We start from the raw sequence: 120,912 nt of genomic DNA, 5'->3' as shown, positions 1-120,912 counted from the left end.
TGTTCTGTTTTGGTTTGGTTGTTTGATTATTGTTTGTTTGTGTGATTGATTATTGGGTTTTGTTTTGTTCTGTTTTGCCTTTGTTTTGTTTTTTTTGTGTTTTTTTGTTGTTGTTGTTGTTGTTGTTTTTTTTGTTTTGTGTGTGTGTTGTTTGATTATTTTATTTTTTATTTTTTTAACCTTGATTTGTTCTCTTTTGCCTTTGTTTTTGTGTGTGTGTGTATGTTTTGGTTGATTGATTTGTTCTGTTTTGCCTGTACTTGTTTGTCTTTTGGTTATTTGATTATTGCTTTTTTTCAGTTTTTCCTTTGTTTTTGTTTTTTGTTGTTTCTTAGTGTGTTTTGGTTGTTTGATGTTTTTTTTCCCTTGTTTTGTTCTGTTTTGCCTTAGTTTTTTGTGTTTTGTTTGTTGGATTATTTGATTTTGTTTTTTTTTTTCTTTGTTTTTTTTTTTGTTCTGTTCTGTTCTCTTTTGCCTTTGTTTTTGTGTTTTGTTTTGTATTGTTTTTTTAAATTATGTTTTGCCTTTTTTTTCGTGTTATTTGTTTGATTATTGTTTTTTGTTTGTTTGTGTATTTTACACTCTTGAGAAATGTTTAGTTTAATTTGTTTGTTTGATCTATTTTGCAATATTATTATTTAATTTTAGAAGACAAAATAGTCTTGTGCAAACTATGAGGTATTAGATTGTGTTTGATATAGGTCACATGGTTTTGGTACTTATAAATATTACCTCTGTTTTGGTAGAAATGTCAAATATAATCCCAGTGTTATTTACTGATTGATTAATTAATTGATTGATTGATTAAAAATGGGGACTTATATTTTAAATTATATTATGTAACTAAGCCACTAAGTAAAATGTTTAATATTTGTAATTATGATGTATAAATGACAATATCAATGAAAGAAAATGTGTCATTTTACACAATAATGATATAACAATTAAACTACATGACTTTTAGTAGCTCTCTCCCCTTCTTTATTATCTAACTTACACACACACACACACACACACGTTGTGTTTCCATGTTTTTATGGGGACATTTCATAGGCGTAATTGTTTATATTCTGTACAAACTGTATTTTCTATCGCCCTACACCTAAACCTAGCCCTCACAGGAGACTGTGCACACTTTTACTTTCTCAAAAAAAAAAAAAAAAAAAAAAAACTAATTCTGCATGATTTATAAGCCTGTTTCCTCATACGGACCTAAAAAATGTCTGGACATTTGGTCCCCATAACCAGGTACACACACACACATCCCAGTCAATGAGATTTGTGCTGGTGGCAGAAGGTACTCTTCCAAATCCAACTGGGCTGATTACTGATTAGAAGGAATTATGAGAGAGGTCACAGTTGAGTCTGCGACAGACACTGACACACTCACAAACATCAGTTTTCATCAGCAAACAATGCAAGATTGTTTCACAAAAAACAAGGACATGTGATGGAGAGAAAAAGAAAAATCACTTGGAATTGGGTGGGGTGCCATTGAGCGATGGATAGACATAAATGGGTGAGTAATAAGCTGTTTATTACTACCCTTATGCCGGGATAAGGACAAGCCATGTGCCTGTCCGTTCAGGTTAACTTATTTAGTTTCGTCTGCTATTTTGAGCTTTCGACACTCAGGCCAGGAGTATTCTTAGCTTTATATGGCTAAAAATATTTGCATGATAAAAAAAGATAAAAAGCTAACCCAAAAATGTACTGTAGGACCTAAATGAACTGGATTCATTTAATCCAAAAATATCTTAATATGACTGAGTCTGTATCCTTCTATTTTTATAAAGACTCATAAAGTTATGCAATCATGTTCTTCTCAATAGCCACCCATTGTCTTGGCTGTTGCTAAGGATTTTTCTCTCTCTTTTTGCCTCTTAGGTGTACATTTGCAAAAATGGAATAATTTCATGTTTTAATGTGTTCGTAAAAGACCTCACATGGCGTCTCCAAACAGTTTGACAGATCTCAGAAGCCAGAAACTACTGATATCCAGTTCTTTCAATTTAAATGAATGAGCATGAATACTTATTGGAGATTGTGGTTCTTTCCATTGATTGACACTCACTAATTTAGCTTGAGAAGCTAATTGCTTAGAAGAATTAGTCCATTCATGTCATCCTCTGTAGGAACCTTGTGTACCTCATTGACGTACATCTAAAATTACTAGTTTAGCTGATTTTTGTGACTTTCACAAGATCAGTTATATCACAGGTTCTCCGAAACTTTGGTAAAATGGCTGTGCTGCCAATAAAACTCACCAAAACCAAGAGAGACAAACTAGCCCAGGTTTTGTGGGTACTAAACTGGATATCCGTCGTAACAGGTATCATCCTCTTTAGCTTGGGCATCTTTCTGAAAGTTGAAATTAACAAGCGGCAGGATCTAATGGCTGAGCACCTGCTCCAATCTGTGCCAAACATGCTAATTGCCGTTGGACTTATAGCCTGCATGATTAACTTTTTGGGAGGAAAGATCTGCTATGACTGCGTGGACACCAACAAGTTCTTACGCTGGAAGTTGGTGATGCTCCCGTACATCATTTGCACGTTTTTCTTCACTCTGAGTGTGCTCGTGGGTGCCTTGATGTGCTACAGCATGCACGGACAGCTGGAGGAAGCGCTAACGTTGGGTCTACGTGATGCTATGCGTTACTATAAGGACACGGACACTCCAGGCCGCTGCTTCTTGAAGCACACAGTAGACCTGCTGCAGATCCAGTTTCAATGCTGTGGGAACGAGGGCTACAGAGACTGGTTCCAGATCCAGTGGGTCAGCAACCGATATTTAGATATGTCTCAACGGAAAGTGGTAGAGTAAGTTGTGTCTGGAAAAAAATGGGTATTTTAATTGTTAATAGTTCTTAAAATATTTAGAAGAGTCCTAATATATATTAAAACAATAATAAATTGATGGGTGTAATAAAATGATTTCAGTGCAAATACCCTTTATTTGCATTTTATGTATCAGGAACACAGTTAAAGTTCAAATATGACCCATGAAGACAAAGTTACGTTAATAACAATGGCATTTTCACAATTTTACAATTGTATTTTTTTCTTACTAGTCGTCTACGAAGCAACGTTGAGGGAAAATATTTAATGGATGGAGTTCCCTTCAGCTGCTGCAACGTCAATTCTCCTCGACCGTGCATTCAGTACCAAATTACCAATAACTCCGCCCACTTTAATTACGACTTCCAGACAGAGGAGCTCAACCTGTGGATGAGAGGATGTCGTCAGGCTCTGCTAGATTATTACACCAACATCATGCATTCTGTCGGCCTGACAGTTCTGATCATCTGGCTCTTTGAGGTTGGTTGTGTCTATTACTTTGGCAATATGTAGGGAAGTATTCAGTATTATTCTTAGGATCTCTACACTATACTCTAAAAAAACCTGGGTTAAAAACAACCATTTCTGGGTTATTTGGCAACCCAGCAATAGGTAAATATTGGATAGAATACATGCTGGGCTATTTTGAACCTGTTAAAGGTTTTTCACATATAACAGCGAAGTCATGTCCTGTTTTGCCTTGGTCGTGTATTCGTCTGGTAAGAGGTAAAACTTCCATAGTGGTGCCAGCACGTTGTTCGCTTTGAGTGTAGATCCGCTGCGTTGTAAATGCTGCGTTTGTAGAAGGCTAGCTTTCTAAGCAGATGTTAGCTGTGACATACATTTAAACAAAAAAAAAAAAAAAAGGACAAATGTGAGACTACAGATGGTTTTCTATTATATAGTGATAATTTGAAAGGAATACAATGTAATACAACCTTTAATTTCATTCAGGAAGTTTCCTGTCTGTCAGTTTTCTCTCAGGACAGAACACAAAATGACCACTGACAAATGTAACCAGTTTTAAGCGGTGTGGCACAGACTACCCAACACTGGGTTACACTAACCCAGCACTGGGTAGGTATGTGAGGGGGTTCATCATTTGTAATGACAGTAAAAATGACAACAACAGTGTTACAATAAACTATTCAGCACCTGGGTAAAAAGTAACCCAATAAAATGACCCAACAAGCTGAGCCCAGCATTTAGATTAAAAAATAATACAGCACGTTTAGAGTACAGAAAAATTACCCAGCATCTGGGTGAAAATATTTTAAAAATGACCCAGTAAAATTACCCAACAGGTTGAACCCAACATTTGGGTAAAAAAAAAATAATAAAAAAAAAAATAACCCAGTATTTTTTTTTTTTTTTTTTTTGAGTGCAGAAAAACTAACCAGCATCTGGGTAAAAAATAATAAAAACAACCCAATAAAATGACTTAACAGGCTGAACCCATCATTTGGGTTACAAAATAACCCAGCATTTTTTTTAGGAGTGCAGAAAAATTACCCAGTACCTGGGTAAAAATATTACAAACAACCCAATAAAATGACTTAACAGGCTGAACCCAGCATTTGGGATAAATGCATTTTTAGAATGCAGAAAAACTACCCAGCACCTGCGTGAAAATATAAAAAATAACCCAGCATTTTTTAGAGTACAGAAAAACTACCCAGCACCTGGGTAAAATATTAAAAATAACCCAATAAAATGACCCAACAAACTAAACCCAGCATTTGGGTTCTAAAAATGCATTTTTAGAGTGCAGAAGAACTACCCAGCACCTGGGTAAAAATATAAAGAAAAATAACTCAATAGAAAGCCCAGCATTTGGGTTAAAAAAACCCCCAGCATTTTTAGAGTGTAGAAAAACGACCCAGAACCTGGGTAAAAAATATTAAAAATAACCCAGTAAAATGACCCAACAAACTAAACCCAGCATTTGGATTATAAAAATGTATTTTTAGAGTGCAGAAATACTACCCAGCACCTGGGTAAAAATATTAAAAATAACCCAATGAAATGACCCAACAAACTAAACCCAGCATTTGGGTTCTAAAAATGCATTTTTAGAGTGCAGAAGAACTACCCAGCACCTGGGTAAAAATATAAAGAAAAATAACTCAATAGAAAGCCCAGCATTTGGGTTAAAAAAAACCCCAGCATTTTTAGAGTGTAGAAAAACGACCCAGAACCTGGGTAAAAAATATTAAAAATAACCAAATAAAGTGACCCAATGAGCTGAACCTAGCATTTGGGATAAAAATAACCCAGCATTTTTAGAGTATAATAAAAAGAAAGGGACAACACATTGTCTTTATAAAAATCTGCTCTGGTTGCGTGACCTAATCCAATCCTGGAATTGTACACTCATTTTATAATCTGCTTTACGCACCAGTCACTCCAATCCCACAGCATCCTGTAAAGCACATGACTGCCTTACAAAGGACGACGTGAAGCTTCACTGTGAACTGTAGCATAGTTTCAGGTTGTCTAGGTTTTTTTTTGACTAGGCATAATTTTCTTTTCCGACAGCTCTCTGTATTAACGGGGGTCCGTTACCTTCAAACGTCTCTGGAGAACGTGCTGCGCCAGGGAGACCCTGAGTGCGAGTCTGACGGGTGGCTTCTCGAGAACAGCTTTGTGGAGACGGCTCGCTCTAATTTCAACATCATCAAACACCTGGGCAAGTTCAATCAGATCAACATAACCAACAATGGAGATCCAAACATTGACAAACCACCTACAGCACACTATGGTCCAGACAATGTGCCTCCAAAGCCTCTTCCAACAGCCAGTTAGGCCTTAAGATTGCTTTTTCTGGCCAGAAACATTACATACGTCACAGAGGACTGGGCTCTGATGCTATATGACTTTAAACTTATGAAATGATTGGGTGAAAATTGAGATGGCATTGTAAAGCAAGAACAGTGATATTACAACATACAACATACGTAAGGGTTGCTGTAATTTAACATGTAAGAACTTAACCAAGTACTGTTTTAACACACAAGGCCTTCAGAGTCTTAAAATGTATAAACTGCCTCTCATTAAGAATACAACAGTTTTAATTATTTTGTGTTTTAGAGAAACTTGTGTGACTAGTGTGATTACCAAAGAGTATCACTGGATTTCTTTAGAGCTAAATTTTTAGCTGTAGGTTTTTAATTAATGAGTAACTTAAAGCAACTGTACGTTTTTTACTTTGAAATATCAGTTTCAAAAACATTCTGATGGTATCCACCTTATTTTTCAATGTAGAGGAATGTCTGGTTCATAATCCACCATAGGGAAATAATGAGAAGAATATCGAAATGCGGTAAACGGTAAAACAGTTAGCACTACAAACCAGTGTGTTCATAATTAAGATAATACATTAAAATAATATGGTAAGACACACAATTTGCAATATCAAGCAGCAAAACGAGCTTTTTGTGCAGCTAAAAATAGCTGGAATTGGATGAGACCAGAAGCCAGACACAAAAAATGTACAAATGGCTGCACCCACTCTTATGGGAAAAATAAGGTGGATACTGACTTCTAATAAGGCGGATAGCATTTCTTTCCTACAATCCTCCCAAACGTCTGTTCTGGCGGTGTGTAAGTTTGTTGTGAACAGTAGAGGGCCCCATAATACACAAAACTACACTGCCAGTGCAAAGTTTTTGAACAGTAAGATTATGTTTTTTAAACAAGTCTCTTCTGCTCACCAAGCCTGTGTTTATTTAAAATCAGGGGTGCAAAAACAGTAAAATTTTGAAATATTTTTTACTGTAATAAATATTTCAAAATTTAAAAAAAAATAAATAAATAACCGCTTTCTATTTGAATATACACTACCGTTCAAAAGTTTGGGGTCAGTAAGACTTGTAATAGTCTTTAAAGAAGTCTCTTATGCTCATCAAGGCTGCATTTATTTGATTAAAAATATAGAAAAAAAACAGTAATATTGCAAAATGTTTTTACAATATAAAATAATGTTTTTTTATTTTAACGTACTTTAAAATAGAATTTATTCCTGTGATGAAAAGCTGAATTTTTATCAGCTGTTACTCCAGTCTTAAGTGTCACATGATCCTTCAGAAATCATTCAAATATGCGGATTTATTATTAGAATGATCAATGTTGGATAATATCAACAGTTGTGCTGCCAAATATTTTTTGGAACCTGTGATTTTTCTTTTCAGGATTCTTTCATGAATAACAAGTTTAAAAAGTACAGTGTTTATTCAAAATATAAATTAAATTATTTAAATTATTAACTTTTAATAAACTTTTAATTATTAACTTAATACATTCTAGGTGAATAAAAGTATTAATTTCTTAAAAAATAAATAAATAAATAAATAAAAAATAAAAATGTACTGACCCCAAACTTTTGAACGGTAGTGTATGTTAAAATGGAATTTATTCATGTGATTAAAGCTAAATTTTCAGCATCATTACTCCAGTCTTCAGTGTCACATGATCCTTCAGAAATCATTCTAATATGCTGATTTGCTGTTCAAGAAACATTTATTATTACTATTATTGTCAATATTTAATGGGGGGGGGTGCTTTAAAATGATCAAAAGTGCTAATAAAGACATTTATACTGTTACGAAAGATTGCTATTTCAGATAATGCTGTTTCTTCTTCTCTTTTCTTCTTTCTATTCATCAAAGAAACCTGAAAAAGAAATCCGCTCAGCTGTTTTCTTCAGTGTTATATATATATATATATATATATATATATATATATACATATTTATTTATTTGAGCAGCAAATCTGAATATTAAAATGATTTCTGAAGGATCATATGACTGGAGCAATGAGGATAAAAAAATTCAGCTTTAAATCACAGAAATAAATTACATTTTACACTATAATCAAATCAAAAACAGTTGTTTTAAGTAGTAAAAATATTTCAAAATATTACCGTTTTTGCTGTACTTTAAATCAAATAAGTGCAGGCTTGGTGAGCAGAAGAGACTTCTTTTAAAAACATTAAAATTCTTCGGTAACACTTTACAATAAGGTGTCATTTGTTAACATTAGTTAACGTATAAACTAACTCGAACAAAACATTTATTACACTATTTATTAATATATGTTAGTTAATAAAAATACAGTTGTTCATTGTTAATTCATGTTACTTCACAGTGCATTGACTAATGTTAACAAACACAACTTGTGATTTTAATAATGCATTAGTAAATGCTGAAATTCACATTAACTAAGATTAGTAAATGGTGTAGAAGTATTGTTCATTCTTAGTTCATGTTAACTAATCAACCTTATTGTAAAGTGTTACCAATTCTTTTGACTGGAAGTGCACATAGTTTCCCCATTCTCTCTCTTTTTCAATATTTCAATGAAATCAATCTGTCATCTTACTTATTACCTGTACAAAAAAAAAGCCACCAAGAATTCTTATTTCATGCCTTGGTTTCGTGCCTAAAGCCAGGTATTGTAATGACTGGTGAAAAAACTAAAACACATTTTCCAAAGATGTATATTTTATAAACATATTTTTACAAAGCACACCCATGCCTAAAATTATAATGATTATGTAATGACAATAAATACAACATGTAAACTGAATTAATACATTATTAAAGAGCTTTTAAGTTTTGGTTGCAGTTGATTGAATCACTTGCATTTACATGCTCCTTCACTTTTAAAAACAAATGTTCCAAAAGGAGTTTTTACAGTGATTTTCAGTTCCTCAAAGAACATTTCAGAGAACAGTTTTTAAAATAACCAATTATTTCATAGTGTGAAGAACATTTTAATAATCTAAAGAACTTTTATAATAAAGAATCATGGAAAGGTTCCTTGAATGTCAAAGGTTCTTCATGGAACCATATGCCAATACTTTTAAAGAGTGTTTTTATACACATGCATTATACGTAATCAAATAATTCACAAAAACAAAGGATTTCTTGTTTTTAATATCTGACAGAAACACCCATCAATCGTAGTTAGCAAATCATTTAAATAACTTGAAAACCTGAATAAATAATCAAGTACAGATAATTGATAAACACATTAATTTAACTCGACTACAGAATGTGAAGTGAAAGAGATCAGAACAGTCATGTCACTCAGTAGTTTATTTCATGTACATATGAAGTTTAAAGCAAATTAAAATCTCACACCTTGAACCAGATCATGGAATTAAAAAAAATAATAATAATAATAGACTTGGACTGACACTCAAGAAAAGCACTTGTGTTTGATTTAGTACATATTGACAAGTGAAATATATTTGAATTTACATTGTCGTATGTGATTGACTTAATTTTTTTGTTTCTTAATTTAAATCACAGCTGCATTCTTATAGCAAAATAGCATCATCTAATTATACATTATTGTTTATATACATGTTTATGTGACAGCCATAGCATGAGTGAATCTCATTAAAACCTGTCAACAATATACCTGGGTCATATTTCACCCCAAAATCAAAAGAAATAAGAGCATTTGGTTAAATTAAATGATGTCTGTAATTCATTACTGTAACAAATCTTATTGTCAGTAATGTAAGAAAAAAATATTTACTTCATTATTATTTTTTATTGTTATTATAATTGACTTTTTGGCTTATGCTGACATGATTTTAAAAGTGTAGTAATTTTATAATAACGATAAGAATTTAAAAAGAAAACAAGTCAATGAAAAACATTATTTTATTCTTATTTTTGCGGGGTAGCGTGTGACCCAGACATGTTTTTGCGAGATTCACCTGAGAACATAAGTCACTAAACAGCTTCTCACGCAGAAACACCGAATATACTTTTTTACGATGAGGGCAGCTCTGCATAATTAAGTAGTACAGATATTATATTCACATGAATAAAAATGACACAGATGAAAGAAATAGCAAAAAAGGCTATAGCAGGGAGAGGACTAGCATTTCACTGACATTTAAAAAAAGAACGGTTTGCGTTTTGTAGTGGCGCGAGGCCCTCGATAAATCTTTACACCCTGAAAACAAATGCAACAACACCACAATGAGCGAAAAGAAGAGTGTAGATCTGCAACCCAAGCTAATAAATAAAGAGGCGAGAGAACACATTCACTTCTTTAATATCTTTTATGGGCCTGTTTAGTGTGATTACCCATAATGCACTGGCTGCTGGAAAACACAGCAGTAAGTAGAGAAGAAGTGAGGGAGTTTACTCCTCGCAGTCAGGCGCAGGATAACCGAATGCGGTGTTTGTGCGTTACGCACTTCTTCTGCCCGTCTTGGAGCTTAAAGCATCTGCCACTCAAAGGGGAACATGACGTTGAGGACCTCCAGACTGCGGGCGATTTCCTCCAGGACGCAGTGCTGCTGCCACATATGAAGCAGTTTGCGGTAGCGCTCCGGACACAAGTGCAGCGGATTCCCACGCCTAGCAAAGCACAAACAAATACAGCTTAGCATTATTGCTAATAAATCATAAACTTTCAAAACACGTTTAAAGGCACTCTTTGCCCAAAAATTCTGTCATTAAATACTTAAATACATTAAATACTTCTGTCATCCTTATGTTTTTCCAAACTCGTAAGACCATCGTTTATCTTCAGAACACAAATGAAGAAATTTTTGATAAAATACGACAGTTTTTTGACCTTGTATAGACAGCAGTGCAACCGTCACATATTCATGACCCAGAAAGGTAGTAAGAACATTGCTAAAATAGTCCATTTATAGTCCGCAAGAGTTTATTTTCTTTGCACACAAAAAGTATTCTCATAGCTTCACAACATTACGGTTGAACCACTGATGTCACATGGACTATTTTAATGAGGTCCTTACGACCTTTCCGGGCCTTAAACAAGTCAGTTGTGTTGCTGTCTGTGCAGGGTCAGAAAACTCTCAGATTTCATCAAAAATATCTTAATTTGTGTTCTGAAGATGAACGAAGGTCTTACGCATTTGTAACAACATGAGAGTGAGTAATTAATGACAGAATTTTAATTTTGGGGTGAACTGTCCCTTTAAAGGAGAAGTTCACTTCCAAAACAAAGATTCACATATATTGTACTCACAACCGTTGTCATCCAAGATGTTCATGTCCTTCTTTCTTCAGTCGTAAAGAAATTATGTTTTAGAGGAAAACATTTCAGGATTTTTCTCCATATAATGGACTGATATAGTGCCCCGATTTTGAACTTCCAAAGTGCAGTTTAAATGCGGCTCCAAACGATCTCAAATGCGGTTGTAAACGATCCCAGTCGAGGAAGAAGGGTCTTATCTAGCGAAACGATTGGTTATTTTCATTAAAACAAAAATACAAGGTAAATACAGTTAGAGTATGTCGAAAAAAGAAGATCAAACACCCTTAACAAAAAACATAAAACAGCAATATAGGAAGTTGAGGGAGAACATGAGATGGGAGTTTTTCGACATACCCTAACTGTCATGAACCGGAACAAAAACAGTTCAGGCAGAGTAAGACAAGACGAGCGTTTGACATTAAAATGATATAAACTATTATTTTTATGAAAATAACCAATTGTTTCGCTAGAGTAGGCCCTTCTTCCTCGGCTGGGATCGTTTACAACAGCATTTGGGATCGTTTGAATCTGCATTTAAACTGCATTTTGGAAGTTCAAACTCGGGGCACCATATCAGTCCATTATATGGAGAAAAATGCTGAAATGTTTAACTCAAAAAACATTTCTTTACAACTGAAGAAAGACAGACGTGAACATCTTGGATGACAATGGGGTGAGTACATTAACTGTACATTTTTGTTCTGAAAGTGGACTTCTTTCATTTCTTTTTAGTTGGAATAAGACAGACATCAAGAACATCTTGATGACATGGTGGTGAGTAAATCATCAGGAAATGTTCATTCTTGAAGTGAACTTCTGCTTTAAAGCACATTCAAAGGCATTGTCTAGAGTCCGTCTGTTACTGCTGTGTAGCAGGTTAGTGACTCCTAACTACTACTAGGAGCTAACGTAGAAATTCACAATGAAGGTTACACAAGCTGAGGGTCTGTTTCTCCATAGTCATCAAGGTAAGGTGCTGGATAGGGACTGCCCCGTGTCTTACTGGCCATCAAGATGATCTCACACTCTCGAACCCTGTTTAGAAACACAGAAACGAGAGTGTTATTATCAATGGTTATTCGTATTTATTTCTTTACATCAACCTACCCCAACACACATTATTTGGTAAAAAAAGGCTGTGTAAGTACTTCTTTTGAATTAGTAATTACTCCATCACTGCTGTAATCTAGAAGTACTACATTAGTCAGGATGTCATTGCCATGTGACCCTACTGTACCAGCATCAGCTGCATTGCCTCACTGCTATTAACTGCAAATCCTCTTCTGCAGCCTCATGAAATAGTAGTGTGTCCACTGGATGTGCACTTCAGAATTTCTCCATAAACAGTAGGTGATCTGGCTATGTCTTGCCTACCATTTTATGAATGCTGTGAAATCAAACATACTGCTCCTTTTTGTCTACTGTATACCAAGGAAGCATGCGATTTTGAATGCAGCCACAGGTGGATTCCACAGGTTCAGCTGTTTTTTTTCTCTCTTCTTCCTCTCACCTGAGAAACATTCCCACTCCAGCCCCACAGATGGCGGCGTGAGCCGTGCAGGCGCCCACTTCCTCCCCATTCTGCTGCACCTGACAGCAGGGGCTCTGTGCACACAGCATAACCCCGCACAGCAGACACAAAGTCGGGTGCTTTCGCTCGTCATCTGATGAGTTTGGACATCTACGGGCGAAGAGAAAAAGTAACGGGTAACATCTGATTAATCAACTCACTCAGTGGACAATATAATCAATCTTTTGCTGAAAGTACTTACTTAAAATGACTAGCTTGGTTGAGCAACACACTGTAGTCCTCTGGAAGATCTATAAGCCTGTTTCTCTTACGAGGATACCTGAACAACAGGTGGGAAATTCAGTTAAATTACTGTTGAAATAATGAGGAAGTGAGTTAACTATCAAACAGAGGAGAGCTTAAGTGTCATCTAACCTGATGATTTGCATTTCACCTTTGAGGGCTTTGGATATGGCTGTATTTCCACACCACCTGACACACAGAAACACATATCATATTATAATTAAAGTGAATGGAGAGATAAATATACTGTACAGAATTAGGAATTTAGAAATATCTGTCTTGAAGAAAACAAGCTTTGAGAGGCCCTACAATTCAGTGATTTGACTGATTACATCTCACAATTCGGACTTTTTTTTTTCTCAGAAAAAAGAAGAAATGAAGACAGAATTGCGTGATATAAACTCACAATTGCGAGTTATAAAGTCAGAATTGCAAGACAAACCCACAATTCTGAGAAATAAACTAAATTTTGAGAAATAAAGTCAGAATTGTGAGTTTTCCTCAAAAATTGAGTTTGTATCTCGCAATTGTAACTTTTTCTTAGAATTGCGAGTTTATATAAATCATATTCGAGAATTGCAATTCTGACTTCATAACACGCAATTGCAAGAATTGTGATATGTAAACTTCATATCTAACAATTCTGATAAAAAGGTAATTTTACGCAATTCTGACTTTATAACTCACAATTACAAGATAATATCTCACAATTCTGAGAAAAATAATTACATAATTACAAGTTTGTGTTTTGTGATACAAGTTTGTATCACAAATCTGAGAAAAAAGTTAGAATTGTGAGCTAAAAAGATGCAATAACCTTTTTTTTTATTTCGTATTTAGTGCCGAAAACTTTCATAGCTTTCACCTTATTTCATTGATGTGTGAATTTAATATAATTATGACATTTGACAACCAAAAATACAATCCTTGTTGAGGACAATCATTATTTTAACAACAACACCACCAGCAACAGCGACATGTATAATAATAAATTTCATTTTTAAATTTAATTGTAAAATTGTTTATTATAAAAAACAATGTTTTATAATAATAAAGTACTATTTTTAATAAGTTATTTACATTGTTAATATAATAGTTAATAATAATATTATAACAAGTATTTATATTAAATAGTATTAAATAATAAACAATATAATAATAATAATAATAGTAACAACAACATTTACACAATTCTGACATGTACAATAATAAATTTCATTTTTAAATTTAATTGTAAAATTGTTTATTATAAAAACAATGTTTTATAATAATAAAGTACTATTTTTAAAAAAATATTTACATTGTTAATATAATAGTTAATAATAATAATAATAATAATAACAACAACAACAACAACAACAACAACATTACACAATTCTGACATGTATAATAATAAATTTCATTTTTAAATTTAATTGTAAAATTGTTTATTATAAAAAACAATGTTTTATAATAATAACCTACTATTTTTAATAAGTTATTTACATTGTTAATATAATAGTTAATAATAATAATAACAAATATTTATATTAAATACTATTAAATAATAATAATAATAATAATAACAAATAACAACAACAACAACTAAAAAATAAACAGCAGCAACAATAATATAATGATAATAATGTTGTTGTTTATTAATAAATCAACAACTAAACAGAAACAATGTTACTGTTTTGTTTATTATTTTAACTTTTATTTTTATTATTATTATACCAATAATAAAGCTCATTAGCACAATTGTAGGTGACATTGTAAATAGGTAGGCATGGCACATTAATATAAAAAAATGTTTTGTGAGTTTGCATCATTTGATTTGTACCTCTGTATTAAGGTGGTTACAACATCCCTGTGGTCTTGAAACAGTTGAAATAGGTTGGAGGGCAAGGAGAGGTAACTACACAGCAAAGGCAGCTGACTTTCAGGTGATTCTGGATAGAAGAAATATGGTTAATAACTTTAAAAATTATATATGCATATAGTGCTGTGCAGCCTGTTGCTAAATGCACACATACTTGCCATTTTACAGTCTGAATGATATAGTACTTATAGTACAAAATGTCATTATTAGTCCTTTGTACCTACAACTATTTGGTTATTCAAGAGTTTTCATGTAATAGCATTGTGATATGTTTAAACAACATAAAAAGTGTAGTGACCTGCAGTACCGGACAGCTCCTCTGGAGGGGACACTCCTGTAAGGCAATTAAAGAACAGTGCAGCACAGCGCAGGAAGGGAAGCACACCTCTCTTAACACCCTCTACACTGCAACCAGACACACCAGCCCTCAACCTGATAAAAAGAGAGACCATAAGAGGCAGCAAGAAAGAAACCTAAAGTCTTTCCCTATATGACACGTATATAAACTCACTTGTCCGTGTGTTGAGACACAATAGAGAAGAGTTCGGCTGCAGCCTGGGCCTCATCGCCCTCCTCCGGCCCTGCTATTACAGCACAATCTACACACAGTATTATTAAAAATGAGCACTGTGCATAAAATGTTATACTTCAGTGTCAAGCTTGCATCTGACTATGGTAGAGTGTTTGTGTGTTTACCGTGTGAGGCCAGCAGGACCTGCAGCATGTGTCCCATAGTGACCAGTTTCAGCAGGTAGAGGTGATTGTACGCTGTGCTGACTGCCGAAGGCTGCAGGTCTACAGCTTCTTCCTGATACAGTGCTGGGATGGACAGAACCAGCGCCACCTGAGCAGAACATCACACATATGGTCAGACTGATTAGAAACTGATTAGAAATGTCTATGCATTAAACAGCATTCGAAGACTCACCAGTAGATGGAAGAAATCCACTTCTAATATTGATGGTGTGTTTTCTACATTAGGAACAGGTACCAGGACTAGAAAGAGACAGAATTACTGCGTGAACAAAACCAGCAAACATACAGTTGAGGTCAAAAGTTTACATCCTCCTTTCAGAATCTGCAAAATGTTATTTATTTTACCAAATAAAGAGGGATCATACAAAAAAAACAAAAAAAAAAACACATGCATTAAGATCCAGGGGGTGAAAACTTTTTGAATTTAAAGACGACGGTACATTTAACTTATTTTGTCCTCTGGGAAACATGTAAGTATCTTCTGTAGCCTCTGCAGGGCAGTACTAAATGAAAAAAATATTATATTTAGGTCAAATTAAAAAAAAATAAAAATAAAAATAATGTACTCCATTCTGTTCAAAAGTTTTCACCCCCTGCTGGCTCGTACTGCATCGTGTTTCCTTCTGAAGCATCCGTGAGCATTTGAACCTTCTGTAATAGTTGCATATGAGTCCCTCAGTTGTCCTCAGTCTGAAAAGATGGATCTCCAAAATCACACAGTCATTGTTGGAAAAGGTTCAAATACACAAAAATGCTGAAAAACCAAAAAATTTGTGGGACCTGAAGGATTTTGCTGACGAACAGCAGGCAGTTTAACTGTTCAGGACAAACAAGGGACTAATTTAAGAGACAACTAACCATCACTGTTAACTATCACTAAACAAAAAACACAGCTGTGGATCATTCAGGTAACAACAAAGTATTGAGAATCAAGCGTATATAATCTTTTGAACCGGGTCATTTTTTTTATAAATTGAACTCTTGTGGACTATATGCAAATCTTTTATGTAAAATATCTTATTCAGGTCAGTACTAAACAAACAATAACATGCATTTTATTTAAAACCCTCTTATTTTGGTAATCATTAACACCTTGCAGGTTCAGAAAGGGGGATGTAAACTTTTGATCCATCCTAAATGAAACATACCTGCTAACATATCAGCAAAATGCTTCTGTATGACAGCTTGACTGCTCTTCAGCCTCTGTGCAGCTGAAAACTGCACTAACGCTTTGAGTCCAGAGAGCTGAAGATGAAGAAAATCATTTTAGAACTCAATCCCACATTACACGGTATGCAGCATGATCAGTAGAGGCAAACCAGACCTGTCTATTCTGGAGGGATCCAAAAAGAGCCTTTCCCTCTTCCTGTAACATGTTCTCTAAAGAGAGGGAAAGAAATTAGATGAAATACAGTCGTCAGTGCTGTTCACATGAATCATGCTTACAAGACAACTTGAGAGGGACACATGTTGATAAATATGGGTGATGATGCTCAACACTGACTGTGTGAGCATAGCCATTTTAAAGTGATTTACTGACAACAGTGCCTGACAAACACCTCAAGTGAGCAATTCCATAGGAGAGAGCATTACCGATTGCCTGGATGGTGTAGGCACACGTGTTCCAGGACATGACAGGCACGTACGGGCACAGTTCATTGGGAACAGTCTGCAATCCCACCCTGTGCACTGTGGTCGCACAGACACCCAACATCTCTGTGATACTGCGAGAGAACTTCGGCCTGATCACAAATATATACACATACATATACAGTGTGTTTATAAAGCATTTTGATTACTTTATCAGTTGATATATTGTGCACTATAGGACCAAAAGCATTTAATTTAAATGGTGTTGTCAATCAATTAAAAAAAAAAAAAAAAAAAAAAAAAAAATACTATTCACACATTTATTTTCTGAAATTAATTGCGATTAATAGCAATTAATCCCACCTAACATTAAAGTTATTAAATATACTTTTATATTGCAATAATTTCACATTCAATCTTCAAATTAATGTAGAAACAGCATAAAGACAGTGCATTTTAAATATTTGTTAAATATTGTTTTTAATCATACCAGTGTTACTGATGTCTCAAGGAAATTGTTTTTTTTCCCCATAATATTTAATCATTGACTATAGCCATTCAACATTACAGAGCTATCAATTGTAACATTTATTAAACTTGACTAAAATAACAACTACTAATTTAAGTGATCTTAAAACAATCTTCACATAATAAACCAATTATTTACCTGTGCTCTTCAGGGAGTAGGAAATATACAGAAACTAAAAGTTATCAAACACTTAATATTAAAATAATTATAGATGAATCCTTAAAGGAGCAGTTCACTTCCAGAACAAAAATTTATAGATAATTTACTCACCCCCTTGTCATCCAAGATGTTCGTGTCTTTCCTTCTTCAGTCGTAAAGAACACTTCATGATTTCTCTCCAAACAGTGGACTTCAATGGTGCTCCCAAGTTTGAACTTCCAAAATGCAGTTTAATGCAGCTTCAAAGGGCTCTAAACGATCCCAGCCGAGGAAGAAGGGTCTTATCTAGCAAAAACTATTGGTTAATTTTTTTAATGAGTGAAGAAAATCAACGTGTGAGAGAAGAGATTTGTGCTTGCGCATTTTGACGCGCCCTGCATTACAATAATGTGATCTAGACATTTGTCATTAAAATAACGCCATAGAAACCGCCGCAAACAAACTATTAAAATAAAAAGCTGCATCGATTTTTTTTTTATTGGTTAAAATGAATGGAGAACCTTGTGTTTTTCCGTCCATTCTGGACCATTTCCATCGGTGGTTCTAGATCACTTGATAAGCTCCGCAAATCCTTTGTGCAGAAACTATGCTTCGAAAAGAGTGAATAAAAAGCTTTCTAAAAAAGACAAAAGAACGCATGGACATTTTCTTAATATGGTCATTAAAAACCAACAGACTCAATATGCAACGTGCGGGACAAGGGGTGAAAATGCTGTGCGGTACAACGCAAAGCAGGACAGGTGGTCACCCTAAATGTGGGACAATTTGGAAGTTGGAGAAGAAAATTCGTTTTTTTAATCTACCCTAACTGTCTTGAACCAGAATACACACAGAGCTAGACAAAACGAGGGTTTGAGGTTAAAAACTACACAAGTCGTATTTTTTTTTTTTAAATAACCGATTGTTTCACTAGATAAAACCCTTATTCCTCGGCTGGGATCATTTAGAGCTTTTTAAAGCTGCATATAAATGGCATTTTGGAAGTGTAAACTCACGGGCACCATTTAAGTTCACTATATGGAGAGAAATTTCTTTACGACTGAAGAAAGAAAGACACGAACATCTTGGATGACAAGGGAGTGAGTAAATCTGTACATTTTTGTTCTTGAACTAATCTTTTAAATAAAGGCTTGTCTGTTTAGAGACTCACGGCTCTTGAACTCCAAAGCTGAGAATGGATCTGAAATCAGCTTGACTCTCATCAAAAAGTGCCATTGCTTCCTCTGCTGCTTCCTCACTGTTGTTGTCTGTAGTCACACACACACACAAATCAATTAGAATTAAAGACAAGAGTCTTGATAAAGAAAAGACAGATTCAGATTTCGACTCTCACCTGTTTCCCATGTACCTCTCAGCCCTTTGATTCGAGAACACATAATCTGAATCCAACGTTCCAGAGTGAGATGTTGACCAACTAACTCGGCACTCTCACTGACAAAGAGACAAAAAAAATAAAATAAAAAAATAGATTTGACTTATCCCAGTGTAAGCACCGGAAAACAAATATAATAAGGTTAGTTAATTGTGCCATACTAGTTGAGCTTGCTGGGCTCCACAGGGATCAGTGGGATGACCGTGTTACAGAGGGACTTGCAGAGCGGACACATGTACTCGCCGTTTTCCAGGTCTATGATCAGATCTGCATGCAGACGATTCCGAGTGGTGTTCTGCACAGCTTCAAAATACCTACAAAAAGCCAAAAAGATATGCAGATTTAAAACCAGAGTGGATTTGTTTGGTTTAAGCATCCCAACTGGTGATTTTACAATGTTTTTACACTTTTTCCACAGTGTTACTATTTAAGCACTAACTGACTTTTGCCAGCAGGTGGCGTGCATCACATGTCCACAGCTGCCGGTGTGAGTTCCCACAGCCAGATCAGGGGACATCAACAGGGGATAGCTGCCTTCTGTTTCACCAAAAAAGAGAAGGAAACAGTCTGATTCAGCATCACATGAACATAATTCCTTTCAGTAAAGCTAAAAGTGTATTTACCTTTAGGGGACAGTATGAATTTACCTTTAGGGGACAGTGTCTTTCCACGGTTCTGGGTAAGAACAGTGGATCTCTGCACACATGCTGTGAGGACCATGGCTGGTGCCTGTCCCTGTACCTCCTGCTCCTCCTGACACAGGATGCAGATCTGAGCCTCCCAGTCTGTGCAACAAACACCCTGCTGAGGCCCCACAGCCACCCTGTTCTCATCAACATCCATCCTTAAGCTGCACACACACATCAAGGACTTCACTTAGACATACAGACATTTGGAGGGTGTTTGCAGAAATGATATTAAATGACTGTGATAGTCAGCTTTTGGGAGGACAAAAGTACAAGAGAACAATAACAAGGAACATGAAATACTGGTAATAATTAAAAGACATTGAAAATGCATAAAAATTTCATTGTAAAAAGTTATTAAAAAAAAAAAAAAAAAGTGAGGAACTAAAGAGCAGAACAGAAAGATTGAAAAACAGACAGGTCCCAAAAAACTGGTAAGAGTGAAGACTGAAAGATGAATTTAAAAAAAAGGAAAATTAATAAAAAGGATGAAAAGGAAAACGCAAAGAAACAACATAGGAATAAGGATGAAAGGGCAAAAGAAAACGACAAAGAAAGAATTAAAAAGCAACAGCAGAAGTGCAAAAGTTAATGAATGAAGTATGAATACAAAGAAATTACAAAAAGGTAAAAGAGAACTAAGAAAGTGAAAGTGTAAAGAAAATGAAAGCATGTGTGAAAAATTGAAAGGAACAAAAATGTGAAGGTGAAAAGATAAATGGGAAACAAGAATAAGTTAAAAATGAAAGGAAGGATCAAAAAAGAAAAACATGAGTTAAGTGAAAAATGTGCTAAAAACAACAAATGGAAGTGAGAAGGTGCAGTAAAAAGGCCAAAAGAAAGTGAAACAGTGAAAAGTAAAAAAGTGAAAGAAAGCAGGAGAGAAAGTAAACCAAACTAAAGAAGGATAGAAAAAACAAAAGAAGTTTAAAGCTAAAGGAAGGATCAAAAAAGAAAGACAGAGTGAAAAGAAAAGTAAAAAGTACAGTGAAGTAGAAGAGAAATTAAAACAAACTAAACAGCAAAAGAGAACAAGTGAAAAATAAGTAAATACAAGGCAAAAGAATGAATCTAAGAAGCAAAAAAGAAAGAAAGAGAGGATAAAGACCACACCAATGAAAAAGGCTACAAGTCAAAAAAAGCAATAAATTGAAAGAAAGTGAAAGAAACTATAAAGCAAATGTGATAAAACAAAGGAACAAAATGTAAAAATAAAAGAAAATGAAAGAACAAAGAAAGAAAAATGATAAAAATTAAGAACAAAATTATATTATAATATAATATGATAAAATAATAACTAAAAGTGAACAAAAAAAAGTGCAACAAAGAACAAATGCAAAGAGTAAGCGAAAGGGCAAAAGAAAGAAAAACTGTGAAAAAGCAGAACTAAGAAAAGGAAGTGAAAGTGTAAAGAAAATGTGAAAGAAAGTGAAAGGAACAAAATGTGAAAGTGAAAAAAAAAAAAAAAAATAAAAGAATGAGTTAAAAACTAAAGGAACAATCAAAAAAGAAAGACAAAGGGTGAAATGAAAAGTGCTAAAAACAACATACTGAAGTGAGAAAGTGCAGTAAAAAGGCCAAAATAAAGTGAAACAGTAAGAAGAAAAAAAGTAATACAAACTAAAATGGTAAATTAAAAAATGGTAAATAAAAGGCAAAAGAGCAAAGGAAGGAAGGAAGGAAGGAAAGAAAGAATGAATGTAAGAAGCAAAAAAGAAAGAAAGAAAGAAAGCATAGAGCACACCAGTGAAAAAGGCTACAAGTGAAAGAAAGCAATAAATTGAAAGAAAGTGAAAGAAACTATAAAGCAAATGTGATAAAATGAAGAAACAAAATGTAAAAATGAAAGGAAAAATAAAAGAATGAGTTCAAAACTAAAGGAAGGATCAAAAAAGAAAGACAAAAGGTGAAATGAAAAGTGCAGAAAGTGAGAAAGTGCAGTAAAAAGGCCAAAAGTCAGTGAAACAGTGAGAAGACAAAAGTAAAAGTGAAAAAAGTAAAACAAGCTAAAATGGTAAATTAAAAAAAGGTAAATAAAAGGCAAAAGAACAAAGGAAAAAAAGAAAGAAAGAAAGAGAGAAAGAAAGAAAAAGAAAAATGAGAGGAAAAACAAAAAGGGAAAAATGAGTGAAAATGAAGGAGCAAAGAAAGAAGAGTAAAAATAAAGAACAAAATGATATTATATGATAAAGAATAACCAAAAGCGAAAGTGCAACAATGAACAAATCCAAAGTGAAAGTGAAAGAGCAAACGAAAGAAAAACCGTGAAAAGGTGAAAGAGAAAGTATAAGAGAAAGTAACTAAAAACAAGTGAGAAAAACTGAAAAAACAACAATAAATAAATAAATAAACTGTCAAAAACACAGAAAAGTAAAACGCAAAAGAAAGAGAAAGAAAAGTAAGTGGTGACCTCTCCAGAGAAGTGGCGGTGTCGCTCTGACTTGAGCTCTCGGGCACGTTGTCATAAAGCATCTTGTTGGACTCTATGAAGTTCTTCTGCATGGCCGACATCTGAGCCATGATCTTCTGCCTGTGGGCTTTAGCAGCTTCGGCTTTCCTCTTCCGCTCAGCTTTCTCCTTATCCTGAACACTCTGAGCACAGACCACACGCTTTAAGCACCTCAAAGATATTAAGGCATTATGATTCACACCCTTTGTGTTTGAATTTCATTACCTCTTCTGACTTGCTATGATCCACAGAAAATGAAGCTACAGGACCGGATTTCTCCCGAAGACACTTCACCACCTCAAACATCTTGGAGGAGAGACATACAGATCTCAAATATCAAATCAATGAAATCAGATACACATCAAATCATCACCTTCATACCTGTAAGTTCCACGTGATCATGTCCTTCTGAGCTTCCAGAGAAGGTAAAGTCTTCATCTTAGACAGGAAGTGGAACAAAGATTTGCCATATTCTGAACCAGTTTCTGAAAAGACAAACACATCTGTATCTGTCAGCAACTGCATAAACAGCAAAAGCATTATTGGTAGAGCTGTATGATATATTTAAATAAAATAAATACTGCGATATGGCTTAGCAATTACTTAGCAAATACTGCGAGAGCTGCAATTAAACTTAATAAATATATGATTCAGAGTAAAGACCTTACAGTAGCTTGTCAATGTTAGTTATTAAAAATCCAGTTCGTTGTTAGCTCAGGTCAATTAAATAGTGACACACAACTTTCGATTTTAATAATGTATTAGTAAATACTGAACTTTACAATAACTAAGATTAATGCTTTAGAAGTCTTTTTTTCATTGTTAGTACATGCTAATTAATGTAGTTAACTAATGTAAATTGAATATAAATGACAACAAACCCTGCACCCCAGTTAATTCTAAAACAAACTACAACAAATCGTAGCGAAAAACATGAAAAAAGGCCAAAATAAAGTGAAACAGTAAAAAAAAAAAAGCGAAAGTGAAAGAAAGTAGAAAAGAAAGTGAAAGTAGAAACGAAAGTAAGAGTAGAAGAGAAAGTGAAAGAAAGTAGAAGAGAAAGTGAAAGAAACAAAATTAGAAAGAAGGAAAAGGAATAAAGAAGAGAACAAGAGAAATAGGAAACGTAAATAAAAGGAAGATAAAACGAGAACACTAAAAGACCAGAAAAAAAGAAATAACATGAAAACAACTAAAAAGCGAAAGTGAAAGTGCAAAAGAGAATGAAAGAACAAAAAAAGAAAGAAAGAAAGAAAGAAAGAAGGAAAGAAAAAAAATGAAGGAGCAAGAAAAGAAAAGAAAAGAAAAGAAAAGAAAAGAAAAGAGAGAAAAAATAAACACAAAATTATATTTTAATAAAATATGATTAAAATAAAGAATACCCAAAAAGTGAAACTGCAATAATGAATAAATGCAAAAAAAGTGCAAGAGAAACCAAAACAGTGAAAAAGAGAAAGTATAAGAAACTGAAAGAAAGTGAAAGAAACTAAAAGCAAAACCAAAAGAGAAAATTAAAATGTGAAAGTGAAAGCGTGAAAGAGAATGAAAGAACAAAAAAGAAAGAACAAAATGAAGGACCTAAAAAGAAAGAACAGTAAAAATAAATAAATAAGTAAAAGCTAATTTATATAATAGAATATGATAAAGAATAAACAAAACTGAAAAGTCAGTGTAGTAATGAATAAGCAAGAAGTAAATGAAAAGGCAAAACAATGAAGAAAAAAAAACAGTGGAAGTAAAAGTAAGAGAAAAGCAAAGGGAAAAAAAAGGAATGAAAAAAAAAACAAAAGGAATTACTGAAAGAACAAATAAATAAATAAAAAAAAGCCTAAGAAAGCAAAAGACAAGTATTCAAATTCATAAATAGCGTTTATTGGTCATGTCAATGACTGCTGCCTTCTGTATAAAACACTGAATATAAACTGAAAATACGGTTCCCAACCACATTCCTGGAGCCTACCAACACAGCACTTAACTATAAACTATACTAAACTATAACCTTACTATAGCATGTTCTGTCAAATAGCATTACTATTTGTTGTGAACAAATTCAGTCTGATCTGAATCCATAAAGTGGATCTTCTGCTGACCAATGACTATGTGATTGAGTAGACCAATGAAACTGGCAGCAGAGCAAGTCTGCACTACTAGTGAGTAAGTTGAGAAAAATCTGTATTTCCCCTGCCACTATATTAGGGTTGCGGCCCGCCCCCAACGGCACCCCCCGCCCCCTTAAAGGTCAAGTAAACTTCAGATCACAACAGAAGCCATTTAAGATTACCTTTTGCTATAGAACAGGTCTATACCTTGTTCTTTTATTAAACAAACAAAGTAGTCTTATGTTATTTATCTTCATTACACAACGGCATGTCATTTCTGTCTTTACGTGGACACGTGTCTACAACTTCCTCTGTGAAAACAGGGACGGGATTGGGGTCCATTCATAAAAACGGATTTACTCTATAGCGTGGAATGCCGCGGAATTAGTCAATTTTTGAATGAATAAATCAAAAGTAGGTTTCTCACTTTATTCGAATCGTGATACGGATTAGTGTCTGTAAATATTAAAACACAAAAGACGGTTTAAATATGAATCCTCCCTGGTCCGCTTGGCTCTGTATGTATGAATGACGGAAATACAGTTGTTTACTACACAAATACTGAAGCACACGTGAGGCTCGTGGTGGTTTTCGGCCTTTGCGTCTCATTATTTGATGACATAAACACATGAACTTAATCTCCAAAGCTGCTGTGAGAGTCACTTCATGTGAATTTTACCGTTTCATTTGAGAAAATTGGCATCATATCATAGTGTATACACACAAAAACTAACCGGCAACCTGTCAAAATAAAAGTACGGTTCAACATGTAACAGAAATGTGTTAGCCTTGTATTACTGTTGTACAGTATAATGTAGGCGTTTTATTTATTTTATTCTATTTATGGCAAATTTAAATAAAACAATTAAATGCTAAAAAAAATAAATATTACAACAAGATTAACCACCTAATTGTAGAATACAATTGTACAATTATTATTTTAACAGAATACTGTTCACAAAAAATTAACAGAATATTCACACAATTAACAGAATAACCTCTGTTTGTTTGGCAACAAATAAAAGGGTTTAATTTTCATTTGATTATCAGAAAAAATTAAAACAATTTCTGGGAAAAAAAAAAGAGAAAAGAAAACAACGGCCCTATTGTTCAAATGTTGAAATTGAGAGTTTTGGACTTATTTTTTTTACTAAAATAAATGTTTTTGTTATTACACAGAGAGTAAAGTAACCGTTACAGAAAAAAAACTAAAATGAGAATCCTAGGGGAAAATGCTGATTATAAATACTTTACATTTTATTCAGTACTGACAAATACTGTTTAAAAGTGTTCAATCCAAGTAAAAACATCCTGCTTTATGCAAAATTTGTTTGCTGTTTTTTATGCTTATTGGTGTATTAAGCAGCACAGTTCAGAAACATTAGCATTATTGTCTATGAAGTATATGCTCAAAACAAATGAAAGGTCAAAATGAAGGGTGAGGCCTTACTTTGTGCTTTCAGACTAAAGTCAAAAGACACTTCTTCAGCGCTCTTGCTTTCCAATTGCGTTTTTTTCCTCTAGGAGAGCCTGGCCTACAAGGTGCAGGGCCTAAAGTCAGAAACACATGTTAAAAATCACATTTGTCAAATCCCACATTAAACAAACTCACCATGAATGGCAACAGCCAATGATAAACCATATACCAAGCAAATACAATAATGATTTAAGTTTCAAAAACAACTAAATTTAAGCATGAACTGAGAGAAACGGTGTGGGGCAGTACGAGCCATACCCTCTGGATCATGGGTTCAGTCCATCGGACTGAACGGTCCTCCACTACTTTCTGGAAGATTCTCCTCAGAATATGGATGAAGACGTCACAGCAGAGCAGATACACTATGTTAGAAAATGCTGGACAGAAGGGAGGAGGCACTGGGGGACGGAGGGCTAAAACAGAGGAACATCACATATCACACCCTGTGTATTAATATTATGTACCAGTGACATTTTTTGTTTCAAATTGTTATTTAAAATTCATAAAATAGGCAGTTATAGACATCTCTTTTAATTGATCAATACAGCATTCCAGTGCAAAACTCCAAAACTGTAAAAGCTACAAAGCAAAAGTCCTCTTTGTGTTTATTATTATATGATTATCATTTAACGGCAACAAACTATTTTAACTATTTTATGTATTCAAAATCACAATACAGCACTTTTGTTTCAAAAATGAAATTTTATTTTTCATCTGAAATGTGCAGACTTATATTATAATGTATTTAACATCGGTATGGATACAGTGCAAATCGTCATACCTTTATCGCTGCCCTCTTGGGTTCTCCTCTTCTTCTGAGCCTCTTCTGCCTAATATGAACAAATAAACATTTTTTCTCTGTTTAATGACTAATATGTATATGAATGGGAATAAAGTATTAACCCTCATGTACTGTTCGAAAACAGGTGACTTCCTGTATTAATTACAATATGAAAAAAACACATCAATTAATTTTTAATATCAATACTTTCCACACATTACAAAAAATGAATATCTGAACTTATGATTTATAAAAATGTTTTAACAACTATTTTTGACTGCCCCTCCACTACACCTGTGGGATATTTGTGATTACACATTTTGATGATAATATCGTAATCTAAACCTAAAATAATCATGACAAACTATATATCATTTGAAAGGTTTCCCTCCCGCCAAAAATGACAGACCAATAGATAAATAGCGATATTCTCCATTTGTGATACGGTGCCAAACACAGTCTTATTCTATATGTATTTTATATGTTCATTTTCTGTGTTTTGGAGGTTGAATTTAAATCAAATATTAAAGTTACTACCCAAACTATTTCTGAATAGGATGTCTACTTCATAAATATTTAGAAAATTATGAAAATACATGGTGCAGAACACTCAAACAATAAACGAAAAATCAAGAGTCCCTCTATATCATCTAGTGGAAAAGTTTGGTACTGCATCCACAAAATCTTACTTAAAAATACATTTTTTGAGATGTCAACCTAAAATTTGGCACAAAACATGTTCAGATGACTGGCTTTGATTTACTTGAAGATTTGGAGGTAAACATCTTTTTTTAAATTTATATTTTACATAAAATAAAATATATATTTTACATTTTTATAAATTTAAACTTCTATAACTTTTTATAAATGTAGTTTTATAACTTGTTTTTGCTTCTACAATAATATGTGATGTTTCTTTCAAAAAATAGTATTCAAGTATGCTGAAGTATTCAAGATTTATAACAATTTTAGCTGAAAAAGTCATTTTTATGTCTATTAATAAAAAGTGGGACTTACAGTTATAAAAGGCTAAACAGTTTTGTTTTCACAAACTCTGTAATTAAAAAGTTGTTAAAATCATCTAGGCTCCAGAAGGGACTTTAGGACTAGAGTTGAGGAGCTTTTTACATACAAAAAGGAATTTGTTGTTATTTTGTATCTGTACAGTTGCTTTTGAATGGCTGCCTATGCGGGTCAAATTGACCCGTGAACGTCACAAACGTAAACAGATTTCTGTATGTACATTTCACAAAACATCAGCGTGTTGAAACATGCATGTTCGTGACCCTAAATGAGAAAAAGTCACAAAATGTCAAGAAAAACAACATGGGTTAAATAGTATTTCAGATAGATTGAAAAAAAAACAAAAAAAAACAGATAGCTAATTTTTACCATCTGTGGCTGACAAAATATCTTTGTGCATTGAAATAAGTGGGGGAAAGCACCTTTTTAGCTTCATAGAATAGTAAAAAAAAAAAAAAAAAAAAAAAAAAAAAAAAAAAACTAAAATAAAATCGAACCAATAAATGTTATTATTTTGGTTCTGCAGAGTTGCCATAGGTAACGTAACATTTTTTTTTTTTTTTTATTCATGTCAAAACACATCGGCATGTTGAAACTTTGCATTCATATTCATGACTTTAAATGAGAAAATGTCACAAAACTTCAAGAAAAAACATTAAAAAAAAACAAACAAAACAAAAAACAAAACATAAGTTAACTGATATTTGACCCGGAACAGTACATAAGGGTTAATATAAAGGGTGTACCATGTACCTTACTATGCTGTGGTCTGGAATAATGATAGAAGAAGGGGTTAAACTCTTTCAGACATTCCTTCTTCAGTTCATACAAACCATGGCCTGATACTCCTGGTTTCCTAAACAACATTTAATAAAGATTTTAGAGTACCCTTTACAATGCATAGAGATGTGAGTGTAACAACAGTGTAATAACTAGTAGAAACAACTAAATATTTAGTAAAATGTACTTACTTGAAAATGGCAACCTTAGAGATGACCGTTTCAAGCCCTGTTTCATGACTTTCCTGTGATGTAATATAAAAAAGGTTCATAAAGTTAGAAAACATAAAATGTTTATGTACAGGATTCAGATTCAGATAATCTAATTAAACTGGTTAGTTAGTGTACGTAAATTTCCGGCTGCCACAATTTTAATAAAATACTAAATTAGTTAATGAGTAAATAAAATAAAATAAAATCAAAGCTTACATTTTCAGGCAGGCTTTTAACCAGGCTGCTATGAGCCATGGGTTCAATACAAAGCAGATGGACGACCTCCCTCATAGTCACATCCTCCTTAGTCACATGACTGATTCCAGGTACATACCGTTCACCTGTACATTTCACGTGCAAAATATATATATCAGAGGCAAAACTCCAGTCAACTCAGTTACATAAAGCAACTTATAACACATCAACTAAAGGTAGCAACTTGAAACAATGACCAAGACTTTTACATTCAGTCCAAAAAATATAAATAAAAGATCAATATGTGAGAACTTACCTGCAATAATGATTATCAGGTAAAGCATCTCCTCTGTTAACCTATTCCACTGTTTCAGTACTTCCTGTGTGATGAAAAAAGGCACAGAAAACAAAGTCAGCTATAATCGATGACAAAAAGTATGAATTAATTATTTTAATAATTTAAATATAAGTTATTTATTTATTCAGGAGAAACTGTATATATTCCATTTAATCTCACCTCACATTCTCCTACTCACCTGATCTTTATTAAAGGAGTTGCCATTAAACATATCAAAAAGTTCAAATCTCAAAAGAACAAGCATGAGGAAATGATTGGGGTCCATTTTGGAAGCAGCAATCTGTGGTTGGTCAGAAAGTGTCATTAATTGACCAAATATAATTTTAATTTAAAAAGTATTATTTATTTAATATTATTATTTTTATATGATTTTAAGGACATACCTGCAACATGACAATATCCTTATCAAACATTTCATCCCTGCACTTAACATCCTGATAGTAATAGACCTAACAGAGGCAAACATCAGCAAAAGTTAGAATATAACAATGACGCAACACAACAAAATTGTGCATTAAAATTGTTACATAGTTCTTTCCTTTTCACTCCTTTAATATATAATACATATGTTCATACTTCATACAAATGAAATACAATTTAGACAGCATCAATTACCATTAAAGGCCATTTCATGCCACATACAGATGTACAAATGTTAAAACAAAACAATGAATGTGTTTGAAATAGGAGTTGATGATTCAACAGTTTATTTGGAGACTTTTTTTTTCCATGTTCAGAATTTTTTTTTAGAGAATAACGATTTATTATTAGTATTTTCTACTTTCAGGTTTTTAGTGACATTTGAGGTCTAAACCAGGGGTGTCAAACTCAGCTCCTTGAGGGCCGCAGCCCTGCAGAGTTTAGTTCCAACCCTGTTCCAACACACATACCATGTAGTTTTTAAATAAGCCTAAATGAGTTAATTAGCTGGATCAGGTGTGTTTAATTAGGGTTGAATCTAAACTGTGCAGGGCTATGGGCCTCTAGTAACTGAGTTAGACACCGCTGGTCTAAACAGACTTTAAAAAAAAAAAAAAAAAAATGGGAATTGATGGCACTCTTACCTGACTGACGAGCGAAAGGCCATTTCTGCGCCACATGTCAGCACACACCTGAGCTGCCAGAACAACACAGCGCAGAGGCTGCTCCGCCAGCTCAGTGAAGTTCAGCTGCACCTAAAACACATACAAATTGACACCTGTAAACCACAGGTCCACATATTCACACATTACAGCTTAATTTTATTAATTAAAGGAGAAGTCAACTTCCAGAACAACAATTCACAAATAATTTACTCACCCACTTGTCATCCAAGATGTTCATGTCTTTCTGTCTTCAGTCATGAAAAAATTATGGTTTTTGAGGAAAACATTTCAGGATTTTTCTCCATATAATGGACTTCATTGGTGCCCCGATTTTGAACTTCCAACATGCAGTTTAAATGCAGCTTCAAAGGGCTTTAAACGATCCCAGCCGAGGAAGAAGGGTCTTATCTAGCGAAACGACCGGTAATTTTTTCCGTAAAATAAAAATTTGTATACTTTTTAAGCACAAAACCTTGTGTAGCACAGGCTCTAGGATGCGCATTCACATACTATTGCATCACGTCGAAAGGTCATGCCTTTAGGGGGAACCACAGACTCAACACGCAAAGACTAAGAAAGTGCAAGTAAGTCAAACGCTGTTTACAAACAAAAAGGTACAACGATGTCGGATGATTCTGAAGTTGTAGGAGAAAATAACATGGAGTTTTGACATACTCTACCTTTTTAAGCCAGAGTACACAGACTTGTGATGATTCCAAGATGATTCGTAGCAGTGATGGGAAGTTCGGATCACTTTACCAACTCGCACCTTTGAGTCTCGTTCAGCAAAATGAACAAATCTTTTTTCGAGTCATTTCATTCATTTTAGCAAAATCAGCATCACGTGACAGCCCCATAAGATAAACGAACGACTCGAAAAACCTAAAGACTCGAAACAGGTGAACTAATTCCAGTACAGAACCTAATAGGATGTTCAAAATAAACGAATCATTCAAGAACGACCCGTGGACGCACATCCCAGAGCCTGTGCTACACAAGCTTTTGTGCTTAAAAAGTAACAATGACCGATCGTTTCACTGGATAAGACCCTTCTTCCTCGGCTGGGATGGTTTAGAGCCCTTTGAAGCTGCATTTAAACTACATTTTGGAAGTTTAAAATCGGGGGCACCAATGAAGTCCATTATATGGAGAAAAATCCTGAAATGTTTTCCTCAAAAACCATAATTTCTTTACGACTGAAGACAGAAAGTAATGAACATCTTGGATGACAAGGGCGTGAGTAAATTATTTGTAGATTGTTGTTTTGGAAGTGGACTTCTAATTTAATGATATACTCACAGGATCCACATAGTCAGGGAGGTACTGGATTGCTCCAGTCTGGCACAACAGTACATACAAACCTGAGAACACACACAGTCTAGGGTTATGACTTCACATCTTTTAATTTTGACTTCTGTCACAATTTCTGACATTTTATATCATAATGATGATTTAGAACGTCATAATTTTGACTTTATCTCTTTGTGACTTAGTAACTCATATATCATTTTGATGTTTTATGTCATATTTATGACCTTCTATGTCATAAGTCAAATTCACCAAAGCATGAAAAAAAAAAAGAAACGTTTAAAACAACAATATCAGTGGTCTTTAGATTTCTAAAGGTTGTCTGAGTGCACAGACAACCCTCAAAAGTCTGACTTATGATACAGAGATTCAACAATTCTGCTAACCAGCCAGGAGTCTGGAGACGGGCAGATGGATGGAGACGGGCTCTTGGGAGACTTTATACGGCCGTGCATGGAGGATCTGCTTGCACATGTAGCTGTCTGTTGGCTCACTGCGGAAGGGCTGGTTGGTGCAGGACATTAGAGCTCCGTGACACTCCTGAAAGGCCAACAACAGAACCCTCTCCTGTGGGTAAATAACACACACACACACACACACACACACAGTGTCACATTTCCAGGTCATTCATTAACCAGTGGATAAACAAGATTTGCAAGCTAATCGGTCAAGCAACAGTAATGGCTTTAAACTACACTGTGGTTGATTTAAGTGCTTTGTCTCAGCATTACACCATGTCTGCTGTTTTAGCATAGAATTTTATATAACTAAGGAATGGGGAATGAATGAATGAATGAATGAATGAATGAATGAATGAATGAATGCTTTTTCTCAGCATTACACTGCAGCATTCTGTATAGAGATCGACCGATATATCAGTTTACCTATATTTTTCCCAATATTTAAGCATTTTACCATAATCTGTTATCGGTTTTGTAATATCGGCAGGATCACCCTTTCAGTGCATCCGAGGGGAGACGAGACAACAATGGCATGCACTGGTAAAGCACTTGCTTAGCTGTCATTAGTAAGCTTTATTTAACATAACAGCCATTAATGCATACATTAAATATGTTACATAAATGCCTGATATGTAGCTAGTTTATGCAGCTTTGGATCTAAGAAATAGACAAACTCAAAGAGTCACGTAAGATAATCTGTCTTATTTCCAACATGCGCTCTGAATGATTATTTTTTGACCATTATTTCACTATACTCATGTAATAACATACAACTCGATGGAAACTAATTATTTATTATCTCCGCAAGTGATTGCAGTTTGAGTATAGTGCTGTATAAACAGCGCTTTGTCAGAATCTAGAACGACAAAATATTAGTGATTCTGATATAACGTACTAGTTTAGAAATGCAATAAAATAAAATGTTTTGTTTTATTTTATTATTTTTTTTATATTTCAGAGAATATTATTCAGTGAATTAACATTATCCAGTGAGCTATTCTTCATTCTTTATATTAAACAGTTTATAAACCTACTAAAACTGTAGTTTAAAATGAAGTTGATATGACTCCTGTCCTTTATTTATTTTATCTATTTTAAAAGCATTAGACATTCTACATTTGTTTTGCTTAGGTGTTGCAGCTGATGCATTTTATAAAATGTAATATTGTTGTAATATGAAGTTTAAGGAGAAAAAATAAAAGTTAAAGATGGACTTATAACAGCAAAAAAAAATATTGGTTCTGCATAGCAGTTATCGGGCATATACTTTTTACATATACTTTTATTATACATTTTATTATATTTTATTATATAAAATACTTTTATTATTTATTAATAAAATAAAATATTTTTATTAATCGAGGATGCATTAAACTGATCAAAAGTGACAGTAGAGATGTTTAGATTAGTACACAAAAATAAAAATTATTTAATTTTTTTTTTTTTTCTTCTATTTGTAAAATTCAAAAAAAAGCTTCCAAAATATATTATGCACAACAAATGTTTTTAACATAAGAGCTGTTTGAATGAGCATATTAGAATAATTTCTGAAGAAGTATGCTGAAAATTCAGCTTTGGCATTACAGGAAAAAGTTACATTTTAAAATATGTTCATGTATTTAAAAAAATAACAGTTATTTTAATTTTCTGGTAAGCAGTCTTGATAAACAATTGAAAAAAAAATCTTACTGACTACTAACAATAAAGTATTAATTTTATACATTTATGCTACATAGTCATATTATACCATGTTGTTTTATTAATATTCCATAAACCCCAATTTCTCATGTATGTAAGTAACCACAAAAAACAAAACAGAAAAGCAGCATCTCTGACTAGCTGTGACTCACGTCAGAAGAACACCAGTCCTGAAACATGCAAAGAATGTGGCGTAGCTGCATCTGGAGGGTAAATCCCGCCTCCCACTCGGGCTCCACCTCAACATGCTGACCAAACTGCCTCTTCACCTCCTCCATCCCCTGCCATCAAAGAATCACATTCAATTAAGTTACAGATCAAAGCAAATGAAGATGCTTTTGACAAGAGAGAACATTACCTGCATGCAACACAAGAAGCGAAGAAAAACGCGTAAACCTTCGAGGAACTTCTCTCTCAACGTCTCAGTCCAGACGGAGGGCTTACTGATTAGAATGTACCTGAGAACATCAAAATCAAACCAATCTGCATTGAGTCAACTTATCAAAAATAAACAGGGTTGTTTTTATTTTTTTATAACTCAAGGGTTGTGCCTAGACCTGAGGTCATGGAAGATAACTTGAACCCGGAAGAACTTGTCAGGATTGTGGCCCTGGAAATGGAAGTGGTTGCCGTCCAGATGTTCCCTCATCATGTCCATCACAGTGTCTATAATGATCTTGATGACGCTGCCCTCCTCTATCAACTGCCTGGCCTGAAAAAAAAAAATCAATCCGTGTTTAGTAAAAAAAAAAATCTGTTTTAGTTAGAGATTATAATGGATACAGAAAGATGCTAGACTTCACAGAAAAATAATGTGTGTCATTTCTGCTAGCTCTTCATCATACCAAAGTGGGAACGGTGAAAATCTGCACAGACAGGGCTGTGATTGAGATGTTCCTTTGATGGTCATCGCTGATAAAGTCTTCCTGAAGTTGCTTGTAGTGCTGAAACATGACATACACCTCTTAGATCATCTCAGCTGATTTTGTAACAACTTAAAACACTATTTAAACATTAAAATGTGTGTGAAATAAATGATACCTCTGTGAATTTCATGGCAAACTGCCTCTTGTATTCTGTGTCCATCAGTAAACTACTAAATATTAACTCGTGGACGACCTTCCGGGCTCCTGAGGGAAGTTATAGGAAACCAGATTTAGACAGCGAATATCTTGCCAGATTTTAAATGTCTTCAGGGTATTAAAAGTGCATAATCTAATGGTAGAGATTGAATTATTGACCTTTATAAAGTTTGGCGTCATGCAGCATGAGTCGACTCATCAGACAGAGTTTGTTGTTGTCAGCTGCCGGCTCCAAAGCCACCTGGCAGAACACCTCCCTGAGGCCAACTACAGAAGAAACGATAAAGACAACATCTCAAAATTAATTATAAAAAAAAAAAAAAAAAAAAAAATTTAACTACTGTCAAATCTATTAATCGGCCTGCGGTCCCCACAATGTTAAAAAATTATTACAAATAGTAAATGATGTTTATCTGAAAGTGTAACAATGCAAACATGTTTTCTGTAAGGGGTAGGCTTAGGGTTAGGTTAGGGGATAGACAATATCATTTGGTCAGTATAAAATCTATAGAAGTCTATGGAAAGTCCCCACAATTCACAAAAACAAACGTGTGTGTGTGTATGTATATGTATGTGTGTGTGTATATATATATATATATATATATATATATATACACACACACACACACAAACGTACATGTATATATGTGACCCTGGACCACAAACCCAGTCTTAAGTCGCTGGGGTTTATTTGTAGCAATAGTCAAAAATACATTGTATGGGTCAAAATTATTGATTTTTTTTTTTTATGGCAAAAATCATTAGGCAATTAAGTAAAGATCATGTCTCATGAAGATATTTTGTCAAATTACTACTGTAAATGTATGAAAACTTAATTTTTGATTAGTCATATACATTAAGAACATTATTTGAAGAACTTTAAAGGTGATTTTCTCAATATTTTGATTTTTTTGCACTGTCAGATTCCTGATATTTAAAGTTGTATCTCAGCCAAATACTGTCCTATCCTAACAAACCACACATAAATGGAAAGCTTATTTATTCAGCTTTCATATGATGTATAAATCTCAATTTTGAAAAAATGACCCTAATGACTGGTTTTGTGATCCAGGGTCACATATTTTATTTACATACATATGTACGCATATTTATATATAATTTACATTGATCAGGCATAACCCTTCTAATATTGTGTTGGTCCCGCTTTTGCTGCCAAAACAACCCTGAGCCGTCCAGGCATGGACTCCACTAGACCCCTGAAGGTGTGCTGTGGTAACTGGAAGTTCACAAAAATTTACAGATAATTTACTCACCCCCTTGTCATCCAAGATGTTCATGTCTTTATCTCTTCAGTCATAAAGAGATTGTTTTTGAGGAAAACATTTCAGAATTTCTTTCCATATAGTGGACTTCTATGGTGCTCCGAGTTTGAACTTCTAAAATGTAGTTTAAATGCAGCTTCAAAGGGCTCTAAGTGATCCCAGCCAAGGAAGAAGGGTCTTATCTAGCACAACAATGAGTTATTTTCTTTAAAAAAAAAAAAAAAAAAAAGAAATTCGGGGGCACCATGGAAGTCCACTATATGGAGAAAAATCATGAAATGTTTTCCTCAAAAAAAAAAAATCCTTTATGACTGAAGAAAGAAAGACATGAACATCTTGATAACAAGGGGGTGAGTACATTAGCTGTAAATTTTTGTTCTGGAAGTGACCTTCTCCTTTAAGTCCTGTAAGTTGCAAGGTGGGGCCTCCATGGATCGGACTTGTTTGTTCAGCACATCACATGTGATTGCTCGATCCATCTGGGGAATTTGGAGGCAAAGTCAACACCTCAAACTCGTTGTTCTACTCCTCAAACCATTCCTAAACCATATTTGCTTTGTGGCAAGGCACATTATCCTGCTGAAAGAGGCCACAATGACCAGGGAATACTGTTTCCATGAAAGTGTACATGATCTGCAACAATGCTTAGGTAGGTGGTACATGTCAAAGTAACATCCATATAGATGGCAGGACTGAAGGTTTCCCAGCAGAACATCGCACAAAGCATCACACTACCTCTGCCGGCCTGCCTTCTTCCCATAATGCATCCTGGTGTCATGTGATGTGATGTAAAAGAAAACATGAATCATCAGACCAGGCCACATTCTTCCATTACTCCGTGGTCTAATTCTGATGCTCACATGCCCACTGTTGGCACTTTCAGCAGTGGACAGGGGTCAGCATCGACACCCTGACTACTCTATGCAGTCCCATATGCAACAAACTGCGATGCACTGTGTATTCCAGGGGCCGGCAACCTTTTTAAATTTCCTTATTTTTCATCCTTTAACAGTATTTATAGCCTCTAACAGGCTGTTATGACTAGCAGAAATTATTACTTCAAAATGCACATCGCTATGCAGTTTTCCCTTTGCTCACAGACCAGTGATTATCCCTCTGCGTGCCACTGTTGGCACATGTGCCATAAGTTGCTGAGCCCTGGTGTATTCTGACACCTTTTCATCAGAACCAGCATTAACTTATTGAGCAATCTGAGCTACAGTAGCTCGTCTTTTGGATCAGACCACCCAGCCAGCCTTCACTCCCCACGTGCATCGATGAGCCTGTTGCCAGTTCACCACTGTTCCTTCCTTGGACAACTTTTGGTAGATACTGACCACTGCAGACCGAGAACACCCTACAAGAGCTGCAGTTTTGGAGATGCTCTGACCCAGACATCTAGCCATCACATTTTGGCCCTTGTCAAAGTTGTTCAAATCCTTACGCTGGCCCATTTTTCCTGCTTTTAACACATTAACTGCGAGGACCAAATATTCACTTGCTGTCTAATACAAAGATGACCAGTGTTATTCACTTCACCTGTCAGCGGTCATAATGTAAACATGCAAACATAAACAATTATTTCTTAAATATATAAATGTATGTGTGCATTTTATATATACATATAAATATACTTTTAATTGTGATTAATCAATTTGATACCATTTGAACCTTTTCAAAATTTTTTTTTTTTTTTTGTGCACTAATGTTTCGGCTAATTTCAATCACTGGTTCAGTCATTCATTTGGTAATCAGACTATATTTATGTTAGGAGGGCTATATTAGTATGATTATGAAATAAATGTGCAATAGGTGATTGTCTTCAGAAACATTTTTTGTTAACAGGGTCCTGGAGGGCCACAGCCCTGCAGAGTTTAGATGTAACCCTAATTAAACACACCTGATCCAACTAATCAAGTCCTTCAGACTTAATTGAAAACTGCATAGTATATGTGTTGGAGCAAGGTTGGAACAAAACTCTGCAGGGCTGCGGCCCTCCAGGAACTGAGTTTGACACCCCTGAGTTAAGTGGTTAAAATGTATTTTTATGTATTTATATATTTTGTGGAAGGTGTAGGACCAAGAAATGTTCGTTCAATCAAAATGCTCGGTCCGAAAATTACAATAGGCTGTCCTACCTGCCTGTCAACATATGTATTTGCATACCTCCGCGCACCCTGTTCGCGCAGACAGCACACGTCATCAGCGCGTTCACGTATGCTTTGCAGACAGAGCGAGAACGGTAGGCAAACATCAAAAACCCAATCTTCTTTCCTGGTATTGTAATACTTTTACTAACTATACTATAAAGTGTTCTCACAGTTAATGACATATGATGTTGTAACAGCTGCTAGAGCATTTACGGTAGTTTTGTGGCAGACTGACAACTGCACATGTGACTCGCTCTACCGACATTAGCTAAAGTTAACATTTTCCAGGATCTCCTATTGCACCTTTAATTGTTTACAGTTTATCAATGTTTCTAAGTGTCTACCTGAGTAGCCAATGACCTTCTGAAACCATGCACCAAGTCTGAGAGCGAAGGTCTGATGAGCCATCACAGCAGTGTGAAGGATCTCCACCCGCAAAGGTTTCTGGATAATGTGCTCTGAGTTACGCTGCAGAGGAAATACAAAGATGAGTAAAGGAATTTAAATTAGTCATTACATCTACAAACGCCCAATACAAAATGTCTGTCTTTGAAGAGTGTACTAAGTTTACCCTGATATTGTCCTTGGCTTGTTGACAGGATCTGAGAGTACCTCTCTTCACTGCTCTCCGCCCCTGAAGTCATTATAACACGAGGAATGAAAAGTCTATACGATAATCACGCAAGACAAAGTAAATGCTCAGAATACTCACTTCTTTGTCAATAAGTGCAGTGTAGATTTGAGCCTGATTCTGGTCACAGGCGATCGCTCGCTGAAGTGTATAGATGACATGGTCATATGAATGATGTTCATCATTGTAGAGCACACAGAAATAGGTGTCTTCCTTTACTCTAAAACAACATTTAAAAAAAGTTAACTTTTTAAAATTAAGGTAGAGCCCATTTTTGACGTTCCAGCTTAAGTGACTGCAATATCTCACTTAGGCTTCAGCTCCTCTGATAGTTCATTGGTTTCTTCCCAAGCCAGCATGTCCGTTGTGTACCGCAGCAGCAGGTGGAACAGCATCTGAGCCCTTTCTCGTAGGCCTGGATCCATCACACACTCATCCTGTGATACACACAACAGCAGCTGTCACAGAGAGTCACTTAGTTTTTAGTTTTTCACAGAATGATTTTGCTTGATTTGTGCTCACCTACAAAATCTATTTATTAATTCACCCAAAATGAGATATTTAGTGAAATGTCCAAGCTGCTCATTTCATACAATGAAACTGAATGGGGATTAGAGCTAATGAGCTCAGAAACGGCTCATTAAGCAGCAATTAAGGGGTCAAGCGCAACAGAGGTGAAATGAAGAGCTAAGGAAAAGTTTTTAATTACTCAGTAAAGACCAGGGTTCTCAAAACCTTCCAACCCTACTTCAAAACTGTCTGTAATTAAGTAGCCCTGAACACATTGATTAGCTGGTTCAGGTGTACTTGATTAGGGTTAAATCTGAACTTTTTTGTTCAAGGGTTGAAGACATTTATTGATATAAAATATTACTACAAAACTTCAACAGCTGATGTCCAAAAAGTCCACCACAGGTAAATTAAAATATGAGACAATCTTTAGATTTTTGGCCAAAGTGGTCAGAAGTTATAAGGAGAAACGTACATTGTTTTATATCTTTTGACCAGTAGATGGCATTGTGCCGAAACTATTCATGTGCCCTCAGGTCATGATTGTTATAACACATACCAAGTTTGGTCAGAATCCACTGAAGCGTTGCCAAGATTTAGCCTCATGTCCATTTTTGCACAAACTTTGTCAAAATTGTTAATTCGCTTTACAAAAACGGTTTGGAACATCAAAAAGCTTTTGAAAACTTTTTGCCAGAATGCTCCAAAGATGATCCAAGCCAATTTTGGTGAAAATCTGACAAACCGTCTAGGATGAGTTCGAAAAAGTAGATTTTTCAGAAAATTCAAAATTTCTGAAAAATCTTGACTGTAGACATTTAAATTGGTATGAGCCAAGGAATCAGAGGGAAAAAAAAATCTTTTTAGACCTTATAAAAGTTATTAGCAGAAACATGAGTGCAAATTTGGCCTGTTGGTGGTGCAAGACAGTTTGAGTTAGAGACTCCGAATTTGCTGTGGTTAATGATGAAACTCTCTATCTGTGTGCCAAATTTAATTTTCTTTTTTTTCCGCAGGCGATTATTTAAGGTTTATAATATTCATAACAATAAGCTAAAATGTTAAAAAAATACAGCTTTTTTCTACACAATTTGAAATGGTCCACTCTTAAAATGGGTGAGATTGGAAAACTTTGTATTGTTTGATTTAGTATGGCGCTCCAAATCTAACAAGATTATTCTTATGATTTTTGGTCGAACTGGTCAGGAATTCTAAACAAAAAATACCATTTTTTATTATATCTTTTAACAAGTAGGTGGCGCTGTGCCGAAACTACTCATGTGCCTTCAGGTCATGCCTGGTATAACATACCAAGTTTGGTCAGAATCTGCTAAATCGTTGTGGACACATATAGCCTCATGTACATTTATGCACAAACCTCATCAGATTCGTTAACTTGTTTTACAAAAATGATTTGGTATATCAAAAAGCTTTTGATAACATTTGGCCAGAATGCTCTGTAGATGATCCGAGCCAATTTTGGTAAAAATTGGACAAACCATCTAGGACATATTTATAGTCATTTAAAGCCAAGGAATCGGGGCGGGGGTGGGGTGATTTTGCTTTTAATCCTTGCAGTTCAAAATTTATTAGCAGAAACATTAGTGCAAATTTATCATAATTCTTCTGCAAGCAATTCTATAACATTTATAACAATATGTTAAAGCATTAGAAAAATACAGCATTTTACTACAAAATTGAAAATGGACCACACTTAAAATGTCTGGTATTTGGTATCATCTGATTCGGCATGCCGCTCCTAATCTAACAAGATCACTGATCACTTATGATTTTTGGCCAAACTGGTCAGAAATTATAAACTTTTGACCAGTGGGTGGCGCTGTGACTAAACTACAGATAATGTACTCACCCCCTTGTCATACAGATGTTCATGTCTCTTTTTCTTTTTTTTCAGCCGTAAAGAAATTATGTTTTTTTGAGTTAAACATTTCAGGACTTTTCTTCATATAATGGACTGCTATGGTCCCCCGATCTTGAACTTCCAAAATGCAGTTTAAACGATAAAACGATCCTAAAATCGGTTGCAAACGATCCCACCCGAGGAAGGAGGGTCTTATCTAGCGAAACGATCAGTTATTTTCATTAAAAAAAAATACAATTTAAACACTTTTTAATCTCAAATGCTCGTCTTGTCTTACTCTCCCTGAACTGAGTGTATTCTAATTCAAGACAGTTAGGGTATGTCGAAAAACTCCAAATGTATTTTCTCCCTCAACTTCAAAAATCATTTCAAAATCATCCTACATCGCTGCACAAGTGCCGACCCAATCTTTGCAAAGTGAACATGCAAAGAAGATCAAACAAAAAGGTAAAACAGCGATATAAGGGGATTTTGAAGTTAAGGGAGAACAGGAGATGCAAGTTTTTCAACATACCCTAACTGTCATGAAACGGAACAAAAAACAGTTCAGGCAGAGTAAGACAAGACGAGCGTTTGACACTAAAAAGTATATAAATTGTATCATTTTTATGACAATAACCGACTGTTTTACTAGATGAGACCCTTCTTGCTCAGCTGGGATCATTTACAATCGCATTTGGGATCGTTTGAAGCCGCATTTAAACTGCATTTTGGAAGTTCAAAATCGGGGCACCATAGCAGTCCATTATATGGAGAAAAATCCTTAAATGTTTCCCTTAAAAAACATAATTTCTTTATGGCAATTTTTGTTCTGGAAGTAGACTTCTCCTTTAAGAAAATGGTTTGGTATATCAAAAAGCTTTTTGATAAGTTTTGGCCAGGATTGTCTGAAGATGATCTGAGCCAATTTAAGTACAGGAAAATCAAACAAACCGTCTAGGATGAATTCGAAAAAGTAGATTTTTTGCAAGTTGCACAAACCTTGACTGAAGAAATATAAATGTGGCTTCTAGACGTTATGGTTCAAAAGTTATTCGCAGAAATATGAGTAAAAATTTGGCCTACTGGTGGCGCTAGAGACTTTTAGAAAGAAACTTTAAATTTGCTATAGTTAATATTGAGACTGTCCTCTATCTGTGTGCCAAATTTCATGACTTTCCCACAGGTGGTTCTATAGAATGCCATAGAGTCCGGTGACGGAAGAAGAGGAAGAGGAAAAGGAAGAGGAGGAGGAAGAAGAAGACTAACGGATACAATAGGTGCCTAAGCACCTTCAATGCTCTGCCCCTAATAAAAAAAATAAAAAAAAAAACATAAAAGCGACAAAAATTAATTAAAATACACTGCATTATCTTTAGATTATATAAGATCAAATGACCAGGATTCCCACAATTTAAGATCAATGATTCTGAACCTTCATGATGTGTCTAAGAATGTATATAAACCATAAAATGGCCTATGCCTCTTTCATTAATATTTAATTTATTATTTCCATGATTTCCATTGCCAGATAAAAGCATTATTGAAATATGAACAGCATGTGCTTGAAAATTGATTTTTAAAAGATACCTCAGATAAGCAGATTTTCAGTGAATAATTACAAAGCATTAAACAATCCAAATAATAGTAGACAATGTCAAAAGAAAAAATAAAGTCAAAAGGGGCTGAAACAACAAATGATGTGAGGATTATAACGGAATAATTAATTCCCGAAATTAAAATTCTTTAAATGGCTTTATTATTATTCTTATTTAAGGGATAGCAGGCTTGCATAGAGAAGATCACATAAACACAACATCACAAACTCCGTTGTTTATTCTCATATGTATATTTGTCTGTTATTTGGCAGGAATTCAAGCTCCCAAAGGTCTACTGCAGTAACTTTTTAAATATCCTCAATTTCCTCAACAAAAAACATAGTGACTAGTTACTGAAAAAGCTCTGATAATTTGACTGTACAATCAGGAAAAAGAAAACAAAGCACAAAACACGACAGGCCCTTCGAGCAGGATATGATGTTTGCTGATTTGGTTTAAATGTCCATCTGTCATGTTCATTATGTGCATGTTTAGATCTCGCCAGAGGGTGTCAAACACAAAAAGACACCTGCTGTTTTCCGACAAAGGTGAGGACGCTGTAAGTGGCCATGAGTGAGTGTGTATCTGAAGCCTGATCTCATCACGGTGGATCTATTGAGTTATCAGAACACTGAAGCAGACCATCTGCTTTCCAGGCCGAAATCCAGGCACACAGTAAGAAATCAGTCATGGATACAGCTGATATCAGTACAACCTACTCGCTCTTTATGAAATATTGGGATTTTAATGAGTTATTAAACTGTTAAACATCTAAAATCTACACTTACATACTAAGTATTTTACACATTGATTTCTTTCTATAATAAACCCTATCACTTTTCTTCTACTTCCGTAGTCCCTTTCTTTCCAGCTGGTTTTGCATCACAGCCCTGCTGTGTCACTTTCCCACACACTTTGCGTTTTCCCACAGAGGGGTTAGCAAACGCACGGACAGAACGGCTCCTCTGACCTCAAGGCAGGAAGTTAGCTCAACAATAGCGCTCATGGAAAAAATCTTAACATCGATAAGATTCCAGAAAATAAACTGTACCGTTTCCGTAGCAACTGAAGTGCCAGGGTCGTGCTGGGAGCAGCAGGGTCCGGTCTTCCAAGCCTCAAGGTCTCCACAGTCGCAGAAACCTCCTCCTGCTGATGCATGCATCTGCGGTTGCAATTGAAATAATCATAATAATAAATCATATAAAATAATACAAATAATAATACTTTAGATGGAGGCCATTTGTAATACATTTTTCAAAAAAAATTAAACTAAACAAACACTTGTAGAGAGAACAGGGATTGATTTTTGGGAAAGGAAAGAAAAAAGGACTGACAGCATATATCATTAAGGTGTACGTCAAAACTAATCACAGTTTGTTTGATTTAAAAATATATATATATTATTAGTAATAATGCATGTACCTTGTAGCGATGACTTTTGTGCACACTCTTCTGGAAGCATTCTATACAGAGAACGCAGGTGGGATCTATTGCACAATCCCTGAAAATACATACAAGGATGCTTTAAGCAATACTGTACATGACAAGCTTGATAATGTCAAAGGCAACCTATATATTTAAACTTCTAACAAGTAAAAGCAGTGTTTTTTAAAGAAGTGCCTTATGCTCACAAAAGCTACATTTATTTATACATTTATAAAATTTCGCCTTCATTTTGCAAATTAAAGGTCCTGCTGAAAAAGAAAAATCTTAGTGAGGGACAGGACAAAAACCTTACCCTTACCACCATAGATGCTATTTAAATTTTATATATTTAAAATAATACTGAATTGACTTTTTATGTAATATCGATGAAAGCATACACAGTATTATGTTATTAAATTGCACATTTATTTGTTGTTTTATTAAATCTGGATCTGATTATTTCTTACAGACTGAAAACGCACTAATTTCGTGGCATGGCCCTAATATGTTACCAAAGATTTATAGAAAATTGCTGAAATTTGAACATTTATTTACATAGTATTACCTAATTTGACTGAAACGAACTGAAATTACTTGAATAAACTAAATATGACTTATCTATTGACAAGGCTGTCCAGTGAACAATGCACACTGAAATACTGGCTTATCAGTCTACAAACATATATAGGTGTTGACGGTGACTGCATCAAAGGGGCTCCAGTCTAACCTGCAGGAGTAGACGGTCTCTCCCTCTTTAAAGACACGTCCACATTGCTGAGCTGATGAGCTGCTGTTGTATTGCTGTAGCTTCTCCAGCCCGACACAGGGGTCCTCCCCAAAAAGAAAGCACTCCAGAGGATACAGAAGGCGCTCCTCAACCTTTTGCGCCTCCTCCCCTTGTTGTGGCTCCGCCTCCAGACAGTAAATAAGGGGGACCTGCTCCCCCAAATAGCTGAGTATGGCAGCCCCTCTGTTCGAAGACTCCTGCCATTTCTGGTGGCAAAAGAGAACAAGCAAAGGTTATATAACAAACTAAACCAATAGATTAAAAGGAAATGGAACTCAAAATTTATTTTAGCCATCAAATTATTGGAGTACAAAGGTCACTTTTATGGTGCTTTTGAGACATTTTTGAAGCAAGAAAGCTTCAGTTCCTGTTCAGACATGCTTTGTTTGGCCAGAATTCTGGATCTTTTTAGCATACAAGGTTTAAAAGACATTTTAGGCTCCAGTTTTTACGCTTATCAATGCACAAAGTGCACACTAAAAGCAATGTAAAGATTTGCATCACTCAAACCAATAGGTTTCAGAGCTTCTTAATGTAGAGAAATGGCCTCATAAACGGCCTTTGACCCTTAGCCATCATAACAGAAACCATGGTGCATACCGATTTATGCCAATAAAACTAAAGGTTTGAAATAAATTTGACATCTGTCCGACTGCATTAACCTCACTGTCTGCAAAAAGATCGGTCAAGGAAGGACCAACGGTCAATCCTTCTGACACTTATTTTCAAAGTGCTGTGTCAACTTCCCATGTCAACGAACAAGGCTGTTGTGCAACATTTGGAACTAAACAGGCAACTATGCCAGGGCTGCATTATGATGCATTATGATAGCAGATTCATATTCTGTCTCAGAATATCAACAGGAGGAGATACATTTCAACATTTCAGTTCTCACTTCAGAGAAATATGGAAAACTATATCTGGATCTATTTTAAGGTTGAGAAATCCTAAGAAAATATTTTAAATTTCTGGTATGTATCTGAAAAAGCAAATTTAACACTAATACCAGATATTATAGTGGGGGCAAAATTAAAGAAGCATTTTTAAACAAAATAAAATTAAAGAACTTAACGGTTAAACAGTAAACTTGATTATAGTGTGCAAGACTACATTCTGTAATAGCTAATTAAAAAAAGCCTGTTTATTCTGATTTTGTATATTGAAAATATATGTACAAAAGAACATTTAAAGCTAAAACAAAAAATATATGCAAAAACCTAACACCTGGTGACCTGGTGTCTCGCTTATTCAACGAATACACATGAAAATGAAAATGAAAGACTTTATAGTTTAGTAAACAAACCCAACCTCAAAAACATAAACTCGAAAATCAACCTAAATGCACGTTTTATCTGCAGTAACTTACAAGAAACTATCTAACACAATAACAGTCAGTGTTACGAATAAAACAAGAAGAAAATACAAAGCACTAAATGATATAATGCATAATGATGAAGAAAAAGAGCCTTTAACGCAGGTATTAAATCTGCTCGGGTTTACATGCTGGACGATTAGCAACAACCATGTAAACAAAATGTACTATCTGACCAATATGTTCATCATTAAATCGTACATAACACAGTTTCTATAGATTGATCACGCATGTTGAGCATATATCTTTCCCTGCATAAATGATAACATATTGCAAAACGCGTGACATGTGATTGAATTTATATCTGAAGTGGTTAAAAGCCAAATACTTACCGTGCTCAACTGTACACCGTTCAGCGACTCCGCCATGATCCAATTGCCGTAAAGCGTCACCACAGCAACACAACTAGGACGGATTTACAACAGTTTAAAAGTCTTTTAGGTGGCTTCAATTCAAGCAGTTTAATCTACATCGAAATACTTGTAATTGTAAAAGCATGTGCATAGACATAAACATTACGTAACACAAAGAATATCAAAAGGACATGAGTTATAGATTATTATAAAAACCAAACAAGAAAAATACTATGATAAATTAAAGAACTAGATGAGTAAAGTTTAAGAACAAACTTTAAGTTGGCTTGAGAAAGCCTAGCCTGAAAGTTTGAAGCAGTTGTAATAGTATGGAAGCAGCTAGCATGATTTAACACATTGCTTACATGATTTAACATGTTTTAGCTTATTGCTTGTATTTTTATAGACTGATTACAATGTTGTTAGCATGATTAGCATGTTGTTATCATAATTTGCAAGTTATTAGAATGTTGTTAGCATGATTAGCCTGATTAGCATGTTGATAGCATGTTTTGCACATGATAAGCATGTTACTAACATGTTTCTAACATAGCTAACATGTTACTAGCTTGTTGTTAACATGTTTCTAGCATGATTAGCAAATTTGCTAGCATGTTCCTAGCATGATTAGCATGTCGCTAGCATGTTTCTGGCATGATTAACAAGTTGCCAACATGTTTCTGGCATGATTAGCAAGTTATTAGCATGATGTTAGCATGATTAGCATGTTACTAGCATGTTGCTAGCATGTTTCTAACATGATTAGCAAGTTACTAACATGTTAGCACATTGCTAGCATGATTAGCACGTTACTAGCATGTTGTTAGCATGTTTCTAGTATGAGTAGCATGTAACTAGCACATTGCTAACATGATTACCAAGTTACTAGCATTTTGCTAGCATGATTAGCAAGTTACTTGCATGCTGCAAGCTGATTAGCATGTTGTTAGCATGTTTCTAACATGATTAGCATGTTACTAGCATTTTGTTAGCATGATTCTAACATAATTAGCATGTTGTTAGCAGTGTTGGGGAGTAACTAATTACATGTAACAGAATTACGTAATTTATTTACAAAATAAATGTAATTGTAATTAGATACAGTTACTGAGAAAAAATGTGTAATTAAATTACAGTTACTTTTGAAAAATGCCAGTGATTACAAAGGGGATTACATCTGAATTTTTTCACACACCCCCACTTACAGATTTAACTGACTTCTTTTATAAATTGCATTGACTGCTCTAAAATGAGACACCAATGTTTCAGGAGTTTATGACACAGAATAGGTTTATGCATAAACTATTTTTTTAAGATAGTTTTTTCCAAGGCATTGTTAGATGCTAGTGTTTTCTGTCATAACTATGCAAACATTTAATTTCAAACCTAGTATCATAGCTATTAAACTATTTCTTGTTATTTATGTTATGATCTTGTTATGACATATAAGCGTGGTGACCCGAGTTCGATTCCCGTCTCGAGGTCCTTTGCCGATCCCGCTCCCCTCTCTCTCTCCCCAGCTCTTTCCTGTCATCTCTCTACTGTCCTATCACAATAAAAGGCATAAAAAGCCCCCAAAAAAAAGTTAAAAAAAAAAAAAAAAAGTCTGAATTTGTGGTGGCTGTGCTTTAAATTATATTATTACACAGCTCAGACTCATTCGGGGCAACTTAAGTCAGTGCTATATGCTTGATATTTTTTCTTGGTGGAAGCTCTGTGTTTGGTTAGCTAATAAAATATTAAAGCTTATTTAATATTATGTAGACAGTTTCTTAATTCTGTCATCCTGGTATCATCCTGCTCTATTGTTTCATACAAAAGCAGCAGCTGCTTTTTTTTTTTTTTTTTTTTTGTACACTGTAATGGATTATAAAATAACTAACGAACAGTTGAAAATATCAGAAATTTAGAAAAGTAATCAAAAAGTAATTAAAAGTAATAAGTTACATTACTTTAATAAAGTAATTGAAAAGTTACACTACTTATTACAATTTAAATCAAGTAACTTGTAATCTGTAATCTATTATATTTCCAAAGTAACCTTCCCAACACTGGTTGTTAGCATGATTAGCATGTTACTAGCACGTTGTTAGCATGTTTCTAACATGATTAGCATGTTACTAGCATGTTGTTAGCACGATTAGCAAATTACTAGCATGTTGCTAGCATGATTTAGATAGCTAGATAGATTAGAAATATTAGAAATATTAGAGTGAAAGCTTAAATGAGTCTAAATGGATTATAAATAGTACATAGAAGGGAAGTTTGATTAAGCCTCAAGGGATTCTGGGAAGTGTTGAAGAGTGTTGGCTCATTTGAACAGTCCGTCAATGTAAGTCTAAGGGATTTTTGGTGGTTTTGAAAGTCTGGTTTATGAAAACCATAAGCCGGATCAGTTAGAAAAGATATAGCACACAGAGTCAGACCAGTCTGAAGGTCTGGGCCGAGTTTGGTGGTTCTAGCTTGAAAGCTCTAGGAGGAGGTAGATACCGAAATTTGGCTCAGAAGAAGAAGAAGAATCTTAAATAGTAGATCAGTAAGCTGGCTTTCTCAAGCCAACTTAATTACCAACTAAATACAATCACAACATGTATTTGACGTGAGCAATTTTTCCCCACTTTAAAAACATCATGGAAGCTGTGATTCATATCCTTATAACCTGACTTAAGGTGATTTGGAGGATTTTGTGGTTAAAGAACATAATATGGATGCCGTCCAACAAGTAATCGCTCTTCAGGAGTGAATATGACAGAATTTAAATTGTGTGTAAAATATATTTTAGCCTTGTTGCGCCCTCTGGAGGAAAATCAAGAGCAATTTTGCTTGCACTGGCGGGAGGAAGTTATTAAAATGTTTCAAATATAAACCCATAGTAAAAGCCACAGAAATACTTTATTCCAAGGGTGTTCGGAGGATCGTGTTTCAATCCGAACTCAAAGTCAAACAAACAAATAAATAAAAACTGTCTGCATGCCACTCACAGCAGTATTACAGTAGAGTGGAGTGGCTACGTTTATCCAAACCCTGGAACTAAACATTAAAATAACTGCCACAAATGACGTCACCCATAGAAAAGTGAAATTTTCATCACTCATAATAAAAGTTTACTCAGGAATGTCTATAGCAAACGTAACCTATTTCTCCTTCGTCTGCTGTACTGTCCAAGTCAGCGGGAGGCGAGACAGCATCTCACCGCGTGTATGAACACTCGCTCGTCATTATCACTTCCTTTACTACAGGTGTGCGGTTGAACGTTCAGTATTCGCGGGGATGAAACAAAGCGTTTGGGCTGATTTGACAAAAAGGAGCGGAGACTGATGACATGGGAATAAGAGGTAACTCTTTTCGTTTTATCATGTATAGAATGGAGGAAGAATCAAAATTTACCACTTAAAGGGAAACGAATACTTCTATATGTTAAGTTGTAAGGACAAGCCTTACGAAAATCGAACGTGATTTTACTATTGTACTAAATGTAGTATCCATGGTTATTTGGTAGATTGATTAACATTTGTATAATCACATATTTTTATAGTTAAACTATGTTTAGTGTAGCAAAACCATGGTTCATTTGAGGTTACCATGATTTAACTACAGGAGTCAACATTTGAAGTGGATCAAAACCTATAACCACATTTGTTATAAAACCAAAACAATATCCGTTCTTGTCATAGGATGAACTTTTTTTGATCCACTTGATGCAGATGCTGACTACTGTATATTAACAAGTTTTTTTTTTTTTTTTTTTTTTTTTTTTTTTTTTTAATAGTGAAAGCTTTGTTAATTTTCGTAATGGAAACCCGTTAGTAGTCTAATATTTAAGCTTGCATGTCTGTCAGTATTACAATTATATGAAAAATATGATATTATACTGATATGGTAACACTTTACAATAAAGTCCCAGTAGTTAGTTAATGCCTCAACATTAACTAGCAATGAACAATTCTTTTGTTATAGCATTATGAATCTTTACGTTAGTTCATGTTAGCTCATATCCATTTAAAAATACAGATACAACTTCTTTAAATAAATAAACAGGTTAAAAAATATTTGTAATGTATTTATAAATTTTGAAACTAACAAACATTAAGATGAATTAATGCTTTGGCAGTATTTTTCATTGTTAGTTCATGCTAACTAATGTTAAGAAATGAAAGCTTACTGTAAAATGTTACAGATATTATACATTAAATTAATCTAACAGTGTAGTATGTTTTTATGAATATTTACATTTTGATAAAAACATGTGCACTTACCATTTCCAGTCGCGTTATAAAAGCTGTTTTGTTTACCATGGTATGGTTTTGACTCATGGTGACTGGCTTAGTCATCTTAAAAATATATTTACAATTAAATATAAAATAATTCCAATGGTCACTTAATTGTGATCTTATTTCCATCTAAAAATGTTAATTTATCCAACACAGGAAGACTATGCGATGATCTGGAAATGTCCTGCAGTGTACTATAATAATTGACTTGCTATGGGAAGTACTCTTTGAGGAACTGAGAACAATATACTTCTATAAATGCATTTAAAGTAGCACTTGAGTATTTTTTCCCAGCATACTGTTTCCATTAGCTTTGTTTTTGATCATCCTTTCTTTTTTTTCATATCAACCCCATGCTTTTTTAAATGAAACACCAGATTAACTGCATTATGTTTTTTTCCCCCCATCATTTTGGATCCTAATCTCAGCTTTCCAGTGACAATGAACATAACCAGTACAACATTCAGACCCCTAAACCACACAAACAGTTGTGAACCACTTTACGATGAAGAAAACCCACTTCCACTTGTGGTTCTCTACAGCACGGTCCTCGTATTAGGTCTGCCTGTTAACCTGATCACAGTCTTCCTCACGTCCCTGGAAGTGTATCGAAAGAACGTCCTGGGAATCTACCTTTTTGGCCTGTCAGTGTGTGATCTGATGTATCTATGTACACTTCCATTCTGGGCCATTTACATCAACAGAGGCCATCACTGGGAGTGGGGCTCTTTGACCTGTAAGATCACCGGCTACGTGTTCTTCAACAACATGTACATCAGTATCTTCCTAATGTGCTGCGTTTCCGCAGACCGCTTTGTGGCGGTGGTCTACGCCATGGAGTCTCGAGGTCTGAGAAGGATGAGGCATGCCGTGATCATCACAGCTGTGATTGTGCTGGTTGTTGCTGCGGGACACCTGCCGGTTTTCACCATGACAGAGGGCGACTCTGAGAAAAAGAAGGAGAAGCGGTGCTTCGAGCCAAGCGACCCTTCTGTCATAGTGGCGGGATTCAACTATGCCCGCTTCTTCATTGGTTTCTTCATCCCGCTGTGCATTTTAATAGTTACAAACTTGGCCATCATTACTAAAGTTCGAGCTAGCACGGGTTTGAAGCCACGGGCCAAAGTCAAAATTCGTAACCTGGCCTTAGCCGTCATCTTGTCCTTTCTGGTCTGCTTCACACCATACCATGTGATCCTTTTGCTGCGCGCCATCAATTTCCACTTTTCAGATGGGAAATGTGACTTTGAAAGAAGTGTCTACACACCCTATACGATCTCTCTGGGACTGTCTACCATAAACAGTGCCATAAACCCGGTTTTCTATGTGCTTAGCAGCAACAGTGTTCATACGAAGATCCACAAAGGCCTGCAAGGGTTACGTAGCAGCTCAAGATCTTCTTCTTTTGCATGATTTTCTCTGGGTTTTTTTCTCTATTCTGTTGCCTGTAGAACATTTAAATGTTTTGGATTTAGATATGAAATGTTACTGTTAAACATGTTTATTAAAATGAATGGTCAACCTCCATCCAGTCAACAACCTGATCTATTAACTCAAGAATGCGTTTAAAAATGCACATAGAGTGACCTACCTGATCTCATGACGAAACTGCACCTGTGGGTACTTTTTCGCAAGACACGAAATACGTACCAATGAGTACATATCACTGCTGTTTCCAACAGAAATGAACATTGGAGGTGGTAAAACAGCGAGCACTCATGATGAAAGAGCCGAAAGATGAGATTGAAAAACAAGCTAAAACGCTAGCTTGTGGTTGCACTTTTACGTCAGATTCACTCTTGTTCATACTACTGGGTAGGTTTAGGTGTAGTGCAGATGGTACGTTATTTTAAAACGACACAAAGCATTAGAGGTATAGTGGCACTCAACGGACATTTCAAGTCAGAACTGTGGTGACATGTTCACGCTGACAGTGACTTAAGATCATATTAGTGGAATTTTGGCTAAATTTCACTGGCAAAAAAGTAGGGGTGGGCGATATACTGGTAGACACAATTACCCAGTACAAATTTGTCAACCGTCGTATTTTTTGAGGAAAACATTTCAGCATTTTCTCTATATAATGGACTGATATGGTGCCCCGCTTTTGAACTTCCAAAATGCAGTTTAAATGCGGCTTCAAACGATCCCAAATGCGGTTGTAAAAGATCCCAGCTGAGAAAGAAGGGTCTTATCTAGCCTAACGATTGGTTATTTTCATAAAAATAATACAATTTATATACTTTTTAATGTCAAAGGCTCATCTTGTCTTACTCTGCCTGAACTGTTTTTTCCGGTTCATGACAATTAGGGTATGTCGAAAAACTCCCATCTCATGTTCTCCCTCAACTTTAAAATCACCCTATATCACTGTTTTACCTTTATTGTTAAGGATGTTTGTTCTGCTTTGCATGTTCACTTTGCAAATACTTTGCAAGTACTTCTGCAGCAATGTAGGATGATTTTATAAATTTAGAATTTGAGGGAGAAAATACGATTGGAGTTTTATGACCCTAACTGTCTTGAACCATAATACACAGAGTGCAGGCAGAGCAGGACAAGATGAGCGTTGGAGATTAGAAAGTATTTAAATTGTATTTTTTAAAATGAAAATAACCAATTGTTTCGCTAGATAAGATCCTTCTTCCTCGGCTGGGATCATTTGAAGCCACATTTAAACTGCATTTTGGAAGTTCAAAATCGGGGCACCATATCAGTCCCATTACATGGAGAAAAATCCTGAAATGTTTCCCTCAAAAAACATAACTTCTTTACGAGTGAAGAAAGAAGGACATGAACATCTTGGATGACAAGGGAGTGAGTGCATTGTATGTGAATATTTGTTTTGGAAGTGGACTCCTTTAAGTAAAAGCAAACAGCTGAGAAAGAAAACACATGTAACAGTATATTGGATTCAGGTAGCTCCTAAAGTGGCAGCAGTCTAATATCCCTGCTGCCTGAAAACCTCTTACTGCTCTTGACTAATGGCTTATTTCCATTAGCTTGCAATTCCACTGCCAACAGTACCCTTACTTGATAGGCGTGGTGTATGCCGGTGTTGACCATAAAGCGCAAGAATAGCCATTTCTCAATATGAAGCACAACTCTGCCTCTTTTAGTTAAAGAAGTTCACTTCCAGAACAAAAATGTTAAGGTAATTTATTCACCCCCTTGTCATCCAAGATGTTCATGTCTTTCTTTCTTCAGTCATAAAGAACTATGTTTCTTGAGGAAAACAATCCAGAATTTTTCTCCATATGGTGGACTTCAATGGTGCCTGTGAGTTTGAACTTCCAAAATACAGTTTCAATGCAGCTTCAAAGGGCTGTAAACGATCCCAGCCAAGAAAGAAGGATCTTACCTAGCAAAGCGATCAGTTATTTTCCAAAAAAAATTACAATTTATATACTTTTTAGCCTCAAATGCTCGTCTTGTCTATTTTCTGCAATGTGCATGCAAACTCTGTGTAATCCGGGTCAATACAGTTCGGGTATGTCGAAAAACTCCCATCTCATTTTCTCCCTCAACTTCAAAATCATCTTACATCACTGTTTTACCTTTTATTTAAAGGGCATTTGATCTTCTTTGCATGTTCACTTTGTAAACATTGGGTCGGTACTTCTGCAGCAAAGTAGGATGATTTTGAGTAGAAGTTTGAGGAGAAAATGAGATCGGAGTTTTTCGACATACCCTAACTAACCCGAATTACACAGAGTTCACATGCGCGTCTCAGAGAATAGATGCGTGTTTGAGGTTGAAAAGTACATGTTTTTGGTAAATAACTGATTGTTTTGCTAGATAAGACCCTTCTTCCTCGGCTGAGATTGTTTAGAGCCCTTTGAAGCTGCATTTAAACTGTATTTTGGAAGTTCAAATTCAGGAGAAGTCCACTATATGGAGAAAAATTCTGGAATGTTTTCCTCAAGAAACATAATTTCTTAACGACTGAAGAAAGAAAGACATGAACATCTTGGATGACAAGCTGGTGAGTAAATTATCTGTTTTGTTCTGAAAGTGAACTTCTCCTTTAAGAGTCAGTTTGAATGAACAATAATAGCCATTATAAAAGTATAAGTACAAAGTATAAAAGGCTTATATAAGAGGAAACAAAGACAAAAGCAAACAATTCAGTCTAATATACGCTATACCCTTGTAGCATGCACAAGTAACGATTCTAGTCAACTAGTCAACTAATCAACGTTCTGCAGTGAGTTTAGCTCCAGCCTTTTGGTACCTTTTGCTGTTCTAGGTACCCCAATGGAAGGGTGCCAAAAAATTGATATGATATATGTTTCGCTATTTTCGTACCATTCACAACTTCTGACAATGGAAACGGAAATAGTTGCGTACCACACTGTACTGTACTGAACCGTACCGCTCGGAGGGAACAAGCCATTAATCACTTTCATAACTTTAAAAGGTGAAGAATATGCAGTGTTTTTATATATTTGATTACATTATAGAATTAGAGTTTGTAGGATTTCTCATTTTTTGTTCTATTGTAGTTTTTTTGTCCTATTGCTTGTAATTAGTTTCACTGACTGTTTACTTGTTTTCAGTGAGTTTTATTTTGTTTTTAGGCTAGTATTAATTTTTTGTGATGTTGACACTGATGACAAAAAATTTCTATAGTATCAAAAATGTTCATAAAGACCTTATTTAAAGCAAAAATAACTATATCATGATATATGAAGTTACCGTGAAATAAATTTACTCATATACGATTTTTGTCATATTGTCCCTACAAAAAGGTTCATTGTCATGTTTGTCAATAATGTAGATGTACTGTATGAAGCTCAGCTCACACAACGGTCACTCTCAAACCACACAGCTTTCTGTTGGTTTTTTCATTACAAAATCTGCATTGAGAAATTTTTCACCCTCAAACAAAACCCTAGATTGCGTGGATTCCTTTTGAAAAGACTGAAGAATTTTGCATGCAAAAATTCATAGAACATTAAATGTGCCTTAACTTAAGTAGTTTTTGTTATTTCAAAACTTTTTTACAGAAGTCAAGAGGTGTGATTCGCATAAAGCAGGAAATTATATAACAGGAAAAACACCCTCATTACTTGTCAAGATCTCTTTTAAATGTGGAGCAACTTAAACATATTATTTATGACTTAATGGAATTAAAGTTTGGAAAAAAAAAAAAAAAAAAAAAAAAAAAAAAACCTCTCTTATTACTACTTGCCATTTTATATTACATCTTAGCAAAGTCCAAACTGTGAAATCAGGAGATGTTTTTGAGTTTAGGTGGTGTGAGATTGATGCACGGAGCCACAAACATGCAACAAGGAAATGGTTAGAGGTTAGAAAGGAGCTGATGTGCAAAGAAAGAGGATGTCTTTCTCCTTGCAGGTGACAGTCTAGACATATACGTACTGTGTACATGCACTAAGACACGTAGTTACACACTCAAACACGTGTGCTTATTTTTCTGGTTTTAAAGGGTAAGATCATCGATTTTCAACCAGCTTTGTATTGTTACAATGTCAGTACACATAAATGAACAATGTGTAACATGCACTAAGATATCCCTGTTGATTCGTCAGAAAAAAGTACAACGGAAAGCTCCAGGGCTTTTGTGAAAACTACAGATTGTACTTCTGCATTTTTGCATAGGTAGTCTGATCAAGCCCAGTGCATTATGAGTGTTGGTATTTTCCTTTTTTGGCCACAAACATTGTTCTCTGTTTAATCTAGTCACATAAAACTCATAACAAAAAAAGATTATCAATCATTAAAAGTACTAGAAGTGAAGTGTATGCACTTGGAAGATAGTTGAGCTAATTTATAACACTGCTTTTAAAAGTAACATCTTTTGGCATTACAAATGTAGAACAGCATATGATCACCATCTTGTAGAAGAAGATTGAGTAAATGTGGTTACACCACTTCTGTTGGTCTGTATGCAAATCACAGCAAAACGTTTCCAAAAATAATACTTTGAAAACATCTAAATGAGAAACTCTGTACTGGAAATGATAATGCTTATTAATATGGTCAGATGGTAATGGTGTGAACAATCAGTTCACTCTGAATAATTCTTGATGCTTGAAATGTTTTGTTGTGGTGAAGACTTTGAGCTTGAGAACGGATGCCAATGTGTGTTTGTAACTTGTACTTTCCATGACCTTTAACTGTGTGAACTTCCTATGTGTTAGGTGGTAATAAAATGTAGAGCAACGTGAGCAAACCGAATGACAGAATGTCTGACAGAATCACCTTACATTCTGGTTACATGACCCATAATTGCCACAAAAAGCTGAATGTACCACTGTTTACATTTACGATAAGGTGAAGGTGTCTGATAGCAAACCAAATCAGGCAAACGGCTTAAATGGATAAAACTCGACTAATGTTGATGTATTTAAATGGTCTTGATATGAAATTAGACCAAAAGTTATCTTAAAGTTATAAGACAACTTTATACTTTCAAAGTTCAAACTATCCATATCTTGCTGTAATTTTTCATTATTCATTTTTTAATCTAATTGCATTTACTCTAGAAGCCATAAGGGACAAACAAACAAACAAAAAATATGTTGTTGAAGAGTTTTAAACTTCTTATTACTTTTTTTTTAAAAGACAAATAGGACACAATCTATTAGAGCTGTGTACTTATATATTCTTGTTTAAAATATTAAATATTTCCGATATAAATATACCAAACACATAAACATTTCAGAGGTCAGTTCACAATAGAAATAATGTAGCTTTAAGAAGAGTAAGCCATGAGTGTAGGCAGCAGCAGCAGACAGTGGAAAATATAAATAAGTATATGGCTGCATGACTTCCTGTACTTGAGGTTTACAGTAATTTTGTTCTTTTTAGGCACTTATTCGTTCTCTTCTACTCTTCTATTAAAATCCTTCATTTTATGTAAGATCTGCGGCAAAGTGTACATCAAGTATGTTAGGAATTCCTTCCTGAGCTAGTGTGCATACGAGTACGTTTGTTAAGCACTTTGTAACAGACTTGAATTTTTTTTTGTCAGAGTGCTTGGAAAACCTTACCTGTGCTTGTTTAATGAATGCAGGCAGTAGTGAGTACTTTGTTTAAAGTGACTAAAAATGAAAATTTGTTGATTATTTAGGTTACTTCATTTCCAAACCAGTATGATTTTTTGAGATATTTTGAAGTATACACTTTTAGCTAATTTCAACCAGTCGAGTAAATGATGACAAAATAAAAACATTGCAATAAAGTTTCAGTTTTCTGAAGTAGTGTGTGTCAGTGAAACACTAAGTGTGTGTGTGCACATGTCATGTTGATTATTGCAAAGGCTCTTTCTTGTTCTGGTAGGGCAGCAGGTTCATGTTGTACTGGCTGAGCCACTGGCGTGAGATCTGATAAAAGAATCCTGGTGCATTCCGACATTGCGATGATGGCATCAGCTAAAAGAAAAAAGGTTTAAAGGTCAGTGTTGAGTGTCGATTACATGAATAAATAAAAAGTAGTAATAGGTAAACAGGATAGTATATATAGGTTACAACGGGGCTAAAGGCACACCCTAAGAAAAAAAATGTGCTTTTCATTGCAGTCATGAAAGCGTATGACTGCAAAATAAAGTATACATTTGCATACATTTATGGAGCAACAGATTTTGTGTGAAAATAAATCATACAAGTTGTTTATTTTGTTTAAAAATCTCATAAATGTATGAGGAGGAAAGGGGGGCCTTTTACCCCACACGCAGGGTAAAAGGCTCACCAGCACGAGGTAAAAGGTACACAATATTGATACAAATACTGTAGCTAAAATGTTTTTGTTTTTAATAATGTCCAAGTTAATACTTGTTTAAAACAATAATTTATCACTTTAGCAAAGTTTGTACTATTATCGGCCAAATTTGCACGTGTATCCAGAAAAGTGGATGTTTTGTAAAGTGCTATGCCATGTTTTTCTGCCATCTAGTGGTTTAGAGAAAGATAATATCAAAGGCGCCTTTTGTTCTTTACACCAAACTTAAAAACCTACATGGACAACAGTTTGAGAACACACACGCAAACACACCAACCTTAGTTTGAATAAGTCCTGCAGGAGGGTCTTCCAGATCTTCTAGTTCAAGATCAAAAAGAGTAGTGATCTAAAGTAGATAAATACATTAAATTAATTTTATTTATTTTAATAGCACAATGAATCAGAATATGTACCAGGACACATGAGTCAGCAAGCCACATGAGTCAACAAGCCACATGAGTAACAGTGTCTCCAGCACAAAGTGCCAAATTGCAATACTCGGTCTATACTCACCTTTGAGTCAGTGCTTGCATCAAGCTGTCTAAGCTGAAGGGTTTTGACCAGTCCTTCATGGGAGTGTAGTTTTGGTTTGGGACCTGACAGTCTGAGAATTTTGGATCCAGACTGTAAGTGATACCAGAAATTTGCAGCTTCGCTGATGGGAGAAAGAGAGAGGAAAAGACTTTTGACAATGACAGACAATCTGTTGATACGCCATCAATTAAAACAGGCTTGTCCACAGAGGTTGAATAATAAAACACAACATTTTACTGTACAAAGTTGTTTGAGCACACTGCAATCAGGGAAAATATTGACAATGTACACACAGTGGAGCTTTCAGTCTTTCCCTGTTTAGTTAGAAGGTCAATGAATTGAGGTCAATGAGTGACTAAAATAAATAAAATGGAAATATTATTTATCTAATCTAGTACTCTTACGAATCTACCCTGTGTATTCATGTTGTTTTCAATAAATGTTTACATTTAATTTAATAATAAACATTAGATTTTAGTTTTATATTTTCTGTTTTCAATTTAAAAATAGGGATTTTGCTGTGTTTTTGTCATTTTTATTAGCTATTTTAAATGTCTATTATTTTTTTATTCATTCTTATTTATTAGTTTTAGATGTTACTGTTATTATGTTTATTTTAATTATTGATTTTTGTTATGTTTTTTATTGTCAGTTATTGATAATAACCCTGCAATCAGTTAAAAAATAATATTTTTCCTACACCGTAAAAGAATGGTACATCCAAAAAAATCTGTCATTAATTACTCCGTACTCATTAATGTCATTCCAAACCTGTAAGACCTTCATTCATCCTCAGGGCACAAATTAAGATATTTTTAATGAAATCCAAGAGCTTTCTGACCCTGCATAGACAGCAACAAAACTACCACGTTCAAGGCCCAGAAAGGTAGTAAGAACATAGATAAAATAGTCCATGTGACATCAGTGGTTCAACTGTAATGTTATCAAGCTACGAATTACTTTTTGTGAGCAAAGAAAATAAAAATAATGACTTTATTCAACATTTTCTTCTCTTTTGTGTCAGTCTTCAATGCGTGTTCACGAGAGTATCACAACACAAGCATGTCGTGCAACTGACGAAGGAGCTAGTGTTCTGACGTACAGAGAAAAGTATTGTTGTAGCTTCATAACATTAAGATTGAACCACTGATGTCAAGTGGACTATTTTAACAATGTCCTTACTACCTTTCTGGATCTTGAACATGATGGTTGTGCTGCGGTTTATGCAGGGTCAGAAAGCTCTCGGATTTCATCAAAAATATCTTATTTTGTAATATATGACAGAATTTTCATTTATAAATATCCTATTAAATGTATCACCTTGAGTGCACACATCTGTATGAATCCTACTACTACTACCACTGCTAATAATAAATAACAATTAATAATCATTATTATATATATTTTTTCCCCTCAAACATTACTTCTACTAACAATTTTGTCACCTGTTTTTTTCTAAGAAATAATCATAATATATATTAAATAGGAATATTTATAGTCATTGTATGTATGAATTGTATTCAGAATTTTAAATAAATAAATGATTGATTGAGGGAAAAAAAAAAATAAAAAGATGGCCGCTCAGCAGTGTTGGGGAAAGTTACTTTTAAAAGTAGTGTATTTTGCATAACTCCCTGAAAAAGTAACTAATTACGTTACTTAAAATAATGTGTTACGTTACTTTTGTGTTACTTTTTAAATCTGGGCAGGGCTTGTTTCATTGTTTTTAATATAAAATAATTCTAATGTAAAAGCCCTTTTACACCAAAAGTAAAATGAATTCATCTCAGGCTGAAAAAAAAAAGTACATTTATGCAGGAGATCACTCTTCAGCTATAATAAAACACAAATGTTAGTTTATCTAAAGTCATTTTTGCTTATTAGTATGGATGAATTGCATCATCGATGGTCAGTAAAATGGGATTAAATACATAAAGGATATTAGTTTAACATAATTATTGCAAGGTTGCGTCATATTCTGAGGTTGCATTTTTTACTGTTTTACCATTTTTATTCATTTTGAGGAATTCTGAATCTGTTTTTTGAGTGAGATGAATTAATGCATGTTCACATTTAGTCTAGAATACAGTAACATCATGTTTACTCCCAATTTCCAGACAGGAGACTTGTCAATCAATAAATGGGAAAAAGGAACTCAGATATTTTCCTAGAAATTCAAAAGTATTGCGTTACTTTACTAGTTACTTAAAAAAAGTAATATTATTACGTAACTCGTGTTACTTGTAATGCGTTACCCCCAACACTGCTGCTCAGTGAACCAGCTACTCCACTAAGAACTTTGGCTACATGCTACGCATTTCACCTCAACTATGTTCATTATCTCACAGAACATTATCTCTTTAAACAGTAGCGAAAGCCATAAACTAGTACCTTGATATTGCTGCAGACTGAGAGGGCTTGTCTAACGTGCTCTGCTGCAGCACAGACAATGTAGGGATTTCCATCAAGACAGGATTGTCCTCTGCCCCCTCTACTTGAAAGCAGTCGGTAAAAACGAACCAGGGATTTCCCTTATGACCATTTTCAGTCTGTGAAACAGCATTAAAAACCACAGTACTTCAGCACAGACATAACTATGAAAGTAGGTCACGTTTAGAACAGTAAATGAATTTAGTAATGCAACTACAGAAAAAAAAAAAAAAGAAAACTTCATAACATACGTTTTCAGGAAACTCAAAAGTTCCTGCTTCTGCCACAGGTAAGCTTGATAATTCCTCTTTCCTGGTATTGTCCTGAAATGCACCCCAGTCTGAAAACCCACTGCTGTCTTCCCGGGGTTCTGTCCAGCCCGCAGAGCTGAACGTTGACCAATCGTCAAACCCTTCACAACTCTGAAACCCATCTTCACCATAACGGTCCAACATACACTCCCCCATTACACACAGCAAAGTAATCCAGTTACACCTGAGAGTCTACTGCTGTTCTGTCTACTCTACATCTATTTGTTGTATCAAGCTATAGCAGGATCAGCAGGGTTACCATGCCTTTATCCCTATTGACCTAAATTCTGTTGCTGTCGTCTTTGCAGCTACACTTCTGGCAGTGAGCAGTTTGTTCTCTGGTGTCCCACAGGAGGCAGGGAGTTCCCATTGTGTTTCAGAGGCACGTTACATGACACACACTTCCTTCCAAAGACATTTCCTCAGCTGTTTTACTTCGATTACCAGGAAGAGGACAGAGGAATCTGAAGAGAGGGAGAAACAAAAATCTCTGGTGTAAAATATTTAATTTTACATGAACATTATCTTTTATTTACACTTTATTAAGCCATATAGGGAAATGGCATATGAGGTATCTGTACCTTGCAGTTACAGGGGGAAAATAAATAACATTTAAAAATTACATAGAAAAAGTATGAAAAGTAAATAATTTAAGTAAAACAAGTCTAAAGATTAATAACCACTAAAAACAATACGTTACAAAACGTTCTCTTCACAAATTTATGACATACATAATATGTGACAAATGTATTTTTTAGATATCAGATATCGCTATTCTGATTAAATGTAACTTACGTTGCTTTTGCTTTTCAACAATGTAAAGATCATATTAACAGAAACCTGGATGTAAATAAACCTTTTTTTTACACTTCATACATACTCTGTACCGCAATAAACGTCGTGTTTAAACAAGACACGTAAGTCAATAAAACGACAATATCCCACTTACCGTCATAAACAAACCGCTGATAGCTTAAAATAGTTTTTCCACGTATCGCTTCCGCAGTTTTCTATCGGAAATCTGACGTCCAATGAGAAGGCGGAGCGAGCGGTGCGCGCACCTGTGCGTTTGACAACACGCCCAAGCACGTGTTCTCGTATCTAGAAGGTAACCGTCATAGTACGAAACTCTCGCGAGATTCACAGGGACTTGAGTCACGTAAATGAAAGATTAAGAACAAATTTCACAGGTATAAATGCAAGTTAACTAACAGAAAACACAACGTTTTTACTTTGTTTACTTAAGTACGACTGTATATAGACAATATTTATATTAGATACTATTTAAATAAGAAAGCACACTTAAAAAGTTCGTGAGCTTTACACATATCTAATATTGTTTATATGATTTTTACATAGCCTCCCACCACTTTTTTTATTTGGTGATTTTACTATATATATATATATATTTCCATTTCTTTTTTTTTTTTTTTTTTTTTTTTTTTTTTAAAATTCTCCTATGTTCGTCAAGGCTGCATTTAATTGATCAAAAATACAGAAAAAAAAAACAGTAATATTATTAACGTTTAAAATAATGTTTTTCTATTTTAATATATTGTAAAATATAATTATGTCTGTGATCCTTTTTTGGAACTTTTTTCAGGATACTTTGAGGAATAAAAAGTTGAAAAGAACAGCATTTATTCAAAACATCTTTTCTAACAACATAAAAAATTCTTTGCTATCACTTTATTAATTTAACACATTCTTGCTAAATAGAAGTACTAATTTCTTTCAAAAAAAAAAGAAAGAATAAAAATTTACTGACCCCAAACTTTTGAACGGTAGTGTATATTGTAAGAAAAGATTTTTATTTTAAATAAACGCTGTTTTTTGTTTGTTTGTTTGTTTGTTTTACTTTTTATTAATTAAAGAATCCTGGAAAAAAAAAATTCACTGGTTCTAAAAAATATTAAGCATCAAAACATTTTCCTGCACTGGTAATAAATATTATTAACAGTATAATAGAGTGATAAATACAATGATTTCTGAAGGCTCATGTGATACTGGATGCTGGAGTAATGATGCTGAAAATTCAGCTTTGATCACAGGAATAAATTAGATTTTAATGTATATTAAAATATAAAAATGTCATTTTACATCATAATATTTCAGAGTATTACTTTTTTTGTATTTTTGATCAAACGCAGCTTTGATGACCATAGGAAACTTCTTCCTATATGTGTGTGTGTGTGTGTGTGTGTGTGTGTACTTGTTTTTGCTACATTGTGGGGACCAAATGTCCCCACAAGGATAGTAAAACCTGAAATTTTTGACTGCAGGCCAGTCCCCACAATGTAAAAAAATGATTAAAAATAGTAAATTATGTTTATCTGAAAATGTAACGATGCAAACATGTTTTCTGTGAGGGCTAGGTTTAGGGTTAGGGTTGGGTTAGGGGATAGACAATATCGTTTAGTCAGTATAAAAACTATGGAAGTCTATGGAAAGTCCCCACAATTCACAAAAACAAACGTGTGGGTGTGTACGGCATATGTTAGATAATTTCAGAAAACACCTTAATCTCAGATCCCCATGTTTGTACACAAACCAGATACGAAAGTCAATACAAGCACAAAAAATGATAGAAATTAAGAATCCCTTTATTACAGATAATGTTTAGTTCATTACAATTGTCAGACATATATTTAGGACAAAGATGTGCAAAGGTTTATTATGGCCGCATAAAACATCTAATCTCAGCCTAAAACTCTCTGCCTGTCAGCTATTAAACCTGTGACCAGAAAAATAGAGGGGATTCCTCTAAAATATAGTAAAAAGCAATATTTTGAGTGGTTAGAGGAGATGACAGATGTCTTAGAGTTATTCTGCAAGTGCATTTGACAGAAGGTGAGTCATTATTATAGGGATGAAAAACTGTTTCAGTAACTGCGACCAAACAGCGTGTAGAACTGCGCAGGCTCTTTGCCGCTGACGCACATCTGTTCGGCCTGCAGGGTCTTCAAGGGCTTGAAGGGGATACACAGACTCTTGGCTCCCATCGAAGGTGCACCAGGCTCCAGGTCTTGATCCCTAATGACACAGAAAAGAAAGTGTTAATGGTAACCACATCTACAAATAAATATAATTACACGTGTGTGTGTGTGTGTGTGTGCGCGTTTAATGATATTAAATGATATTTAATGACGTCATTTGATATTACAGTTTCTATTATTTTTTTATCATGAAATCATTGGTTTTAATTGACAGACATTTTTATGAATACAAAAAAAAGTAATTGCTACTTTTTTCTCTTGCAATTCTGACTTTTCTCACAATTCTGAAAAATTAAGTCAGAATTGCAAGATATAAACTAACAATTCTGACTTTTTTCTCAGAATTTTTTCAGAATAAGTCAGAATTGTATGATATAAACCTTCAGTTCTGAGTTATATCTCTATTTTGAGAAAAAAGTCAGAATTGGGAGATATAAATCACAATTACGAGTTAAGTCAGAATTGCAAGATACAAATTTTTATAAGCATTTTTGAGAACAAAGTCAGAATTGGAAGAAAAGTCAGAATAGTGAGATATAAACTCGCAGCTCTTAGTTTATATCACAATTCTGAGAAAAAAAAAAGAATCAGAATTGGGAGAAAAGTTAGAATTGCGAGATATTGCACAATTGTGAGTTATTAAGTCAGAATTGTGAGATACAGACTCGTATTTGTGAGAAAAAAAGTCAGAATTGGGAGAAACATAAGAATTGCAAGATACAAAAATCGCAATTGCGAGAAAGTCAAAATGGCAACTTTTTATCTTGTAATTCTGACAGTTTTTTTCAATTGTGAGTTAGAAAGTCAGAAATGCCAGACAAACAATTCTGAAAAATAAACTCATAATTCTAAAAAAAAGTCAGAATTGCGAGATACACTAGACTAAAAATTCAGATTTTTTTCTTACATTTGCGAGTTTATAATTTTACAAACGACAGAAAAAAGATATGATGCCAACTTTGAAAGAAAATATTTTTCAAATAAAATTAATTATGTTTGCCTTTAGTAGTGACAATATAATAGCTTTAAAATAAATTTCATTATTTAAAAAATTCAATCAGTTTTGTTCGGGTTTTAATACATAAAAATGTATATATAATGACTCCATTGCATGGTGTTTTTTTTTTTTTTTTTTTTTTTTTTAAATATTATACTGGTTATCTAGGAATAACAATCCAAAAGCATGGAGAAAGAGACTATTCTCTTACTTGGCTGTTGTCTTCTTAATCCAGTCCTCACACTCAATGCCTCCACAGAAGGGAATCTGCACAATCTGTGAGAAATTTGTTGAATTAGTCAAAATTCTGGTTTTGATGGAAAACAGTAACCAGAGTTCTGGAACCACATTGTTTACTTACTCTTCCCTGGTCCAGATCTTTCTGGAATTGCTCCATCGTATCAGCCACAACCATGTGTTTGTGCAAATCATCAGAGGCCCTGAGACAAATCAGAAAAATCGTAAATCATTCTGCACCTGATGGAAATGACAGAGCTCTAATATGGTGACAGGAAGCAGGTGCTTGTACCGTTTAAAGAGGTTGTTCTGGATCTCTTCCAGAAGGTTTAGCATTTTCTTCTCTGCGTCAGCCTCTGGCACAGTGAGCTTTTCTCCTGTGTCTCTTCTTACTGCTACAAACTGGCCTTGTTTCAAGTCCTTTGGCCCAACCTCCAACCTTATGGGCACACCCTGCATTCAAAAAACAGGAATTCATACATTCAAGCATAAAGCTTTTGTGTATTGTTGTGATTTTGCTGTGAGAGAACCTCCATACCTTCAGCTCCCAATGATTAAACTTCCAGCCAGGTGAGTAGTTATCACGCAGGTCTGCCTTGACTCTGATGTCGGCCTTCTGTAGTCTGGAAAGATATTTGTTGCACTGGGCCAACAGAATGTCCTTCTCTGCTTCTGGGAGAGTGGCTGTGATGCCGCAAGGAATGATGATGACCTGCGAATCACAGTTTAAGCTTAGATACAATGCTATGATCCATTATAAACAAAAAGAAGAAATGATCTCCAGCGTACCTGTAGACATGCTACTCTGGGTGGCAGCACCAGGCCCATGTTGTCTCCATGAACCATCGTCAGGACTCCGATGGTACGTGTGGTGATGCCCCATGAGTTCTGGTAGGCCAGCTGCTTCTCACCCGGTCTCTTAGGGTCCTCAAAGACAATCTCAAACATCTTGGAGAAGTTCTGGCCCAGGTGATGAGATGTGGCACCCTGTAAAAGTGATAAGGAGAGTTTCAAACCTTTCTGCAGTACCCTAACAGTGTTACAATACTTCAATGACTTTCCCTGCAGGTACACTTTTATGTTTTCTGAATATTAGGGTGCTGCAGGTGGGTTCTTGGACATTGCTATTATGTCTAACTCTGTATTTTTCATAGTTTATGTGTGCTAGATGAACGATTTCGACCATTGCGTTTGTGTCTTGGGTGGTTTGCAAGTGTTTGTAAGTGTTTTTAAGATCCCATATGCAGTTGAAAGAACTTTGGCTTAAAGCACATGCTCTAGATACTGCCCTTTGCGAATTGTATTAATTTTTTACATTTATTTTTAAAAGTACTTAAACAAGTACATTTTTATTTTATTGTTTGATTTATTTATCTATCATTTACATTTATCTTTTTTAATTTTTTCTACACATAATTAAATATTTAAAGTTGTTCAGGACATCAGTAGCCAAAAAATATAAAATGCTAAATGCATTAAAATAAATAAATAAATGAATGACCCTGAAATACATTTAAATGGCAGCTTTTTATCTCACAAGACTTTTTTCTGATTTTTCTGATTTTGTTTTCTCAGAATAGTGAAGATATAAACTCACAGTTGCGAGTTATAAAGTCAGAAATGCAAAATATAAACAACTGACTGAAGTTTATATAATGCAATTCTGAGAGGAAAAGAAGTCAGTTGCGAGTTCGTATCTCACAACTCTGACTTCATTTCTCAGAATTATGAATTTGTATCTCGTATTTCTCACTTTATAATTAACAATTGTGAGTTAGGACTGTGAAACGTAAACTCGCAATTTTTTCTTTTATCCCCCTAAGAATTGGACTTTGTAACTCGCAACTGCAAGTTTATATCTCATAATCCTGAGAAAAAAAGTCAATTTGCAAGATATAAACTCCCATTTGTGAGAAAAAGATCAGAATTGCCAGAAAAGTCAGAACTGCACGATATAAGCTCACAACTGCAAGAAAAAAGTCAGAGTTGTGATACATAATCTCGCATTTGTGAGGAATGCAAGGAAAAAAAAAAAAAAGTCAGAACTGCGAGAAAAGTCAGAATCGCGATACATAAACTTGCATTTGTGAGGAAAGTCAGTTGCAAGAACTACTGCGAGAAAAAAGTCAGAATTGCTAGATATAAACTCGCATTTGTCAGAGAAAATTCAGAATTGCAAGATATAAACACAACTGTGAGAAAAAAAGTCAGAATTGCAAGATACAAACTTGCATTTGCGAGAGAAAAGTCAGAATTGTGAGATATAAACTCACAACTGTGAGAAAAAAGTAAGAATTGCGAGATAAAAACTTACAAAACAGTCTGCAAGAGAAAAAAAAAAAAAAAAAAAAAAAAAAATCAACTCGCATTTGCATGAAAAGAGGTCAGGACTGCAAGATAAAAAGTCGCAATAAACTATTATTTTTTATGGCGGGCGGAAATGGGCTTCCATACAAATGTTTGATAACATCGAAATGGAAGATTTATGATAATTCCCAGTCCTACTCTATTTTATTCTTATTTTAAAGAGTACCTGTATAATGTTTTTTTTTTTTTTAATAAATATTTAAACAGACCAAACAAAGACTGTAAAATAAGTGCACTGAGATGTTTAGCAAACCAAAGGCTAACCTGAATTGCTCTGCCGCTTGCTGAGATGTAAGCCTCCACAGTGGTGGTGTAGTCTCCTCCTGCAAACTTTTCCTTCTCTGTCTTCTTGCCCTTGACCACAGGGATGGCCATCAGCTCCTCGTAGACCCGCGCATACAAGTCCAGAATCTGCAACACCTGCACACATGACGGATAAAAGAGCAAGAGAGTCAGAAACATGATACAACTTTTTACTGGGATCTGCATGTAAATAGTTGTGAGTGAGGTGTGATACATCACATCTTACCTCCTCTACGGCTTCTTCTTTGGTGGCAAATGCTGTGTGTCCCTCTTGCCAAAGGAACTCTCTGGTCCTCAGGAAGGGCTGGGGGTGTTTGAACTCCCAACGCTAAGAAAGCAAAAAGAAGAATGAATATACAGTGTTTGTAAAAGCGATATAAAGTATATCATTGAGGCTGAAACTGACCACAACGTTGCACCACTGGTTGAGTTTGATTGGCAGATCTCTGTGTGACTGAACCCACTTGGCATATGCAGGATACATAACTGCAATGAAAAAAGAAATTGAATTCATTAAACAGATAATAAAACTGCTAATACAGTCCATGTAAGATAGAGGTGAAGTTGCTCACCTGTCTCACTAGTGGGACGCACAGCGATGGGCTCCGCCAGCTCTGTTTTTCCTGATCTTGTCACCCAAGCAACCTAAAGACATTTGCAAATAAAAAGCACTATGAACATAGTGGTGGTCATTTACTCGCGACATCTGAGCCGCTGAAGATGCACTGGATTACGTTTGTTTGTGAAGGGAATGTGCCTCCGGATCTACATATATCCGTCTATGTTTGCGCAAATCATTCACTTACAGCAGAAGTGAGTATAAGGGTTTTTTTTTTTTTATGAATCTTTGCGATCGCCTTTCCTAATAACATGCTAGTCAGCAAGTTTAACGGCTAAACGCGGCTAAATGCGACTAAAGTAAACAGGCTCGTCACTCCACAGAGAGAAGAGAGGGGCGGGGTGAGCAGAGCTCATTAACATTTAAAGCAACCTCGACCAGAACGCGATGAATTTTGCAGAGCTGATTTTGACAAGGTAAAAAGGGTGTTGTTTTACACAACCATTGAGAATTTTTAACCAAAGTATATTATAGACTTTTCATTACGACTCTGAAGAATCATATCATCTTGTGGAAAAAGGGCATCCGATGACCCCTTTAATATAAAGGCATGTTGTGTGTCACAGCAGTTAATCTATCATGATAAAACCTTAATACCAAACCTATACAATGAGTTTGGTAATTTCAGAGAAATGCTTAATAAATGCATTGCACTGTAACTAAACCCATTCGATTTTAGCTGTCTAAATACACTGCTGATTTAAAATAAAATCTTATGATATTTAGTCGACTAAAACAAAAAAAAACAAAAAATTCAGATGACTAAAATATGACTACAACTAACTGCCATTTTAGTCAAAAGACTATGACTAAAACTAAATCAAAATTTGCTGTCAAAATTAACACTGGTCGGTACTTCCGCCTACGTCATGTGTGACCTTTCCAACATAATGCATGAAGTCATGGACGCAGAGCTAGTGCAAGACGAGCATTTGTGGTTAAAAAGTATAGAATTTTTTTTTTTTTTTTTTTTTTTTTTTTAGAAAATTAACAATTGTTTTGCTACATAACACCCTGATTCCTCGGATGGGATTGTATAGAGCTTGCTGATGCTGCATTGAAACTGCAATTCTGGACCTTTAACCCACTGGCGACCACTGAAGTCCACTATATGGAGAAAAATCCTGGAATGTTTTCCTCAAAAATCTTAATTTTTTTTAGCCTAAGGAGAAAAGACTTATACTCCACTACTCGCTGTGCCTAACAACGCCCCTCAGCTGATATAAATTCACTGTAAACCACAGCTTCTTGGGGCTTACTGCTTTATTTTATACTTTAAAAAGACTTCTTATATACTTCAATTCCTTTATTTCTAGCTCCTCACCTCTGGAGCAAAATCTGCAATATGGGTCTTCTCTTTCTCCAGGGCAGCCTGAGAGACAAACATGGGGAAGTAGCAGTTCTCCACACCCAGCTTCTTGATCTCCCGGTCAAAGAATTCTTTGATGGCATCCCAGATAGCATAAGACCAGGGCCTCAACACGTAACAGCCACTGACGTCGTAATACTCGATCATCTCGGCCTTGGTGATGACCTAAATACCGCAGAAATAGATTTTTTTTTAAAACAACTGACAAAACTTTTTACACAGTTTACAAAATCATGTGAACAAAGCGTACCTGTGAGTACCAATCAGCCAGGTTTTCCTCTTTTTTTGCCTCCAGACCCAGCCTACATTTGAGAAACACAAAACAAGTGAGTGAATCAACAGCTCCTGCTTGCAAATGCAACATTCCCTTAATACAAAATTAAAGTGAAGTGTTCATAAACACAGCCTACAGTCTGAAAAAGGCATTCAGACAGAACAGACTGTGTTTGGGGTTTAGTCTTGGAGGACAAAACCAGTTGTGGCAGTACTAAAACTGCAAAACTTTCTCAAGTCTCCATTCAAATCTTGTGGAATCATATAAACAGTATCCAATTTCGCCTCTCACCTTGTCTGTTTCTTTGGCCCCTGGCCATCCCCTGCTCCTCCTGCTCCAGAGTCTTGACCTTGTTGAGGTTTCTCTCCTCCCTTCTGCTGCTTGCGTCCTCCTCCACCTCCTCCCTGCTTCTCAGACTTATTCTCCCTCTCCTTACGGCTCTTGTCTTCTCCTCCTGTGTTCCCTGAGGATCCTGGGGTGGTCACAGGCTTGTACTCCTCCCCAGTGAGTGCTTTATACTGACCCTTCAGCTCAAGCAGAGTCTTCACTGCTTTATCAACTTGCTCCTGAAGTAGATTAGAATGACGTGAGCCCAAAAACAAGGCCACATTAATAATTAAATTTTGCAAACAGATGCAAACCAACCTTTGGAGCTTTCTCTGCTTTAAGCCGTCTCACTTGCTCCCCCTGCTGGGCTATGTCTGCAAACAGTGCTTGAGCCTGAGGGGAGGAGCTGGATTGAGGCTGGGAGGAACTAGATTGGGGAGGGGCGGGGCTGGATTGTATAGGGGCAGGGCTTGAGGGTGGAGGCACGCCTGGTTTGTAATCCTGTCCGGTTTGCTGCTTGTACTCGGCTTTTAGACTCAGCAACTCCTTTACGGCAGCATCTAGCTGATCCTGTAAAAATACAAGCAATTGTTGAATACTACTTCAATCAAATATAACATAAATTAAAAAAAAAAAAAAAAAAAAAGGATTATATGGTACTATATAATATAAAAATATATAAAAATGTTCAGATATAATGTAACTTAATATAAAAATATATATAAATATGTAAAATAAAAAGACATAATTATATAAAAATATAGTGTAAATATATAAAACTAAAATATTTCATATAAAAAAAAAAACATTTTATTATATATTATATAATACTAAATAACATATATAACGCTTAAAATATGTAATATATAATAATATAAAAATACAAAATATGTAAAATTTTGTAATACATTTTGAGCAAAATTTAAATAAGTCAAAACCTTGGGGGCCTTTTCAGTTTTCAATTTCCTCACAAGGTCTCCCTGTTGAGAGACGCGATCATAAATAGCCTTAGAAGGGCTGTCAGAGGAGTCAGACGAAGCAGGGGTAGTGGTGGCGGCTGGCTGAGTTGGAGCTGATGGAGAAGCACCAGCGGGGGGAACTCCAGGTTTGTAGTCCTGTCCTGTCACCTGCTTATATTCTGACTTCAGAGCCAAAAGCTGCTTTACTGCTGCATCAACCTGGTCCTGGAATGAGGGGAAAAAAATGAATTACACACTGTGATTCCTGATATCACCATAGTAAGCTTAAATGAAATAAATAAATAAATAAATTACTACATATTATTATATATTACATATTTTAAGTGTTATATATTATCTTCTATTATATAATATATTACAAAAATTTTTATATTAAGTTAAACTATATTTGTATTATTTAATTATTATATATTTTTATTTTACATATTTATATATATTGTTATACCAAGTTACATTATATCTGAAAAATTATGATATATTTTTATATTATATAATACAATATAATACTTTTTTTTTTTTTTTTTTATGTGATATTTTTATAGCGGTTACTTTTAATGTAATTTATTCTTGTGATGCAAAGCTGGATTTTCAGCATCCAGTACTCTAGTCTTCAGTGTCACATGATCTTCAGAATTCATTTTAATATGCTGATTTGGTGTAGTTTTTTTTTTTTTTTTTTTCTTCAAAATAAAGATTCACATATAGTCGTAAAATATGTAAAATATGTAAAATAGTCGCAAATAAATTGTTTTTTGAGGAAAACATTTCAGGATTTTTCTCCATATAATGGACCGATATGGTGTCCCGAGTTTGAACTTCCAAAATGTAGTTTAAATGAAGCTTCAAACAATCACAAATGCGGTTGTAGACGATCCCAGCCGAGGAAGAAGGGTCTTATCTAGCGAAATGATCGGTTATTTTCATAAAAATAATACAATTTACATACTTTTTAATGTCAAATGCTCGTCTTGTCTTACTCTGCCTGGACTGTTTTGTTCTGGTTCATGACAGTTACGGTATGTCGAAAAACTCCCATCTCACGTTCTTCCTCAACTTCAAAATAATCTTATATCGCTGCTTTTTGCTTATATCGCTGCTCTTCTGCTTTTTTGTTAAGGGTGTTTGATCTTTTCATGTTTACTTTGCAAAGACTGGGTCGGTACTTCTGCAGTGACGTAGGATGATTTTGAAATGATTTTTGAAGTTGAGGGAGAAAAACTCTGATCATATTTTCAACATACCCTAATTGTCTTGAGCCAGCAAGACAAGACAAGCGTTTGAGAATAAAAAGTACATAATTTGTATTATTTTTATGAAAAGAACCGATAGTTTCTCTAGACAAGCCCCTTCTTTCTCGGCTGGGATGGTTACAACCGTATTTGGGATCCAAATGAATTCTTCATATCATATCTACATACATACATATACATATTTTGTATATGTATGTATGTTACATTTTAGTGGTTAAAGATTTATATCCACAACAGAATTTCAATATTAAAACAAAAACGGTATGAATATTAATTGACAATTTACAGAGATGAGATGTAATTATAGTCTTACTTTTGGTGCTTTCTCTGCTTTCAGCTTTCTGACCACCTCCCCTTGTTCAGACACCTGCCCATATATGGCAGCAGGGGAGGAGTCAGATGAATGTGGGGGAGATGCTGTGGGCGGAGCCATGCCTGGTTTATAGTCTTGACCAGTGAGCTGTTTAAACTCAGCTTTGAGAGCCAAGAGCTGTTTCACTTCAGCATCCACTTGCTCCTGTGAAATGATGAAGACTAGGTCAACAATTACTGTCATACTGCTCAGAAAATCAAAACAGCTTGATAATTGTGATTGTTTAGGTTTTGGGGGATTTAAAAAAGAAGTGAAAGGGTTCATCATTGTACGGTGGTTGTGTCCACACACTGTTAAAACACATTTATATGTAAACACAGTGACAGAAACGGACCTTGGGTGCTTTTTCAGCTTTCAGTTTTCTGACTATCTCGCCCTGCTCTGTAACGCGAGTGTATGGACAACCGGAGGAGGCAGGGCTTGGACTTCCTGCTGCAGGGGTGGGGGCGGAGCTCTTTGGTGCTGGGGCAGATGTAGGTGGAGCCATTCCAGGTTTGTACTCTTGTCCAGTCAGTTGTTTAAACTCAGATTTCAAAGCCAAGAGCTGCTTTACAGCAGCGTCCACTTGCTCTTTAGGGGCCTTGCCTGTCTTGAGCTGCCTGACTAGATCTCCCTGAGCCACAATGCTGGAAAAAAGAGCGGAAGAGTCTCCTGGTGCGGCGGGCGCTGGGCTGGAGACAGGAGCCTGCTTGGCTTTGCTTAGAGGAACAGACTCTGCCTTCACCTGAAGGAAGAACAATTACAATAGAGCGATCATTTTCTTCAACATTTGACTAATTAAGAGAACAAACAGATGATCCAATTCTGTGCTCACAGGTTTAGCAGATGTCTGGCTCTTGCTCTTGTCCTTGGAGCCAGCAGTGGGCATCTCTTTTGTGTGTCCGTCTGGGATGTAGAAGAGGACACAGGGACTCTCCTTGCAGCTGTGAGGGCTAAACGAAAAGGTTATATTAGCATAAAAATAGAAAGTTTATTATTCATAAGACTGCATGTTGAACATATAAGAGGTGCAACCTGATTGGCTCATAAGGCTGATCACAGACATAGAAACCACGTCTCTGCAGCTGTATGATGTCTCCTTTCTTCAAGTCCTTCAGGCAAGGGTCTCCTAACATCTTCTCCTCTATCTGGAAACCAAATATTAATTTTACTACACATCAACATTACAACAATATATACATAAACGAGTGACAGTTAAGACAAATTTAAAGTATTTATATTTCAAACAAATGCTGTTATTTTGAACCTTCTAAACAAATCAGCATATTAGAATGAATTCTGCAAGATCATGTGACACTGAAGACTAGAGTATTGGATGCTGAAAATTCAAGCTTTGCATGACAGGAATAAATTACATTTTTAATAGGGCTGGCAAACGATTAATCACATACAAAATAAAAGTTTGAGTTTGCCTAATATATATATGTGTGTACTATGTGTAATTATTATGTATATATGAATATAAGCACATACATGTATATATTTAAGAAATATTTACAAGTATATGTATTTATTATATTTTTTATAGAATTTATATTATATATATATAAATAAAAATATTTTGTACATAAAACAACATATTTCAATAACATATTTATTTATTTATTTATTAGGTTCATATATTAGGGAAACTCAAACTTTTATTTTGTATGCGATTGCCAGGCCTAATTTTTAAATATATGAAAAGAAAAAACTGTCATTTTAAATTAGACATTTTTAAAAATCTTACTTTTGACCAAATATATGTAGCCTTGGTGTGCATAAGAGACTTTTGAATGGTATTGTAATTTTGCACCTTCTTGTGTACTGTAGTGCCATTCATAAATGTTATGCAAATCAAGTGTAATTATGATACAGTCAGACTAATATAATTTCTTCTTGACTATTTGTCACATAGCAAAAATCCATTTACATATTACATATTTAGTATAGATTTTTTTTTTTTGTACTAATGGAAGTGGCCCAGAACAGAACTGAGAATGAAATAATGTCATTTCTGCTCAACTGTAGTGCAAATGTAACCATAGAAACAGAGACAACACCCCAACAGTCTTGAATACCACACCTTGCTGTTTTTGTTGATGTAATCCTTGAAGTCGTCATCCTTGCCCAAAACCGGTTTGGTAATGAGGTGCTGGTAGTTGACGCAGACAGTGGGCACGAATGGAGCACGGCTGGATTCAGCGAGCCAGGTGATCTTAGTGGTCTTTTTATAATCAGTGTTTTCCAGGTTCAGACGACCATCCAGAGACGTGATTGCTCCACTGGCATCCCTGCAGATGGGAAAACATAAATTACATGCATATACAGTTGAGGTCAAAAGTTTACATACACCTTGCAGAATCTGCAAAATGTTAATTATTTTACCAAAATAAGAGGGATCATACAAAATGCACGTTATTTTTTATGTAGTACTGACCTGAATAAGATGTTTGACATAAAATGCATTTACATATAGTCCACAATTGAAAATAATAGTTGAATTTATAAAATTGACACTGTTCAAAAGTTTACATACACTTGATTCTTAATACTATGTTGTTACCTGAATGATTCACAGCTGTGTTTATTTATTTATTTTTTTTGGTTTAGTGATAGTTCATGAGTCCCTTGTTTGTCCTGAACAGTAAAACTGTCCACTGTTGGTTTTTCAACATTTTTGTGAATTTTAACCCTTTTCAACAATGACTGTATGATTTTGAGATCCATCTTTTCACACGGAGGACAACTGAGGGACTCATATGCAACTATTACAAGAGGTTCAAATGCTCACTGATGCTCCAGAAGGAAAAACGATGCAAAAAACTTTTGAACAGAACGAAGATGTATACATTTTTCTTAATTTTTTTTACATTTAGTACTGTCCATCAAAAGCTACAGAAGATACTTGCATATTTCCCAGAAGATGAAATAAGTTAAATTTATCCTGATCTTCAAGTTCAAAACGTTTTCACCCCCGGCTCTTAATGTAATGTTTTTCTTTCTAAAGCAAACCTAGATTTTGGATTTTTATTAATCTAATATGGACATACTGTGACCGGTACTGTACTCTTTATTGTAACTGGCAGATTCCGGCCAAAAAAAAAAAAAAAAAAAAACCAATACGGAAGTTACAACGGAAGTTAAACAATACAGAAAGCTCTCAAATTTAATTAAAAATATCTTAAATTGTGTTCTGAAGATAAACAAAGGTTCTACAGGTTTGGAACAACATGAGGGTGAGTAATTAATAACAATTTTCATTTTTGGGTGTACTAATCCTTTAATGTTGTGCTAGACTGCTTTAAACAATTTTTTCTGAGAGTTTTACCTGTGGATTTTGGTGATGATAATGTTTCCCCAGTTGATGAAGGTGACTGTCTCACCCTCTGTGAACGTTTCTGCATCAGCACCCTCAATAAAGACCTTTGGCCCGTACCACACCGGCTTCATTCCCACATCTGCATTCTGTAAATCCCCACAAGATAGAATGTGACTCACTTAAATTGTCTCCCAATGGCTGTGACAGTTACTAAAAATATTTATGGCACAGACACGTTCTAAATCTTGTGATTGCCATTTTTATTACCTTGGGATGTTTGGCAACCTCTTTCATCTCCTCCTTGGCCTCAGAAATGCACACTGGAACAACCTGCGAGCTTAGTAGGGCAGTGTATCTTGGGGCTACTGGGTCAATGACCTATACAGGGAGGAAAAGAAGAGGGGAACAAATAATTCTTCAGATCACATAAAACCACCAAAGTTTTTTCGCTCTCACACTGCTCTGTATGGATCAACAGATGAAACAAGATGAGTGAGGACAGGTAAAGAAGAGTGAAATGACGAGCAGGGGAAGCCAAACACTGTACCGATCAGACTGTTACAGCCACAGAGGTGCATAATGCACACCCAGAACAGCTTGCAGCCTTATTTCGGTAATTAATAGTGTAAGTATTTATTTCCTCTGACTGGGACATGAGGGAGTTGACCACAATTAACAGGTTTTCAGAAAGAAATCAAGAGCGGAAGGTTTGAAACGTGTCACTGGGGAGCGCTACAGCTAAATTAAGTTTGACTGAACAACATGAATTGTTCTAAATTAATGTATTTTCACTTTCTACAGAATCTGCCAGAAGCTGTATGAGGGGAGGAAATGAGCGATAGCACAAACACAGACACAAGCTGCATATGGGAGGAAGTCAGCAGGAAAAAAAAAGCAAGGTGCATGATTACAGACCAGGTTGTCCAACTGGACATGCATGAGCGACAAACTTGAAATCTTTGATTTCAAGCTATGCTGTGCTATATCCATAAATGTCATATTCATGTGTACTCTAAGTAAAATTAGTGTAACCTGGTCTTTATTTAGTAAATTATGATTCTCAGCACAGACAGACCTACCACACTAGTGAGTGTGCTTTTTATTCATGCTTTAACAATTTCTTTGTTAGAAACAAGTATAGGATTACAGATTCAAGAAGTTGCCAGCAGTTTATCAACTTTTAGATATTGGCATGAGCCAACAAAAAAATTAATATCAGTCAACCACTAATATTTAACACGCTCATTAGAGATATAACAATATTATCAATACCGTGGTATCACGACAGTAAAACTGCTTTGACATTATCGTGGTCACTTGAAGATATGAAGGGCAAAAAGTGTAGATTTTTAAAAAATTCTAACATAAATAGTCTTTAAAGTGTTTTTGGGCCATTATTACAGCATTTCACTTGATTTGTGGTGAGATGCCTTTTTAAAAGCCTGTTTTCACTGAAGCTGGAGTTTTCCTTCAAAATAAAAGCTTTTCTGCCGTTTCCATCAAAATAAAAGCTTAAAATTGCAGTATGAATAGTTGACAGCGAGCAGTTTAAATAAGGAACATTATTGCAGTGTAAAGCAAAAAATAATATACCTACGAAATAGCTTTTTTACAGGATAAGTCCACTTCCAGAACAAAAAATTACACATAATGCACTCACCCCCTTGTCATCCAAGATGTTCATGTCTGTCTTTCTTCAGCCATAAAGAAATTATGTTTTTTGAGAGAAACATTTCAGGATTTTTTCTCCATGTAATGGACTGATATGGTGCCCTGATTTTGAACTTCCAAAATTCAGTTTAAATGCAACTTCAAATGATCCCAAATGCGGTTGTAAACGATCCCAACCAAGAAAGAAGGGTGTTATCTAGTGAAATGGTTATTTTCATTAAAAAATACAATTTAAATACATTTTAATCTCAAATGTTCATCTTGTCTTGCTCTCCCTGAACTCTGTGTATTCTGGCTCAAGACAGTTAGGGTATGTCGAAAAACTCCAATCGTATTTTCTCCCTCAACTTCAAAAATCATTTCAAAATCATCCTACATCGCTGCAGAAGTTCTGACCCAGTCTTTGCAAAGTGAACATGCAAAGAAGATCAAACACCCTTAACAAAAAAGGTAAAACAGCAATATAAGATGATTTTGAAGTTGAGGGAGAACATGAGATGAGAGTTTTGAGACATACCCTAACTGTCATGAACCGGGAAAAAAAACAGTCCACGCAGAGCGAGATGACGAGCGTTTGACATTAAAAAGTATATAAACTGTATTATTTTTATGAAAATAACCGATCGTTTCGCTAAATAAGACCCTTGTTCCTCAGCTGGGATCGTTTACAACCACAATTGGGATCGTTTGAAGCCACATTTAAACTGCATTTTGGAAGTTCAAAATCAGGGCACCATAGAAGTCCACTATATGGAGAAATATGGTGAAATGTTTTCCTCAAAAAACATAATTTCTTTACAACTGAAGAAAGAAATACATGGACATTTTAGATAACAAGGGGGTGAGTACTTATCTGTACATTTTTTTGGTCTGGAAGTAAACTTTTTTTAAATATTACATTCTAATTTGTTTGGCTTCCTAAAACACCAGTGTGAATGTAATTTAGACTGAGACAGTACACCACAAATAAGAAGAAGGTTGAGTCCCCTTTAAAGTTCAAGTACAGGGTCAAATCAAAGATTTTTTTTGATTATTTTATGCCTTATGTTTTCATGGGTTGAGCTCTTAATTTTGAACTCTTAAATTGCATTAGATTGAAGAATTTAACTTTAAAATGTACAAAATTTTAATTTTTTTCCCCAAATCGTCATTTGTCTTTTTTTTCTTCATATATATATATATATATATATATATATATATATATATATAATAAATGACAATAAATATTGTATTGTATATATCGTACATATTCACTTTTTATATGGATGGATGCATATTATTGGACTTCTTTTGGACTACTGAGAAGAAACACTCTCTGAAGCTCTGAATCAGCCACTCTAGTCAATGCTTGTGTTTATATCTGCCGCGCTACAGCTTGTTGAAGTGGTTCTCCGCGCTGCATCGCTAAAGTTAGGGTAATCCCCCACCTCGTCCCTACCCTCCCTCCAACAATTCGAATTTCCGTGGGCGGGATTAAATTTAATGATATTCTACTGGACCACTTTGTGACATCACTGCATGCGGAAAACAAACGTTGTAGTCCAAAGGAGCCGTTCGTTGTAGTTCTTGAAAAGGGATTTTTTTGAAAACAAAATATCTCCCTTTGGAGTGGACTTTGAGATGTCTTTAAAACAAAAGACAATGCTGCGCTGACTATATTGAATCCAACAGTAATGTCGCAACACAAGTGTGAGTAACTCTTTTTATTATGTGCTCACTATTGCTTTGTCTGTTATTACACATCATTTAATATGTCCTAAGTATGTGTGTGTTTTTGACCTAAAAATCACAGCACTGTCAAACACACAACTGTTAGCTAATCACAGCAGAGGGCTTTTACTTCCGAGTCTACAATCCGCCACGCCTATTCAGTCTGAGCAGAAAACAATCTAATACTTCTAAATTATGATGTTTTTGATGTAAAAAAAAAACACAGTACAATATAATAAAAAAGCCAGTTTGTGGTTGTAAGGTCAAACATTGTGCTCCACTGAACAGAGAAAATTGTAAGGTTTAGAACGACTAAACTATGAGAGATTTTTCATTTTTGAGGGAAGAATCCATGCCAGAATAAATATTCTGCCAGATGAATAATCTGGACTTTTGTAAAAGCCATAGATCAGGGAATATAAAGTTAGAGGGAAAGAGGGAACAGACAATGCAGGGAGCAGGGGAAACTTGAAGAAGAGGAACAAGAGGAAGGAGGAACAGGAGTAGGAGTACCTTTTTACAGCTAACTGGCAGCTTGTAAACAGAAGAGCGAGATGCACTTTAATGTAGAACAGGGGACAGAGAGCTCAGAGACAGACAGAACGGAAAGTGTTTCAATGTGATATCACACCTAAATCTACTTTGACCATAAGGTAACTCCATCAGAGGAAACTTAAACCAATGGCTAATGTCTCTGAACAAATTCGTATGCTTTATAAATTCTGGCAACACAAACAACAACATTCCTGCTCTTGGACAAATTAGTTCCAAGGGTTGATGGTGTTAATAGGATTGTTCAACCAAAAATGTAAACGATTATCATTTACTAACCCTTATGTCATTCCAAACCCTTAAAGGGTTAGTTTACCCGAAATTAAAAATTCTGTCATTAATTACTCACCCTCATGTTGTTCCAAACCCGTAAGACCTTCGTTCATCTTTGGAACACAAATTAAGATATTTTTGATGAAATCCAAAAACCGACTGTCTATGCGGGGTCAGAAAGTTCTCGTATTTCATCAAAAATATCTTAATTGTGTTGTGAAGATGAATGAAGATCTTACGGGTTTGGAACGACATGAGGGTGAGTAATTAATGACAGTTTTTTTTTTTTTTATTATTTTGGGTGAACTAACCCTTTAAAACTTTTATCTTCAAAATAATAAAACCTTATTTCTGTACCTCCATTAAAAGTCCATTCCACCAAAACTTTCAAGCTTCAAAAAGTACATAAAGACATTATCGAAGAAATATATGAATAGCCAGTTTAATCCAAGTCTCCTGACGGACACTATTGCCTCATGATGAAAAGATACAAATTAGGCATTTATACACAAGTAAACAACACTGATCAATGCACATACATACAGATCATCAAATATGGTCAATGGAAGTTCTACCGTGACATATGAGTAAAACACTCAATTTTGCACGTTAAACAAGCATGCCTGAATTTCTGCATACCATATTTCATGTGACCTGTGTTGTGTGTTGATCAGTGTCTATGTCTACAAGAATAAAAGCCTAATTAAATCTATTTATTACAAAACTAATGTGTCTAGATTAAACTGCTTGATTCAAAATGGATTATTTTTACAATGTTTTCATAAAAGTGGAATGGGCTTTCACTTGGGAGGCAGAAATCTCTTTTCTTTCTTCAAAAAAATATCTGCATTACTGTTTGGAAGATGAAAAAGTCTTTAAAGATGAAAGAACAACACTTTTTGGGGTTTACTATCATTTCTGGGTAAACTATGCTCAAATTTGAAAGAATCACTTGTCCAAAAATGAAAACATATGTAAATGATGACAGAATTCTGAAGAAATTAAAGAAATAGATGAGAAAATGAATGGTGCCAAACAAAGTAAAGAAAGGAAGGCTGAAGCTTGCAATAATGAGCAGTGTCAAAGAGCTCCGCACATGCTTGATGCAAGTAACGAAGTGTAGACGATCAGTGTCAGATGCAAATTACAAACGTGTGCATCTTTTGAAAGATGATTGTTACATGACTTAAATAAAAATAAAAAGCAACACGGAAACAGTGGTTTTTGTTTAATTAATTTTAAGAAAATAATAAGCTTTTTTGCTGACTTCAAAAAACAACAATTAAGAGCAGGTGCATTTAGGTAAGTTAGTCAGAGAGAATGAGAAAAGTGGGAGAGAGGGAGACATGCAAATGTAAAAGGGGTCTGGTGAGCTTGGAAGCTAAAGTCTTGAAAATTAGTTTCAAATTAAAATTTTGCTTAACAGAATACCACTGGCAGAGTGCAGAGATGTTAGCCAGCTGTTCAGTTTAAGGTTTTTAAACTAGTGGATGAATGGGATGACAAGGACCAGCTGGAGATCAGGTGCAGCCATGATGAACCCTGGCAAGGTTTAAATATTTACCTTCTTGTTGAATGCCCAGATCTTGTCCCACTCCATATTGACCACAGATCTTGAGCCTCCCTGTAACAGAGTGGAATGGACAGAAAACGAAAAAGAATGTGAATCAAATTGTGTTTTAATAAATAAACAAAATCTGATGTGCAAAGACTACTAAACTAAAAAGTAAAACTAAAAATTAGGGCTGTGAAATGATTAATTGCAATTAAGCGCATCCAAAATAAAAGTTGGTGTTTATATAATAAATGTGTGAGAACTTATAATGTATATGTAAATACAAACACACACACACATACATACATATATACACACATTATATATATATATATATATATATATATATATATACACACACATATATATATATATATATATATATATACATACATTTTATATATAAATATAAGGTTGTTTTTTTTATATATATAGTAGTCAACATTTGAAGTGGATCAAAACCTTTTAAAGTTGTCCTAAAATAAAAAAAAACAATACCTATTCTTATCTTAGGACAACTCTGATAAACATTTTTGATCCACTTCAAATGTTGATCACTGTATACATGCAAGTGTGTGTATTTATATATACATAATAAATATACACACCACTTACACATAAATTATGTAAACAAACTTATTTTTTCATGTTGTTCTATTGAGAGATTAAAATATTAATCCTAGTGTTCCTTTGAGAGATTAAAATATTAATCCTATTATTCTATTGAGAGATTAAAATATGAATTATATTGTTCTATTGAGAGATTAAAATATGAATCCTATTGTTCTACTGAGAGATTAAAATATGAATCCTATTGTTCCACTGGGAGATTAAAATATGAATCCTATTGTTCTACTGAGAGATTAAAATATGAATCCTATTGTTCTACTGAGAGATTAAAATATGAATCCTATTGTTCTACTGAGAGATTAAAATATGAATTATATTGTTCCATGGATTAAAATATGAATCCAATTGTTCCATTGACAGATTAAAATATATATTGTAATTGTGGGAAAAAAAAAAAAAAAAAAAAAAAAACACACACACATACCTGAGCAGCAATAAATTGTTTGAGTCCCTCGACAGTCATTCCTCTACGTAGCACACCTCTGACTGTCGGGAAACGAGGGTCATCCCTGCAGGAATTAAAGACAAGAAGAAAGAAGTTAAACCACGCAATCCAAATAAGCTCCTTCTTATAAAGTCAAGACAGTGAGGTTGATACACACCAGCCGTCCACATAGCCCTGATCGACAAACCAGGTGAGCTTTCTCTTGGAGAGCACAGTATTGTTAAGATTGAGTCTGGCGTACTCCCAGATGTACGGTTTACGCAAACCAAGGGCATCTATTACCCAGTAGAATTGCTCGTCTCTGTCGTGGTACTCAGTGGTACGCAAGGCATGCGTCACACCCTCAACACTGTCCACAATGGGGCACGCAAAATCATATGTGGGATACACTCTGGATGGAGAGAGAGGAAAAAGGGAACATCAGTTAAAGAAAGCCATTGGCAACATTTAGCAACATGCCGCATGTGTGTTATTCACTCACTTGTAAGTGCTGCCGGTGCGAGGATGAGGAGTGTTCTTGCAGCGGAAGAGTGTGGGGTCACGCAAGCAGCCGTTGTTGGAATTCATGTCGATCTTTGCCCTCATACAGCAGGTCTGGCCAAACTCTGTGCCTTTTTTCATCTCCTCCCACATCTGCATGTTCTTCTCTACAGCTGCGGAGATAAACAACATGCTTAGTGCAATAACTCAAAATCACTTGAAGAAAAGTAATAAGACCGGCACTGGTGATGCTTACAGTTGCTGCGGTTGCAAGACTCTGCCCTTTGCTCTCTTTCTTGTTTCATGACGTCTGGAGGAGTGTCATCTATGTAGGCCTTGCCCTCCTGTAAAAGTTTCTCTCCCATGCGCAAGATGGTGGGAAAGTGATCGCTTGTGTAGGTGAACTGGTCTGGTTTGATCTGCAGCATGGCCACGTCCTCCAAGATGACCTGTAGAAAAAGGTGTTAGCATTTTATTTTATTTATTTATTTTATTTTATTTTTTTTTTACAGAGAATACACATTATATTACATATTATGTACACGACATAGAGGGCAAAATGGACAAAACATGGCAAAATGTCATACCTTCTCAAAGTCCTCTTTCTCCTTCTCAGGGTTGGTATCATCAAAGCGCATGATGAGCTTGCCCTTGAAATTGACCTGGTAGTGCTGGTTCAGTAGAGCTGCCTTGGCATGACCGATGTGCAGGTATCTGAGAGGGCGAAAAGATAAAATATCATTCTAAAGTTTGGTTCTAAAGTTGGGTTGGTAAGTTTGTTTGTTTAAAGGAGAAGTCCACTGCCAGAACAAAAATTTTTGTGTGGAAAATATTTCAGGACTGCTATGGTGCCCCAATTTTAAACTTCCAAAATGCAGTTTAAATGCAATAAACTCCAATTGTATTTTCTTCCTCAACTTCAAAAATCATTTCAAAATCATCCTACATCGCTGCAGAAGTACCGACCCAGTGTGTTTGAGAATAAAAAGTACTTAAATTGTATTTTTTTTTTTTTATGTAAATAAACGATCATTTTGTTAGATAAGACCCTTCTTCCTTGGCTGGGATAGTTTACAACTGCATTTGGGATTAAACTACATTTTGGAAGTTCAAAATCGGGGCACCATATCAGTCCATTATATGGGAAAAAAGCTGAAATGTTTTACTCAAAAAACAATTTCTTTACGACTGAAGAAAGTAAGACATGAACATCGTGGATGACGAGGGGGTAGGGCTGGGCGATATATAATAAAATTTGATATCTCGATATTGTCAATTTTTACGATATTCGATATATATCTCGATATTGTTTGCATTTGCTTTAAATAATAAAAAACATGATTTTCTTTTGCCCCCATTAAAACGAGGGCTGTAACATAACTCATTAAAAACACTCACACCGTGTCTACACCGGACGCGAGCACCGCGGTGCTGGAACAGTCACTTTGCCATTACATACAAAACTATTTTAATAGCTGAAACAGTAGTATAAGATGTTTTGGGAAAAGGGGGAATTTTAAATATTCAATATTTATGATATTTTCAAATTTTACATCAAAATGATTGCGATATTATCGCTAATATTTGATATATCCCCAGCCCTACAAGGGGGCGAGTAAATTATTTGTATATTGTTGTTCTGAAAGTGGAGTTCTCCTTCAAATAATCTGTTCATTCAGCTGCAGAGATTGTGGTTTCCTGGGTTTCTTCCTTGGGTGCATTTCTTCGGGAGCCTCTTTGACAGCATATAGTGAAAGGAGTTATCTTTGGCTGCTGATTGCGTTTCAACGGCTTAAAAATCACTTAAAAATATGTCCTGGGACGTAAAACCACAATCCTAAAAAATGCATGTAAACAAGTTTTGGTGACCGTGTAGCATAGCAACATAATGTGAGCATGCAAACGCGATAGAAACGATAGTCGGAAATCTTAACCAAATTTCTACCGGTTAATTGTGCCTACTGGTATATATACTGGTAGGAGAATTCTTTCTGAAAATAAACTTTGAATGGCAAGGTATACTGTGACAGACCTTTACTGTATAGACGACACAACTTACCCACTAGCCTCAGGGGGGAAACGCACCACTACTTTGCCCATCTCAGCACCAGGGAGCTCCACAAACTTTCCCAAATCCTGCTTTTTTTCCTTCTCCACAGGCTAAAAAAACGGGAAAATGAACAACTTCATTAATAATAAGGTATGTTCAACGTCGGGTAAACTTCAATTTTGACTGTAAACATTGTTATTTATTTAGATCTTTTTTTCCCCCAAAAGGACACATAAAATTGCAAAAGCCCGTCAGAAAGCCAACCACAGTTTCCTGATAGCACAGTGGGAAATATACTCACAGCAGCTTTGACGGCAGAGATCTTGCTGGCCGAGATCTTGCTGGCCCATTTACTGCCCACTGAACTGAATGGCACCTGAGAGCTCAGGAACGAAAACCAGCGGCACACATGAGGGTAGGAGCTTGGCTTGACCTGTGACTCACCATTTCCTGTGGATCAAGCACCAAACTTACTTTTGAAAACTATTTAAACATATGTATTAAAAACTGTTGTAGTTTAGCTTAAAGATAAATAACTGACCTTTAAGAGCAGCCCAGACACAGAGGTCAGCCAGGGTCAAACTGTGACCCACTAGAAAGGTTCTCAGTGCCAGAGCTTTATCCAGATCCCCCAGAGCAGAAGAGAGATTTGACTGACCACAGAGACGACGGGCGCTGAACTCCAGCCAGTGATCAACCTGCAAACGACAGAACATTATCAACAACATTAACCAATTAAATATATATAATCTGTTACAGAGAGCCAGTGAAACATAGTATATTATTTCCAAATCTAACCTCAGTTTGCTCCATCATGTTAGAACCATAGAGTCCCAACGCCGGAGCCACTCGGGCAAGATAACGCGTGATGGAGTTCACGTCACTGAACTGCACCTGACTGAAAGGAGACAGAATATACATACATAAATATGTATACAAGAAAAATATTTTATTGTCTTTAAAAGACGTTTACTCACTCAGAGACATGGAGCATGGTGTCTTTGCCCTCTTCCACAGAGAGATTGACGCTGCCCTTCACATGTTCAGCAGTCAACAGCGCCCCTACAGGCAGAGAAAACTATCAGTGCAAATCTAATACTGTACCTGCTCTATGCAAAGTCATGCAAACAAGTCTAAAATGAAAATGACATGTTCCTGCATTCAGTCATTTATTTCCAAATCCCTTAATATTATACTGCACATACATACAAAATATATTACAGCAAAAATGATAATGCTGTGGAAAATATAATTTATGCCAACAATATATTCCTTAAACTGATGTAACCATACTGTCACAATAGCATGGACATTTTTTAAATTGTGAATATGGGGTGAGGTTGAGAAGAAAACATAAAGCCGAACCACAAATGAAACCAAAACAGATGTGTTTTCATTAAAAGGTTGATTATGAGATGGCATCAGAATAAAAATAAACTGATCAAAACAGTCCTTTTAGATTCTGTGCTTATCATTTAGTTTGCAAATAATTTATGTGGATTATCTAGTTTTGCCTCTCAAGAAAGCTTTATGAACAACATTTATTTTACTTTTAGTCAGCTAAATGCATTAGTCAATTATATATATATATAAAATTGACTTTTTTATTTTATTTTTTTTTTTTGCACTTGTCAAAAAATGGGGCATTTTCCTTTTGTAGAAACATATTATATACATAACAGTTTTGCTAACAGTGCTATCAACAGTTCACATTATAAGTTTATTAGATTATTAATTTTTTATAAGGTTTTAAATGATTTACACTCCAGTCAAACGTTTTTGAACAGTAAGATTTTTAATGTTCTCTAAAAAAAAAAAAAAAAAAAAAAAAAAAATGCAGCCTGCATTTACTTGATCCAAAGTACATCAAAAACAGTAACATTTTGAAATATTTTTACTATTTAAAATAACTCTTGTATTTGGATATATTTTTAAAAATGCAATTTATTCCTGTGATTTCAAACTGAATTTTTAGCATTATTACTCCTGTTACATGACCCTTCAGAAATCATTCTAATATTCTGATTTGCTGCTCAAAAACATTTATTATTATTGTTGTTGTTGTTGTTATTATTATTATGATGATGATGATGTTGAAAACAACTGAGTAGTTTCTTTTAGGTTTCAGATGAATAGAAAGTTCAGAAGAACAGCATTTATCAGAAATAGAAATCTTCTGTAACATTGTCATTATCAACACTTTTGATTAATTTGTGTATAATGTTATAAAAGCTTTTTTTTGTTTTTTTTTTTTTTGTTTTTTTAAATGCACACACTCATTGTCTATTTGTCTCAACATGAACCTGAAGGAATTAATAATATTCCATAAAGCAGTCGAAAGGAAACAGCAGGATTATTTACTGCATTCAGTTAAATTAATGTTAATAAGTACTATTTGCAGCATTTATTAAAATATTTGTAAAATTGAGTGTATATAAGAAACCTCCACACAGCTCTTACATACATGGCCATTTTCTACATTATGCATGCATGCAAATTCTCAGAATTCCGTTCATGATAAAAAACAGGTTTGACAATTAACATCTAACCACAAAATTCTGACACATTCAATTACTGCATTAAACCAGTCACACCCATTTTGGTTTAGGTTTACTGTGTTCCCACTGGTTTGCACACATTTTAGTAAGCAAGACTACTTCATTTCTAATTTTACGACAACATGCGGGACAATTAAAATGATCACACACATGCAAATAAAGGTTTCTGACAAAACGACTTGCATAATCCTGCTGCTCAGAGACAGGTGCGGAGTAAACAGACTCAGTCAGAGCTTTCAAATGACTTGCATCAGCCAGTGACACTGCTTTCCCAGCACTGGATGGCGCACTTCAATTCATCCCACCAACAATAAATGTCATTCAGCAGCTTATCTTAAATCTTAACATCTTAAATAGATAGTGTATCGCCTCTACAATCAAAATAAAACAAAGACGCTCAAACAAACCCTTCGTTTTTTCCTTAATATGACTGCAAACCCACAAAATTCCCTCATATTCATAAAAACATTCGCAAATTATCTTCTGTTTCACTTTTACTGAAGCTGTACCAAACTACCACTGCTGTCATTGTTCTTGCTTTCAATATACTATCTATTAAAATAACAGAAGTCAATTAAACGGTAGGGAATGCAGAGAGATAATTATAGATGTGCCACGATGGCACGAGGATACTCTGCGTGTCAGTTTATTGAGCCGACGTGCGAGATCTTCTGCAAAATGCATCATAGCTTGGAGTATATGCAACACACCGCATGTGTACTTACCCAGAGGTGGGTTGCTACTGTTGATAGTCAAGTTTAGTGCCATGTCGTTCCTCCTCGTCTGCTCGTAATGGCCCTGTCACACTTCCAGCATGAAACTACTTCACAAGCCACAAAGCTGCTCAGCGCCGCCTGCTGTAAGAGAGCGCAGCACTACAATGACCCGGGAAACACTGAACCCTGAAACAATAGTTCCGGTATGTCGTGTTAATGCGTGCCCCTAATGTAGATAAAATAAACATAATATGTTACAATAGTAAAATTACAGGGTAACGTTCTGTACAACTTTTCAGTCACCTTTCGTATTTATTATATGGGGAATGCCTAATGGCAGGCGAGTGATGTCTGACTGTGTCCTTAGTCTATTAAATTAAAACTCTCAATTTTTTTTAAATATGATAGCAACAGTCCAAATTGTGAGATACAGAAATCTGCAAATATGATAAACATGTATTGTAGCCTATGTTTTTTTTCGGATTTGTTTTTTTTTATTATTATTAATAATAATAATAATAATAATAATAATAATAATAATGTGTACAATTTACATTTCAAATACAAACTTTAGCAGCACATTTCAATAACTGAACACGTATTATTAATGTTGATACAGCAAATTGAAAAAATACAGAAAGAAATAAATATAATAAAACAGGATGTACTGTAGCCTATGTGATACATTGCAAAAGAGACATGTAACTATGCTTCCTAAAGGGGGCGATATAAGCCTTCAAAATGCATCGATTTTAGTTCAGGTGAAGTGTCAACAAACTGAAAGTAGCTTACTTACTTATATAAAGATGTTTTGGATTAAAGTAAATACTTATTAGTATTAACTTATAGGTTTATAAATTTGTGTAGCCTAATTTTACTGACAATTAAACTATTGTAGAGTACATGTCAGCTATACACTAATATCACTTTCAGTTTATCCACCTTATTTTTTCCCATAAGAGTGGGTGCAGCCATTTGTACATTTTTTGTGTCCGGCTTCCAGTCTCATCCACTTCCAGCTATTTTAGCTGCACAAAAAGCTCGTTTTGCTGCTTGATATTGAAAACTGGTATGTATATATATATATATATATATGAAGACTTCAGATGCAAAACCAGCTAAAAGCCATCTTGGTCAAAAATGAGATAATGATACTGAGTGAATGCTCCTGACACATATTATACGTCCATAAAATAATCAGATAAAAACAATTTTACTTCAAACTCGCTAAATTCCAGCCTCAGCCCAATCAGAAGTACCAGTACTTACATAGAAACCTATACAAAGTAGCCAGAAAGAAATGCAAATTTTAAAGAAATACGTCAGATGGATTTAGAGGCTTTTGCATCTGGCATCTGAACTCTTCATATATATATATACAGTGCCCTCCACTAATATTGGAACCCTTGGTAAATATGAGCAAAGACGGCTATGAAAATAAATCTGCTTTGTTTATCTTTATGATCTTACATTTAAAAAATTCACAAAATGCTAACCTTTCATTGAAGTAAAACAATTAAAAGTGGGGGGAAACTTACGTTATGAAATAAATGTTTTTCTCATATGCATGTTGGGCACAATTATTGGCACCCTTAGAAATTATAATGAGTAAAATATCTCTGAAGTATATTCCCATTCATATTTGCATTTATTTAGCACACTAGAATGACTAGGAGTATGATATTGTCCAGCAATAACTTCCTGTTTCACAGGATTATAAATATGAGGAGCACAAAGGCCAAATTTCCTTAATCATCCATCACAAGGAATAAAACCAAATAATATAGTTCTGATGTTCAGAACAAGATTGTTGAGCTTCACAAAATAGAAAGTGGCTGTAAGAAAAGAGCTAAAGCATTGAAAATCCCAATTTCCATCATTAGGACAATAATTAAGAATTCCAATCAACTAAAGATGTTACAAATCTACCTGGAAAAGGACGTGTGTCTATATCGTCCTAATGCATGGTGAGGAGGAGAGTTTAAGTGTCCAAAGATTCTCCAAGGATCACAGTAGGAGAATTGCAGAGATTAGTTGAGTCTTGGGGCCAAAAGACTAAAAAAAAAAATCAAACAGCCCCTACGTCACCACATGTTGTTCAGGAGGGTTTTAAGAAAAATCCTCCTTGCTCATCCAAAAACAAACTCCAGCATATTCACTTGTCAGACACAACTTGAATTTCAAATGGGACTGGCTTCTGTGGTCAGATGAAACTAAAAAAAAGAGCTTTCTGGCAGCAAACACTCAAGATAGGTTTGGTACAAAAAGTACCCCATGCCCACGGTTAAATATACTGCTGGATCTTTAATGTTGTGGGCTTATTTTCCTGCCGGAGGTCCTGGACATCTTGTTCAGATACATGGCATCATGGATTCTAGCAAATACCAACAGATAAAAAATGTAAACCTGACTGCATCTGTTAGAAGTTCTATGATGAGCTGTGGTTGGATCTTCCATCAGGACAGTGATCCAAATCAAACATCAAAATCAACACAAAAATGTGTCACTGAGCATAAAATGAAGCTTCTGCCATGGCCGTCCCAGTTGCCTGACCTTAACCCTATAGAAAATGCGTGAGGTGAACTGAAGAGAAGAAGCACCAGCATGGAGCTGGGAAACTAAAGGATCTGAAGAGTTTCTGTATGAAGGAATGGTCTCTGATCTCTTGTCAGGTGTTCTCCAAACTCTTCAGGCATTAAAGAAGAAAACACAGAGCTGTTATCTTGAATAAAGGACATTGCAATAATTGGGTGTCAATAATTGTGGTCAACATGAACTAGAGAAAAACATTTATTTCATAAAGAGATTTCCCCCCTGCTTTCCATGGTTTTACTTAAATGATAGTTTAGAATATTGTGAATTTTTTGAATGAAAGATTAAAAGGATAAACAATGCAGATTTATTCTTACAGCCAGCTTTGCTCATATTTACCAAGGGTGCCAATATTAGTGGAGGGCACTGTATATATATATATATATATATATATATAAAGTATAGATTAAGTAAACTTAAGTTTGCTTCAGTCCAGTATGTCTTATAAAAATCTTCAAATCTTGCTGACAATATAAAAGTCATTAAAATATATAATTCATTAAAATATATATAAATATAAAATATAAATAAAAATGAAAGGCTTTACTAAAAGAATTTACTTTACCACCTGAACATTATTTTTTAGAATTATACTAAAAGGCTTAAAAAAAATGAACAATCAGTTTTTTCATTAAAGTTTTTATCTCGATCTGATTATTTTCTCCTTTTTAAAAAAGTATTTGTGCAAAGTAACAAACATTCGTTATGGTTTGTCTAAAACCGCCAATTTGGACAAAAAAATTAAAATCGCCAATTTGGACAAAAATACCCCTGCACAATTAAATTAAATCTGTTATGTTTGTTGCTAACAAAGCAAAAATTAATGGACAGTGTCGATTACACCATTAAATTAAGATCCGCTCAATATCACACCATATCTTTACGCGTTTTACAGCGTTGCGCATTGTAACCAATCACACACGGTTCTGTTGAGCTTAGGAACGCAATGGCCAGTCAGAGGCGCTCAGATGAGTCATCGCTGAAACTCAGTTTTGTTGAGTGCTCTTGCTGAGTGAATTCCAGACTCTCACGAATTCTCTCATCATAGATAGTTTTCGTTTTTTTTTTTTTTGCTGAAACTCCTGAAATATCTAAGTAAGTGATGATAATGTTCTTCGCGGGCTTTTTGTATATAATTAATTCGCTGTTTGAATAGGCTAACTGTGAAAATGAAAACGTTACAATTAGCAACTTACAAAGTTTTTATTAAATTGTGATCACGACAAATACAAATTCAGTCCTTATAAAATATTTTATTAGCCTACAATACACCCATATCTGGTTTATGATGTTTGTAGTTAATAGATTAGGTTGCATTTGGCCTTGCAGGAGTTGGTTTACCCTCCGCCTATGTCCACACCTCTTTTTCTAGCAAGTTTTATTTTTGGTTACTGTTCAGTTTTTCAGCCTCTATTGATTTTGCCTTAATAACCATGAAGACATAATGACCCTGAGCTTAGCTTAGGAACAGCTGACAGAAACAGCAAACCGTGACGCTGAACCTCTATCCAGCTGATACCATAACTACCTGATTTGTTTTTATCCGCGGTCATTAATCTACTTGACAGTGCAATAACTCCTCAGACCAGCTCTCATACTTTTCTCGTCGATCATGACGGATTTGTCTGAGTATTTATGTGGTAAATTGTCATTATTTTCCCATGTTTTTTGGGTTAAAAATGAATGAGATAAAGACATAAAGTGCTCTTTATGCAAGTGGGTAAGTCAGTTCCATCAATGAAAGTGTCTCTCCTACGCTGTACTTCATTAGAGCCCATCCAGCACATGCTCTACTCCCACTATCAAAGCTCTAACAGGTTGGAAGCGCATTTGCATTCACTCCTAATGAGACTCTGGCGGTGATACGCGGCATCAGATTTATTTTTTTTTAATTTTTTTTTTAAACCCAGAGACATAAAATCCCAATAATGCTTGATACCACGGCAGGTAGGCTACACTACAGACTGATGAAATATGGAAATGTGACTTGTTTGTTCAGTCAGGTCTGCAGTCGCAGCTGACATTTTCACACATAAAGCCAAGTGTAAGCTTATTAATCTCCTGAACGATTCCATATGTGAAATCACAGAAGCGGTAGAGAGGAAAAAATCCCTTCTGAATTGAGCAAGACTTCCGCGTAATGAATGCGAAGCTAATAGCTGCAAGACAGAAGCGTCTTATTCACGGACATTGACAACAAATGTACCCTTTTGTACCGCTCATGCTTAAAAATAAGGGTTTCTTTTTTTCTGCTGTGATCTATCTTCTAAATGTCAGTCTGATGTCGGAGATGTCTATTTGACGTCTGCATTTACATCTGCAAGACATATTTTTTTGGGGTGTTTGCTCATCTGCAATAGGTCTATAGGACATTTCCTATCAGATGTCAAATGGACGCCTATTAGATTTCTTTAGGATGTTAACGATTTAGAATGTATGTAAAACTGACATCTTACAGACCTCTTTTTTGTACACAGCAGATGCTTTCCAGATCAAGTGATTTTTAACAGACATCTTGCAGACGTACGTGTGCTATCTGTGATTTGACCCACAATGTTAATTCTAACCCTGATAGCACACATACATCTCGGAGACGTCTATTTGATGTCTGCATTTACATCTGCAAGACGTAATTTTTAGAGTGTTTGCTCATCTGCAATAGGCCTATAGGACGTTTCCTGTCAGATGTCAAATAGACATCTATTAGATTTCTTTAAGATGTTTATGATTTAGAATGTATGTAAAACTGACATCTTACAGATGTCTGTCAGATGTTTGTACACAGCAGATGCTTTCCAGATCAAGTGTTTTTTAACAGACATCTTGCAGACGTACGTGTGCTATCTGTGATTTGACCCGCAATGTTAATTCTAACACTGATAGCACACATACATCTCAGAGACGTCTATTTGACATCTGCATTTACATCTGCAAGACGCATTTTTTAGAGTGTTTGCTCATCTGCAATATGTCCAGGACGTTTCGTTTAGATGTCAAATAGATATCTTTAAGATGTTTATGATTTAGAATGCATGTAAAACTGACATCTTACAGACATCTGTCAGATGTTTGTACACTTTCCAGATCATGTAATCTTTAACAGACATCTTGCAGACATACATGTGCTATCTGGGAAGTCTTTGAAAGATGTTGTATGCTCTTACATACAGAACTATATATTTTAGACAGATATTAGAAATGGAGTCAAAGTAATCTTTCTTTCAATCTGTTGTATTGATCCTCCCTAATAAAAAAATAAATGAAAAACTGCTGCATTTTAGAAGTGAGATAGGAAAAGAAATTGTGGGAGGTGTTTCTTTCTTCCTTCCTTTCCCATGTTAACTACATTCCAAACTTGACAACATCTTCATTAGACCTCATATCAAGTATGTAATTACCGAAGAAGTGAAGAGCCTTTTGAAAGATCAATCTTGGCGCCGTAATTGTCTTGTCATCTCATTCAGATGGGAGGTCCGTGTGAGAGGAGAGAGAAATTGCTTTGTCAGCTACACTTTGTCATTTTCTCATCTGGTAATAATAGAGTCACTCGAAGACATTAATGCACTTGTTCACTTTTAGATTTTTTTAGAAAAATTGCGCACAAGGTTTTAGTCTTGTTGTAATAGGCCTACATGAAGTACTCAAATCTGAACAGCAGATGGCGGTGTGTGACTTTTGCTTGGACGGCTGATGGTTTTCGCGGTACTTTTCCACACTGGAACAGCGCTTGAAGGACAGTACACAAACACACAAACACACACACACACAAGTTAAAAATGTAAAATATTACTCCTAATATATCACTAATTATCCTAAACCCTGAAAAAACACATTTTGTGTTATTCTTTAAAGCTTCCATCTGTCTGAACCACAGTAATCCCATTTCAAGCACAGTAAAAAATGACTTTACAGGTTACATGACCTTTATTTGGCTGGAATACAGCTTTTAAACTTAAATTCTGTCTGACGGCGAGGTGTTAGAGACGCACGTTGGGTTTTTGTACAGTTGCCTACAGCAGGGTTTAACACAAAAATGCAGCCCCAGCACTGGCAATATCACATGAGCCCTGGATTTCAGAAGTCAGCTGCTTAAAAGATCTCTCCACTTTTCTAGATACAGTGAGAGACTCTCTCCTGTTCACTGGGGTTACATCTGCTGTTTAGTGAGGAGATTTAAAATCATGATATTAATGTTACATTTCAATATTCATTCATGGGCTATATTTAGATGGTTAGCATGGACAAGTCAGCATGTGCTGATAAATAAGGCACTATGGGGACAAAAGAATCTATTGATGTTCATGTATTCAGACAGAAAAACATTGTGAGCAACATATTATATGAATTTATTTTATTTTATTATCCACCCTGGTGAAAAAAACAGCATATGCTGGTAGGTATGTTTTGATGCTGGAATGCTGGTTAGGTAGGTTTTGATGCTGGTTTAAGCTGGTTTATGCTGGTCCTTTGCTGGTTCATGCTGGTCCTTGACCAGCAACATGACCAGCAAAAACCAGCAAAGCACCAGCTTAAACCAGCTAAGGACCAGCATAAACCAGCAAAGGACCAGCTTAAACCAGCATTCCAGCATCAAAACATACCTACCAGCATATGCTGTTTTTTTCACCAGGGCACTTTATTCTTTAATATGGAATGGGCAAGACTTACAGTTTGTTAGCTGCTATACGGAAATAATGAAAAGAATAGCATCATGCACAAACCAGTGTGTTCATAATTAAGATAATACATTAAAATAATATGGTAAGACACATCAATTTGCAATATCAAGCAGCAAAAACATGGTGTTTTGTACTGATAAAAATAGCTAGACCTAGATGAGACCGGAAGTTAGACCCATCAAATTTACAAATGGCCATGCCCGCTTTTATGTGAAAAAATAAGCTGGATAGACCTGATATATGTTTTACCATTGCATCACTGCCATCTCAGATGAGTATAGTTGTTATTGAAGAAACGTGGGACTTGTGGTGCCATAAGCCAATCAGATTTGTCATTACATCATTGTTCTGAGTGATTAGTCACATGGCATTTACACTTCAGGTGATTGGCTCAAAAACCTGTTTGTGTTTACAAGTTGTAATTACAGTGCAGGTGCATTTAAACCCCTTTGACATTTTTTTAACTACTTGTATAAAATGATGAATGAACATAAGGTGTGTTTTTGGTTTTTAATGTGTTTATCTAATTTATTAAGTTTCTGTGAATTAAACCTTTATATATTCTATGTTCTGTGTGCACTGTAAAATATATTATTTTGTACATGCAACTTAGTTTTATTGTAACTTTAAGAAAAAAAAATCAACCATTTCAACAAATTTAAGATTTGTTTTCTTGCTGACGCACCCCCAACTGGGAAACTCTGGGCTTAAAGAAAGTTTTCCATTCATAATTATGATTTTATGGTGGCGGTTATGTGCATTTAACTCATAAATATGATCTTTCTGTCACTTGAACCAGAGCAAAGACGAGCAAAGCCTTATAAAAGGCTGCGTCAGCCAAGCAACTGACATTGAGATGAATGGGAGATGAATTCTAAGTAATGCCTTTCTTCATGTACTGTATTATACCTCTTTTGTCTCAAACTCTACATTGTGTTTTGTTAGGAACTCAGTAGTGTTTATAAGCATTTTTGTATTTTTCTATGTAAACAAGCAGAAGATAGTCATGTTTGACCATTGAGTTTGCGTCTTGTGTCTTTTTTGGAAAGTCTTGGACATGACACAGTGTTCTCACCATTTGAAAATGTGCTTTAGACCTTGTGTTTCTATATTCCACTCATGTTTTTAAATGCAAAAATGCATTCTGTCTGAATGGCTCTTTATATGCATTACGATGTGCTGTAGGTAGAGGAAAATGGTCCATGGACTTTCAATTGCACAACTGACAGATATACAAAAGATTCACTCGTTTTAAGTGATTCAATAAGCTGTATCCTTAGGCAGGAAAAATCACCAATGGAATCTCTTATATCTCTATTGTACCAGCAGTGAGATTAAATAGAGAACAAGTGGAACAAATGATTTGCGTAAATCTGCCCCTCATACTTTTCTCCTGAGAAAAAGACTTTAAAGTTTGAGAGAAAATCAATATTGTCTCACACTGTGCTCAGATTTGCCAAGATACTGAGAATGCTATCAAAAGCCACAACATTTCTTATCAAATTCCTCTGATGCATAATCAGCTCTATAGTCTTACTGTATGTCAACAATTGTCTCATTTAAGTCTATTTATATTTCTCCAAAGACATTTTAGCAGAACATCTCAGACAACGTCGATACTTTAAAGAAATGTAATTGGGATGGTATCAATCCTCCTGAGCTACATAAAAGCAAAGCCTAAGAAATACAATTTTCTTCTGGGTAGTTCAAAATTAGTCAGAGCTGAAGATCCCAAAGCAGAGAACTGTGCTGTTGCCCACAGAACATTTTCTGCTGTTTGATGAAAGCTGAAGATGCATGATGAATTTACCACATTGTTAGATGAAAGTTTTTCAGATGCTTTAATGTCTTTATATTTATACAAATATCAAAAACCTAAGATATCTGTTTTCATAGTTATCCCTTTTGTTCTTTTTTACTGTCATTAGCCTCAACAGAATATATTTCAGTCACGCCAGCGTTTCAGCAACCTGTATATGCAAGATGGATCAGTGTCACTTTGACTGTCTCCGTGCTGAGTGTGAAAAATACAACCTAATTAAGTTGTCTGTCACCTTTGCTTGTGCAACTGTTAAGATGGCACAGTGTATAATGTCTTGAGTATTTTTAGGTTCATGTGATCTGTACACGTCTGTGACGTTCACGCAAGGTAACAATAAATATGAACAACTCTCCAGGGTCTCATTTTTAAATGTTATACTGCTGTGTAAGTCATTAAATGACTTGGCTGTTGGCACGCATAATTCCCCCATTAATGGTGTTTGGTTGTATATTTCTCCGGTAGGATAACAGCAGACATGTAGCCGCGTGTTCATCAGTGACTCTGCAGCAATAATTTGCCATTTTCTTCTTCCGCTGTCTAACTTTATCTTCATCATGCTCCAGAAAGGGTAAAAGGACGTGGGAAACATCCACAAAGAAAAATGGAGCAGCTTATGTTTGCAAAATTCATTTAAATCAAAGCCAGATGCAAGAGCTGTTCTAAGCCTAGACTTTCTGCTGCTTTTGAAGTTTGTTGGTATACTGCTTAGTGAGTATATAACAATGATTCTTGATAAACAGTAGCCTGTTTTGTTGAATGCGTCAAATATCAGTTTTAACTAAATAAAAAAATAGAATACCTGTATCTTTTACCTTAATCATTTTACTATCTTTTATATCTACCATGCTAATTGCTGTTTAAGTATGCGCTGTTAATTAATTCAGTGAAAATGACAGTATACTGATTGCACTGGCAGTCTTCTTGGAGTAACCTGGGGTTAAATGAGTGCGAAGGGCACAGTGGTGATGGAAAAGGATTGTGATCTCATTAACTTAAGTCCTGGGTTCACACCAATTTGGGACTGAACTTATAACCTCTTTGTTACAGCCCAGAACCCAGAACAATTAGCATACTAACATCATTAGACTATGTCACTCTTTCAGGTAGCATTGCTCTCCTTTCAGCATTAGCAGTCATAGTCAGCAGACAGCTCTGGGACTTGTATCTCTGTTTGTATCACTACTCTTGACTGCTCGTTTCAGACAGACTGTATTAGTTGTGTATATTTATGTAGGTAACATTAATATGGCAGTAGGGTGCAACAAGTAACTTTTTTTTCTAAGTGAAACGTTCATTCAAATGACTGTAAAACAATTCTTCACTCAGACAAGTTACTCTGAGTCACTGAATCACTCACTCAACAGACTAGTTCAAAAACAATGAAAACAAGCAACTGTTTTTATTCAGTTCAATTATACAAAGTTTATTTGTATAGTAATTTTCACGTTTCTACATTATGAGTAGTTTATCATTGGTGACTATGTCAAGGTCATGTCCATAAGGCATAAGGCAAATATACACTAAAAATCATGCAGTTAGTTACTGATATGTATTTAAACAAACAGTGAGCACTGTTAACTGCAATGATTTTTGAGTCATGGAATCGCTTACTCAACTGAACTGACTAGTTCAAAAATACAGATTCATTAATCACTAAAACAAGCAACTGTTTTTTATGAATTAGTCATTGAATCACTCACTCAACCAATGCATTTGAAGCACTGATTCATTCATCAATGAAACAAGCAACTGTTTTATGTCATTGAATCATTCACTGAACTGACTAGTTCAAAAATGCAGATTCATTTATCACTAAAACAAGCACCTGTTTTTATGAGTGAGTCAGTGAACCGTTTATTTAACCAGTGTGTTTGAAACACTGATTCATTTATCAATTAAATGAGCAACTGTTTTATCAGTGAGTCATTGAATCACTCACTGAACTGACTAGTTCAAAAACACTGATTCATTCATCACAGAAACAAGCAACCGGTTTATGAGTGAGTCATTGAATCACTCATTGAACTGACTGATTCAAAAACACTGATTCGTTCATCACTGAAACAAGCAACTGTTTTATGAGTGAGTCACTGAATCACTCACTAAACTGACATGTTCAAAAACACAGATTCATTCATTACTGAAACAAGCTATTGTTTTTACAAGTGAGTCATTTAATCACTCACTCAACCAATACGTTTGAAACACTGACTCATTCATCAATGAAACAAGCAACTGTTTTATCAGTGAGTCACTGAATCACTCACTAAACTGACAAGTTCAAAAACACAGATTCATTCATTACTGAAACAAGCTATTGTTTTTACAAGTGAGTCATTTAATCACTCACTCAACCAATACGTTCGAAACACTGACTCGTTTATCAATGAAACAAGCTATCTTTTTTTTTTTTTTTGAGTGAGCCATTGAATCACTCACTGAACTGATTAGGTCAAAAACACTGATTCATTCAACACTGAAACAAGCTACCATTTTTATGAGTGAGCTATTGAATCATTCACTCAATTGATTAGTTAAAAAAAACTACAGATTCCTTCATTAAAGAAACAAACAACTTTATGAGTTAGTCACTGAATCACTCGCTCAACTGATTAGTTCAAAGCACAGATCATTCATCAATGAAACAAGCTACCATTTTTATGAGTGAGTCATTGAATCATTCACTGAACTGACTAGTTCAAAAATGCAGATTCATTTATCACTAAAACAAGCACCTGTTTTTATGAGTGAGTCAGTGAACCGTTTATTTAACCAGTGTGTTTGAAACACTGATTCATTTATCAATTAAATGAGCAACTGTTTTATCAGTGAGTCATTGAATCACTCACTGAACTGACTAGTTCAAAAACACTGATTCATTCATCACAGAAACAAGCAACCGGTTTATGAGTGAGTCATTGAATCACTCATTGAACTGACTGATTCAAAAACACTGATTCGTTCATCACTGAAACAAGCAACTGTTTTATGAGTGAGTCACTGAATCACTCACTAAACTGACATGTTCAAAAACACAGATTCATTCATTACTGAAACAAGCTATTGTTTTTACAAGTGAGTCATTTAATCACTCACTCAACCAATACGTTTGAAACACTGACTCATTCATCAATGAAACAAGCAACTGTTTTATCAGTGAGTCACTGAATCACTCACTAAACTGACAAGTTCAAAAACACAGATTCATTCATTACTGAAACAAGCTATTGTTTTTACAAGTGAGTCATTTAATCACTCACTCAACCAATACGTTCGAAACACTGACTCGTTTATCAATGAAACAAGCTATCTTTTTTTTTTTTTTTGAGTGAGCCATTGAATCACTCACTGAACTGATTAGGTCAAAAACACTGATTCATTCAACACTGAAACAAGCTACCATTTTTATGAGTGAGCTATTGAATCATTCACTCAATTGATTAGTTAAAAAAAACTACAGATTCCTTCATTAAAGAAACAAACAACTTTATGAGTTAGTCACTGAATCACTCGCTCAACTGATTAGTTCAAAGCACAGATCATTCATCAATGAAACAAGCTACCATTTTTATGAGTGAGTCACTGAATCACTCACTGAACTGACTAGTTCAAAAACAGATTAATTCATTACTGAAACAAGCTATTGTTTTTATGAGTGAGTCATTTAATCACTCACTCAACCAATACATTCGAAACACTGACTCGTTCATCAATGAAACAAGCAACTGTTTTATCAGTGAGTCATTAAATCACTCACTAAACGGATTAGGTCAAAACACTGATTCATTCATCATTGAAACAAGCTACCAGTTTTATAAGTGAGCTATTGAATCATTTACTCAATTGATTTGTTAAAAAAAATACAGATTCCTTCATCAAAGAAACAAACAACTTTATGAGTGAGTCACTGAATCACTCACTGAACTGACTAGGTCAAAAACACTGATTCATTCATCAGCGAAACAAGTTACCATTTTTATGAGTGAGTCATTGAATTACTCACTGAACTGGTTAGTTTAAAACACTGATTCCTTCGTCAATGAAACAAACAACTGTTTTTATGTGTCATTAGACCCTTTCACACATACAGACTGTACAGGTTAAGAGATCATGTGTGAACAGGACCTTTTTAAAAATACAGTTAATTTAGCGGTATAAAAAATTTTAAAATTACCAGTAAATTACTGTGTGAATGCAGAATGAGATTACCGGTATGAGCATGTACAAGTTTAGAACGTGCTGTCATCTATTCTGGGCCAAACCAGAGCCATTGAAATTCTAAATTTAAAAATGTTGTTGCCTGTGTGAACAGCGCATTTTTGTATTTACCAGTAGATTTGTTCCGGTATTTTACTGGTATTACTTTATGAAAGTGCTATTGAATCACTTGCTCAACTGATTAGTTAAAAAATACTGATTCATTCATCAGTGAAACAAGCTACCATTTTTATGAGTGAGCCACTGAATCCTTCACTCAACTGATTCATTCAAAACACTGATGTCTTCGTCAGTGAAACAAATAACTGAACTGATTACTTCAAATACACTGATTTATTCATAAAACACCACTACTTTGTTTTGTAGACACACTGACCCATCCATCACACTTTGGTTTTGTTTCCGATGGGGTCACAAAAATATAATGTACTGACAATATTGGGTCAAAAATGTAAGTTACAGTGTTAACTTCTTGCTTACTGAATTGTTGTATAAAAGCTTCATGCTGCAGGTAAGCATAGCCTTTCTGATATTAATACACAGCATGATTGCAAGTGTGAGATTATTTTAATGTGTGGCTACTTGATATGCAATTGTTCACACCCACAAATGTACAGAACACATTAAGAAAAATAGTGGAAAATATATGCAATTTTTGTAATCAGTAATTTGTGTCCATCTAAAAGTAACAACACAAAAATGTGGAATACACAAATCTATTTATGGGCATATAGTGTACTTGCTACAAATTGCTGTAATAAAACTCTGAATATGTCTCAGAGATTTGATATCTCTAACCTGGCAAGCAAAGTTCATCTACAATAATTGCCAATTAGTAGTGTATGTGAGCAAAAGAAGAGGTGTGACAATTAACACTGTGACACGTGAGTTCTCAAAACCACGTGAAGGAAGAGAGGCAAAAAGGCAATGTTAAAATTGTAGGTGCATCAGTTACAAAACAACACATAATTTAAATTAAAGCACATGCAAAAATGAATAAATTAAGTAAAAAAGAAAGAATGCAGGTCTCAAGTTGAAGCTCGCATACATAAAAACAAACACCTCACAGGATAGATGTATTCCATGAAGTATATGCTCAGTGTTTTCAGATACTTTCAAATTCACTGAATCAGCTGTTTTGTGATCCCAATCTCACCCGAATCTTAAACTGTTGTTGTCAACTTCATGGAGCTGGGGAATTTGTGGCAGGGCTGCCATTCGGCAAATTGTTTATATTCAAATTCAAAGCGCAAAATCACATCGCCCAATATGGTGTGATGTGTCATCTTCTCTCCACCATGAAGGGTTTATATCTGAAAGAATGCTGTCGGTTGACATCTGTTGCCAACCGCTAAACCTGCTGAAGGATCCGCAGTGGCACATGCAGCTTTCTTACAGGAATAATTTGGTTTGAAGATTGTTATCCATCGCAGATGAAAATTTAGGATGATTAAGTCATTTTATTGAACCAGGGACATATGGTGCAAACAGTGCTCCTTCATGAGTTTTCATATATTCTAGGATGAACACAAACAGCCTTTTTCTTCTAAAAAAGGTCAATATTGCACTGCATTTCAGGACTTTGATGTAGGTATAACCTTGTATGCAGATCTTGGAGAAAAGACTGCACATTCTTGTCATGATGGATGTTTTTTATGAATAATTCATAACACAACAATCAAAAATCTGTAATTTCATTCATGTATGCACATTTCAACCTTGGTGCGCCACATCATATTCTTTTAGGTGTCATTTAGATCCAGTGCTACACCATGGCATTCATCATTTTCACCACATGAGAGAAAAGTCATGCTTTGCTGAATCATAATTATGACAAAAAGGTCTAAATTATGAGATACTTAATAATTAATAGATTAAAGTCAAAATTAAGTCATTCTAAGTCATAATCATCAGATAAAGATGAAATTATGATACAAGCAGTAGATGTCATTATGACATGAGGTGAAATTATGTGACACAAATAGAAAGTCAAAATAATGACATTAAACAAATGATAATATATTTATAATATAAGTTGAAATTACACTGACCAAAATGATAAATGCAACACTTTTGTTTTTGCCCCCATTTTTCATGAGCTGAACTCAAAGATCTAAAACTGCACATTTTAGAGTGGCCTTTTATTGTGGCCAGCCTAAGGCACACCAGTGCAATAATCATGCTGTCTAATCAGCATCTTGATATGCCACACCTGTGAGGTGGATGGATTATCTTAGCAAAGGAAAAGTGCTCACTAACTCAGATTTACACAGATTTGTGAACAATATTTGAGAGAAATAGGACTTTTGTGTACATAGAAAAAGTCTTAGATCTTTGAGTTCAGCTCATGAAAAATAGGGGCAAAAACAAAAGTGTTGCGTTTATAATTTTGGTAAGGTAAAGCCAGTTGGGAAAACTCAATGCATAAATATCCTATTTCATCAGATATCATCTTTTGTGGTGCCATTAGTTAATTAAAATTTTTAATGAGTTATTTGAAATGATTCACAGCTTTTTCTCAAATTTATTTGTGAGTTTGCTTTTTAAATTAGACTTACAAGTCGAGTACGCAACGTGAAAAGAGTCATGTGAATGATACAGAAAGAGTCATGTGAGTCATTTTTCAGTTGTGCCTGATTCAAAATGAACCTGGGAACTGTTACTGTGATGTTTATTTTAGGTTTGCGAGATTTCAGAGATTTACTGACTCAGACAGTGTGCAATTAACATTTACTCAAAATCGCTTTATTTTGTTCCTTATACGAAAGGAGTCATGCAGAATGATGACATACAGGAAAAGCGTCATGCGAGTCATTTTTCAGCTACGTCTGATTCTAAATGAATCGGGAACTGTTACTGTGATTTATATTTTACGTTTGTGAGATTTAAATCTATTTATTGACTCATGACAGTGTGTAATTAACACTTGTTCAGAATAGCTTGCTTTGTGTCTCACATACAGTCAAAAAGAGGTCAAAATGATGACCTACAGGAAAGGAGTCATAAAGAATCATGTTTGGAATAATATAATGCTAAGTAAATGACAGGGTTTTCTTATTCTTTCTTTCTTTCTTTCTTTCTTTGTGAACTAGCCTTTTTGCCCTTTGGCAATCAGTTGTTTTTTTCAGTACCACTTAGCTTTAAGTCAAATGCAATAAAAAGTCTCTTCAGTTGAAAGACTGTTCTATGAGGAGGCTTGGCTTTACTGTATGAAGTCCTGTTGCCTTCGTTGCAGGTCCTCAAGGTCTTCTGAACACTCTCTCCTCAATCAGTCTTTTGTTATAAGCCACTTTTTTGGTTCTGGGTAAATGAAGCAGACAGTTTCACTGACATTTGCATTTTTTCTCTACTGTTCCAGCACAACCCACATAATCAGCATCCCCACTCTCCACCCCCAGACCCGGCTGTCGATCACGTCAGACAGATAGATAAAACAAGAGAGAATAAAGGTGAAGTTAAGGAGAAGTGCATAAAGGTAGAGAGGAAGTGCTGGAGAAAGACAGAAAGAGAGTTTTCATGCTGAGACAGTCGGCTAGTTTCTACAGTTGATTTAGAATTTAGTCATCAGAACCTGAACATACTTTTAATTAACCTCCTTAATGAAACAACTCTCATTCCTCTCCTGTGGTTAAAGGGGTTATATGAGAAATCTAATCTTCCTTGATCTTTTGAGATAAAAGAACTTGACTCACTATGAAAATATATTGTAACTTTCAGAACTCAAAACGTCCTTAGTAGCTCTTGCAAAAGTTAATTGAAAGGCAGCGGCAATAGATGCAATTTACAATTTAAGTGCAAACAGAAATGGATTCTATTTACACTAAGTGAAAACAGCAGTATTTCTTAACAATATGCTATTTGTTTTAAGTAACAACGATATTTACACAAAGCAAATAATGATTCTATTTACACTATGTAAAAATAGCAGAATTTTCTTTGCAGTAAGTGTAGTTAGATGCTATTTATACTGTGCAAAAATGGCAGATATTTGTATCTCAGTATTGTAGTACATTCTAAAACAGTATGCAATAATAACATACAAGTGTAAATGATCATATTCATTAAAATTATTAATGGATGCCACTTATACTGTGATAAAAAGCCCTCCTTACACCTTCCCCCAACGCTACCCGATAAACACCTTGTTATTAAATATCAGTAAAGGCACTTTATTTGCACTTTTTGAATATTTTTTCTATTTTACTTAAATGCATTTCCTGTCTGATATGTAATGGGGAAAGGGAGACGAATGAGCAAATACAAATAAATATGTGAATACTACTTTTCAGTATTTACCGTGTGTAGCACTTAAAGCTCTGCATTCCTAATAATTCCAGTCTTATCTTAACAGTTTGAGTGGCACATTTTGTGATTGTTGGTGATTCCGTAATGCTACACTTAATGACAACAAAACTCTCATGCTTTTAAGTGCCCTCCAAAAAGATTCCTCCATGATAAAACATGAATTAATGAAATATTAGCTATATGTTGCTTGCAAACATAATTATGTTGTCAGGCTACACGACTAATTTCAAACGCATATCTGTCACGGGAATGATGTGTAATAAATGCACAAAGACGATAAATAATGGAAAATAGTCTTTAATTAATACACAAAGAGGTAATCCACAGAAGGCAGGCAGGTAACACATGCACAACACAACGTTAACACTGGACGAAAGAACACAGGACAGACTAGAACTAAATACTCAGGCAAACAAGGATAATTAAAAAGACAGAGGTGAACTGAATGACACAATCAGAAGCGAGGGAAAACTAGGTCACAGAGTACATGGGGAAAGAAAACACAACAAAAAGTCCAAGGGTGTGACAGGTAACCCCCCTCCCAAAAGGCACAACCTCTGGCCACAGAAACAAAGGGAGAGACGGAGGGGAACTAAGGAGGAGGACTAAGGAGTGGATGTGGGAGGGTGACAGGGGACAGCACAGGGCTGGCAGGAAGGCAGGCAGACAATGGTGGTGAAGGTTTGGGTGGAACACAGACACCTGGGAGGAGGGGACAACGAACGAGTCCAGAGAAGAGATGATGGAAGGAGAAGCCATGGAGGAAACAGGGAGAGCCAAGGCGGATCAGACAGAGGGAGAAGCCAGGATGGAAACAGAAGAAGCCAAAGTGGATCAGACGGAGGGAGGAGCCAGGGAGAAGACAGGCGGGACCCAGACCCCAGTCAGGATAGCGACCCACTGTGGAGCCGACGGAGGGAGGAGTTATGGTGGAGGAAGGGCTAACAAGCAGGTGGTGGAGGACCCGGAGGGCCATAGCAGAGCAGATGGCTCCAGTGACCCAGCCAGAGGTGGGGATCTGGAAGGCTGTGGTGGAGCCAGAGCGACTGAGGACCAAGGTGGACCCGGAGGGAAGCAGGAGCCTGACGGAGCCAGAGCGATGGAGGAATGAGGCGCAGGAGTGGAGGCCGAGACAGAGTCCAGGACTCAGAGGCCGGAGGTGGAGACAAGGGATCCTCCAGCCACGATGCCAATGGAGACCCGCAGAAATCCCACTGCACAGATGGTGAGCTGAGGGTGAGCAGAGGGGCTGACAGGAAGCAGCTGTGGCAGAGCTGAAGCATGGAGGAGACATGAGTGAAAGGGTGTGAATTTGTGAGCATGAGGACTCTCTGGGATGGTGTGTGCTGCCCACACACACCAGAGTGCAATTCCCAGCACTGGGAGGATCACATACTGGGTATTGACGGCCGTGGTTGGTTCAGGTCCGATAGACCAGGGATAGGCAACATCGTCCTGGAGTGCTGCTGTCCTGCAGAGTTCAGCTCTAACCCTAATCAAACATACCTGAACAAGCTAATCAAGGTCTTCAGAATTACAAGGACTACAGGCACATGAGTTTTTTTTTCAGGGTTGGTGCTAAACTCTGCAGGATGTCTGCACTCCAGGACTGACATTGCCTATCTCTGTGATAGACAGTTCTGGGCAGACAGACAGTTCATTATATACAGATAGTTCAATCATGACCTCTGTGGTCAGGACGGGACAGACAGACAGTTCAGGGCAGACAGGAGATTCCGAGGATGGCAGAAGACAGGGTATATCAGTATATAGAGCTAAATTATCATCTGAGTTCACATTGGCTCACCCTCAGCGGTGGTTCAGTGGGTGGGACTTTCTTCCACGCCCTCACGCACCACTGTCGTGTGCGATGTAGCCGGGTCTCGCACCTGGTCGGACGTGACATGAGGCTCTGTCTCCGGAGCAACCATCAGCTCCTGCGCTCCTTCCTGCGATGACTCGTAGATGCCGCTGGGCTCTGGCTCTCCATCCGTGGTGCGTTCAGTGAAGCAGGGTGATGGCTGGCTAAATTCTGGGTTGAACATAACTTAAAACCAAAACAAAACCTCTCAAAACAGACAAACAAACAAAAACGGGGGGGAAACAGGTTGTATACTTTCTTGTAGGTCCAATTTCTGTCACAATCAGTGTCGGTAAACACGCTCAAAGACCATGAAGATGATGGTAAACAGTCTTTAATTAATCCACAGAAGGCAAGCAGGTAACACGCACAACCCAATGTTAACAATGGACGAGGGAACACTACAGACTAGAACTAAATACACAGGCAAACAAGAATAATTAACAAGACACAGATGAACTGAATAACACAACCGGAGACGAGGGAAAACAAAGTCACAGAGCACATGGGGAATGAAACTTGAAGACTGACATGGACTAAAAGAAATTGTTGAATAAAGTTATTTTTGTTTTCTTTGCGTACAAAACGTATTCTTGTAGCTCCATAAAATTAAAGTTTAACCACTGATGTCACATGGACTATTTTAACAAAATCCTTGCTTCCCTTCTGGGCTTTGAATGTGTCAGCTGCAGGGTCAGAAAGCTCCCGGATCTAATCAAAAATATCTTCATTTGTGTCCTGAGGATGAACAAAGGTCTTACAGCTTTGGAACAACATGAAGGTGAGTAATTAATGACAGAATTTGTATTTTTGAATGAACTTACCCTTTAACCTAATGCTGAAAGTAGCTCCATGCTCTCTAAAAAATAAACACTCAACATTTCATTTCACTTCAAGTCATGTATTGATACAGAAAAGCACCCAAGAAAACTTGTTGATAAAAACACAACCCAGAAACGCAGTAACTTGAAATTCTTTGAATTGCAACATTCATCAGATTCGCATTCAGGTGCAAGTTCTTTTGTATTGCTGATACTCTATTTTCTTTCTGTCATTCCTCACAGTAAAGATTCAGTCATCAATGCTCGACATACGTGATGAAATAAAGGTATGCTCCCGTGTGTAACAGCCACAACATGAAAAGATCAAAGCAACGTCTCCAGGGCTCATATGCGGAGGCACAGAGGAAGGGAGGCTGAGCATTGGGCTAGAACACAATTATCACAAAGGACAACTGACAGCCTCACTGTTGTGTGCTTAAGGAATGCTACCAAAAAAAAAAAAAAAAAAAAAAAAGCCAAGGTGCACTGGTATTGTATTCGTGCTTTGTATTCGTCTTGTTTATTTGAAAATGGCATTTGAAGAATGAAAGAGAGAGTGAGAGTGTCTTCAACTTGGAGACTGGAGAAGTTGAGTTAGGTGCAATGCTCAGTTCCATCTTGAAGGTTTCCCTGCTATAAACCGTAGTCAGGGTTGCAAAATATTTAATTTTTGACAGGAATGCTAAATAGGGGTGGAAACACAGTACGTTCAGTGGATTGTACAATTGTTTACCAGCAATGGCAATTATTTAGCTGAAAAAATGTCTTTCATTTTTCTTTGAGTCCTTGCATGCCATTTGAACTCACCATTCTTGCTTTGGGTTGGTGGATTGATCGACTGACTGTATTTCTCATCTGACTGCATGAACCAAATCGTGACTTCTGTATCAAGATGGTTCAGGACAAATATGTACCGTTAAATCCCTACAACGAATGCTACCATTTTACAATTTAGACACAATTTTTACATTACAGTATTGAGAATGGATTGTTTTTGCTTTATGGTAATTAAATTGAGACTGAAATGTGCTTAACAGAATAATGTGTGAGAAACACCCTGAAAGGTTTCACTTATCTGAGATCTCTCACAATCGTGTGATAATTGAAAGCGGAAAACAGAGACAAATGTTCTCCGGCAAGCGAGGGTCTGTTTTGGTAATAGCAGGGGAGGACTTCTAGATGCGTGCCGTGAGAGAAGCACATGCCAGGGATAGCAAACAGCTCTGCCACAGTGGGGTTTCTCTCTGGATACATGCCTGCAGGGATGGTTGAGCTTTTAATATCAAGTTGGCTGAGGAAGCGTGTCATTCCCTCAGAGACAATCTAAAAGCTCTGTCTAAAATCAAGAGAGGCTGAGCAGATGATTCAGATGGAGGGGGTATGATTCAGTATGTTTATGTGCATTTCAGTGTAAGTGACTGGGAAGGATGTGTGTACTTAAGTAAATTATTTTCATCAAGACGAAAAAAAATGATAGATTATTTAAAATATTTATACATTACGGTTTTGAATATTTAAACACCATTATATAAATGTAATAAACACCATCGTCGTTAAAAACTTTGCTGTCAGTAAAATCCGTTATTTAATAAATAAATTAGTGCTTTCATTCAGCAAGTGTGCATTAAATAAATCAAAACTGACAGTAAAAGTATCATGCAGTTACAAAAAATAAATTATTTCATATAAATATTTCTCTTTTGAATTTTTTATACATCAAAGAATTCTAAAAAGAATGTATCACGGTTTCCAGAAAATTATTAAAGGGCGCCTATTAAGCAAAATCTACTTTTACATGGGGATTGGATGTAAACGTGTGTTGGCAGTGTGTGAACACAACCATCCTACAATGAGAAAAAATAAACCCACTCCTTATTTTTCTTCCTTATCAGGCTCGCATGCCGTTTTGATTCTCTAAGCAATGTGACATCACACTGTTTAGGCCCCACCCAAGGCCAATGACTGACAGTCCTGCAGTGCCATAGTTTCCACCCTCAGCGAGTTGTCTTCGGTTGAACGCTGCCCTCCATTTTCTCCACGCTTGAGCAACTGTAACATCAATGTCTCGTAAGCATTCCTGTTGTTCTGTGTTTGGATGTAAGACTGAATATAAGAGTATTTATTTTCTCCCATCATCATTGAAAACGAAATGATAACGAAACAAAAAACTTGTTTGAATGACAAAAACTGAGACGAAAATCTATTGACATTTTCGTCAACTAATAAAATTGAGTTGAAAATGTTAGAGAGGGACGATTTGGGAAGAGATTTATTCAGAATGAATCTGCTGTGTGGTTAGGAGGTTAGATGCATACGTTTGAACTGTAACATAGCCTATGAATCTATCAGGTGGGACATAAGTTAGCATACATTTGCTGCACGTCTCATAAAATGTTAAAAAATGTCAATATCTGGGAGTAAGAGAAGAGCAGATGTATGGATAATTCTGAACACAATTCGGTCCGGTTTTCTGAGCTCAGACACCGAAGGAGCGCCTCTCACACAGCACACGAGTACTCTTTTGCATCGCTTGAATGGAGAAATACACACAAAATGATGTCGAATTGTCCGTTTTGACAAGTAGTGACGTAAACACACTCAGTTATGTCTTGCATCAGCGCATCAGTGTTTTAAAGTGATAGTAGCCTAATTTATTTGCTATCGTCTGTGGCACTGATGTTAATCAAGCAACAAAAATCACTTGACTAAATCACTTTAGTAGCCCTAATGAAGATTAATCTAAAATTACTTACATAAGTTAATATGTCTGCTTGAAAGAATGAAGAATGTGGTAAACAAGTTGTTATAAAGAATGCATAACCATTGGCATTTAATTGAAAAGAAGGCCATGTTCTTGTTTCTTTATGAGAAGTGGTTTTACTTAATTTTAATATAAGGGCATATTACCTGTCACAGCAGTTAAATCTGTCTGTCATGATAAAACTATAATATCAAACCTATACAATGAAAGGTAATTTTAGAGAAATGTTTAATAAATGCATTACACTAAACAACCCCATTAGATTTTAGCCGACTAAATTTACTGTAGATTTCATCAAGTAAAATCTTGTTATTTAGTCGATTAAAGCTAGGCTAAAACTAAAACAATTCAGATGACTAAAAAGTGACTAAACCTAAATGGCATTTTAGTCAAAAGACTATGAATAAGACTAAATCAAAATTTGCTGTCAAAATTAACACTGGTGTTAAGTCAGCAGTGCCAACTCTGTAACATTCCACTATTTCATCCCACTTTCAGTGCATTTGGCTTCCCATTTGTAAGGCTGAACACCGGTTCTCTCGCTCTCAGTCATGTTGCTTCTACTGACTGTTTATTTGCTGTAGGGATACAAAGCAGAGATGTATACGTTCTGCCCTTTTCTGAAGATGGCATGAGAATATGCAGCTCATTTGCATTTTTCAGTGATACACACCAAAAAAGTTCTTTATTAAGACACGCCCCAAAAATGACATTTTCCAGATGTTATAATAAATGATCTGTGGGGTATTTTGAGCTGAAATGTCATGGACACATGACGCACATGGACCAATATTACAGCTTGTAAAAAGGGGCATAATAAGTGCCCTTTAAGCAGCACTGTTTTCAACATTGATAAGAAATGTTCCTTAACGCTGCAGTCTGTAACTTTTGGTGCTTTAGCGGTTAAAGGAGAAGTCCACTTCCAGAACGAAAATTCACAGATAATGTACTCACCCCCTTGTCATCCAAGATGTTCATGTCTTTCTTTCTTCAGTCATAAAGAAATTATGTTTTGGAGGAAAACATTTTTCTCCATATAATGGACTGATATGGTGCCCCGGGTTTGAACTTCCAAAAGGCAGCTTAAATGCGGCTTCAAACGATCCTAAATGTGGTTGTAAATGATCCCAGCAGTCCATTATATGGAGAAAAATCCTGAAATGTTTTCCTCAAAACACATAATTTTCCTTACGACTGAAGAAAGAAGGACAAGAACATCTTGGATAACAAGGGAGTACATTATCTGTAAATTTTTGTTCTGGAAGTGGACTTCTTTTTAATAAACAGAACTGTGTGTATCTTGCGAAAGAACATTGTAGCTGGAGCTACTCTCTTTTTGTCATATGTCTATAACAAATCATGCAGGTACTGGGCTACTCCACAGAGGTTCAGTACCAGTCTATAACAGTCTGAATATAAAAACTTATTATAGCTGTACCGTATTGATTTAGGATAAGCCAAAAACATGGTTTTGAAAATGGATTTATAATGTACTCGCTTATTATATTAATTTTGTAAATTTTGAGCATATTAAAATATTTGTGAAGGATCATATTACACTGAAGACTGGATTAATGACTGCTTAAAATTAAGTTTTGACACAGAAAAAAACAAAACAAAAAAAAAAAACCTTTTTAAATATATCTACATAGAAAACAGTTAAATGGAGCCATGGTAAGTGAAAGAGACTTTTTGAAAACCCATACTTTTGTTTATTGTACACACTGTAATGCCTGTAGTGTATGCTTATTTACATAAATATAAAATAAATCGCTGTATTAATAAAAATAGCTGTTTTAATACGTACATCCAGATAAATGATCATTTGCTAATAAAATACAGATGCTTTTTAGCCATAAAAATGAACATAAAGTTAGTCAGTATCACTCTTATAGACTTTTGTGTTTTGTTATGTTCCTTGTTCTTTTGCCCTGTTTAGTTCTTGTCACCCTAGTTTCTGTTTTTGTCATTAGTTTCCTTGGTTACATATTAGTTTCAGGTGTGTCTTATTAATTTACTCATTATACATACTTTTTCTTTTGTACCGTTGTCTTATGGTTATTTGCTTTTCGATTGTTTGTGCTACTTTTCCTCTTGGGATTCTCCTACATTAATTCCTTGTAAATTTATAATTAAACAGTTATTTTGGATTATACTCCTTCATCGTGTGCTTAATAATATAGCACAACACGTGACAGTCAGGTTAGACGCAAAAAAAGCAATGTTCCATGCATAAAAATGTACGGATTTAATTGCATTAGATGAGAAAACATCAAACCAAGTGACTTTATTATAATTACATATAAAAGACTTTTCAAATCAAAGCATTTCTTGAAACAATATTGTTTGAATTGAGGACAAACTGTATTTGTAAACTTTCTAGGACATGAACCTGAGGGGAACTGACATCCTCTAAAAATCTCCTTGATTGCTGTACACACAATGGTCTCCAGTATGCGGTTAAATGCACAGGCACAGCTGGGTCAGCGTGTTTTTAGCAGGGGTCAGATTAGACTGACAAACTGTAAAATCCTGAAATGCATGGAACAGGTTTATTTTATATGCGAAGCCAAGAGATTAGTGTCAAGAGGAACGCTCCTCACCCTCATGATAGGATGGCTTTGCATATTTCCCTGTCATCCCTTCAGGGTCAGTTCCATATGACCAGCCGTATTCATTCCAATCCAGCGAACACCACTCTAGCATTCAGCAGACACATTACATGTACATTTTCAGGGGCTTTACTATATCCACCCTGCACTTTTGGCAATGGTCTATTCTAACAGAGCCTTTTATCTGTAAAGCCCAAAGACTTGTGAAGTAAAGAGCTTAAATGCACAGCCACTCTCATCCTGAGAAAAGTGAAAGATAAGAACGTGTATGAAAATGACAGGCGTGACGATATAGGAATTGACTCTGAATTATCAATTTGCACCAATGCATCCAGGATCCCATGCAAAAAAAAAAACACTTAGGCCTAGGACACACTAGACAATTTTCAAATCTTAAGTGATTTTAAAACCAGGGAGACCACAGAAATGAAGACAGTTACAACCAATTTTTAGCCTTATAATCTTCTGAACGCACACGCTGGATCAGGCATGGACAAACACTGTCCTGGAGGGCCGGTGTCCTGCAGAGTATAGCTCCAGCCCTGATCAAACACACCTGAACAAGCTAATCAATGTCTTCAGGATTACTAAAAAGCTACAGACAGGTGAGTTTTTCCAGGGTTGGAGATAAACTCCACAGGACATCGGCCCTCCAGGACCATGTTCACCCATGCCTGCCCTAGATGATTCGACCAGACCGCAGAACCACGCACATGATGATTGTAGGAATGATTTCACAGTGACACGAGATCTCACAGAGACTTACGAGATCAAACATGACTTAAAAAGAACAACACATGTAGGACAATCAACGTTGTCAGTTGGCTCTCCTGGCGTGCGTTCTGTTGTACAGTTTGCGGCATCTTTGTGGCTGCCAAGTCTCAGCTATAGAAGCAAAACTAAAACTGCATTTTGGAAGTTCAAAATCGGGGCACCATAGCAGTCCATTATATGAAAAAAAAAATGCTGAAATGTTTTCCTCAAAAAACATAATTTCTTTACGACTGAAGAAAGAAAGACATGACCATCTTGGATGACAATGGGGTGAGTACATTATATGTGAATCTTTGTTTTGGAAGTGGACTTCTCCTTTAAAGTGTTTATTTGTATTTGTAGTTTTAGACAAAATCCTTCACCAAAGCGTAATGGATTGTGGCCAATATTAGCCATTAGAATGTGCAAAGATCTACACTTCAAAAATCGACCTGAAATAGTAGACCATCTGGGGACTTTTGGCATATTCTTTTCAGCATACTATTCTTTGGGACACACTTATTGTATTTTTTATTGTATCTTATTTATTATCTCGCATACTATTTAGGATGGATAGTATGAACATTGGGATGCAGGGATTGAGTCAGTAGCTGCGATTCCATTACAGATAAAATATATAAATTGATAAAAAACGTGTGAGAAATGAATGTGCGAGGTGTTTCTGGGAGGGTATAGTACATTAAATAATGATGACGTGAATTTTACATATGCCAGGTGACCTGTAAATGCAAAAAACAGTTTTGCGAAATATTCCTTTTATTGCTTATTCCTTCCTTATATTGATAATATTGTGTTTTAAATGTAAGTCACTTAATTGACCCCTGCAGGGAGTTTGATTGATGGGCATTCTGACCAATCACAATGCAGAATCCACCAACAAACCAAACAGAAGAGTAGAGAAATGTTGGTGGACTTGAACTTGAAAAAGTGTGTATTGATGTCTTTTCTCGACTGAAACAAGATACACTATATTGTCAAAAGTATTCGCTCACCTGCCTTGACTCGCATATGAACTTAAGTGACATCCCATTCCTAATCCGTAGGGTTCAATATGACATTGGTCCACCCTTGCAGCTATAACAGCTTCAACTCTTCTGGGAAGGCTGTCCACAAGGTTTAGGAATGTGTTTATGGGAATTTTTGACCATTCTTCCAGAAGCGCATTTGTGAGGTCACACACTGATGTTGGACGAGGAGGCCAGGCTCTCAGTCTCTGCTCTGATTCATCCCAAAGGTGCTCTATCGGGTTGAGGTCAGGACTCTGTGCAGGCCAGTCAAGTTCATCCACACCAGACTCTGTCATCCATGTCTTTATGGACCTTGCTTTGTGCACTGGTGCACAGTCATGTTGGAAGAGGAAGGGGCCAGCTCCAAACTGTTCCCACAAAGTTGGGAGCATGGAATTGTCCAAAATGTCTTGGTATGCTGAAACATTCAGAGTTCCTTTCACTGGAACTAAGGGGCCAAGCCCAGCTCCTGAAAAACAACCCCACACCATAATCCCCCCTCCACCAAACTTTACACTTGGCACAATGCAGTCAGACAAGTACCGTTCTCTTGGCAACCACCAAACCCAGACTCGTCCATCAGATTGCCAGATGGAGAAGTGCGATTCGTCACTCCAGAGAATGCGTCTCCACTGCTCTAGAGTCCAGTGGCGGCGTGCTTTACACCACTGCATACAATGCTTTGCATTGCACTTGGTGATGTATGGCTTGGATGCAGCTGCTCGGCCATGGAAACCCATTCCATGAAGCTCTCTGCGCTCTTTTTTCAAGCTAATCTGAAGGCCACATGAAGTTTGGAGGTCTGTAGCGTTTGACTCTGCAGAAAGTTGGTGACCTCTTCGCACTATGTGCCGCTCCGTAAGTTTACGTGGCCTACCACTTCGTGGCTGAGTTGCTGTCGTTCCCAAACGCTTCCACGTTCTTATAATACAGCTGACAGTTGACTGTGGAATATTTAGGAGCGAGGAAATTTCACGACTGGACTTGTTGCACAGGTGGCATCCTATCACAGTTCCATGCTGGAATTCACTGAGCTCCTGAGAGCGACCCATTCTTTCACAAATGTTTGTAAAAACAGTCTGCATGCCTAGGTGCTTAATTTTATACACCTGTGGCCATGGAAGTGATTGGAGCACCTGATTCCGATTATTTGGATGGGTGAGCGAATACTTCTGGCAATATAGTGTACCTTTTGATGTCCATTCATGTTTATTTCATGCTATAACTAGAAAAGAGGATGAGGTGATAGGTTCACGTGCCGCTTCAACACATTAAAGAGCCACAAAATGGTATTTATTCTTTGAATTTCTTTAAAAATGACAAAATTTGACTTATAGTAACTATAGTCGCCAGTTTCCTCTTTGCTCCGCGATGTATTTTTCACTGCGTAAGAACATGATGTGTGGCGTGAGAGTGCCATGGCTCGTCTGACATAGCAAAAGTAATAAAGGGGGGGCAGGTCTTTGCAAAGGGTCAATTACGTTTTTGTTTATTTAACTGTTATATAAAATCTAAATCACAAATGCATCTGATATGAACCATTTGTTTTACCCCTGTATTTTTTAATTTTTATAAAATTAGGTGGCATTTTTGCACCAAACCTTCATAAATTTTATGACCTGGAATTGCTAAAATTACATTTATTTATTTAACAGATGCTTTTATCCAAAACTGACTTACAAATGAGGAACAAACAGCACGTATAGGTGATATTTTACTAGTTTTTCTCTTATCTTTTTTTTTTTTTTTTTTTTAAATATATATATAGTTATTACTATTAAGCCTGTTTGCAGTTGCAGAGCAACAGATATCTTTCTCAAAGTATTAGAACTTGGGGTCACCTTGGGGCTCAATTTGGCCAGATAAAGTGAGCTTGACTTATAAACCTCATAGAACACAGACTGATGCCTCTTTTTTTTCCAGAGAGGAGTTTGTAGACCATTTCCTTTAATGCAGTTTTATCAAGAAGGGATTTCTGACACGCAATTGATTGAGCGTCTGGCATAATGGGGTTAAGTATAGTATCTTTATCTTTTAATGTAGACGTGTCATCAGCATGATCAATGTTAGCACAGTGGAAACGACAGGAGACAAGTCTCTATCCACTTCAGTACTGCCGTAAATAGCACATAACAGACGAAAGTGGAAGATGCATTTGAGATAATCTGTGCAGGTATCTGTTGTGAATGTGAGTGTGAGAGTGAGTTTGAGAACAATGCTTGCAGCCACACAAATGGGCTTCTTTCTGTCACTATGTGCAAACGGCAAAGGATTTTATGGGACTGTAGAAGGCACGTGACTTGGGGTGATAGTAGCGCACCATGCCAACTGATTAGGCCAACTTCCAGCTCCACTCTTCCAGGAGCTCCCGCAGGGACTCAGCTCTATTACAGCACCATTACATGGGGACGCATGAAGAATGCATCCGGCATCCAGACAAACCAACCAACTATGCCGGATCTCTCCTAAATCCCCAAAGACTGCATCGCCAATGCTGGGAAAGAGACCAAACATGAGTTTGCTGTGCCCTAATGATCTCAGCTATAATGTCTCTCCTTATAAGATAGCAGTACACAGTATGTCAGATCAGGCAATGGCTCTGTGTGAAGTGTCTTCGATTGCTGCCCTAAAATTTTCAGCCATTTTGGATTTTTTTTTTTCTTTGAAAGACATGCTTTTGCAAATTAGCCCTATGTTTTTCACCCGATCAGAACCAAAGCAGTGCAGATGAAATTCTGGTGAATACCAGTAATATCAGTATATCAGTAATATCAGAATTTCAATATAATAGGACAAAAACATGAAAATGGCTATAACTACGCATATGTTAGTCAAAATGACTTGAAAATTCACATGCTTTGTGTGTGTCTAAAGTGCCACAGCTGTTTGAGCAAGTTCGTGTATCTTCAAAAACATGGCTGTCATAGACCAGTGAATTTTGAGCACCTATTAGATGGGGTTAACCCTTAAATGCATGAATATTTCACCAATCACTATTACATATTCGGGTCTTTAGCAACCCGGACCCATATATCCAGCACGGATGGATCTCTAACTGCTGCAATAGCAAAAAACTCTCTTGAAATTTTAAGAACAATTACAGAAAAATAAAATAAAGCATATTTTGTTACCTTGTAAAGCTTAAAAGGGTTCAATTTGAGCAAATGATTGTACCATCGCCATCATCGTCAGAGCACATTTCCACAGTACATTCAGCATCTGGCTCATATTCGCAATCTCAACCATATTTGCAAACCTATCGCTTTCAGTGACTTCAAAGTCAATAGTTTGATCACTGGCAGCTTATTCACCACATCCACCATCAAATGACAGTGATATTTATATTTTATAGCACACAGTAATTGCCTTGCAGTATAGCCATTCAAACCCATTCAATTTTTGCTGATGATATTCTTTTGTTTTATGCCTCCGGTAATTATGAATGAAACACCACATCATTATTGTCTATTAAACAGCGCCACCTCAAGGAATGAAGGTGACTGCATGTATTGAGTCATCA

General features: G+C 35.5%; 5 protein-coding genes across 6 annotated transcripts; 2 read left to right on the top strand and 3 right to left on the bottom strand.

Moving 5' to 3' along the window:
• The first annotated feature begins 1,371 nt into the window (after positions 1–1,371).
• prph2la (peripherin 2-like a) lies at positions 1,372–8,569 on the top strand. The gene is made up of 4 exons (XM_051133194.1): positions 1,372–1,519; positions 1,888–2,822; positions 3,074–3,320; positions 5,379–8,569. The coding sequence occupies exons 2-4, from the start codon at positions 2,242–2,244 to the stop codon at positions 5,643–5,645; spliced, it is 1,095 nt and encodes a 364-aa protein (XP_050989151.1). The 5' UTR covers positions 1,372–1,519; positions 1,888–2,241; the 3' UTR covers positions 5,646–8,569.
• Positions 8,570–8,923: 354 nt separating this feature from the next.
• ubr1 (ubiquitin protein ligase E3 component n-recognin 1) lies at positions 8,924–46,654 on the bottom strand. Its single transcript, XM_051133181.1, is given in 48 exon segments — positions 8,924–10,222; positions 11,805–11,906; positions 12,382–12,552; positions 12,644–12,721; positions 12,817–12,873; positions 14,507–14,615; positions 14,844–14,977; positions 15,057–15,144; positions 15,242–15,389; positions 15,474–15,541; positions 16,450–16,546; positions 16,626–16,681; positions 16,895–17,043; positions 18,730–18,826; positions 18,913–19,010; positions 19,113–19,265; positions 19,395–19,488; positions 19,599–19,801; positions 22,048–22,229; positions 22,312–22,392; positions 22,468–22,571; positions 25,636–25,693; positions 25,695–25,736; positions 25,921–26,075; positions 26,444–26,492; positions 28,220–28,322; positions 28,438–28,490; positions 28,675–28,799; positions 28,970–29,033; positions 29,190–29,291; positions 29,395–29,460; positions 30,076–30,186; positions 31,396–31,457; positions 31,791–31,971; positions 33,716–33,844; positions 33,922–34,021; positions 34,121–34,275; positions 34,409–34,507; positions 34,605–34,693; positions 34,805–34,912; positions 38,423–38,546; positions 38,650–38,712; positions 38,791–38,929; positions 39,019–39,146; positions 43,730–43,840; positions 44,101–44,179; positions 44,831–45,096; positions 46,595–46,654. Coding segments are annotated over 48 exon segments (5,208 nt in total). The 5' UTR covers positions 46,631–46,654; the 3' UTR covers positions 8,924–10,080.
• A 3,189-nt stretch (positions 46,655–49,843) lies between these two features.
• Positions 49,844–53,027, top strand: gpr132a (G protein-coupled receptor 132a). Its single transcript, XM_051133833.1, has 2 exons — positions 49,844–49,950; positions 51,315–53,027. Exon 2 carries the CDS (start codon positions 51,328–51,330, stop codon positions 52,297–52,299), a length of 972 nt encoding a protein of 323 aa, XP_050989790.1. The 5' UTR covers positions 49,844–49,950; positions 51,315–51,327; the 3' UTR covers positions 52,300–53,027.
• Positions 53,028–56,058: 3,031 nt separating this feature from the next.
• Positions 56,059–62,933, bottom strand: si:dkey-229e3.2 (uncharacterized). The gene is made up of 6 exons (XM_051132592.1): positions 62,857–62,933; positions 61,848–62,371; positions 61,558–61,715; positions 59,146–59,287; positions 58,910–58,978; positions 56,059–58,286 (listed from the first exon to the last, which is right to left on the bottom strand). The coding sequence occupies exons 2-6, from the start codon at positions 62,061–62,063 to the stop codon at positions 58,164–58,166; spliced, it is 708 nt and encodes a 235-aa protein (XP_050988549.1). The 5' UTR covers positions 62,064–62,371; positions 62,857–62,933; the 3' UTR covers positions 56,059–58,163.
• A 1,556-nt stretch (positions 62,934–64,489) lies between these two features.
• Positions 64,490–90,108, bottom strand: eprs1 (glutamyl-prolyl-tRNA synthetase 1). Of its 2 annotated transcripts, XM_051133443.1 has the most exons (35): positions 89,950–90,108; positions 87,644–87,728; positions 87,465–87,564; positions 87,208–87,364; positions 86,968–87,116; positions 86,676–86,776; positions 85,204–85,330; positions 84,873–85,065; positions 84,618–84,789; positions 84,294–84,527; positions 84,116–84,200; positions 83,071–83,130; positions 81,195–81,215; positions 77,568–77,678; positions 77,310–77,446; positions 76,065–76,272; positions 75,014–75,126; positions 74,814–74,931; positions 74,334–74,723; positions 73,940–74,143; positions 72,335–72,580; positions 71,715–71,966; positions 71,361–71,635; positions 71,046–71,097; positions 70,751–70,960; positions 69,380–69,452; positions 69,214–69,293; positions 69,034–69,135; positions 68,769–68,924; positions 66,927–67,124; positions 66,676–66,849; positions 66,430–66,590; positions 66,262–66,340; positions 66,112–66,176; positions 64,490–64,940 (listed from the first exon to the last, which is right to left on the bottom strand). In XM_051133443.1, the coding sequence occupies exons 1-35, from the start codon at positions 89,990–89,992 to the stop codon at positions 64,790–64,792; spliced, it is 5,082 nt and encodes a 1,693-aa protein (XP_050989400.1). In that variant the 5' UTR covers positions 89,993–90,108; the 3' UTR covers positions 64,490–64,789. The 2 variants fall into 2 exon arrangements, with proteins under 2 accessions (XP_050989400.1, XP_050989401.1); XM_051133444.1 differs by lacking the exon at positions 81,195–81,215.
• Between the last annotated feature and the right edge of the window lie 30,804 nt (positions 90,109–120,912).

Source organism: Labeo rohita, chromosome 17 (genome assembly GCF_022985175.1).
Source record: "Labeo rohita strain BAU-BD-2019 chromosome 17, IGBB_LRoh.1.0, whole genome shotgun sequence".
Lineage (NCBI taxonomy): Eukaryota > Metazoa > Chordata > Actinopteri > Cypriniformes > Cyprinidae > Labeo > Labeo rohita.
Note: the sequence above shows the minus strand (reverse complement) of the source record. Positions and strands in the feature narration are given on the sequence as shown.

Bases quoted from the DNA above. Each gene is read 5' to 3' on its own strand.
- eprs1 (XM_051133443.1), bottom strand. From the start codon at position 89,992: ATGGCACTAAACTTGACTATCAACAGTAGCAACCCACCTCTGG. The intron at 87,729-89,949 runs GTAAGTACACAT...CTCTGCCTGTAG, and splicing joins CAGTAGCAACCCACCTCTGG to GGGCGCTGTTGACTGCTGAA. The intron at 77,447-77,567 runs GTAATAAAAATG...GGGGATTTACAG, and splicing joins AGGTTGCCAAACATCCCAAG to AATGCAGATGTGGGAATGAA.
- prph2la (XM_051133194.1), top strand. From the start codon at position 2,242: ATGGCTGTGCTGCCAATAAAACTCACCAAAACCAAGAGAGACAAACTA. The intron at 2,823-3,073 runs GTAAGTTGTGTC...TTTTCTTACTAG, and splicing joins TCTCAACGGAAAGTGGTAGA to TCGTCTACGAAGCAACGTTG. The intron at 3,321-5,378 runs GTTGGTTGTGTC...CTTTTCCGACAG, and splicing joins TGATCATCTGGCTCTTTGAG to CTCTCTGTATTAACGGGGGT.
- si:dkey-229e3.2 (XM_051132592.1), bottom strand. From the start codon at position 62,063: ATGGGGGAGTGTATGTTGGACCGTTATGGTGAAGATGGGTTTCAGAGT. The intron at 61,716-61,847 runs GTATGTTATGAA...GCTGTTTCACAG, and splicing joins CTTTTGAGTTTCCTGAAAAC to ACTGAAAATGGTCATAAGGG. The intron at 59,288-61,557 runs GTACTAGTTTAT...TTCTCCCATCAG, and splicing joins CAGTCTGCAGCAATATCAAG to CGAAGCTGCAAATTTCTGGT.
- gpr132a (XM_051133833.1), top strand. From the start codon at position 51,328: ATGAACATAACCAGTACAACATTCAGACCCCTAAACCACACAAACAGT.